Consider the following 131713-nt stretch of genomic DNA (forward strand, 5'->3'; position numbering starts at 1 on the left):
CATCTGTAGTGTACAGAATTGTTACACTACTGGACCCGAACATTGTTTTTGAAGGACTAAAAAGAAACTTTAAAGCAGACGGGCCTGAAAGTCACGTCTCTCAAATTGTGTGAGATCTCCATCAAAGGCTTTGCTTCCTAATGTGTCCTGAACCGGCTGCAGCCCAGTTCATGTCTCCTGCACTTGGTGCTCTGACTGTCGATGTAGACTGATGGGAGAACTTACTCAACTGTGTTAGAGCGCCCTCTAGTGGACATTTAATCACATGCACTTCTAATTAATGACCAATTTACTTTACACGTCTGTAAAATAAACTAAATCAATATTGTATAAAGCATACATAGGCAAGAAAAAGAACAATTATAACTATCTATTATGCAGCACATTGGCTAGTGCAAACTAAACACTGATGGCAAATGACATGCACACAATATTAATATTGAAAAAATACCATATAGAAACATTGTGGTCCACATTTATTATTAATTGTTTTTCCAAAATGCACAACCAGAAGAGGAGAAACACAGTCTAGAATTGTACATAAACCTTCATAAAAGATCAACTAAAGAGCTGTGCGATCACATAAAGTAGGCGTGAGCTTAAACATTCTAAATGTATAAAAAGATAGGTACTTAAATTAAAAAAAATTATAACGTTTATAAAAATTCAACTGCTCAAAAGTGAATATGAAAATTGTGAAAAAGTCTTTAAAAAGTAATATAAATTTTGACATCAATAACCTTTGCCCTTTTGTTTCGAGGAATTAGATTGTAGGCATAATAACTAGCAGTTTATATTGACATATATTATTTTGATATTCACATCTTATACGGCACATCCTTTGAAGACCCCGATCAGACACTTTCTGGTTCCCTGACATATCTCACCAGCATGACCACAGAGGTGGCTACACAAGCGCTTTCAGTCCTTTCTCGACAAAGTCTTGTTAAATCTTAAAAGCACAGAATATTACAAACACAGATACACTCTAATCTTTCCTTCCTACCATCCCAAATACCTTCACGTATAAAAATACAAACAGCACAGTCCCGTAGCCTTCAGAGAACATCGTTGCCCTCTTACTTCCGTCACACTGATGGCCGACCTGTGTTAATATCAATACCACAATGTACAGTGTCACAGAGCTGATAGGTGAGATATGTCTCTGGGTTTATTTGGGGAAATGTAATTGGCATAGAAAATAAATTGTTTTCCTCTGGTTTAAAAAGGTGAAATAAGTGAACCATTGCTCGGGAAATTTAAAAAATTCGATCCTTGAAGGTGAATTAAGTCAAAATTTGAAAAAAATCCATATAAAAAAATACTCTAGACTTAGTAAATCTTATTGATATATTGTTGAAGTTAGATTTTTGTAGCACCAACGCTACTTGATGCAAGGACACTTATCCATGAGAGGGATGGCTTTTGTTATTCCAAATGACTGTGATGGTCATACACATAATGATGGGACTGTGTAAGAGCTGTTGTGCACATTACAATGAAAACACATCGCTCTATAAAGCAACTAAATATGAGATTCACATGGAGTAAAACTAAAAAGTGTATTATAATGAAACTCAGTGAACAGTTTTGAATTGTAAGTGACGCTGAAAACAGTGCCGATAACTGGATCACTGCATGACTGGACTGGTGTCTAAACAGCCGCTCGATGTTCAGTTTTTAAAATTGTACCACACAAGAAATCCATGTTTTCAACCACCACTGGGATAAAAAAAAAAAAAAAAGACCACAGTGTACAAAAAGAAACAGATAACAATCGTGAAAGCTGTAGTAATTATCTGCACGTTATAATGCATTTAAATTATGGAGGGTGAAAACAAACGCACGCACACAAACTCATTGCTTGTCGTAGTTTCATAGATGAAAAATAATAAAATCACACTGTAGAATGAGTAGTTACTGTGGACTGGCTGCGGGAGGCGCTATTTGGTTTCACCGGCAGGAGGAGAGGAACCCAAGAGAGGAGACTTTGGTAACACCTGAAAATTAAAAAAGAAAAGAAACATGGTATTATTGGTGAAAACTTAGATGTCATACTTACAGTCTATCCTTAGATGGGACCAAGTATACTACTAATACCTGACTGTACAGAGGTGAAGGTTGTATTGCATGCTCTAGGAAAATCCAGCTGTATGTTTGAATTGAAATTTAAAGAGTTCAGATATGTCTACACTTGTATATCGTTTGGTATCAAATTCTTTTTCCAGGAGTTTTATCTTCAATCTGCTTCATCTGCCTATTCTTCAGTTTGTGACTTTCTTCATAAAACTTCCTAACACAAATCAGTCAATATATTCTTCCTCTATGGCAGATTTCTCCCTATATGACTGTTGAATGTTGGTGTAAAATGGTTACTCTAAAAAGAAGGCCCTTTAATAACAGTAAGTGTGTGTTCGGTGTTCATCAAAGGACTCACGGGGGAAGGAGGCTTTGCAAAGTTGAGGTGAGCATACAGAAGCACTGCAATGTCGTTCTGGCTGGCCTCCAGGGCGATGGACAGAGCAGTGCTGCCGTCCTGAAAGGAACGAGGGGATGATGGTGACACGGTTCTGGGCAAGTTTTGTTAATAAAAAAACAATAAAGAGAAATAATAAGGAAATAAATGCTTACATTGTCAGTGAGAGTCGCGTCACAGCCCGGCACAGAAAGCAGCTGACGCACGATGTCCACGTGACCGTGTTCGCACGCACACATGAGTGCAGTGGAGCCGTCGTCATCCCGGATGTTGACCTGTGCCCCGCAGGACAGCAGCGCCCGCACCATGTCCCCTCGGCCGTGGCTGACCGCCAGCATCAGCGCCGTCTGGCCAGCCTACAAACACACGTTTTAAATCTTTTTAACTCATCTTCAACACGTAGAACTACATTTCACAACCATTTGTTTTCATGATGCATCTGGTGACTGAAACTCTGCAGTTGTTATCAGACACATTAGTGAGGAGAGTACTGAAAAGAACATGTAAGTCACATGGGTTTGGTTGTTTGTGGAGGTGCCGTAAAACCTCATGAACACTAGAGGGCGCACCTGGCTGGCCTTGGCGTTGACGTCCCCTGTGCGCAGCAGCTGCAGGACTGTTTGAAGGTCAGTGTCGGAGTGGAAGGCGGCCAGAGCCGTCAGCATGATGGCCGTGTAGCCCGCCTTGTTCTGCTTGTCAGCATTACACAGGCCTGTCCGGTAAATAGGGCAATCAGTAAGACAGGTGCTACAACAGCAGCACAAACAGTGACAGGCATGTATGACGTGTTGGAGACGGCAGTGTTGAAGGCTGAGTGAGGACATTTTCTTATATGATTTTAAATGTTAATGTCCTTAACATATGGCCATTTAGAGGCCCATCATCAGCCACATTTACACAATAAAAAAAAAAAATCACCCTTACGTAATCTTGTCTCGCCCAAAATCACACATACACACACGCTCATCGACACTTACCAGTTTCCAGCAGCAGTTTCACCACGGGGAAGTTGGAGTGGGAGACGGTGTAGTGAAGCGCTGTGTTCCCGTTGCCGTCCGCCATGTTGATCACAAACTCCAGCAGCTGAGGGGAGACTCCGGCGAAGGTGTTCATATAGGCCTTGACGACAGCCGTGTCCGCCGCTTTGTGACAGGACACGCGCAGCCACTCCTGCAGCACGGTGGTGTAGGCTGCCCTCTGAGGTCAGACACAATGAGGACGGTTTGAGACACTCGACAGACAGAAAGCACAGATCACAGGCTCACAGAAAAGAGTTTGTTGGAAACCATCATCAAATAATTTGGAGAAACACACAGTAAATGTGTTGTATGCAGCACAGCAAACCCTTTAAAGGGTTATGTATCCTAGACTAATTCAAACATTTAGCAATCTTATATTGAAAGAAACCTATAACCTCTAAATCCTTCAGGACAGAGTTCATGATGTTTTATAAATGAGTGAACATTTGAAATACTCACTGCTCCTTGTTGGCTGAAGGCGTTGGGTTCCCCCAGGGCTTTCTGCAGGGCATGAAGAGTTGACATCAGGCTTTCACTCAGGTCCAGTCTGAGACAGATGAGGAGACAACATCAGTCACTGATGCTTCTATCATTACATCATCATTCTGTCTGTTCACCACATGTGTACGTTCACCTGACTTGCTTGGCTGATGCTGTGGCCGTGTCGTTCGTGAAATTTTCAGCTGCTGGCTTCGGCTCGGATCGGCCGGAGAGGACGGTCGTCTCCGACTGGACGGTGACTTGCCGAGTGGTAATCTCAGTGGTTTTAGTGGCATGCGGCGATGACGAACAGGCGGCCGAGCTTTGTTCAGGAGTGGATTCAGTGCTTGATGATGTGGAGGTGATCTCGTGGGTGACCGTGTGCTTTTCCGATGGCCGGCCGACAGTCTCGTTAGCGGCAGCTTCGTTTGCCGGACTTGGAGAGGAGTCGGAGGCAGTGTCTGTTGCTGGTGACTGGGGGGCTTTGTCTGGCAGTTTTGAGTCGGACTGATTCAGACTCTGCTGCGAGTCTGGAACGACGGCTGGTGGCTTGACGGCAATCTGTTGAGGTACGATGTTGCTTTCTGGAGGCTGGGAAGCCTTGCTGTGGGTTGTTTGCTGATGCTGCTGGGCCGCTGACTCTGGCAGTTTCTCTCTGGCTTCATGATATTCACTGGAGTCGCTCCCCTCATCCGAGCTCTCACTGCTGCTATCGTCTGATGATGTGGACTCGTAGCTGCAAGTCAAGAATATGTTTCACTGTCAAACAGCTCCAACACGTTTTTTTTGCAACTGACACCATTATTGCTTTGGCTAAGTACACTGGTGCAGTGGGTGAACATGATGGATGCCTACCCTCCATTGACTCCAATGAACTGGAGGTTCTTCTTTGTGGAGGGAGATCCTGGTTCACCTTCTGCTTTCCGCTTCATAATGGACCTCAGTGAAGACTGGGGAGATGAGGCTGGAAAATGTTACATGATGTTGTTAGAACAAAGGTCAAGGGTCAAGGGGTGTTTTGACCAGGCTATAGTCCTGTTACCTGTCTTTGGGCCTTCTTTTGACTGGACAGCATCTGGGGATGTTTGCGCGCTGGTGTCTTCTTCTTTTGAATGCAACAAACTGATCTGATTACTCGATGTGCCAACAGCAACGGCAGGATTAGCTACCGGCACTGAAGTGGACAACTCGCTCCTTAGGACATCGCGCACCTGCTTGGAGCTGACTGCAATCGGCAACTCAACTGGAGCATCTGTGAGACAGAAATAAGACTTCAACTTTTCAGCCTTAATTAATCAAACATCTTATGGAGAAATACAATAAGAAGAAAAGTAAGACATTATTACTTTACTGGTTACTTGTGTACAATCCAATGGCAATGCAATACATCTTATTTTATAATCTCTAAATGTTAGTGTCGGAGACCTTCAGCTTGTCCTCTGTGGTGACCCTCCACGACTCCGCCAGCTGGCTGAAGGGAGGGAGAGTGGCAGATCTCCGCTCGGAGCAGTGTGCCCACCTCCACCACAGTGGGCTGCTCGAGTGTGTACACCTGGATTCCCACAGTCCTCTGTTCCTTCTGTTGGGGCCGCTGTGTGAAGCTCACCAGAGTGTGCAGGCTGCAGCCTTGTGGCTCCTGCCAACCGACGCTGGTAGCCATGACTGGATGCTCTGCCTGAGGGGCCTTCTGGACCGCTGCATCCTGCTGCTGCGCATCCTTGAGCTCCTGCACAGTCCTCTTTAGCTGGCCCTCAAGCTGACCCACTTGATTCCTCAGAGCCACCGTCTCTGGCAGCAGCCCCAGATCCTCCTCCCGAACCCCGACTCCCACATGACGACTGCCCCTCAAGTCCTCTGGTCCCACCCCGATGGTGCGCACTTCCCGCTTTCCATCTGGTCGCGCTCCACCAACAATCACCGTGTCCTCAATCTCACACCCTGAATCCTGAAGCTTGGAGCCGTCGAGTGCGGTGGGAGACAGGGGCTTGCTGCTGCTCTTCGCTCCAGTTATCACCTCTTCTTCAGGGATGTCGATGTAGAGCTCGCCCCGGGGACGACTTCGATTGAAACTCAGACTATGACCCAGGAACTTCTGGCTCTTCAGCTGGACGCTGAGCTGCCGTTTCTCCTCCTGCAGCACAGACATTTTGACCTGCAGCACAGGGATGGTCTTCACCTGCTCCTCTAGCTCCCTGATCTTCCTTAGGGCCTTGGCCATCTGCTCCCTGACGTGCTGCAGGTGGGCTGGAGTCGGGGTCACCGGCGTGGACATGCCAGAACTCATTGGGGTGAAGGATCCGCCTCCACCATAGGCTCGGTTGAAGCTGTGCGCACTGCTGAGCGAGGTGTTAGAGCCGACTACGCTGCTGTGCATGCTGCCCAGGTTGCCCAGGTTGGAGAATCTCCGCCCCTCTTTCTCCTCCTCCAGCTTCCGGCGTGCATCCAACAGGGTCTTCTCCACCCGGGCGGTGCTGAAGCTGGGCCTCTGCGTCGTGTGGTAGCCTGGGGCGCAGTAGGAGAAGGAGGAGTGTCGGCTATCCATGCTGGTGTTGGAGCACAGGGACTCTGTGGAGGTCCACCAGGAGCCGGTGTAGCCGTAGCCACGGGGCAGGGAGCCATAGCGTGGCCGGCGTTGGATGGGTACCTTCTTGATCGTGTTTCCCTTCTCTATGTCGTTAACATATTTGAGGAAGTCCAGGTCCAGACGGTAGCCATAGGGGGTCTCCACTGAGTAGGGCGCCTCCTGTTCTTTGCCGTGCAGCGAGGGGGGGGCAGGCGGGTTGAGTTTCCCTGAGGGGGAAGGAAATAAACTTTAAACAAACGGAAATCTGCATCTAATCTTGGGCTCAGACTTTAGATAATAACATTAACTTTGGGCTACTGTGTACTTATATATGTACTCTAAAACAATCAGCAAATTAGGCACAGAGTGGAATTGCACAGTTACTATAATCTGACTTTATAAGTGTCTACTTTACTGCTTTACTTGGACGTTGTCTGACAGTTTAAATCTTAAATGAATAAGTAATAATCTCAATATAACTTCATTATCGTGTAGTGAAATATTAGTAAAAGTAAATAGAAGCTGCACCTGGGAAGCCGGGGTCCATATGCAGCACCTGAGCCATAATGAGCTTGTGGCTGCTTTTCAAACAGTCACCCACCAACTCTGACCTGAAGAGAGATAGACAGGTGTTGAATTTATAAAAGAGTACACAATATGGAACAACAACACTTCCATTCAGAGATATTTAATACATACGTTTTAGTTCATAGACCTTCATCAGGTTCCTTTGACAGACAATAGGAGTACATCAATTATTTTATTACTATTTGATTCTTGTATTTTGGGTTTCTACCAGAACATGCTTTTTATTTTTATCATACTGTCTTGCCTGTCTGAATATACCTGTATTCACCCAAATGCTCAGTTTTAGCACCTGTATCTTTAAGCCCCGCCCCTCCCGATGAAGCCCAGTCTGCTCTGATTGGCTTGCAAGGAAAATATACTAATCAATCTGCAGGGAGCCACATCTGAATGGCTTGTTGAATCACATGTTTTCTGACCTAGGCAGCCCCCAAAAGACTGACTGGGTTGTGTTCTGTCCCAGTTTGGGTTGGCATGGGAACTCCAGATACTCAATATGCACGAGCACTGGAAAAGTGAATATTTAATGAGATGTCTCACTTAAAAAAAAAAGAACAAGAGATGCTTTTCCTGCAGAAATAACAGCACGGGAGGTAAAACAATCACACATGTTCTGTGTATGCCCAACAGAACCCTGGCAGTGTTTATGTCTTATGAACACTTTGACTTGTCATAGCAGGAAAAGCACAGGTGTGAGTCACACTACCTCTGTGCTTTTCCTACTGTGACAAGTGAAAATGTTTACCATAAAAAGGCATAAGGACTATATAGAATTGAGTACTCCAATAAATATGCTTTGCATTCTGGCATCAATTCTTTTTCTAACCGCATTTTTCTTTGTGCGCGATGTTCAGAAGTGTTTCTTTAACTATATCACCCCTCCTGCCTCCCTTTCTAATTTTATCCGTTCATTTTTGAGAGCACAGCGGGTCACAGTCGATCGTGTGTTTGTTTCTGTTCTGAGCGTTCAGAGAAGAGGAGTTACAGGGGAAAGTTTCCTGGCAGCTAAATCCAAGACGTTTGAGACTGCCAGTTACAACCTTATTAGGAATCAGCGGTGCGCGCTAACTTCGCCTCTCAATTCAGGGTTTACAGATACTCTTTCCCTCTCTCTTTCTCCCCCTCACTTTCTCCACATCTTCCCCTCCTGCGTCTTCTCTTCTTTGACTTCTAGTTGTGTTTCTCTCCCCCCTCCCTCTCCCCCCCCCTCTCTCCACACATCAGCTGACACTCAGGAGGTTTTCAGCTGGTCACCATCTCCTCCATTCACCCGCTCAGAACATCGACACAAAAAGCATTGCTGAGAACTCAAATACATTATTCACATTAGAGGTGATGCTTTTTGACTTTTTAATAAACAAAAGATGATGCTCTTTTTGTCCCACAGAGAACGACAAAGTGTCAGCAATGCCATAGAGCCCACAATGCCACAATGCCTGTGAGTTTGTGTCTGCTTGGAAAAGATTAACTTTCTAGGTCATCGCTTTGTTTGAATTGAGGATGTAATGTTTAAGCCACTCGAAGCATTACCCAGCTGAACACCCTGACACTGCTTTAGACTTTAAGGGGCTCTGATCATAGGTTTGGACTAGAAACCTCCACTTAGTCTCTCTCGTGCTACCTCGTGACCCTCGTCAGTGCTCGCTCGTTTGTGAAAAGTAGGCCGCTTGGAAACACTGACTGAACTGACTTGGTATTTTTGAAGTCCTGCAGTCAGTTTAATGTCCTGGTGCGAGTCTCCTTATCAGTGCCCCTTCATCACCCTCTTTTACCAAGATTACAGCACACACTGTGAGGCATGGAAACACTGTGTGCATGCACGTACAGAACCATTTTATCATTGAATTTAAAGTCCTTGGAAAAGATTACACTGTTAACTTTATAGGACACTGACACTAAGCCTAACTAACTACTGTATATGTTTTGCTTTTAGAGGAATTCATCAGATGTCCTACATATCCACTTTAAGGCTTACTTACATTACATTTTGTAGAGAAAACAATTAAATGGGGAGCACTGCATGGAACCAAAAGTTACGTTATGTTAAGAAAATAAGAATTAAAGGCCTCTGAGGCGAGACAGTGTTTATCTCCAGCATGGCATGAAAGCGTTAGATTGATGACATGCTGCATGTTGTACAGCGCGGTCTGGGAATGCCTACATGGGTGAGAAAGTGAGAACAGGACAGAGAGAAGGGGAGTGGCTGGGAGTAAACGAGTGTGTGTGTGTGTGTGTGTGTGTGCGTGTGTGTGTGTGTGTGCAAGAGGGTGGAAGACGGCGCTGACAGGGGATAGTTGATGAGATATAATTAGACAACCAAAAATCCCGGACCAGTAGACGAGACAAAAACTGCTTCAAAATGTCTCTCTCCTTGTTGCTTCTCCGGGTGCCGTTCGGCCCCCAAAACGTCTCCCCCCCACCCACCCCGGCACCGGGCCTCCACATCTGCTTCTCCAACAGCGGCTCGTTGGGTGTTTCAGATGTGCGAGCATGTGTGGCTGGGTTGGAGCGCTTGACCTTCCTTCCTCCCTCTCTCTCGGCTCTCAAACAGAGTTCCTTTGAGATGACATCTGAACAGAAACCAGTGTGCGCCCTTCCCCAGTGTCACACTGCCATTCTTCAGGCGACTCTCCCTGGCCAGCTTCATCCAGGACCCCCCCCCCCACCACACACACACACATACACACACACACATACAGCCGCCAACCACACTAACGGAAGTTCTACTCCCTCCCTCCCTGCTATTAAGATTAAGATAAGATGCAGGTCACCCAGCACAAATCACACATCTGCCGTATGTCCTGTAAGATGTAATGATAATAACTGCATTATACTGGAGTGTAGCGAAACATCAGCTACTGTAAAACGTTCATTTTTGCACAATCATGCAGTATGCTTGATTTACAGCATGTGTATATATTCTTGTGCCTTTAGTGTACCAGTGGATTGAGACCACCCTGAAAAGTAATTTAAGAAGCCAGGCGTCATTTTGAGGTCAACTCTCTCAAGATTATCAAACTCATTGCTTCCATTCATTGAGTCACCTTATTATTATTGCCAATACAAAGGATTAGACCTCAGTATTGCTAAGTCTGAAATACCACTCTTCCCACCACCCAGAGAAGATCTTTTTTTCCACTGCCTTCACGACTCTGTGAGCCTTTTGGTGATTACTATTCTGCTCCAGCTTGGGAATGGTTTGTGAATTAGGAAAAGAAGGAAGAGGGATTTATTTTCCGCTTCATACCAGCTGGTTTGAAACGAGGACGGGATCTCTCCTCCCCAGGCTCCTTGCTCTCCCTTCCTTCTCGTGCACTCTTACAGTCAGCACCTGTGGGAAACCAGAATAAAAAGGAAACTTTAACTTTGGCAGTCACGGCTTTTGATAGTAGCAGTTTGTAGCCAAGAAATAGTTACCAGAAGACGTGAGTTCGTCAAACAACATTTCAAAAAAGGTGTGTAGCTTTGTTGAACCGGACAGGTTACAAAAGAGTGGCCATCGAAAGACTATAAACACATTCCAGAAGTTTTGACTTATGCCGGATGTGGACAATGTACCCCCATCACATTTTTGCATATTGCAGCCTGGATGCGGCCTGATCCATGTGTAGCCGCTCTCCCAACACTCTCCTCCCCCCCCCCATTCCTCTCTCCAATGCAAGGCTCTCTAATCAATTCAAGGCCGGGAGCCTCCCTGCATTGTGATTGGGCAATGTGTTCTGTTTTCTTGCCTCTGTGACTCACACCCCCCAAAATCCACAGGCACAGACACCCTCCAGTATTTTGTGGGAACAGATCACCTGGACGCCAGACTGATTTCATGAGCCTTATAACGCGTTGCCCACACAACACAGACTTGAGGCTAGCGCTGTAACCTCTGCATGCATGGCGATCAGATAAGCTGCATGACTGCGTGTCTGCTGATTCTCATGCATTCTGCTCCGGCAACTGTCAGGCTGCTGTGTAAGAGTGGTCAACTCTTTGTCGGGGAGGGTGGCAGGGGGGTAGGCAGCCTAAAAAACATAGATGGGTGACCATTGCATAATTTCATAACAAGACGCGTTGTTGTCCAGCGCTTCATATTGTTGTCATGCGAATACCGCCGAGGGTGGAGGGGCAGGGGGAGAAACCGACCTTTTAGACTGGAACGACAAGCCAAATCACAAAGAGCCATTCATTCAGCCCCTAGTTCCACAGCTGGTTCTAATAGAAAGTAAGGAGGGGCATCTCAGAGAGAGAGAGAGAGAGAGAGAAAAAGAGAGAGAGGGTGTGTGTATGAGCAAACTTGCCTCAAAACAAACAAACAAACAGTGTATGAAGTGCCGTTATGGACCCACACACTGACAGAGACGGGAACTATACGAGGACTGAGTGACTGATATCTAGGAGGTGGCCCCAGGTTCCAAAAATGTCCGCCAATCTGTGCAGCTAATTGTGTAAGACACAATATTATGAATCCCGACCCGATTATAGAATCTTGTACAATCGATGCCAAAAGCTGCTTTCAAGGGAAAGGATTAAAGCAAGAGAACCGAGTGGTTGGCAAATACTTGTGTAAGACGAATACCAAACGTTACAGGAGACAACTTGAACTCCCATCGACTCCCACGCAGCACCGATGAAAACACTGTGCGGGGCCCGAAGACTCCCACAGATTGACAAACACAGCTGTAGCTTTTAAATAGATTTATTAAGGGCAGGCTGATATGAAAGCCAAGTGATTTAGCTGCTTTTAATCATGTCTGTCTTCTTGATGATGAATCTGACAGTAGCAACGTTTTGACAACAGCTCTCAGATGATCCCTGCTCTGCCGGTGCATGCGCCCCCCCTCTTCATACCAAGCTAATTGATGTGGCCAAACTGAGACGATATCTGGCAATAGTTTGAAGTCGGACGCAGAAAGGGTTACAGGAAAAGGGAGCTCCATCTTTCTATTCCCAAAGGGTCCCGAAACAACCCAGTCACTTCCTCCCAGCCCAGGAGAAAGAGTAACAAGGGGAGGAGAGCGTAGAACGGGAAAGAAAGAGAAAAAGGGGTAAGTCAGGAGTGCAGTGTGTGAGGGAGGAGGGTGGGAGAGAAAGAATGGGTATGTGAGGAAAGAAAAGGCAAAACTGCAGGGAGGAGGGGGAAAGAAATGCTGCTGAGAGTTTGAGATGGAAAGTTCTCGAATGAGAAGACCATGACTCCGGCAGAATGAATCACTGCTGCTGACACCAGGATGAAGCCTGCTGCTGTTGACGCAGGAGCAACAGAACCGTCCCATAGGCGGCTCACAATGAGTTTATATAGTTTAAAAGGACCTTTCCTCATAATCTTAAAGGGCTCCGCCTTGAAGATTACCATCATTTGTGCATTCCTCCCCTAAAAATAGGCCGACAATAGAGAATCCCTATGAGAAGCTGCACTTTGTCTAACCAAATGAAGCTGATTGTTGCTCAGAGGTTTTCCCCCCACAGAGTAACAGGCCGCAAAGACGTCAATATAGACATGAAGAGTTCTAAATGTTACGTATAGGAGACGCGGTTGTTGATCTATCTACTGAGACGTCTTTGTCCTCCTCTTCACTCTGCAGCACAGATGGCTTCATTCAACCGAAAGGGTTCGGCATGAATAATAAATCGGAAAAAATAATTACAACAAATCTCTGCCCTTAACGAGCTACAGAACGCCGAATGTGAAAGCAACAACAGTCGTTCGTCACCAAGCGAAATGTGGCTGAACGGTGTACGTCACTGATCGACAGACAGGGGCCTTCAGCACGTGTAACGAGGCCAGATGATCTCATATCAACATGGCAACGCAGTGTGTTCCTGTGCCACTGGCGGACATGTGGTTTTTGACTAATTTGGGCCTAAAACTCAGGACAGTGAAATCATAATCCAGTGGGACGTCCCCGTCCAGAATTCTCTGCGCTTTAGCTGAAAGCCCTGTTTTTAACATTAAGGAGTGGTGGTATGGAGGAGCAGACGGCGCTGGGCTGAGGAGTCTGGCTCGAGTCCGACCAAGAGGAGGGGCCGACCGGCTCCCATTACTCCTGGAACAGGAGCAGAGTGAACACCCGCCAGTCTGCTATTGGTCATTGTGCTGACCTCCAACAGGAAACTGAACAAGGGTGGGGCTGAGCGACAAGGAGCGGCAGCGGGAAAGAAGACAAAAAAAGAAAAAAGGCCGAAGATTTGGGAGAAAATTCCTACGCCGTTGTGGAGGTGGGGATTAAGAATGATGCCGAACAGAGGTGCCAGAGCTCTGCGCTGTTTTGAGGAGAACTGTGGGGTCTGGAGGGGAGTAAGACGAAGTCCAGATGGCAATAAGACGGGCGGTGGGGAGCCCGACAGAGCAGAGCCGGGGTCAAAGCTCAGGTCATCGTGTGTTGTGGCACCGAGCAGCGCAGAGGAAGTAACCTTACTGCAGCGACGCTGGATTTAAGTGGTTCCCTCTCAAGGTTCTAATCAATTACTTCCTGATTCAGTGAGAGCTGTTGATCTAAAGACTGCGGACATAACGACAATAAAACAGGCCAAGAAAACATCCACAACGCTGACGACTCCAACACGTGTGTGTGAGATTTACTGGACAGAAAAGCACATCTTGCTTTTACTGAGTGATTAATGTATTGCAGGAGATCCAGTGAGATTATTTAGGCCGATAATCACAGTCCCTAGTACCACAAAAGCCAGATTAGACCATATGTTCACTAAAAACGTCTCTGCACTGGCTGCTCCAATCAAAGTTAAGTAGGAGCATTAACCCTCTCCGTCTTGACCAAATCAGACTGATGGTACTTCTGCAATACTTGACTGTATTTTAATCCCTAACTTTAAACTAATCAATAATACGACTAAAAACTTTGGGTTTGATCATCACAGAAAAAGGTAGGGGCTGCTTTGCGGGTGGAAAACATGAAAAATGGCAGACCGTTTATAGGTTTCTGATTGGGCGAGGAGGAGAAAATAAAATATCACAATATTTTAAACCAATTACTTCTACAGCAATGCCAACACTTGTGTCATATTACCATATTATCTAAGATGATATTTATGTATCATACCAAAACATCAATATAATATTGATATATTGCCCAGCCCTGGTTACTGATAATCTTGTTCTGTTATAAATGGTATATGTGCAGATACAATAAGTAGTAAAACACAAGTTGCCTGCATGTGTATACACTGAAAAGTCCTGTTAACAACATTTTAGATCTTTAAATCGTTAACTGGATCTACTTCAGAGATGGAAAGGATCATTAATACTGTGTATTGTTTAAACAGAACAGTTCATCCATCATGCAGTAAAACTGTCCAGCGTTGCTTATCAGTGGTTGAACTTATAGACAGTGACAGACCATCTCACCAGGTTTCAGGGTGTAATTTCATTAAGATCACTAAACCATTTAAATGCCCGGCGTGTGGCCCAGTGTGCAAATGGGGTTTATAACCCTGCATTCCTCGACTGCACCCCTGGGTCCAAAAGCTGTAATGAGACAATCACATTCCAGCACGGTGAAGAAAAAAAAAAAAGAAAAGAAAAAAAACTTCTGAAGGAAACTCCAGCTGCACACAAACGTGACCAGAGAATCCCAAACTGCGGTGTGAGGAACTCCCATGGGGTCTCTGATGGGTTTCCAGGGGGACCCCAGTTTGTTTTCACCATTATTACAGTCGCACTCACTATATCTCCAAACAATAAGGACATATTCAGTTGCCTGTTTATTATTAGGTACACCTGGCTACTACTAAGCCCTGCAGAAAACTAAATATTAGAATAAATATTGGACCCACAGACCGTGTGACGCCATTAACGACGCCACAGAACCGGCCCGAGTGCCATGCAGCTGTCCGCTGATAGGTGATTTAATACGGCCAGCAGCCCATTACAGCCGCAGGACACTGGTGTATTGTGTGTATGATGCACTGTGACAGGCTGATGACTACACCCCCACATCCTGCCAACTGTGGCATGTCCCTAATCATCACAACATCTGACGTGTTGGTGACTCAGGGTCGTGTACCACACATATCATGAGACCGCCTGACACATGAAGTCCATTAATAAACAAACAATCCTCCATATTAATACAAAACCAGTTATATTTTCAGAGGAAACATCTTGAGACCCTTTTTAGTTCATCCGTTTGGAGCCTCCATAGCTTATGAAAAGCACACGTGGATAAATGGAGTTTTGAATTGGTGTACCCAGCTGACATAACTCCATCAGCCCGCATCCATCTTCAGAGGAGAGGCTCGGTGACCACTGACTGGTTGCAGGCGGCGAGACGAGCAAATTTGAGGGCAAGAAGAGGCAACGAAAGAAAGCGGACTAACATCTGGAAGTCATGATGAAAACTCGCAGAATGCACTGACCCACCCTCTCCCCTGAGTCTTCACTGAGCTTTTCATTTAAACCAATACATCATTATAAAAAGGGTTACGTTGCAGCAGATCATGTGTAAGGCACGAGGGGGAAAAGTTTAATAAAGGAGGGCAAACAGAAACAAACACACACAAATGTGTTGCTCGTTCGTAAGTGTGTGTGCGTGTGTGTTTGTGCGTGCGTGCGTGTGTGTGTGTGTTGGGGGGGGGGGGCAATGCAACCTACAGTATACTACTACTGTACGCTCGCTGCAACATTGATCGATTAATAGATGCACACACACACAAGTTGAGGTCGCGTGGCAAAAACAAAATGACACAGGCGGAGCGTGGAGAATGTAAATGCTACTATAGAAAATACACAGCTAAATTGATATCATATTTATTACACCTCAATAAATATCGCCGCAAACTCACATTTTCTCTTTCACAGATTCACTTATACACCACTATCATTATTATGAATATAATATTCTAGAGATTGGATTTAACGTTAACGGCGCTTCTCGCCGCCGCGCGGAGCCCCCAATGATGCTCCCGAAACAAAACAAAGACACCGACCATGAGACTCAGTTTAACGGTAAAGAAATACTCGTGGGAAATTATTCAACATAATTATTCTTGAAGAGCAGGGTAGTAATATATGTATGACCGAAGCTGGCGGGGTTTTTTTTTGGGGGGGGGGGGGGGGGGGGGGGACCCGTTACTTCGGAGAGAGGGAGGACCGACGCTTCACAAAAGAAGTCTCTAGAGGCGCCTCGTCTGCAGCTCTTTGACACCGCGGTCTGACAAAGAGACACCGGGACCGTTCGCACGTTATTCTCGGTTCTTACCTGCCCTCTGGATATCCTTTCATCCGCCTCGGCCCAGGAGGAGCGCTCACTGACAGACAAAAACACCGCAGCCAAGATGCTCCGAGCCCCCGCCTCCTCCTCTTCGCCCCTCCCCTCCTCCCCTCCTCTTAAAGGGCCAGCGACCACGAGGCCAATCAGGGCGCTCACACATCGTGCAGGGGGGCTCCAACCCTCTGTGGGGGCCTTCATTTACCTCCAAGGAAGCATGCTTCTTCATCGACCTGGACCTTCAAGGAAATCCAAACACCTTCACCAACACGTCAATGACTTTAAAGGCCCTCCGAGGACCTCCATCCACGGCCCTTTGTGGACACGAAGAACCTTCTTTTCCTCAAGTCAAATATACTCCACTGCAAGACCTACCTTAGAAATCTGAAGTAAAAGTACAGAAGTATTATCAGCAAAATATTCTCCTGAATCATAATCTATAATAGTAAATCATATTATATAAATGTTAAGTGTGCATGTAAAGTTAATTAATAGTTGACTAAATTCTCATGTACCTCACAAATAAATACAGTACTTTGATACATGTACTTAGTTTCCATCACTATATGACCATCTAAGCTCTTAGTGGATCAAGGACCTTCACCAAGGTAAGTCCAATGGACACCAAGGAACCTCAATAGGAGGACCTGCCAGATCCCCTGAAGACTTTAGGATCTCTGTAAGGACAAGCAGGGAAACTCAAAAAAAAAGAGAGACCGGGGAAGAGACCAGAATCAAATACACACCCACATAAAAATAAAAACAACATGTGAATGTTTTACATATGTTCAGGTTATAAGATGGAAAAAACAAACACCCACAACACATTTAATTAATATCCATTTAGAAAAGATTTTGAGATTTGTGTTTTAAAACTTAACATTTATAGTTTTACTTACTTTTTATTTTCTTAACTTTAACTTAATTCATTACAACTACACCACAGCAGAGTACTGAGTGATTGTGTTCCTTGGTAAACTTCCAGTCCTCGGCTACGATTGACTGAGCTATCGCAAGTCTTTGCAAAGTACCCGAATGTAAACGCAGGGCCCTTCATTCTGGTATATTAGACCAACATTGCCAACTACAACGTGGCTCTTCGTATTGCCACAGGAAATTAAGACTAATGGTGTGGAAAAGGGAGGTCAGGAAGACATCTGGATCACATACATCTTTGCCTCGTCTTTAGAACCATGAAACACAAACGTTAGGGGATAGAAGTGTTTGTGTGAATGTAGAAAGCAATGTGATTTAGAAGAGGACGCCGAGTGCTAAAGGTTTCAGGTTGTCTACAGGAAGTGAACTAATCAGTGAATCAGTTCATTTAATCAACACATAGGTTTATCAGATGCTCCTGGTTGAAGTTCTTGATTACAAAGCCAGAATGAGAAATAAATCAGCAGAGTTTACGACACCAGAATTAACAAACACTGAGGTAGTAATATTTTTCTTGTACGGTCTGACTCGGTCATATCCTTTACGTCGTGTCTTTTTACTTTGCTCTCCGTGTTTACATATACAAGAAAGAAAGCAAAATCATAAAAATAAAACTTTAAAACTATAATAGAAATAAGAAGTTTTAAAAAGGTAAGTCCCTTATGTATTATTATTATTGTCAGATAGCAATACAGATATTACACAGGCTTACTATATCACAATGTGATACCATTAGTACAGTCCCTATTGACTCCTAAAGAGAATATTACATATTTTCAGTTATTGTCACCACAAAACTCTTTGATAAATGTATAATACTGAGATAAATCTATTATTCGGCTCAGTAGGCCCAAACAAATAAAAGCTGACCAGAGGTGTATGAAGAGAAATTTAATAGAAGGCAGTAAAAAAGACAATAAATAAAAATGTTTTATCTAGTTGGTAAAAAAGAAAACAGTTTCCAGCCTTGTAAAATAACAAAAGCATGGTTTTTTTGTAGTAGTTACAGTGTTAATGTGCTGCAGTTTGTTTACAATAGTGCAATATAATAGATACAGTAGTTAGAATTAGCTACAAAGAATATACTAAATCTGCCACAACCCGAGCATTGGACACATACAACACATTTGGAGTGACAGCAGTTCAAATCCAGTCAAAAGAGGACTTATAGCACACATAATGCAAACATGAATTAAGTTATCAGACTGTACTGCAGGGTGGTGGGGATGGACGAAGGCAGTGCTGATAAACATGACGTGACTGCAGCGCTTTGCAAGAGAATTTCACAGTTTAAAAACAGTTCAACATCCCGTCCTGCCTTTTCCCCCCACTACAATAATCCTTTTTCCTTCCAGAACCGCTCCCACAGTTCGTTCCTGCTGGACTGGAGAATGATCCCACCTCCGCTCCTTAATGAATTCTTATAACGAGAGATGGGCAGATATAAACGAGACAACTTGAGGAAGAAGGAATGCTAGTTATTTGGTCTGTTGATAACAAAAGAAAACTCCCTGGGACTATTTAATAACCAAGTCTGGCAGTGACTACTTCCAAGCATAGTTGAGAAAAAAAATTAAATAATGCCTAGACCCAAAACAGACAAACTACAGCCTCTTCAAAAGCAAACACTAGAAGAAAAAAAGATTACCAAAAACAGATAAGCTTGCTCACGCACAACCTCTCCCAACCAAACAATTTGGATACAAAATGTGTTTGGCGGCTCTGGTCCTGCAAAAAGTTTAAACCTGATCAAGCTCAGAGAGATTACTGTAAGGAGACCACTTTTTAAAGATTGGTATAAAACGCTGACATGTCAGAGCCTCGCTCCGAATGTCGGTGTTTACAGTGCAGATAACCTTCCAGTCTAAACAGCCAAGGTTTTCTCCTACAGAGGTGTGACAGTGGTGGTGATGGGGGAGAGAGGTGACAAGTGTGTGTGTGTGTGTGTGTGTGTGTGTGTGGTGGCAGTATTGGTGGGTTGTCTGGGTAAAATAACGAGCTAGAGGAAGAGGACGGTGCGTGTGTGCTTGTGACAGTTGCTGAGCAATCAATGGGGTGTGGGGGGGGGGGGGGGACCAGACGGGATGAGATGCGGCTAATTTCTAAAGCTTGTTTTTCTGTGTCGTTATCCAGTTGGCTGCGCTTCAACAGTCGACTCTGCGGAGACTGGACCTACTAAAGGAGTTCCTGCGAGAGAAAAGCAAAGCAAGACAATACAGAGGGTTTTACTTGAAGTGTTTTGGTTTATTGTGCAGAAAACTTGCAGCATTGAGGTCTAATAATTAGTGTAAGTCTAATGGAATAATGAGTTCTGTGATATCTTGAATTATTGTTTATTTTTAAAAGGGAGTGAAAGCTGTGAACATTGTCTTTTTGTGGTGCCCCACTAAATGCCTGTGTGACTTTAATTGAGTATGTACTTTCAATGAATAAGAATGAGGTAAACCACCTCATTAGTGTATGCCTCCACGTAACATCTATCTACCTGAGCAGGAAAGGGACGACGCTCTCCCTCTGTGTGTGTTGTAATCCGAGCTTCTTTGTGCTTCGTTTATGTAGCCGGTCGGGCCGTGTGTGCATACTGTGGATATGAGTCCCAGTGTGTGTGCCACAGTGGTTAGCTCACGGCCACCGCTATGCACAGCACTGATTCGTCGATTAGACTGTCAGCACTGTTTGCACCTTCAGCACTGTTGCCATCATTAGCTGTTAACATCTTTAGCTGTGAGCTGCCTGTTCAGCTGTAGCCATGTTAAGAGCCATGTGGAAGCAATAGATATGCTCTGAATTTGCACCTTTAAGTGATTATTCGTCATTATTAAAAGGATCACTCTGGCAGGTGCTGTTGACTGTAGCTCTGTCTTTCATTATGAAACAGAGCTGATGCCAAAAGCAGATGAAAACTAAAAACATATGCTGATAGTTTCCATAGCCGAGCAGGCTTTAATACTTCAAGAGCTGCACCAACTTCTCTACACAAATATATGTAAAATCATTGAGAAATGTGACTGTTTTCAAGTCCCCATGAGCCTGTGAACTGGAGTACGATAAAGTTTGGTTTCAAGTTGCTCTTGTTGGAGAAATAGCATGAGCTCATTGTGTGTGTTTCTGTGCGCAGGCGTGTGTGTTATTGTCTCAAGTTACCGTTGTGTTTGCGTAGCCTGGGCTGGCAGGGTTCGGTAGAGCTGGGGGATCTTGCGGTTGATGAGAGGACCCAGAGCTTCTTTCAGTTTATTGTAGTTCCTCTCCAACTCTCTGTGGTACTCCTTCTGATCTGGTCCAATCAGGGATTTATTCTTCCTCAGGGCATCCTCACACCTGCATGAAAAAAAGAGCAGAGAAGACGGCGGGAGTTGAGGTTTTGTATTTATTGGTTACACAGCAGTCTGCCAGTGGGATGTGGGACGTGTCATCACCTCTTAGTGAAGTCTTTAAAGCAGAGGCGCAGTTTGTTGTGATGGCGAAACAGCTTTGGATCATCAGGAATGTCGGAGAGAAAGACCTGCGCCACCTCGAGGGGGCCCTGTGCGGGGGAGAAACTGTTACGCATCTGCTGAGGAATGCCTGTCACTGCTCGTCTGACCCAGACTTTGAATCCAATTTGAATGGAATTAATAATCAAGGAGGATGTGGGATCTGGACTTTTTAAAATGCGTTATGGTTGTACATCAGCGGTTGCAAGTATCTAAAAACAGGAACCTGGTTGACTGTGGTGCCCACAGAGCCCTGCAGCACCATCTGCAGCATCTTGGCGTCTGAAGGTTCTTGGTTTGTCGCGAAGGCGAGCTCCTGAGTCTTCTTCTGCATATCCTCTATGGCCACCTCCATGGGGACAAGAATGATCTTGGAGAACCAAAGAAAGAAGAAACGTTTGACTTCCTTTCTTAAAAAAACAGACCCAAATATCCCCCCAGGGCAGAAACCCACCTCTTCCTTGTGGATGACGTTGATGCGCGTCTTGATGTAAGGGAAAGCGTGAGAAGTCGTGAGGATGCTTTTGCGCTTGTACTGCTCGTTCAGGTCGCCGTGGGCTCTGCCGTCCAGAGTGAAGGGAGTGCAGTACATGAACGTGCGCAGGTTGTAGTTCTTGTCAAAGTAGGTGATTCTTTCCTTCAGCTCGTATGTGTCGAAGAATGGTTCGACGTAGGTGATCTGGAGGTAGGCCTGACACAAGCACAACCTGTCATCAGTACACTTGAGTTGCATTTTCAACCAGATCCAATCTTTCTGCCAAAACTGTTCAAATTCACATTTGAAGGGACGCATAGCTGGCATCGGTGCCAACAGATCTGGGCCCTGAAACGGCTCTTCTGTCAACTAAGTTTAATAAACTAAGTAAGATGTGTGACAATAAGAGGACTGTCCTGAAATACCACCACTCAGCACTTCCACGCAATGTTAATAACGTGTGTTTTCATTAAATCAGAGTCCTGATTTATGAAACATGACAAATGCATCAGAAGAACCAAGTGAATTGTAAAAAGTCGGTTTGATAAGTAAATTTACATTTGATATGAATGATGAAGAGGCAAATAAAGTCTTCAACTGCTTCCTGCTTTTGGAGGAAAACGAACATATTGTTAAATCTAACGCAAACAAGCCAACCGGTAAACAATATGACTGTTGTCATGTATGGGATTTAACACCACATTTTAACCCAGATCTGACTAAGAAAAATTATGTATGTGTGTACACGTCTCATCAAAAAAATATATTTGGGTCACATTTGCTTGAAATGTGAACAAAGCCTTATACATTTTGCAAATCTATATTGATTACTGTATTTGTACTATATATATATACACACACACACACACACATATACACACACACACGTTACCTTGTTGGGATCCATTTTGTTTTTATCGACTGGGTTGGAGTCCTTGATAATTTCCACCATGTCGTCCCCAAACCTCTCGGAGTAGAACTCCTGTGCAATGAAGAGATTGTCATCTTTAGAAATGTGATCCACGAAAATCCCTAACGACACCTTTATTATCATCCTGCGTAGTAAACATGCCTCGAGTCTGTGGGAGATCTCAGCTAGTTTGGTGATTGATGGCTCCTTGTAGACAAACTCTTGTTCATCCAGGTCTCCAAACCGGCAGCCATAGAAACCCACGCGGAAGTAGGTCCCAAACATTCTCTAAGCACTGAAAACGGGACACAAAATGTAGACGGTTTAAGAGTGCACAGGTAGAGTGAATTAATATTAGCTGACTTTATTTGACACAGTCCATATTTGATCTTCTTAGCAGCCTACAATAATGTCTAGGTTAAAGGAGAGACTTGTCGTTTTATTACATAGAAATTGTCTTTATATCTATCAATTCACTCATATGTTTTACACTGTGTTTCATGTTTTTCAAGTCAATCTTTTTTTATAGGAGGTACAAAAAGCTCTCTTGTTACTATTTTAAGATGACGTCATATCGAGTAATAGAAGAGAAATGTGAAATGTAGTTTCACCACAGAAGGAAGGTGGAAAAAAAGGGATGGAAACTGTTTTGCAACAGCGACTCGACTTTGTCAAAGTGTGAAAGCAAGTTGGGTGTCACTCACCAGTAACATGTTCAAGCAGGAGGAGAGAAGAGGAAGAAAGAAAACATCGTCAATACAAATGAAAAAGAACTGCTAAAGTAGTTTTACAGTAAATGTAATATACTCAATATAAAGAAATGTACGTGTTACCTCCCATCCTGAACTCTGGAAAAGTTGAGAGAAAAAAAAAAGAGATGACATTAGGAGGAATACAGGATGAAGTTGATTTGCTGGTGATTGCAGGGACAAACTGTCAACTCACTTGGTTGTAGACTTTGTTGAAGGCGTCCTGCAGCTTCCCGTGGACAGTGGCCAGCTTTTTGAAGTCTCTGTTGGCTTCATGGACGGGCAGAAGAATCTTGTACACTTCATTTATGGCCTCGTACATGGCGGCCTGGGGTTAGAGCACAACAGAAAGCCAGTTTTACACATGCCACCCCCGATCACCCGACACTCCTTCAGCCATGTTAATTCTGTAACCTCGAGCTGCGCTAACATTCAATCGGCCGCCATGTGGTTGGAGAATATGAGTCGTACCATGTTAAAAGAGGCAGCTGCTTGCTCCAGGAGGCCCACCAGACCGGACTCGCTAAAGTACTTCCCGGCACAAATCCCTTCCTCCTCTGGAGACAGGACGTCATCGGATACGGCTGACTCTTCCAAAACGTTGGAGGAAATATTCTGAGGGAAAAACATTTTTATTAAACACGTGAATCGTTTTACAATCACAGGTTTTAGTCTTAGTGGTCTACATTCTTCCGTACAGCCGTCACCATATTAAACAGCATGCACTGACCTGAAATGTCACACAACCAATCGGCAGGTAGCGGCAATCCTCCAGCATGTTGAGGTATTCTGCCACCAGCGCTGCGCTGTGGACCAGACAGTGGGCGGCTTCAGCATGGTTCCCTCTCGCCGAGTGTTTTCCTGCCATATTCTGGAGCCACGTCAGGCGCAGGTCCGGGGAGTTCTGGTAGCCCTTTGCAATCCTGAAAAAAATAAAATCAATGAAATATCAGATTATATTTGTGACACTTTCTTGTTGTAAACAAGGCCGCGTCAATGTGCGTCACAGTACCTGTACATCAGGTCAATGAGCATCTCTGGATCCTGCTGATGCTCTTTCATCTTAACAGTGTCAGTGAGAATCATGTGCAGGTTGAACACCAGATCCTGGACCTGCAGTTACAAAAGAGCAACGCAGCACACATTAGTGTATACGTCTTATCCACTCGAGCAGCTCCAGGAGGAGACTTACATACCTGCTCTGGGAAGGGCGTGTCACGCAGCTCCAGGTCCTCTTCAGCGTACGTCAGGATCGTCTTGAGCGAGCGACGGAGATGCTCCTCATTGAAGTTTTGCGACGTTCCCACCAGTGACGACAGGGACATTGTGACCTGCATCTTCACTCGAGCAAAGTTCTGGTCCGGGGATAAAAATAACGACAGATTGTGACTAACAATATTATTAAAAAGGGAAAGTAAAGAGCATTAAAAAAACAAATCTACAGTGCAAAGGCAGAATCCAGCCTTACGTTTCCTATCTCAAAGTTCTGCCTCATGAGCAGGTAAAGGGAGGCGGAGGCGTGACTTCTGACCGAGCCGACACTGCTGCTGCAGTGACGCAGGAGACGCAGGCACAGGTCCGCACAAAGCTCTGTGTCCTCTTCAAACAGCATCTCTGGGAACTACAGACACAAACAGACACTCACTTTGCATACTACTGACACAAATATATTAAGTATGATTTACTATTCATTTCTTTAAAGTTAAAGTTATTTGTATACTGGTGAAAGTCAATATTAACTACGACCACAAAATGACCAGTTACTATGTTATCTTGAGTTCTTCTTCACAAACACATGAATCTTTCCTAAAACCTTCCTACTTAAAGTCTCATGGATGCGCGCTACTCGTCTGAAGTGTTTTAAATAGGAAGGTTTTATCAAAGATGTGTTTGAGATGCATATGACGGGATAAATGACACTTGGTGTGAGATTTGTTTTGATATAGTTTTGTTTCCCTTAAAAAGCATTTCAATGAATCAGTAGGTGTGAGACAGCGAGTACAACTCAGAAGAGAAATTACACTGAGTGACTATGACAATATTATAATAGAGATGTTTCACTTGTGTACCTTGAAGACCAGAGCACGCTGTGTAGTGAAGCAGTGCTGCAGGAAGAGGGCGCTCTGGTTGCCTGCCATGCTGTGGAGGAGAACTCTCAACACTCCTCCCAGAACACTTTCCTTTAGCTCTGATGCCACCACAGTCTGACAGAGACACACAGTGAGTTAGAGCAAGGTGCGCCTACATAAAAGGAAAAGCACTGTGTGTGTGTGATGATGATGATGATTGCTTTACCTTGACTACAATTTCCAGTGTGTCCAGTACGATCAGAGAGGCCTCAGTGGCTAAGTTTCCATCAACCACAGACTCCTGCTCCACCTCAGCTTTAGTCCTGCAAGAGTTGTTTTTTCACATCTATCAGTATCACATTCAAGCACTATTTAGATGAATAGACAGCCTATTATACCATGTGTATAATTTGATTGTAATCCAGTATTTTCATTAATGTAAACATACTTGTCGACTCGGTCTGTATTTTGTCTCCAGTGAGTGACATTCTTCCTCCACCTGACATTCTCCTGGCTGCCGTAAGGACTCCTTTCTGGTTGAGTAAAGAAATCACAATTTCCATGAACACAAACTTATGAACACCTCACACACATTACTGGCTGCCCTCATGCTACTTACCTCTGCAGCGGCGGACCATCTCCTGACGAGCCCCAATGGTGCCCAGTATGGCCTCCTCCAGTCGGGCCTTCATGTCCTGAGACTTTTTAAACGTCAGGCTGTTGATCCTCTCCAGAGCCTTTCTCCCCTACGACAACCAACAATCATCACAGGACAGGGACAAGAAACTAAAAGACATCAGGGGAAAACTAATTTTAAACAACAAATTTCAATTTCATCAAAAACTAAAAATGAGAAGGAGCTACCTGTATATGTACAACAGTTACAACCTACAAAGAAACTACAGAGCATGGGCATATGTGAGAAAGTTAAACACACAAATAGAAGTAGAAGTAGAAGTACACAGGTATGTAGGCTGCGTACATTTGGGAATGCAGGTGAATACAGCTGTCCATGTGTGCAGATGTGTTACACCTGTATACCTTATGTGGAAAGGTACACATGGATATATCTACTCCTCAAAGTGAAGATGAAGGACTGAAAGTGTTCGTGAGGAATGCGTTAAAACAAAACTACATCACACTGCAGTACTGGTAACTCAAGACTGGTGTAGCTCTGGCATGTTCAAATTAGACATCTGTACTTTGGTGTTGACTCCGATGGGTGTGGCAGTGGTTTGTTGTACCTTGTATTCAAAGCAGGAGACACAGAGATGCAGCAGGTCCAGCAGGCGGTTGATTTGCAGAACGGATAAATCGGACACCCAGCGCTCCAGGAGAGCAGCATCGGCATTCTTCAGAACCCACAGGAAACTCACCAGCAGAGTCCTGCTGCACTCGGCGGACAGAGAGCTGGACTGGCGCCCGACCTGGTGAAGACAAACACACAAATCCGGTGCCAGTCTTTTAATCAGATGCGTACAAAATGGCTGATTACAGATAGATATATATATATATATATATATATATATATATATATACATACATACATACATACACACACACACAGTATATATTATATAGATATATAAAGGAGAAGGACAGATAGACACCTAAAGGCTAAGAGGAGCAGCTGTACTTCAGAAAAGAACAGCAACAAGGGAGGAATGCAAATGATTTCTGAGTGAGTGTCTGTGTGGAGCTGCAGAGAGGCCAGAGAGTGAACGCCTCCCACACAGAGGCTGATCTGTGACCTGTTAGTCTGTAGGGCCCGGGGGAACAGCCTGACCCCTGCCGCTATCACTCACCACTGTGGGCAGCGCAAACGGGTTGGCTTTGACATGCGGCAAAGGGGAGCCGGCAATCGCCATGGCAACAGACTGACTGATCGTGTTGCCACTGTCTGGGTCAGTATCGTCGACGTGGGCTGAGGCATGGCGGCACCAAGCAGGCGAGGAGTCTAGAAAGAAATAAGAAGAGAGCTCTCCAATAATACTGGAAATAAAACCATTGTGTAAATGAAATAGATGTGCGGAGGAGGTGGATAGCCATAAAAAAAAAAAATTGCAGTGGGTTGCATATATGTTGTGCTGACCGGAGAAGTCGTGGAGCTGATGCAACGTCTCCATGACGATGGGGATGAGCGGTAGGTAGAGCTGAGCGATGTGGGCTCTGACCTGAGGGTCGGTGTAACGAGGGTCTGCGTCATGGCTGCACAGCAGGGAGTGAACAGCACTGATGGCCTTTTTATGAAGGAAGAAAACCCTGTGGGTCCAAAATTAAAGTGTATCAGCACTTTTGGTGTGTTTCTCACTGCACACATGTACTTAAAATGGTGCTATATTGTATTTCATATTAAAGTTCAACCTCTGAAGATGCCTATGGGGAAACCGAACGACACTCCTGACTCTTATACGTGGAAAAAGTAAAACCTACCCTTCTCCATCAGGATCAAGGATGAGAGAGAGCTCAGTAAGCAGCAGTCCAGACAGGAAGTGCTGCTGGCGGAAAGGGACGGACAGCTCAAACATGGTGGCCACACCCTGGTCTTGCACCATACTGGAAAACGCTGAACTCTGTTAATGCAAAAAAAATCGATAGAAGGTAGAAGATGAAGTAGAAGAATATGATATCAAAACATCAGCCTTTTAAATCAGTGATATGCTTCCTCCAGTACCTGTGAGGTGGTGGAGGAGGTGGAGGGGGAGGGGGAGGCTGGAGGGCTGAGAGTGGAGCACGGCAGGTTGAGGACGACGTAGTGCTCGTGGCTGCAGACGATACGAGTGAAGTCCACCCTCAGGGCATTCAGGGAGCTGGGGCTCTGCGCCGTGTGAAGCTTGTTGGCAATCTGTTCAAAACAGTGTGTTTGAGTCAGTAAAAGCCGTTTTAAAATGTGTGTGTGTGGGAGCGTTGGGATTTAAAGTGTTTGGTACGAAAGGCAAACGGGGAGGGAAGTAAAAGCCACCTGTTTGTAGTAGGAGCGGATGAGGTTGAACACAAAGCCCCGGTCCATGAGAGACAGCAGGTCATTCAGGAAGAAGGCCAGACTGCTATTCAGCCTCTCCACAAGCTCCACATCCTGAGAGAAAGAAGAGACAGGAAAGAGCAACATATGATTACATGAAAGAGAAGATATCAGAAGACAAACAGACATATTGGGTTATTCAAATTAAAGATACCAGTAACGGATCAAACTTTCTTTTGGACAAACACTTTAAAAAAAAAAAAACAGCCTGTGGCCATCTTTTATTACTCAATACTTAAGTTTGTTTAAAACAAATGGACTTTCAGACATTGTCGTGTGGATTGTGGGCTTCTTACCTTGTGGTATCGATTGGCGATGTCGGCACTGATGGCGCACACAAGTGCAGCGATGTCGTCCACAAAGCGGTCTGGGAAACGCTGGCGCCTGGCAACATCCAATTTGGAGGTCAGGAATAAGTGATGGGTCATGCTCTTTGTCTAGAGGACAGAGTAAATAAGAAGTTCACTTTATGAAAATATTACCTATCCAGCTTTAATAATGGTCTCATAGTATGTGTGCTTTGAGGCTTGTTTTTCTCTGAAAAGGGATAGTTTGGATGTTTTTAAGTGGCTTTGTATGAGGTACTTAGTGTATTAGCTACAGTAGATAGCGGCGGGCACGCCCCTAGTTTTGAGAAACCGACAGGAGTACCCGAACGGGAGCAAAGGAATGCAATACTGTGGACGAGAGCGGCAGCAAAAACAGACCTAAAAAAGAATCAATACCAGTTTAAGTGTAATATTTTCATTTACCTTGACGTCAGACAGCCACTTTCCACCGGACTCGCAGGTCTACCGCTGTCTCGATTGGTTACTTTGTTTGTGCCATTGTGTAACTTTGGTGTTTTATAAGATTTGTTGGAATTCTCCAGTTACACAGTAACACAAAAACCAACTAACCAATCCAAGCAACGGTACACCAGCAACTCCGGGCAATTAGTTTCTTTACAAAAGAAAGGGCTGTCTGAAGGTGAAGCAGTGAAAATCTTCTAAATATAACTCAAAATTAAATAGATTTTTTTAAGTGTCAAAAATATGTTAGCAGTATATTACTTTTTCTCCATACTGGGGGCGTGCCAACCGCCATCTACTGTAGCAAAAACACTGACTCTGGATTAAGTACCTGATACAACCCCACTTCAAAACGGTAATAAAGTGTTGCAACATGAACATAAATGTACACAGACATGCTCACCATAATCTGGAAGAAAAACCAGGCCTGCTGCAGCGCCGCCTCCCTCACCGCGGTGGTGCTGACCACCCACTGCAACGCCAGCTCCTCGTGGAGCAGCTTCACGTGAACCAACACAGAGCTAATCTTAGTTTACATGAGCGAACCATTTCAGAAAACAGATGAACTATTAAGATTAAACTGGTGTGTTTTTGTTTGTTATTACGAGATGAAAGATGTGAACGGTTGCTGTGATTTGTAAAAAGATAACAGTGAAACTGTTTGATAGTTATTCAGTTTCTAATGCAGGTTAAAATAAATAAATAAAAAAGGTTTTATTAAAATTATTCATAGCAATAGTAATAATCATTCATCAGTAAATCTGCCTGAGGTTCAGGCCTGACATTTTCAGACAAAAGAATATTAAATCAGTGTATCAACAACCAGCTGACAGAAAGACACGACTGATGAAATGCCATGGTGATTAGTGTTCATGACACGGAAAGTTGATGAACGTTAGGAGGTCAAAATGTGTTGTGAAGTTGTTGTGGAGAGCGACACTTTTACAGTTTTACCTTCTTGGTAATCTGCCTTGTGGGAACTGAAAACAAGGCCACGCTGTCCAGATAGGCAGACATGCGATTGCAGCTGCGGTCGTTTGCCTGACACAGAGTTGGCGGTGAGGTGAACAGAGATGAGGACAAAGTGATGTGAAAAAGGGATGAATGGGAAATGGATGGTTGGCCAGAGAACCCTCTATGAACTCTGGTATGAAATCTGATGAGCTCCCAGGCAGAGATTATGTCTCTCAAACACAGCAGATGTGGTCGGTTAGTCGGCGGTGAGAGGATGAATTATGAAACGGACGGACAAGTTGCAAAAAGGTGTGACGGGCAGGACATGGCTGGCAGAGTGAGAGGCAGACGGAAACGGACAGAACCTTTGAGAACTGAGGGAGGAAAAGACCCACGAGAGTTGATCAGAGACGGTGGAGGATGGAGGTGGTGAGGTAGTGAAGGTGAGGAGGAGGAGGAGGAGGAGGGATTTGGCACCTGCTTGAGCTCACAGCTGGAGTTGGGGTTTCGGCGTAGCACAGATCTGGAGCCCCCGGGGGCATAAGCAGAGTTTACCCAGGAGTGGGAGCGGTCAATACCCTGCCGTAAGCCACCAGAGACGCACACAAAAACACACAAACACACAGTGCGGCAAGAGGCGAGGGCACAGTGAGTAAAGGGGAGGCAATTACCACACAAGACAATTTTAAGGGATAAAACTGGGGAGAAACAAAAGTAAGGGAGTGTATACAAGTGAAGCTTGAGTCAGGGGAGAACAAAGAAACTGAAGGAAACACAAGGTACAGAGGCACAAAGCATAATTGAATCTTTGACAGCAGCATCATTAACCGTTGGCCCAAAGTTATTGGTCAACCTGAGCTTATTGAATCTGCTGTGAAGAGCCAAACACAAAAGCAATAACAGAATAAAACAAAGTGGGAATATGTCACAAGTGGAACCATAAAAAACAAAGACTTGATTAATCTAGCAGGATTATAAATGGAGTATAACAAGACTCATTATTTAAAATTGAACAGTAATGCTGGACAAAATAAAATTAGACGATTTGCCAGTGACATTAATCTGCACATTAAACAACAAACTCCTATGAGGGAACTTGTCAGACCATATGCTTTATAGATTTCTCACAAAACAAGACAGCGGCCAAGAAATGCATCATTTTAAGAACAGTAAAACTGAATATTAACAATGTAATTGCTTTCATGACTTTCATTTGGCTGTACCAAATGTCTTCTTTCTTCTTTTTTTTTTTTTTACATTTAACATTTCTATTGAGGATTACCCTTAAAAAAGTATAAAACAGAATCCTCAATTTGAATAAAATGATTCTTCAGATTAAACAAACTTGCATCTTTAATTAACATAATTCAGACTTCCACACACATTAATTACTGCAATAGTTGTATAGTTTTTATGAGAGCAACACATTTTGAAAGACAGCTGCAGCTCACCTTGCCCGCTATGATCCTCTGCACCTCTTCATCAGGAGACACTGGGGTGGTGGCTAAGTCCGGGTTGGAGTTGCTGATGCTCTTGGAGCGGGACAGGTGGAGGCTGCTCGGCCGGACTGTCGTTCTCGATAAAGTGGCGTATTGCATCGGCATCTCGTAGGACTGCGTGCCGGCTTGTCATGAAAACGGACAAACGGGAACGTCACATGGTGAAATAACAGCAAGTAAACATCCAGGTGCCCAATCGAATGAATGCCGGTGGTCCGGAGAAAATCTCCCTCTTTCTACTTCTCAGACACAGACTGCACACTTCAGATTGGTGACTCACCTGTCGGGGGTACTGCAGGTTCGGCGGTTGGCACGCGGAAGCAGAAGTGGATGTAGGACGCCAGCAGGTTGTTGCGGCCGTGTTGGTCCTGGTTCCCCTCCAGGTTCTTGTGGATCTGGTTGACCAATAAAGCCATAGCTTCAAACGCAGCCCGGCCCAGGTTCACTGTGGATACATCGAGAGTGAGAGCAGCAAGATAAAAAACTATGACTGGGAATCTTTTTTTTAATTAAATATATTATTACATATTATTGTTTAAAAATGTATACATTTGTATGATATTGCCACCTAGCATATCTTATCCCTTGTGTGTCACTGAAGTTGAAAACAATAAAGATTTGGATCTAAAGTAAGTAAATGGAAAAAGTCCTGTTGCTGAAATCATCATGAATATTATTACTAATTTAAAAACCCGGCTGTCAACAGGCTGAAAATCAATCAGTGTGCTCTAGTCCTTTTCCGTTGAAAGTAATATTAATCATCATCATGTTATCACGTTATGAATTAGCATTTCATCCTTTGCTTGTAGAAGTGCACTTCCCATCCCAAATGTCTGTCCTTCAGAACCCACTCACCAATTTGGCCCGCAATGACCGGTGGGTAGACGATGAGCTGAATGAGCTTGTTGAGCAGCTGGTGCAGGAAGCGGACGCAGGTATCCAGCAGAGCCCCCCTCACTGCAGCCATGCTGGCCTTCAGCTCCCCCTCCATGTTCGCCTCGGTAATGATGACGTCCTTCAGGCGGAAGGGGAAGGAGTACTCCTCCAGAACATACACTAGAGTGAAGAACTTATCCAGGTGGGGGTCCTACAGCCAACAACAGAATCACAATCAAGTATCACTCCACCTGGATAACCTGGGAGAATTTCAGCTTCGTAACAACGTTTCCAATACAAGTTTTTATGAAACATTTTTATTGAGAATTGAGGAAAACTATGAATGCTCAATCAAACAGTCAAATTTCAGTTATTTATTTCAGTCAAATGCAATTCAAAATGCTTCACAAATGATTGACGATATGAAAACAAGACGAAAATGGAGATGAAGAAACCCCCTAACTAAATAAATATATAGATATAAATAAAGCTACAGCACTGAATAAAGTGATCATGGTTAAACAGTAAAAAGTAAAATTAGAGATAAATAAAATATATATTAATAATAAAACCATTGCATAAAAACACATGCCACTGTATGCAGTCTGACTTAATAATAAAGAAGAATGAAAATCATAACATTCAAAAAACACAAATAGACAATATGTTCACAACCAATCCACAAACAAATAACACAAAACAAACTCCAATAAAGGTTTTCAAAGCAAAAGCAGAAGCTATAGAATAAAAGTTGCATTTGTGTACCTGAGTATGAACCGAGGAGGCCGCCGTCACCTCGACATTGAACACCGCTTTGTGATTATCCACCCACTTCATGCCTGGGAGCTGAACCTGCCGCACAGTGACATCCAACTCATTTAACACACATCTCAAAAAGGAGTAGGCAATGGAAGGCAAACCGATACCAACACAATCCCTTGAGACGCACTCACGTCAGGGGTGAGGACAGAGTAGCTCGGTGGGAGCTTTTCCACCGACACGGGCAGACTGAAGGAGCCGGTGCGCAGTCGGCCGTGCTGCATCAGAGGGATCCACTGCAGGCGGAGAGAGAGGGAGACACGCGATCGCTCACCAATGCCAAGACAACAGAAGGAGCTACAAGACGAGTCGCTGTGTGGGTGGAAGTATTCGACGTGGGCCAGCTAAAGGATGACTACTCACGGTGTAGCCCACAGGGGTCTCCAGAGGAGTGTTCTGTTTGGGCTGGCAGCTGATGTGGAAGAAGGTGAACAGCAGGTGGTGGTTGTCTGTCAGATTGGCAGGAATCTTCATTTTCATCTCCTCATAGAACTCAGGAGACCTTTTGAGTAAAGAGTTAAACACGATGTTTAAAAGGATGACAGAGTTGGACAGACTCCATTGGAAGGGCAATGGGGGAGGTAGGCGTACTTGTCATGGTAGATGATGGGAGTGTACGCGTCCTGCATGAACTCTGCACAACTCGACTTCCCAAAGATGACCTGGTCAAACGGCAGAGTATTAATATAGTTAAATATCGTACAGGAGGAAGACCTTTGATTGTGATCAGAGTGTAATTATTATTGTCTTTTATCAGATATGATACAATATATAATTTAAAAAAACTAATAAATAAAATTACCTAAATTATAGCATTACTAATAATCACTAAACATTCTGATCATTTCATGATTTGGTAACGGCCAAGCAAGGGAATAGAAAATAAAGAAATGTTGAGTAGAGGGAAGTAAGCAATCATTATTGATTGATTCATTCATATTGAATAATATCTGCAGTTAAAATAATTTTAAATGAACAGACTTAGATTTTAAAGTCGCGTTAGACTTGAAGGTGACTGTAAAAGACTGCAGTGTGTTCTGAATAAATTAAGCATGTGGACAAAAGAAGAGAAATGGATTATTTTGGAGAAGTTGTTGAAGAAGTTTCTTTCCCTCTGTGCTAAAAAAAAAAAAATACTCTTCCAAGAAGTTGTAATATACTATTTCGCAGCCTCGAGCTGTGTTTTGAGTTTCATTTCATCCAGTCACTTATTATCCTCGTCTGCGACTCACCGGCAAAGCTTGACTGGGGTCCTCTCCCGCCATGAACTGAACCTTCACAGCGATGTTCCTCACTGAGCCCTGACGGCTGCTGAAGTTCAGACTTTGTGGGTAAACATAGAGCAAGTTTCTGAAAGGCAAAAGGATGCAAGGCAGAGAATGAGAGAGAGAAAAAAAAATTTAGTCCTTAATGAGTCAAAGAGTGTTGGATAATTGCACTTAAATGACAATCAGAATCATAACATACTAGTGGAAGGGAGACACCTTCTCCCTTTCAGATTGTAATTAACCTCACAGCCTACAAAAGCATATCAGTCTTCTTCTAAGAAGAAGAAAAAAGAGATAAAGAAAGTCATGTTTGCATGTGGGAAGAGTGTGACACAGTATTCGGATTGGCGAATGTCACCTCAACTCCCGTCCAAGATAAACACTCGAGGCAACAGCTTAGTTTATCTGAGTGTCGAGAGGCCATAACGGACCACTAAATCACATCTCTTTGAAATAACATTACATAATAATACACAGATGATACCGCTCATACATTATATTTCTGTATTTAACACAAGAGTGTCGTATGTATTTTTGTGTAGCTCATATGCGTTTGTGTCCTAAAAGACTAAATGAGTCTCTCAAGAGTTAAATTCAAAGCAGGGTCACTGAGACTAAGTTCACGGACAACACCTGTGATGGAACCACAGCTGAGCTAATGTTTTACTATGGTATTGCATGTACACATCCAATATAAGAAGCACAGCCCACCCTCCTAGTTCATCATCCTGCTAACATCTGCAATAGACAAATACAGAATTTGTTTCCCCACTCTCTCATTTTTTGGGGGGATTTTACATCAAACTGGTATGATGAAGACGATCTGGGGCCTGTGCTTGCTTTGTTTGGCCGGGGGTTTAAGAGCGGCTCATGCAGGTCCCATCAGGAAGACCGGCAAGATGGAAGACGGGGCTGCGCCACAGGAAGAAGTCAACGTGCTCATGTTTGGGGTCATACAGTTAAGCGAATCCATTAACTACGTTTATGAAACCATTGAGGCCAAGATCGCCAAAATCAGCCAGACTTTGAGGAGCCATGAGGGGACTCTCCAAAAGCTGGGGAGGGAGACTGAGCGGGCCGCGGAAGTGGAGAAGCAAATTCAAGAAGTGATGCAGTTGCTACAGGTAAGAAAACACACAAGTATGTAAACAACGGATTCCTCTCGCGCTGTTCAATAGCTGTGTTATTACGAGAGAGATATCCACTGAGACTTACAATCAAACTAACAGATCTAAGAAGGGACAACCGGCAGGAGAGAGATAGAGGCAGTATGCCAAGTATGTAAAATCTGATTAAACCTCTGCTTCTCAGCTCTCAAGAGAAAAAACTGCTGAAGAGACATAACAACCCAACTATATGCCGATATGTCGAAAACCCAAAGTAACTATTCTTGCTTTGGCGTCTCACTCTTCTTCTTTTGTCAGACCTATAATCATCATTTGATTCGTTAATGTTGTTCCCTGATGTATATGGATGCATGTTTCTCTTTCATCTGAGATAAGAGAGCGAGGGTGTCATTAGAAAGCTGCGTGTCACACTGTGGGGCCGGCAGCTGCCAGCTGCTGTGGGATTGGTTGTTGGGGGAAGAGGATAATACGGACAGATGCTCTTTTGACAGGCCCAGATGGCCAAGCAACAGGCTCAGACCAAGATGGCTAAAGACAGGCTGGGCCGCATGGAGCAGGAAGAGGCGGAGCTGAAAACCAAAGTGAAGAAGCTGGAGCTGTATCTCAACACCAACATGAGCATCAAGGAGCTGCAGGTAACAGAAAGCCGACGGTCCCTGCACAGTTGAAACACCCTCACTCTTACACCAGCCGGCCAATATTGGCTTTGGGTTCATGCACAAGCACACAGTGCCGTCACATGTTTGAACACCAGTCAGTGATTTGTTGACACAGTTACTTTAACTATATTCCTATTTTTAGGAGCGAGCAGAGGAGCAATCCAACATCTTGAAAGATTTACAGTATTTCACAGAGTTCCAAAAAGAGAATATTGAGACTCAGAATAAGAAGCTCTCCGAACTCAAGAAGATGGTAAGACACTTATCAAGAAAAGAATATCATGTACAGTTTTTAACCACTATTTTTTTATGGAATTCAATTTACCGTTTTATTTCTCTCTTCCAGAGTGACGCTATGACATACACCACTGAGGTCTCAGAGTCTACGCAGCTCTGAATGAGTCAAGTCCATCCAGACTTCAACTAACGTCTCTGCACTCCCTTCCAACCCTGCGATGAATGCTAAAGAGCTACTACAAAGTTATTTTAGTAGTGTTATGATTATGTCCTTGTTGTTGTGGCTCTCATCTATCTTATGTGTTTTTTAATGTCTTTTAGTTGTCTTGACTTTGCTACACTAAGTAAACTTTGTTTTTCAAGAGAGCCATTTAAATAAATCTGTTAAATTATTAAATGTTGTAAAGATGTGCAATATGTAAATACATAAACAGAAAAGAAACATAAAGATAATGGCTTGTTTTTTGTATTTGTACATGTCATTATTGTCTTAACACTGCAGACTAAAGTGAGGGCAGAACAACAAATCAATGTGCAATCAAGAAATATATATATATTTGTTCTATGAGTCAATTTACACAGTGTGACCATACATTCCGATGTGAGGTCCTGGGACAGGGATGTCGTATGTGTACAGATTGTAAAGCCCTCTGAGGCAAATTTGTAATTTGTGATATTGGGCTATTCAAAATAAAGTGAATTGAATACGTGTGTGTGTGTGATATGGGATCACTCACCTGTAGGTGGTGTGTGGCGTATAGACGTAGCGAGCCGGGAACTCCAGCACGTCTTTGGTTGGGCGAACACGCAGGTCAGGGTACGGCTTCACGTGAAGCAGCTCTGGTGACAAACAGTAATGAGGCGAGTCCGGGGCTGGAGAGATGTCAATCTTTAACTGGGCTGAGGGACAAAAATCACAAACCATCCATTAAAATGTCTACATGAATACAGTTTCCCATACATGCCCCTGGCTATGTGAGCATCATGCGTTCACCTGTGACAGGCCTCAGGCGTCGCAGAACAGAGGACGGTCTGCGCATATCTGCCAGGTACTTATAGAGGTCCTCATCACTCAGTCTGTCCCCCTCCTTCACGGACACAAACGGAAGAGCACAGCTTGTTTTTGGTATTACAAAAGTCTCATTGTCATACAGCTGGTACTTTTAAAATACATAGAGCTTTACTAAAATTTTTATGTTTTCAATCAATGGTCAAGCGAATTTTACGTGAACCTGAGAAATGTGGCAGAAAAATAAACGTGTATTGGGCTTGATTCCATCAACGGATTTGAAGGCGGATAAACTCTGTTGCAATTTAGTCTGGTCCGAAGTCTGTGATGAAAGCTTCACATGGCTGTAATCCACCAGTATACAGAGTGGAAGAAGTAGGGCAAGTCGCCTTAGCCGACTGACCCATGTACGAGACGTCTTCAAGGATTTGTTTCACTAGGCTACGTTTTAATTGTTCTTTTATGTCAGCTCGTATCGACTGTCCAGAGACAAACGCAGGTATGTGTGCGTTATGGGAATGTCCGTGACGACACTGGCAGCAGAAACAGCAGAGTTAACAATTCGCGACGTCAGAATTTATTCAGCGAAGGCGTTTTCATAATCCATGAAGAGCAACAACTCTATTTTCATGAAGGCAAACCTCAAGCGAGCTTTTCAGCGCAATAAGAGAACGTTGTATCGAATGTTGCTGTTTGAATAGAGCTTTTCTTATTAGTCGGCCATACTTCAAAAATATGTGAAAGGAAACACAACTTGTGTTCTCTATATATTTAGTTAGCCATCTGTTTGGTTGTTTTTGCCTTTAGGAGTGACAATACTCAGCTTTATGAGTAAAATGATTTGTCCACATTACGTCACACATCTCAGTCAGAGTAAGTGCAACAACATGAACCACCACATGAGTCATAAATCTGACCTGTTTAAAGAAGTTGGTGACGGTCAATGTTGCTGGACGGAAAGTGGCAAAGTTACACATCTCATCCCCCACACTCATCCGCTCGAAGCCCTTCTTCTTCCTCTCATTCCAAGTTCCATGACCTTTTCGCTCTGGCGGGAAGAGAATTCATATCATATAGTAGCAAGACATGTGCATCACTGCTACTTTTGCAAAGAAATGTTGTGACTGTAACCAGTGAAATGCTCTCTGTACATGCACGTGTGACACTGTGTACGTTTGAAGAGGTGTTAGAGGTCAGCAGTACCAGAGTCAGAGTCGGGGTCCGACCGATCCAGACCTCCCACACTGCTGACGATGTTGAGAAGGTGAATGGCCGTCCAGGCAAAAGGCATGCGGAAATGGCCAAGGCGACTGCATGACTGCTCCGCCTGCAGACGCAGCTTCTCCAGCTTCTCCTTGTGCTGAGGCAGGACGAAGAACGGGCAAGGTAGAGGAAGAAATTAAAATATAAAAGAAAGGCTTAAAATATCTGCAGCGGCCATCAGAGTTGACCCGGACTACAGACGATGGTAAATATTGCAGCTACCCAGACAGAATTGAGTAATAAAAAAGGCTCCAGGTGCAAGCAGGTCGCCGGCCCCGAGCATTGAAACAGTCAAACACAGTTTTGGCTTCATTACCTTGGAGGAATCTGACTCTTTCATGACCATGTAGGGTTCACAGCATTCTCCAATGTCTCCTTGTTGAAGGACTTTCTCAAGCTGAAATACATGGAAACTATTGTCAATACATTAAAGCACATCTTTTATTACATACTAATAATTATTATTATTTTTTAAATGTGTTAAGTAGAGCTTAAAATGGCATATAAAAGGGCAAGTGAACTTCTTTATGAGCAAACATAATTTTATTCAATTAACATTGTCATTCTTCTGAGTAAAAGGGTTCTCACAGTACCTTAATCACCAAGAAGATGTCAGCAGAAGGGTATGTGATGGAGAAAATGGCAGAACGTGCCAATGTCGAAATGGCCATGTGGGGTGTGTGGGGTTTAAGAAGCCCTTTCATCTGATCCGAGTTCAGGTCAAAGTAGAAATTCTCAGAGATCTGTTGGAGGGAAGATTGAGATAAGCGGGAAACAGCAGAAGGAGGGGAAGGAAAGATGATCATGGAGATGCACCTCGAGGGGTTTTAATTCAGTTTGAACTCAGTGATCTAAACCGCAAGACCACTTAGATCCTTTTTGAGACGAGGGAAATTCAATTAGTTAGGCATGAGCTCAGCATTACGTAAGCGGCTTCACGAAGCGGTCATTGGAAGAATACTTATTTTATTAAATTACAAAAAACATGTGCTGGAACAAAATACTAAAACTAAATACCTTTTTCTTTTCTTTGACATCATACAATGCAAGTGTTCCAAAAATTGGCTCAATTTCTATTTCAAACCTGAAACACACAAAAAAAAGAGAATTATTTCTCATAATGAATCACAGCGTTACGACATAAATGTCAGTTATTATATTCCAAATGTTACTCACTTCAGAGACAGACACTTGACCATGATTCTCTGGCCACAGTGTTCCTTGGGCACTTCAGGGACAGTGCATCTCTCTACTGCTTCATCCTGACAAAGACACACACACACACACACACACACACACACACACACACACACACACACACAGCATAACATTGACACAGATGTCATGACAACGTAGCGGCAGAGAGAGAGAGAGACAGACAGACAGTGTGTACTCAGTTATAGAGGAAGAAGGATGGCGCGAGTAAAGGAGAACATAGAGGCGAGAAAAGCAAACCATTGTGTAGACATTCACTTTAAGGCAATATTCAATAATGTTGCCCTGAGCTGAACAAATGGAAACTACCTCTACCAAGCAGGTGTTCTTTAAGTAGTGATCTCTGAGACTAAGTTACAATTACTCTGTGTTGTTATGGGATATGGGTACACACACCTCACTCATTACATATGTGGCCTGTGCTGTGGGAGAGCATTACTGCTCATTTTCCCCCTAAGATGACTAAGCCTGATATTATACTTCATATAAACCAGTGATCAACGTTACTTAATTATATTATAGTTACTTATCTGTAGTCAGTGTGTCCCTTTGGTGAATCAGAACTAACACCAAAGTCACATAGGAACAAAAAAAAAAACTAATTGATCAAGGTAGTGGTAGGCGTGCTCTCTCAGGTAGAATGAGGAGTCTGGTGGCTTTGAAGAGAGCATGGATAACAGGTTCAGTTCCCAGTCGGAAAGAGACGTCTGATCGCAAGTAAAAAAAAAAATTTGAAATACAGTGTTTCTAAAATACATTTTGCCCCCGTCCACAGCAGTACATTGCTTTGTTCCCGTGCTGCTCCTCCAAACTAGTGGTGTGTCGACCGTCATCTACTACAGCTAACACACGGACTATAGATATAAAGTGCCTCATAAAACACCATTTAAAAAAAAAATCTCAAACTATGCCTTTAACGAGGCCTGTTCCACAACAGAGGCAGCTCCAGGATGGGTTACTACAAACCTCGTCAGGGGGCAGGTACAGGCCCAGCAGGTCGCTGTGGCGCCCCTGCAGGCGTGCCTCGGTATTGCGGCGGTCCATGTCCTCTGCAGCTGCACGCTCCAGCACAGATGGCAGGAGAGCGTCCGGGGAGGAATTCTTCAGGTCAAAGATACTGGAGGCCCAGCTGCCCCGAGGGGTCTCATCGAGGCTGACGGACCGCCGCTTTGCATCATCCTGAAGCACAGAGGAGTGAGGCAGAGGATGAGGTCATGTGTTTTGTTGTTTTTTTCTTCCAGAGAATGTCACCTTTAAGTGCTCACTGCAGATGTTATAGAAGCACAAGGAGAATATGCTACAGATCCCATTACCTGATTGAATATGACTCATATAGAGACTGCGTAATGGGCAGAGTATATACATTTATCCATTACTCATTCTCCTTATGATCGACTCGCTGAGCAGAGCACTACTCATACTGACTTCCTCATCATAATGAGACACATGCTTCACTTGCTGGCTATTCTCCACATCTCTTTGTCCAGGTATTGTATTATATGATGATGATGATGATGATGATGATGATGAAGCCTCTAAGCTTTCACTCGTGGCCACACTGTTTGTACAGTAGATTAGTTTAATGAACCCTGAGTCCTTGGAACATCAGCTACCTGGTCGTCATGGCGATCAGCAGCTGCAGCCTCATCCAGCTCAAAGGTCTGTTTGACCAGCCCTCGCTGCCTCTCCCTCTGTCGCTCGGAGTTGTGAGGGGCGTGTGTGGTGCTGTAGCGCTGATATCTACAGAAAATCCGAAAAAAAAGAACGTTGGCCCGGTAATAATGTAACTGTCAATCACGTGAACAGGGAACAGGGAAAAGTGGTGCACATTATTAAAAAGAGATGAAGCGTCTACTTGAGGTTAATTCAGCTGGTACCACAACTGACACCACTTACTTTCTTTGAATGACGAGCCAGTCATCTGTGTAGACTGCCAAGGCATCTCTCACTCTGGGATCCAGGGAGCTACATAGAGAAACACATGAATAATTGAGCAAAGCAAGCTTTTAATATTTATGTTCGTTCCACGTCGCAGACAGAAAGGCTTTGTTCCCATCTGAAGTGATGTTTGTCCTCCATTACAGTCGTATTAATCCTCTGTGTGTGGTAGTGTAAAGACCACAGAGGGACGTGTGGTACAGTGTGAAGGTTATGTTGGCCATTAGCAGTTGGACTCACTCCTCCTCCTCAGGCAGGGGGGGCTCCAGCGTAGTGCACTCTTTGTCCAGCGGGAGGAGCTCCAGGTCATCCAGGGGGAACTCCACTAGCTGCCTGAGTGGGCCGGGCTCCACCCCAGGAGCATGACTGCTCACATACTCCTCAAAATCCACCGGCTCAACCACCTCCGTCAGGGGCAACTGTCAATCAACATTAGACTATTATGTACCAATAACTATCACATGGCCATAGTGACACATCCTCATCTGATGAGGAGGATCAGAAGGACTTACAAGGTGCAGGGAAAGGATGCAGGATGCCATGACGATGGACAGATACAGAATATTACACATTTATACATGATACAAAATACAGAAATTAGAATGATCAATGTCAAGTAATTAAGAAAAGTGTTTGTCTCTCACTAAACTCACAGTGTCAAAAACTGTATTAAAAAGGACATATTATATAACATACATTTGGGTATCTGGAGTGCTAATCAACCCACAGACGACAGCTGCTTGGATCAGAAAATATGTCATTCAACAAGCCATTTAGATTTGGCTCATTAGTATATACAGAGTATCTCCACCCACGGCTTGAAAACTACCTTTACAAAGTTGCAACATAACTAGCCATAAGTTTAATGTTGAATTTGAATTAGGGGTGTTGCTATATATATATATATATATATATATATATATATATATATATATATATATATATCATCATTAGCATTCAAATTAAAATGTTGATTTCAAGTTGATAATAGACATATTGTGTAAATTATCCAGCAACCTCCTAAATTCGGTTTTGTAACAGTTATGGTTACAGACTGTCTCCACCTCCCGACACTCGCATTTGAATGTCGCTCCAGTTTCAGTTCTCATTTGTTAAAAATCTTGATTTATGTTACGGTAGACAAATCTGACACAGACATGACTGCTAGCAGAAGAGAATGAATGCAAAACCACTTAGTGTTAAATAATTATAGTTTAACACATTATCTGTGCAATATTAGCCTAAACCCCATGTTCACCTCAACTCTCTTATGGTGAATATCTAGACTGCACTTAGTTTAACAGTCTCTATTCAACAACCTGTGACTGTTTCTGGTTCCCAGTGGAGTCCAGACAGTATTCTTTCATTTCTGCCAGACTACTTCAGAGCTCTACGGTCATCCTTGTGGGACAACAGGGGATTTTCCAAAAACACGGCGTCTTATAAAACTTACTCATGAGCATGAGCATCAAAGCAGAACCTTGCCCGGCTGTTGGAACAACACAGGTGAGCAGAGAGCAGGTATATCATGTTTCAGAACCTCCTCCCCTCATGCCTGCTGTCAACACCAATTAAACGTACACTCATCTGCACTTCTTGCATCTAAACTTAAATTCACAAAGTTACACCCAAAAAACCTCTGGAGCTTTCGACCTACTGCTTTCTGGCAGGTTAAACACAAGGTGACTCACGGGCTGGTGTGCGCCTCCTCGTTTCTTGGTCAGCTGAGGAGAGCCATAGTCTCTGGACACTTGTTTTTCTGACCTCGGCAGCTACCGTCCTGAACAAGAGAAGGATGTCAAAGGTGTTGTCAGCTTCGCTCACAGGGAACAAAGGCACAAGTTACAGACATGAAAAACTGTCTGTAAAAATCATTTTAAACGGTCAAGATGCGTGGCGTTCCTCAAGATAAATAAATATGAAGAAACTGATTTCGGTGGATCCCAAAATCTCATGATCATGTCAAATGTTTGCATGGCCCACTTAAAAATTAAAAAATAAACTACCGTTAAAGAAACCGGGCCTCTTTATATTACAATAATGGCGACATCTGCATATATACACACAATTATTTTCAAATGTATGCTGCTCATTTAAATGTTTCAGAGTGCAAAGCAGAAGTGTTCAGCTTCTGGTTCTCGTAGCGAGGCTGAAGACCAGCAGCTGTTCTGAATAGAGACTCAAGCGGATCTCACAGAGGAGGTGGCGAGCTGGCTCCAGGGAGCAGGCACAGAGCCAGAGCTCTGTCCAAGGCCTTCATGGACTAACGGCAAATGGGAGGCTTAAAGAAAGACAAAGCAGGAAAAACAATCCTGTCACAGATACAGCGAGCAACTGCTCCTCTAGAACCGCAAAATGCCCGTTTCGCTCATATAGACAGCTGCAAAGGCTTCCAACATTCCCCAAACCGTGGTCGTCATGATTACATTGCTCGGGTTTCTGACTCGATGCCGTCGGTACACACGGACGGTGAGGCAGCAAAGAGGCCCTATGACCTCTACTCCCATCCCTGAGGAATAGCAAGAGTCACCGATGATGACGACATGGCATTTCTTATTGCACGTTTCAATTTGAGTGTTTGCTACATCCACAAAAGATGTGGAAACAGTTTCTGCAGCCTTCAATCTAAAACAGGAAAAAGGAAAGCTATCGACCGCAAGGGCAATAACCAGAACACCCCTTTCCTCCCTTTCCTGCATCCGGCACTAAACAATGGTCCCGGTCCCACTAAGAAGAGGACGGGCGGGACTTGGGGAATGCGGAGGGAGACTGTTCGATGACACTAATATCTCTATAGGATGTTTTAATGGCGGGTATATAAACAAACTGACAGGTTACCAATAGTGTAATAATACACTAATCAAAATCAAAACCAACTTGTGATGGAGCCCAAAGTTTATATTATATAAACTGACATGATGTCAGCAATGTTTTCACTGGGGTGAGACAATATTCACTTGCAGGATAATCAAAACAATCTGTCATCACGTTTGTTTTTCTGGAGAAGCTGTCAGATACTGCAAGGCGTGACTTTAACTGAGAGACAGGGGGATTTAGTGCACAAACGGGCACACCCATGGAGAAAGAAATCAAGGTTTGGAGGATTCGCCCCCCCCCCCCCCCCCCCCCCACCATTAATACAAAAATATATACACATGTGTATCTATTACAGCCCTTGGGTGCAAATACTTCCATACACACCAGTGTTGTTGAGGCTAGTCAAAGAGACCGTTGACAGATGTGACATGCCTGTTAGGTTTCTCCTGGAATCTGATCAATATTTATTCAGTATACACACACTAGATTGAAGTTCACGCAGTGTCAGGCTACTACCTACGTTACACATTTGTATGAAGAGGGAAAACCAGTTTACAACATGTGGAAACAGGTTGCTACAATAATACTGCGAGGCGTTCACACGACTCGCGAACGAAACATCACAATTAATGTGACTTTATGACACATTTGGCGGTGGTACTCCCAACTGACGAATCTGGGTCATTTGGATTAGCGCTCAGCGCGACAATTATATCCTTAAGTGGCTCAATCATTGTTGGTGACAAAGCTCCTACGATGCTACGTTGACACGGACAGAAAAAACAGGCGGCTGAACTCTTCAAAGAGTCCGAGAGCACTTGCCGATCGCGCGCACTGCTTCACTAAAAGCTGCGTTCAGGTACCGCAGGTTCCGTTGTGGTTCTACTGGCCCGGTTTAAGCTCCGCGGTACCTTTCTAATCCTAGCATGCTTGTGGCTATGTGTGTCCAGCGGGTCACTCTCACGCACAGCGAGCGGCACAACTGGAGGAACAATAACTTCTGTTGCGGTCTCACCGGTTGATTTTATGAGCAAACGCCCTCCTTTCGCTCGCTGTAGATGTCATGTCGGGTCCCCATGTGAAGAAGCTCTTCAAAGTAAAACTGAAAGAGCTCTGCTCCTCCTGAGCGTTTGGCTAAGTCCCCGGTCTTGTGCGGGGATGCGGTCTCTCTCAGACTGCTTCCTTCTCCACGCTGGGACTGGGCACGGATCCCTCCTTGTTCCTCCTAGCGGATAGGAGCTGAACCGCGGCCGTCCGCGTCAAACCCGCCATGACATATCCGGTTACACTTCAAAATAAAATAGAAAATAAAAAATAGCATATATTTATAGCATATATTTCAAGGCCTCTTTTAATATAAATGTATCAATGTCAAATGAGTGTATTCATATAGTTTAATGTTAGTGGTCAGTGTAATATTTTACTTTACTTCCGGTCTTACTATTCGTCCCCACTATTTGAACAGCTTGTGGCTGTATCAACCATCTGTCCGTGAAGTAAACTCACACGACCGGTTCACGGCGACGTGTTAATGGCGCATAGCCACACAAGTTTAGGGTTTCACTTCTGTTTAAAATATGGGAAGAATGACAAAAGAAGTTTCAAGCCACGGCTGCGTTACTCTCTCATTGTCCCTGCTTTAGAGGTTATTTCTTTACTTTAGCAAAATTACGTTGACACTCATAAAACCAACTGCCATGAAATGTCCTATTTGTGTATTTCAGTAATTTATATTTTATATTTCTTTCTCACACGGACGGTCATAAATGTAATCTCAGCAGAAAATGAATGCACACTAGCGTCATCTCGGGGTCTGCTTGCACGCCATGATATCTGAACGGAGAGCACACCAGCAGGTGGGGCTATTTACCATGATTGGAGAAGAAAGAAAGCCTTGCCTCACTGATTGTTTAAGATTCAGTCCTCAAAATTTGACCTCTACAAGGATATGAGAAAAATAGCTGCAGCTTTGTTTACTGGCCTACTGCCTAACATTAGCTGTGATTGTGGTGTGTAATTAGTGAGTATGACGTGTTTCTTACAGTTCTAAAACAAGTTGCCATAAAAAAGGATTCTGGATTATTTATTGTAGGTGAAATAAATAAACTGTATATCAGACAGGCCCTTTCTCTGTCTGCTTGTGCAAATGAGGAATGACGTCGTCAGTGAGTCTTACCGCTAATGGAGGACTTGTCAGTCTATTGTAATGACATGTCTACGTCTACACATCCCTCCTCCCTGCCTGCAATCACTCCATACCCCCATTCCTACTATGAGGAATTCATATAGCAATACTCGCTGCTGCAGCAGCCCTCCCCCCACCACTCACTCCCCACACTCGTCCTATTCAGCACCCTGGAGAGCTGCTGCAGGTACTCAGGCCGTCCTCTGTGAGATGGCTGATGAATGGCATGAATTGTACAGGAGGGATGTTAAAAATGGAAAGATGGGAGACGGAGGTAGAATTATCCTTGCGTGACAGAGGCTTGGCTCAAGCCGAGCAAGGACAGACATCTTGGGGTTATATGTTTATGCATGGAGCAGCGGTCAGAGCAGCATCAGATTCGCAGCAGGCATGAGTCTGGTCCATAGACACAGCTGATGAAAATAAATGATCCATCTTTCAGACCTGTTTCCATCACAATGACAAAACTCAGCTTTTTTCCTCTCTGCTTCTCCAAGGTTCAGCAAATTCTAATTGACTGTGCAATGGTGCAGTCCATGATTGTTTATTAAAGACAATCAGGGCATTCATATGTACATACATCTCAAATATGTCCAGCTAAACTGGCATGATGACATATAATTTAAAGGATTCTCTGTGAATATTTCAGTGTGAATTCATTGAGCAGATATAATCTATGTGTGTGTGACATTGCAGTGTCCTTGAATGGTTGGTAAAGCCACCTCCTATAAGTGGGCTGAACCCATGCTTGCTTTATCCTTCTGTCTGCACCTTCCCTGCCTGCTCTCCTTGCTTTTCTGTTCATCGAAGGCTTTCAATTCCTAGATCGGCACTATTGTTTGAGCGCCCAGCCCCCACAGCAGCGAGAGTCCCCCCCCCCACCACCACCACCACCACCATCACTGCTGTGTTACCAAAGAACAAAAGGGAGAGTGTCAGACACCACCCACTAGATCTCTTTCACACAAGAGCCCCCACCTCAGTTCCAGATGGGGTTGCCTTTTTTCAGGGTTTCTCTCAACCCCAAGAGTCCTCCAAAATGGAGCCCCCCCCCCCCTCCCCCTGGAGCCCACTACTCAGCTGCTCGTCATCCACCTGCTCGGCCGCCACACGCCCGTGGCCAGGGCACGTCCCCCTTCTATCCCACCCCACCAGGGAGTCCTATTAAAATCATTAACCACTTTCTGGCTGGGATTTGCTTCCAGGACATTACTCTGCCAGCAGTAAAAACTTGAACAACGTTTACTCATAAAAAGGAGGAAAGACCCACAATCTATCTTTGGCATAAAAAGGAAAAAACTGTATAGCTAACAACTTTAAAAAAAGATAGATAGTGATGTCTTTTCTAGCTCTTCCTAGTTCAGCTGCTCTTCAAGCAGGATGGAGGAATTACACAAAACTGATTATTGCAATCAATAATGCTGAATCTAATCTATGTCCTGTGGTGGCGGTGTCCTATACAACGTGCAGGCAGATGCTCATTTATTTGTTTCTCTCAAAGCATCAACATGTAGCATCTTCAGGAGAATTTCTGCTTCGACCTCCACCCCTGTCTTGACCTTTCCCCTCCGGGGACAGAGAGTGAGGTATAGCAACAGGATACATCTGCTACAAGACAGACAGCTGCTTCTTCTCCTCATGGTGATCCTACAGTCAGGGGTTTTGGGGGCCAAGGGGGTGGGGCTAAAGATAATCATTGCTGAATCACTTAAAATCTGCATATTTTTTACAAAGCACACAAACCTACACTTCTTGGTAGTAACCCCCTCTGGACGCAAAACAGTATATTGAGCTATTTCAGAGAGAAGAAAAATCTGTTGCAGTTATTTGCTTATTAACTGATCAACTGTAGAGAATCAACTGAATGTATATTGCACAGCAACACATAAGGCTGAGCCACCACTATGCACTGCCACACTTTCTCTTCTGCCTACATTACATGCATGGTTGCATACGCTGTCACTCACTAACCAAGATTTATGGAAATATTCCCTTCCAGCTCCCCTCAGTGCAGTGCGCAGAGCACATTGCTATTAATGTTCTCCATGTTGGAGTATATGCAGATATGTGCATATTGTATGTTTATGAGTTCTTCACAGCACTTGCTTTAGACTTTTTACAGGATCCTGTGCTGCAGGAAACAACTAAAGCCCCATCACCATTCCCCCCATCCCACCACCATCCTCCAGTCCCTACGGGTTCAAGCACCCAAATCAATTGAAAGAAAGAGGAGTGCACTGTGGCCCTCCCCCTACATCTGTCAGGAAGGGAAAGCAGGAGGGGCCGCACTCACGGGCCGTACAGGGGAACAATATCACTCCATCTGTCACAAACCGTTTCATCTCTGATGGGATAAAATATAGCTCACAAATACATCTACCTCTATATCATCTCTGTGTATTAGCTTACTGGTGCCCAAGCCTCTAGCAATTCCCAGAAGCATACGCAGTGGCTTTTTGTCTCATATTACTTTCCTCCCACCAGCCAGCACTCTCCAACCACCTTGCAAATTATGCTTTTAAGCCAAACAGCATGTTCAAAGAAATGATTGCACTTTACACACAGTGAACCATTTAATGAAAATGGAACACTACCAAGTAACGGAAATTTGCATGTAAAAAGTTCCAGAATGAATCTGCAGAGCTGCGAAGCTGAACGCGCAATGAAAGAGACAGCACATATTGTATTTGGAGGAATTACTGAAGAGAAGAGAGAAGAAGAAAAAAAAGTAAGATGCAATCTGCTAATAACCAGAGAGCTCTTTCATATTTAAATGGTGCTGCTGCTGTGTTTGGAGGATGGGTGTGGCCCGCTGATTCTTCTTGCCTTCTGAGCTGTCGCGGCTTTGTGACGTCCACAATCCCATTTGCTCTACCAAATTATGCCATCGGACCGGCCACCGTTCAGTGCAGAGGACGAAACGACAACCCTCGACAATACCTATCAAAGTCGACAGCCCTCCACACTGATCTCCGACACAACAAGCTACTGTAGCCCCAGTGATCCGGCGAGCTGGAAGAACAGCACAAAATGGCCTGGCTGTCTACTGGAGGGAGGAACCAAAAACTAAAAACCCCATATCCCCAAGAGCCATCATGCATCTCTTTCAGCAGCAGGTAGAGCTGCAATCTCAGTCATTCATATTTAATTCCACAAGAGTTTCCGGCCAGACTAATGTGCTATTGATTTCAAGTCTCCTGTTACCAAAACAGGGGAGGGCCATGATGGGGAGAGAGCTGGACTACAGGGAGTGAGAGCAAGAGATTGAAAGAGGAGAAGAGGATGAAGATGGAGGGAGGGGGGAATAGAGTGCCATGGCTAAACCAGAGAGTTTCTCTCAGAAATATTCTCATATTACATTTGGAAAGCCATGCATCATCTATCTTATAATAAACTCTTTCTCCGTCAAGTAAATACAAAACAAATGTGACATGAAAGCACGAGCTGCACGCTTCAGGTTGAGGCAGGAGTTATGTTTTATATTATTTATTGCCGGGGCATTTAAACAGCTCATGAAGCTGAACACTGCTCCGCCTAACAGAAGCTGGCATACGTGCATCTCTTCTATCCGTTGTCTGTCACTTGTGTGTTTTGTTCAGCAGGAAAAAGGAGCGAGAAAAAAAACAAAGAGAATGTCTAAGAGCTTTGTGTATTTAAAGTTGCTCCCTAGATACCAACTCAGACAGAACAAAATTAAAGATTAATAACCATGGCGTTATATTTTAAACGTTTTTTTCCGTTAAACGTGGTCTCTGTTGCCTCGAAGCGAGTTGAACACACACACAGACACACACAGGTAATGTTATGATTGCCGCGTATTAATATATACACCGGTGCCTCGATTTTTTTTTTTTCCGGCAAATAATAAGAATGTTACGAACACACTGCACCGAATTCATTAAAAAAAAAGACTGATAACAGGTTCACCGAGAATTAAACAGGCACATGGAAAGAAGAATATAATCCATAAATAAAAAGATGACAAGAGCATCTACTTCAGAGACTTCCTCCCACCAGCCTGTCTACTCTAATAATAGCCCAGAGACAACACACCCAGACACACGGAGGGAGAGAAAGATATAAGAGAAAAGAGAGAGAGAGAGAAAGAGAGACGGAGAGAAAGTGCAAGAGTGAACCCAAGAGGGAGACCATGAGAAAATTGCCAAATAATACATAAAGGGTTGAATTAGGCCAGTTGCCATTATCAACAAATGTCCTTTTTAAAAAAGAGGCTAATTTAGTTTTGGATCCTTTCCTGAAAGCAATAACTGCTCCACTGCTGCTGCCACAAACCCCTGAATTGCCAAGAGCCAAGCCTAGTGGAGAGACCGCTGAATTAACCAGACCTGAGGCTGAATCATCCTCCCCATCCCCCAGACACACTGTCATAGTGTCACTCTCTCTCTCTTCCTCTCTCCTTCACACACATACACAGGGCCACTACCTTACCGCAGGGCAATGGCAACAGGCATTCATTTTGACGTAATACTACACAAGAATAATAGAGATGAGAAACTGAAAAGGCTAGGCTAGGGAATTCAGACCTAAAGGGCTTTTTTTGTGATTTACAAAGTATTTACTATCTAGAGTTCAAACAGATAATGAATTTGTTATTTACATGCTGCACTCCTGGCATATTCCTGCAGTTCTGGTATCGCTGACGAGATAAAAAGACGATTTAAAATGCTACATAACATATATATGCAAGTCTCTGCACCTTTTACTGGATTTGCTGCTTTGTATATTCTGTCTGTGTGCTGATGAACTTCAAAATCAGCAAACACATTTTGTAAATGCTTTGAGTTTATCCCTCTGGCACCAAGGAGCATTCCATGATATGCTAAGAGAAAAGGACCGCTGCAACAAGACGCCTAATGACCACTAGGGGAGGAACCCTTAACAATAAGAAAATAATCAGTAGAATAACAAAAAGGCTTTTAAGCAAAAACCAATGCTTGATCCTTTGATTCAGTAATGTACAATAGGCGCTTCAAATGCCCTCTTACCCACAGGGAGGATTCAGCTGCCATGCAACTAACCAGGGCTCTAATGAGGGGCCACAATTAAGCCTATTTATTCACATTAAGTGTGAACCATAAGTGGGGCTGCAGTCAGTCGATGGACCTGGGTGCTTTTGTGTTACAAGAGCCGCTTTTATTCACCAAACAAAACGGAAAAAACACAAGCACCTAATGACCAAATCTCTTCTCAGAGACGTTCATACACCACCGGCAGAAACACACACACACACACACACACACAGACACACACACAGACACACTTGCACACACAGACACACACATACTCGTCCTCCCTCTCTAACAAACTGACTCAAAGGCTCCAACGCATCCAGGCTGAGTTGAGTCACTGCTTGACAGAACGGTGGGGGGCGGGGTTAAGACAGACTGACAGTGGGGCTCCATCTCTATCCTCTTATTAACGCTTAACGAGTGCTTTCCTCATGCAATATTCATCTCCGCTAATATCATCCAAGCTCTGAGCCGAGCCTGCTACTTATGTAAGGCAATTATGTAAAATATCAGACAGGGCCCATGTTCAGAATCTGACTGGAAGAGAGCTGCAGGACAATGACAGAGAGAAAGAGGGGGTATGTGACCGAAGGCGGGAGAAACAATAAGAAGCATAAAGTGCGAGGAAATGAGTTACTTGCATGTCCTGTGCTATGTCTTCATCTGAGCACCGACAACGTCCACAGATCCTTCAAAGGCAAGTGGTCAGTGGCATTGATGCACACAATTCCCACCCTCGCACCATCACTCCTTAAAGCCAGAGACGTCTGAGGACTCTTCAAGGTCAGTTAGGGAGTGCAAAGCAGAGGAGAGGATTAGTGTTGCAGGAGGACTCACTTCAGCACCACTTGTCCACTCATGGACACAAAAAAATACAAGAGACAATAGTTTGATAAAACCACTATCACTATCTCACTTCCTCACATGACCACCCTAGACTCAAACACAAATAAACAAACATACACTGATTTGTGCTCACTTGCACGCACACCCACCCCCCTCGGGTCAAGGCCCTATGGGGGTCTGCACAGAAATAGGTCATTTGTCACACATGATGTCCCGGGGCAGAGGATGCATTATAGATGAGCCCAAAAAGCATGTCTCAGTGAGCACTCACCGCACAGGAGGGAGCAGCAGGAGGTGGGCAGAGAGGGGTGAGAACTCCTCAGGAAGGGGATTCATAGACGTCATCAAGTAAGATATCCCTGCTGGCCACATTTCTGTTCATAAAGCAAAGAGAAGAGACCATTCAAGCCGGCCCGGTCATATCTACAACTGTACCTTTCTCAACTTTTCACTGAATAGACTAGAATTAATTCAGGGGGGCATCTGATTATCATGTCTGCACCTGACCCGATAGCTAGCTAGCCATCTGCCTTGCATATACGAGAGGTCCAGAAATCATCCACTCATTAGTCGTATTATGGATTTAATGCTTTGTTTGTAGACACAATTCACACCTAATCATTGCACATGTTGTCTTTTCCTCCCCATTGCTTCAGTTCTGTGATTATGAGCAGAGAATGTGGACTCGGGAAGTCTGCCGATCTACACTCAAAATCGCTTTTATTTGCAAAGACAAAGGCCTGAGGAGTGAAGTTGTGTTTGCTATGGTTTCAAATAGACCTAAATGGAGAATACGAGAGAAAGGAAAGGGCTGTGCTGAGCGAGAAGTGAGTGCAAAGTGTGGGGAATGAGTGAGACAAGTCTGCTGTCTTCTGCTGCACCCATCTGTTTTGAAAGTGCAGGTGGAGCCCTATTCACTCGATTCTGTGTGTGTGTGTGTGTGTGTGTGTGTGTGTGTGTGTGTGTGTGTGTGAGTGTGTGTGTGTGTGTGTGTGTGTGTGTGTGTGTGTGTGTGTGAAGAGGGGGGCAGAAAGAAAGCAAGGGCAGGGAGAAAAGGGGAGTGGAGAGATGGAAGGGCAGGGGTGGAGAAGGAAGGGAGGGGGGGACTCTTGGTGATCTCTCCTGAAGGGGATAATGGGAGAGGAGCGCATTGCAATGGCTGCCATGTAGTACCCTCCCTGCACAATTAGCCAATCAGCAGCGCGCTCTGCCAGCCAGGAGGACGCATAAAAGAAGAACATTGCAGCAGAGGCACAGAAGGAGACTGCGAGAGGAGCAGGGAATTACACATAAAAACAGCAGAACCAGAACACCCTCCCCTGGACACACCCTGCTGAGGATCACTGCTTCTCTTTTTTTCTGAACCATCGCCCACGCCACTCGGAGAGAACGCTCTCCCTCATCATCATCCAGTAGAAAACCCCTTTCTCCTCATTTTCATCCTATAGAGGACACCTACAATCTCAGAGGGCTGAGATTCCCTGGCGAAGATTGTATTTTTTTTCCTTTTTTTCTTTTTTTTTTCCTTTTCATTTGGACTCCTGACAAAACACAAGGGCCATATCATTGAAAGGCTGAAGAGCACATAGAGACTCAGCCTCCAGCTTCAAGACCAGCAGAAAGAAGGACCTAGATTTCTTTCATTGTACGTCAAGAATGGTTACTGTACGTATGACTCCATTTCTCTTGTAATTGTGAAGGGGGTGCTGTAGCAGCATGCTTACATTGTATCCCTTTGTGCTCTCTGATATGCATGTACACATATGATGGAGACATACACAGGTTTATATATATATACACTTAGTGGAGATAAATGTCATTGTAAAAGGAGCTCCGTGACTTTGCCCACATGCCGGAGCACAGAGGATGTTTGGGATCGGTATCCTATGTTTTTGTCCGATGTGCAATGCCGTATTATTATGATAGGATTAACGATCGATAGCGGCAATTAGCAGTCTCATACGGAGTGATGCGCCATGCCGGCTGCGCTCCAGCCTGCAGTCATCATGCGCGCTGGATAAAGTCGTTCTCCTGCCATTTTAGATAGCACAGCCTTCACGTTTTTGGTGCCACTTCGACTGCCTACACGTCGACGCTTTGATTATTTTGTTTTTTAACTAAATGATGCAGGAGTCAAGATTTAGGAATTCCGCAGCATTGCGATGACGGAGATGGAGAGAGGCGACGAGGCGCTGGTTCAGTGTGTGTGTGTGTGTGTGTGTGGGGGGGGGGGGGGGGGGGGGGGGGACTGGCTTTCTTTGCCTGGTGCAGCACAAGGATGCTGGAGACGGGGGTTTGTGAGACAAAACATGATGCCTCGGAGGCTGAGGGCCCATCCAGCGAGGCAAAGGAAAGAAGAAGAAAAAAAAAGGGTCGAGTCACTCCGGGAGGGGGAGGAGGGAGATTACGCATCCATTGGTTTGCATTGAATCACACAAAGTCCAAATTCCTCAGGGTCCTCGTTGCGATGCAACCGAGTGAATGGGACTGGAAATCTCTCTTAGGCCGCGACAGTATGAGGACGCGCACGGACATCTCCATTTTAAGCGCATTTCCTCCAAGTATCACATCGCATATGTACAAGATGGCCATGCTTGCGTCGCGCGTGTCGGCTAGAAGGGGATGTGAGCCGTGATAAATTAGCTTCGCTCTGAGCCGACGGCCGGATTGGGCGTGTCTCTGCTGGACTTAAAGCACCAAACGAGGGCCTTGAAGCCTCGACAGGCCTACTCCGCGTTGCTCCTTGACACGGTTGACATCTAATAGAACAATTAAGACAGATTTACATTTAATTATAGAAGCCAGGAAATATAAATATGAAACCAAGGTATCAGCGTGGATGCTGTTCAGTCAAACCGTATAGTGTTAAAACCCACATTTATTAAAAGTGACTTAAAAACAATCCACAACTATATATTTATCAGTTTAGTTTTGTGGAATTATGGAATTAATAATTAGAATTGGAATTATATCGACACGTGGCAAAATGTCAGGCTGTGACGAATAGCAACACAAGATACATAATTGAACACATAGGAACAGGGTGTGAGAGAAGGAGTTGTGCTCATCAACAACTTCTACATCTCATTTCACTGGATTTGAATGTATCTGAATATTGCTCCGGGAGAGGGGGGGGGGCAACACAAAATGGCAAAATGGAGGTGGACAGCATATTGTTTTATCGCCTGCGGGACTCGGACTGTCCACTTGACACATCTCCAATCCCAGTTTTATTTTCTCTTTGTTGTGCATCACCTATTGTCACACGCAGGACGACACAGAATCCCACCGACAGAGGACAGCTCCCCTCCACATGGTCCGCAGTCCTCCATGCCTGTACCGCAGTGCCAAGCAAATAAAAGCGTTGAGTCAGATAACCTATCCAAGGCACTTACACAATTCAAGGACAAGGGCAGTCGGGGCCATCACTGTAAACCAGTCTAAGCTGTTGATGCCAAGTTTGTAAAAAAAGAAAGAAAATACAGTTCAATGTAAATAATTTAGGTTAGAGAACATCTTTATTCTCAGTCCAAAAACAATCAAAAGGCTTCATGTTGTTTCTTTGCAGTTAAGACATGGCCAGTCTAAATTATATGAGACGTTAAATGTAATTATGTTATGTAAGCGGGGGTTTGCCATCGACTTCATGTAATTATCAAATCTATCAAATATTCAACCTTTAGGGAAGAAAGAGATGAATGTGCCCTTCATCTCTTGGGCTCAAGTATCACACAATTTAAATATGATGTACAGCTTTAATACTGTTAATATTGGTTGACAAGTTTATCAGCGTTGTGGGAAAAAAACATATTTTTCTCTGACCATGTATATGGCCATTCTCATTGTGCTCGCCGAGTTAAAGCCAGCTTTTAAAATACAACTCTTACAATACAAGACTGTTAACGCTTTGAGGGGAAAACGGTCCAAATCAGCAACTAAATATCTCGCATTGGTGATGTTTTATTTGACCTATCGTGGCGTTTTTTGACTTGTGGCTGGCAACTGTAACAGTCATTGTTCCCGGAGAGTCCTGCAGCCCCCTGGCCACGACACAAAGCGCCACTGTTTACATTAATATTCATAGTGCTGCCATAGCCTCTGCGAGAGAAGAGGAGGAACGGGTGGCTCTTTTGTTTGCTCGTTTCAATACGTTTATTCAGCAAAAAGGCGCTCCGGTTCATGAATGCCTGCAGAGCTCAGAGTATTGCCTCTTTTTCTTATTTAAAGGGGGTTAAATAACAAGAGAAATCGAGGGGATTTTTGCCGTATTTAAATAGCCGCATATGTTTTACTTTTTTTTCACCCTCTTAATTAATCGAATTACAACGTTGTTCAGAGTGAACAGAATATATAGAATACAAACGACTCGGTGCTCTTTGCTGGATTATCCACGGGCCCGTGTGGCCTCAAACGAGACCGTCCGAAAGCCACTCCCTTTTTCAGCACGCTGGATAGCGCCCCGCATGCTACGAGGACTCGCAGGACACGTTTGTCTGCTCCCATCTTATCAAAGCAGCGCGTGCACTCAGTGAGCTCAAATCTTTTAGAAAATGGTTTATTTTTAGTCTGCGGAGCGGAGAATAGGACGGAGCCTCGGTGCATGGCGGACGGGGGTTGTGACTCCTGTCGTCCTGTTGTTTTACAGCTGCCACCATGATCCCTTAAGCTGCAGAGAGTGTGGCTAATGCCCTTTGTTTGGGATAATCCTGTAATCTGTGTTATTTAGAAGGGCTCATTTACACTTCAGCCTATAGCTTTTAATTCATGCATTCCAGAAAGAAAACCTTTATATAATGCATTATAACATATAGACCAGAGACAAGGTTACATGTTACAATGAGAAATCATTGTCATCATTGTTAGTTTGAAAGATCCAGGTGGTGAAGTCTTCAATCGTCATTTTTGATTTGATGATCAGTTGTGTTAACACAAAGAGAACTAAAGTACACGTTATACACACAATACAAGTTCATTTAAATCAACACAAAAACAGAAATTTCCAAATCTGTTTTGCTGGAACTGTGTGCCAAAACCTAATGCTGAAGGTGGCCATGCCCTTTCCTCTCTTGTTCCATCTCACATTCACATAGAGATTGTCAGTGCACTGTAACATGTAATGTAGCATATCTCATTGTATGACTTAAACTGTGGAGACGAGTATTCTTCCGTACATTATAGCCTCCAGTGCTGAGCTGCATTTGGAGCAGACATGAATTGGGGGAAGCGGTTTATAAGCATCCGAAGACAAGAGAACAGTGACTGCATTTAAATGTAGTCATGCAATGCTTCTGCGTTTTGTAATTTAATGGTGTACAGTGTAGGTGGCGGTGGTACGTGTGCTTGGCAGTGGAGGCAGGGCTCTTGTTTGCGTGCAAGTCTGGGTTCATGTGTTTGGCAGAGGAGGCAGGGCTCTTGTTTGCGTGCAAGTCTGGGACCATGTGTGGGCGATGCTGATGCAGTACATTAAATATTAAGGGAGATCTCACAGAACCTCAAAATAAAATAAAAATAGAGTGCGGGACAAATATAATTTGCATGCTGGGTTTTTATCCTTATTAGATAGCCTATAAGAAGTATGTAAGAAGGGGACATTATATTTGCGCCCAGTACGCCATGCGGTACGTTTTTATTGTCTGGAGCCTGGAGTAGATCTATACTGGGCGTGTTAGGATTATTCTTGCTCTTGTAGGCTACAGCATCACAATGATTTATTGTCTCGTTGTCATAGTAATGGGCTTACTGAAAACCAAACTCCAAACCACATTATTTTGATTTTTGTTGTTGGAATATGAAATATGACGGCATCCTCTCTGTTTTTGTATCGTTTCTATTTGTTTCACAGCATGCTGTTCGTAATCTTGTTGCTTGTGTCAGCCACTCTTGTGTGCCCAGCCCTTTACTCAGTGGGTCTGTGAATTATATAACTTCACACTGTTCACTGGGGATGTGTGTTCTGCCATGTTGAGGGTTATTTCAGTTGGCGAGTCAAATTTGCCCTAATATGTTAGTTTTTTCCCCTTCAAAATGCTTTTTGTCATATTCGGGACACATTCAGTTGCTCATATTTCTAGTTAGTCAGATGCATCACACGACACATAGCAGTGTACAATAAATACAACACAGCAGCTTGTTTCTACCTTTGGTTGTCGACGAGTGTTAAATCGTATCATAATTCACAATGGCATGAAAAACATAGTCAGCAGGCATTTTAGCCAGTGCATAAAAATCTTGTGACAGATTGCAATCAATGTTGCACCGCCTTTGTGCGTAGATGTGAATCTGAAGTATTTTATTTTTAGGCTGTCTTAACTCTGTCACTGTGTTCCTTCTCCTCTTGTCTTTATCAATTTGACTTGCTGATATTCACTGCTCCTGCAAAGCCATACAATATTAATACATTGGAGGAGAAACATCTGACCTGTATATCTGCTCCTAATAAGCGCAGACACAAATGCACACTGAAAGCGAGAAAGCCACTCGGCCATTAAAGCAATGCAGTCTCTGAGAGGCGGTTACCTGGGCAACCTGAGATGACGAGGTGAGGCTCAAAGCAAGACGGCAGGTCACAGAGACGAGGAGAAAAGGCAGGTTAGACCGAACCGCACGCAGACGCTGGAGAAGGAGGGAGAGCGCATGAAATGGCACATAAACGTAAAGAAATGAATTATTCGAGCCATGTGATGATAACACAGAAACATAGCCCAATGCAAACACAACATGTTGGTGGATTTAAAAGACATTGGATAGCTGAGGGAAATTATGATGGTTAATTGCCAGGTAAATACTTCCTACAGTATTTCTCTATCAAGTCAGGACATTTACTGAATATCATTTTTAAAGGATTATTTTTCTCTTATTAAGTCCCTTTGCTGGTTTGGACTTATTGCCAAACATAACACCGCCAGTTAAGGGATTTGCAACAACTCCAACCCACAATCTGACATAACAATTTACATTATGGCACAACAAGCACACTGTTTATGCATCAAAACTGTTTGTGAGAGGGAATAAAGACATTCAAAATGCATCAACATATTCAAAATTCAATAATTTTGCAAATGCACACACATGGTAATGTAAAAACAAATGTTAGTTGCTTGAGTCAACAAGGGTAAGCTCACTTTAAACATGTGTATATGTATTTAATATGTACAATTAATCAAATATTTAATTTCATGATGTTTGAACATGACAATAACACAGATACAAATTTAAAAAGCCAATAGGTGCACAATAAAACAAGACGTACAATTTACATTTTCAGTCCATACCCCTGGTATATTAGACATGTTTTCTACTTATACTTATTGCAGGGATTTTCGAAGTTGACTTACACTGAAAACAATGATCCAGAGAACTGGGAGAGTGTGAGGAGAAGGGAAAGGGAAAGTGGAGCATGAAGTTTTGTTTCTGGCCACACAGATTATCCTTGAGGAGCCCCTGTGGATCAAATTAAGCAACATGCTGTACTCCAGAGCAACACAAACACCTCACACCCGTACTCCACGTTCAAAAACAAAAGTCAGTTGACCACGAAGGACAAACGTGTAGTTCGGAACTTATTTCTCTATCAAACCATGACATTCCCTTATTTCATGGAGCTCAAAATCCATTTCACAACGTCACTCTCCCCGTTGTTCGTCATCTCGACCCCTGCCGCCCCAAACTCCCCCAGCCTCTCGCCATCCACACACTCCATCATCACTATTATCCATCCTTGTGTAATGATGTAATGAGGTTTGACCCTGGAAGAGAGCAGGGGGAGGGTAAGAGTAAGGAAAAGGCGACCGTGACATCTGCAGGACCAGAGGCAGGGAGCGAGAGAGGAGGAAGGATGGGGTTGTAAAATGGGGGAGGGGAGGCAATAAATCAGACCTCGTATCCATTTTAGCAATGCTGATTCCTGACCTTTCCCTCTGACAGTGACAGAGTGGGCAGCCTGCGTGCGTCGTTTATATTTATGCATGTATTAGATGTTAAATATGAACACATGCACATTTATAAGGCCATATATCTGCTGTGTGCTATTGTGCCTCTTTTGTGAACTATTAATCTAACTCCACCCTCTTCCTCAGCAGATAATCAGCACCATGGAAACCCAGGTGTCCAACGGTCCAAGCGGAACCAGTCTGCCTAATGGCCCAGTCATTAGCACCAATGGCTCCACAGACGACAGCAAAACCAACCTGATCGTCAACTATCTGCCTCAGAACATGACCCAGGAAGAGTTCAAAAGTTTGTTCGGTAGCATCGGAGAGATTGAATCCTGCAAGCTCGTCAGAGACAAGATCACAGGTGCAACGCTTTGTCCACCTTGGAAAAAAAGAAACCATCGTCCACGACTGGTTTTGAGAATCACTAACACCACTGTCTCGTTCTTTGTGTCCAGGTCAGAGTTTGGGATATGGCTTTGTAAACTATGTGGATCCAAATGACGCAGATAAGGCCATCAACACACTCAATGGTCTCAAACTGCAGACTAAAACAATCAAGGTGAGCCGACCGCTCCGCTCGACAATATTCACTCTAGTTTTTTTTTTCTTTCTTCTTTATTCTTGAAGACGCCCGAGACAAAAAGAAAGGAAGTGGAGATTTTGTCAAGGGGGGGAGGGGGGTTAAGAGAGGTGGCGACAGACGTGACAGAGGGAGGGGAGGAAAATGGAGAGGAGGAGGAGGAGGAGGAGGAGGAGGAGGAGGAGGAGGAGGAGGAGGAGGAGGAGGAGGCAGAAGGGAGCGGTGGCCAGAACAAAGGAAGAGAAAGGGTGAAAAGAGCAGGAGAAAGTGGAGGTCAGAAAGCAAGGGGCGGACAGCATGCAGAGGTTATTGTGATGGAAATGTAATTAGGAAGTCTGACTGCGGTGCGCTAGGGTCAGTCCTGGTTACCCCATCTGCCTCCAATCTGGGCTAATTAGGGGGCTTCTTTGTCCCAAAATCAGATGAGGGAAAGAGGGGGAATATTATTATTAGACACGACTTCCTTCCATGTCCCCCCGACCTGATCAAAGTAGATCAAAGATTGAGACAAACTGCAGGATTGAGAAATCAAATCTCTGAAAGAGCAGAGCAGGTGATCCTCCAACAGCTGCCAACTAACACAGACATTACATCTGACCAATGACTGAAACAATAAGCAGGAAAAGAAATGGATTCAGTCTTTAAAATATGTATATTTGTGTATAATTTCATTCAATACTTCTTACTCTGGAACAACCAGGTAGTAAAAGTGTGCACTGTATTGACAATTATTATACGATAGTGTTGATTTTGTGTTATGACATTCATTATTCATATGATGTATCTATACATAGATCGCTCTGTTAATAATGAACTTCTCAGATGTCGGAAAAATTATTATTCTACTCAATAGCCCAGTTTTATCTTTCTGATTCTGCAGGAGGCTTTAACAGAAAGGGGTGAGGCTGTGAGGGTGGGGGGGGGCAGCAGTAGAAAGAGTAGGGGGTAGCTCGGAGAGCAGAATGCCAATGACCGGATTAGAGGCCATATGGGCTTCAGGCACCATCTGTACTGTGGGAGCGACAGGGAGAGGGTTAATTATAGGGCAGCCTTTGCTCCCCGAACACAGCAACTCCCCCCTGACTCATCCAGAACACCCTAATCACTACACAACACAACCCTGCTGCTCATACAGTCCGTCTGTGTACACAATAGACACTGGTGCCTCAGTACTGATGGATGAAATCCAGAACACCTGTATTCATCTGAAATATACAAGCCCTTTTCATTGGCATCGAACAGCCTGTGTGCAATGAGCAAAGTCCATCCGAGAGCTGCAAATACTTCCAAAGATCAGCGAATGATATTTATCACACCAATACATATGTGTGAACAGAGTGTTTAAAAAGTTGTCGAGCCTCCTGCAAGTCTTGTGATGCACTCACATTGTTTGCTGTTTGCCAGTGGAGCTGTTCTCCCCCGGAGAGGATAGAGACAAAGGAAAGAGGCAGGACAAGGAGGGCAGCTCAGCCCTATCTCAGACAACACTCACTCTGTCTCTCCATCACACGCAAACACAAGCACTGACAAACAATGCACCCAACTGGATTATCTATCACACGTGTGTTCACATGCTCCCATAAACAACAAAATCGAAAACGAGTGCACGGTCCTTTTACAATAAATTAGATAGATGTGGTATGTGAAAAAGCGAACAGAAAACCCAAAAGGGATATTAACACAGACGCACCAGAAAACGTCCGTGCCCCTAATTAAGTCACCAGTGGATTCAGGAAGAACACATCAACTGAGGCTGATGTGTGATTCACCGCAAAGCAAAGCTGACCACTCGGGCTTGTTAGCTGATGACTGGCTTCACTTTGGGTAATGGTTACAGTCTTCTAGTGTCTGTGATGGTCTCATTGTGGCGCGAGTGCGAGCTTAAAGGCACTGATTAAGTCCACAGATAGCCCAGAGGCAGTTGGGTCTGTGGAGAGGAATCAGCAGCAGTCACAAGGAGGACTATTTGATGAGAACTCACTACAGTTACATCAGGACTTTCTAACATGTTCCTTGAGTTGACCTGTTTTGTTATACTCTGATTTAATCCCACTGAGACACATTTGGGATTTGGGCGTATATAATTATAATGCACTCATTGATTGATTTTATTTCGACGCCATAGGTATCATATGCCCGGCCAAGCTCGGCATCTATTCGTGATGCCAACCTTTACGTGAGTGGACTCCCTAAAACCATGAGCCAGAAGGACATGGAGCAGCTGTTCTCCCAATACGGTCGCATCATCACATCTCGCATCCTAGTGGACCAAGTCACAGGTATAGCCATATTACACTTCTCCACGCTGTCACTCCAGCGGCCATTTCCAACAACCCCGTGAATGAAAGACAGGTTCGCCACAGCGGTCCGCGATGCCAAGGGTAGTAACATTGGTTTGTATTCTCAATCGGAGCAGGCATATCACGAGGAGTGGGCTTCATCCGGTTTGACAAGCGAAACGAAGCCGAGGAGGCCATCAAAGGTCTGAACGGACAGAAGCCTTTGGGTGCCGCCGAGCCCATCACTGTCAAGTTCGCCAACAACCCCAGCCAGAAGACGGGCCAGGCCTTACTGACTCAGCTGTACCAGACTGCTGCCCGCCGCTACACGGGGCCCCTGCACCACCAGACTCAGCGTTTCAGGTACTAAACCTTTTGGCAACCCTCACGCCACACTAAGAGAAGAAAATCAAATGAGATAACGTGGCACGCCCCGGAAAACAGCAAAAATGTGGTCTAATTTTATGGGGACGTCTGTGTAATCGAAAAAAAACATTCAAAAATTAAAAGAAAACATTTTCTGTCAATATTAACACAACTTATTGGTAAACTGTTCCTTTAAGCAATATTATAAGCTTTACAGTACGGAAGGAATTGACAATATTGCATTGTCCCTCCTTCTCACTCTTTCTCTCTGACTTTCTTTTAAACTGCAGCATGATCCCTTCACTTGGAAAGGGACCTGATCCAAATAACAGCTCAAAACCAATGTAAGAGACCAGACTTTTCCAAATACAATCAAAAACTAAGGCTTTCTAAATAAATCTTGGTTGAAGAAGAATAACACTGAACCTTTAAAGTTTGCCTATACCACATAGGCGTCATAAAGAGTAAAATTGCCAGTAATTTTTGAAAAAGGTTCAAAGGTCAAAGGCTTCCATTATTAAATATTTTCATGGAACCTTGCAAACAGTTAGTAGATACCCTCTCAGGTTAGGAGTGCTCACCTACTCAGTGTATGGATACGTATTTATAACCAGTAGATGTTACATTTAAACTATTAAAGGGGAATCTATTGTGGAGGCTTAACCAACTGAAGAATAAATACCAGCTGAGACACATACTCGCAGGTCTATTTTACACGGCATCAGTTTGTGGTTGGATGGTTTGGGACTTCGCTGTAGTGAAGGATGCCCTCTGGAGGCCAGCTGGTGAAGAAGCAACATGTTAACTGAAAGCCCCCCTTCTTTGTAGATCTCATAACTAACTTCTGCATCCCCTTCATTCTCCCTCTTGCGTTGCAGACTCGACAATTTACTAAACGCCAGCTACGGAGTCAAGAGGTAAATGCCAAAGGTGTATTTTCAAAAGCATCCATGCCAAAATAAAACCCTCAAACAAAGTGCCTGGAATACCGCCTGCTGACTTCATCTCCAAATCAGAGATAACGGCCATACTTTTTAATACCCACTGCCCATTTAAACCATGTCACAGAAGCAGCCCAGACAACAAAATACAATCTGCAATTGTAATAAGCAATGATGCAAGCTTCTAACGGCAGGGTATTCTGGCATGGCTTTGTTGAACCTTTTCGTTCTTTTATTTTAATTAATAGAAATAATTTACATGTCTTTATTTATGAACTAACATTTGTCAGTTTCAGTTGCTTTAATGTCCCCTTTTTTTCACCAGCATGGACATACCAGATTCGTTTGCGTCTCCTCTTTTTGCTCCAGTTTGTGTATGATTTGATTCCAATTTGCTTTTCATCCCTCTCTAGGTTTCTGTGTTTTGTTCAATACCGTGATTTCTGTTGAACATTGTGATTCGTGTTTTTTAATTCTTGCAGAGGCTTTGGTCAGCAGAGAAAATATTCACATTGTGTGGGTGTCTGTGTCTCAGGGCGCACAGTGTCATTTCGTATGAGGATAGTTTGGAGCCGCTGTGGCGCCCACACATATTTATCTACTTACTGCACAGCAGAGGCGATGGAGATGATGTCCTCCCCGACTCCAATAATTCCTCACAGACACATGCCTATAGAGAGACAGTGTAGAGAAGGGAATTCTGTGTGGAACTTCAGAATGACACCCATGGTAGCTCTCCCACTCTCTTCCCCAGATTCTCCCCCATCACCATTGACAGCATGACCAGCCTGGCCGGGGTCAACCTCACCGGTCCAACTGGAGCCGGCTGGTGCATCTTTGTGTACAACTTGTCCCCCGAGGCGGACGAGAGCGTCCTGTGGCAGCTCTTCGGGCCTTTCGGCGCCGTCACCAACGTCAAGGTCATCCGTGACTTCACCACCAACAAATGTAAGGGCTTTGGCTTTGTCACCATGACCAACTACGACGAAGCCGCCATGGCTATCGCAAGCCTTAACGGCTACCGCCTGGGCGACCGCGTGCTGCAGGTTTCCTTCAAGACCAGCAAGCAGCACAAGGCCTGAAAAAGAGAGAGAGAGGCGGCTGGCACCAGCTCCTTCCACCTGCAGGGAGCAACACCTGAGCTCCCTGTGCCACCACATGGGCCTGGACTGAGTCTCTCTCTGACACATTCTCACACAAATCCATAATATATTATCACAAACATGCAGATACACGCAGACACGCACAGACATGAGCAAACATACCCATAAGCGCAAGCATACACGAGTCAGAGTATCAAACAAACACACTAGTGGAGTTTTTTCTTTTTTTCTTTACACAACATGCTAGTCCTTCCCTGTATTTGCCTGGATTGAATTAGAAGGGGTACGTAGCTGGTTTGTTGGGTAGGGGCAAGAGCTATCTATTTAGGAGACAGTCTAACGAATGTGACAGAGAATGTGTACTGACTGCTTTGATTGAATTCAGGCAAATAATGACAACCGATGAACAAAACGATCAAAAAAAAAACAATTTAAATGAACAAATATGTGCAATTTACCCAAACTCTTACCCCACCATCTCTCCTATTATCTTGCTGGAGAGGATGTAGTCACTTTTTTACACTTGGGCATTTTGAATCAGCGATTTTTTTAGATCAAAGAAAATGAAATTAAAAAACAGTGTTCTCTTATATACGTCTATTAAAAATATTACTATATATTCAATATTTAAGGTGGTTATAATAGCCGAGTATGTAAGCATTTTCTAGAAACTTTGACTACTGTTTCCTGACCTGAATTAGGTGGTGGCTAGCGTAAAGGCCGTTTCTCTACCCTGTGTGAGCTCGTTAGCTCAGACTCAATAAGATTTAGGCGAACCAATGAATACTGGTCGCAGAAAAGAGTCAGAGTCCCTCTTTCCCTCACAGTCTCACGCCGGACAACATTTAGAGTACACAGTTCAATAACTAGGTGATATATTTAGTCCACAAGAACATCAAATAAAGATTCCCTGTATTTCTTCAAATCTATCCTCAGGATGGAATTCAAGCAGACTGTCTGTGAACTTAGAGCAGTAGTGGCAGTGCTCCCATGGTGACAGCGCTCATTAGCAAAATCTCTAGTGGGCGAGGAGAGCGACGACGAGTCGGAGGAGGGGGGGAAACCGTTTCACCATCACACAGCCGCGTCGAAAAAGGAGAATACCGGTGTTTCTTTACCTTTTTGCATCATTATTTCATTGCACCTGTTATTTATTATTATCATTATTATTATCCACAGGCCATTTGACTTAGCGTGGCTTTGTCAGCCATCATTCAGTGTGCTATCCATTTAACTGGAAGGCAGCTGGTTGTGAAGAGGTCAAGAGAAAAGAAAGAAAAACAACACATCCAAAATTATATTGTCCTTGCTGACATGTTTTCGCCTGAGAAAAGTCTTTAGATTAATTTAGACAAATGGAAGCAGGGATATTATGGGGACCCGTGTAGCTGCTAGAAGTAACCACACAACGGCCTAGGCCGGTCTGCAACACCGATGAGCAAAACTCAAGAGCCACCGGTATTATTCTTCCGTCTGGTAAACAGAACGAAGCCTCCCCGGAAACAACAAGGTTGAATGTTCCACCGTTCCCTCGTGAACAACACGCAAAGAGCAGATTAAGAGGAACGCGGTTCCAAATGTCTGAACGTTTAAAAACTGACTTAGAGTCTTGTGTGTGTGTGTGTGTGTGTGTGTGTGTGTGTGTGTGTGTGTGTGAGCGACAATATCGGGCAATGTTAAAAAATGATCGCCGATCCTCTGAGGAGAAAGATTACCATTTCCTCCAGCTTTGCCAAATGCTCCTCAGTTTTATTCAAAACCTCTCAATTCTCTAAAAAGCTCCCTAGAAAACTTTGAACTCCTGCCCTCTCAAAAGATGACTGTACAACATCAAGCCTGGAAATAAGTGTTATAATAATACGTCTGTGTACAACAGAGAGGTATTTATTTATTCGCTTCAGATCTGTTTGGCACTAAAAAACAAAAATAGCATTTCTCAAAATATCCCCAACCCAAATTGCATGAAACATTATTTATGGCACCCTGGATGAAACATTAAGGCCAACCTGTCTACATTTACCACGGGGAGAGCTCATGTCTGTCAATATCAAGACATCTGCACATGATAATAGATTAAATAAGGTCAACTATATTCAAGACATTTTTTGCTTTTGCTTTTCTAAATGACGCTGTGTTAGCCAAAGAGGACGATCTCTTTGAAAGGATTACATTAGAGATAAATCTATTTTTATACATACAAAGGATGAAGACCTTGTGCTGAATTTTTACAGATTCTTAAGCTTGGAAAAATTGGGACATCGCATGGCTTTATTTTAAACCCTCTGATCTTTGCAGAGCAAGGGGGAATAAGCATGCGGTGTATGGGTGGGGATTTAGGGAGGGGGCGAAGGAACATTGTATCTAGTACAAACTTAACCATATCACATTGATTGAAACTAACTTAACAGAAACACATTTGATGTAAAAATCTGAAAAGAAACCACATACATTTAAACACATTTATACTTCTGAGTGCTTAGACGCACTCTCCTCTCTTGTCCTGAAGTCGTGTACAGTGTTGCTTCAACGATGGTGCAGTGAAGTGAAGTTCTTTGACTTGAGAATCCCAGATGAAGCTGCAGTGAGACCGGCTCGTTGCCCAGCTGGAAAACCCAATAGCTGCTTGCAAATAATTTTAAAAAAAAGGTAAAAAAGCAGATTCAAAAACCGTGATGCAGAATTATAATGAACACTGAGCATGATTCTTTTACGATTAGATAGATTTGATTTTTGCCAAAGAATTGCTTTGCAAGTCGGTACCAAGATGGATAAATTAAGACTAACTATATTATTCCCTGAGTAATTGCTGTACAAATCTATGTTATTTATTGAATAAGGACCCTCTACAATTTCAGTTATCATTGCTTTTGAATATCTAAGTTGCACATATCAGTTTGTAAATCCTATATCCACTAAACCAAATGCTCAAATGAAACAGTTGCAAGCAATCGCGTTTGCACAAATTTCATGCACACACCGAATGATAAAAAACAAAAAGCATATCATAAATAAATTCACCTCTTGACAAAGGTAAACAAAAATCGGAATGCGTCCATATCATGTATTTCCCCACACACATTTATATCATCTGCTTCGTCTTGTGACCAATTTAATCCTTTAAAACATTGCACCACTTACTCTGGCATCTTTCGATCTGACTTATACTGTTTCATCCCCCTCGAAAAATACTCTGAATGATTGTTGCTGGCGTGTCCAGAGCGGACCACACAGAAGAAGGACTAATTTAGCTATTTTTGGGTCGAGCAAATTGAAAGAGATCACTCGGTGGGACCAGTGATAGACGTAACGAAACAAGCGAGATAACAGGCCTCGTCGAGCCGCAGCTGGGGTTGTTTACCCGGCCGTGTCCGATGTCGTACAGTCAACCCACAAACCAAAACCCACAGCCCAAAATAACCCCTCATACACAGTCGATACAGAGACCTACACCGGATGTACAGTAGAGAGCCAAGGATTATGGCAGGAAACAGTACTACACTGCTTGAGCAACAACAATAATCATTTAAAAAAGACAAAAAAACTTTCCTATGGAACAGTAAGTGCAATGTGCTTTGTTTTTATATTGACTGAGAACAAATGATATATATTTTTAAAAAAAGAAATTAAACGTCACACTGAAAAGGTTTGCGGGATAGTGAAAGGAGCTAAAAGTTCAGACAAAAACGTTCAAATGAGCAGACTCATTATTAAGAGAATCAAACAAGCGATGATCTGTAAATTTCCATAATCACTTCCTCAGCCCCCTAATTTGTGCTCTGACCATGCAAGCTCAAACAAACTGCATATTTGGCTGACCTAATAGAGCAATTCTCAACGACCTTGAAAGGAATACTGTCTAATATATCATCAGTTTTAGCCCATGTCAATTTCAAATATCATTTTTTACCTGTAATTTATTGATTTCATTTACATATCGGACTCACTTGTTAAATTAGTGTATTTGTGTTGTTGATGTTGCCATAGAGAACACACATGGGTCAAAGATCATGTTTGGTTGCATTGATTGGCTACAGTTTGTTATTTTTCTTCCATTATTTAATTAGTTGCAGTTTTTACAGTGTATGCAGATTTTAGACTTAGTTAGATTTTTTTATTTCAATCAAACTGTGTTCAATTGTGTTTGTAAAAGTCTGTGGTAGCTTTTGTTGCAACATAAAATAATTTAAACAGAAAAAATTCAAAATAGCGCCAACAAACTTGTATTATTTGGGCGACTTTAAGCTTGTAGTTTTAACTTATTGTTAACTTAAAAACTATTTATTATGATTATTATTATTGCCTCGTATAAAGTATGTTTTGTGTATATTTATGGTTTATTTCATTATATTTGCAAGTTTAAAAGATTTTAAGTTTGCCAAAATTGTGGTTACACCAGTTTGTTTCTTAAAAAAGGGGAACAAATAGAAAAACAGCTTTAGAAGTACGATTTGGAAACGTTCTCCATAGTCAAAGAATGCACTGCTATATTTAACTAATTGAAGTGTATAAACATACATGCTGTGTGCTAGATGTTATGCCTTTACTGCCTGTGTTCTGTTTGTCTTGTTAAATGAAAATCTTTTAATTATTTAATCTAATCACAGTCTTGTTTTTTCAACCACTCTGTGGACCCCCGAGGCGCGGGACAGCCCCTGTAGCGAGGCGTTGGCCCATTCGAGGGTCAAGCAACCAGCCGGGAACAAAAGGGGGGCCGTCCTAGCTTTGCTCAGCTCCCAAGAGGCTTTCCTGTTTATGCTGATGGCTTGAAAAAAAAAAAAAAAAAAAAAGATACTATGGGTTCTATTTCTGCAAAAGCATTGTAATACTGAGATCATCTGTATCAATTTGTGCTATTGAAACTAAGATGCCAAGAGCTCAGACCAGCTGCAGGAAGGTTTTCTTGAGAGTCTGCATGGTAGTGGAGGGGTGGGGGCGGGGGGGGGGGGGGGGGGGAGGGAGTGGTCCTTCTGTTTCTCAACCAACTGTATTTTGTGTCTATTTATTTAGAAGAGGGGACGCAGTAACTTAGTGATGTTTTTTTACATTTTCCTGGAATGGTAGAACAAATCAAAAAGGTGAAAATGATCAAAACAGTTCTGCTGGCACCAATGTCAGCTGAAGAAATACAAAATCTCATACTTCCAAAACATGACCAAATGAACAATGTCAAAATTTAACAAAGAAAAAAAATAAATAAACCTTTCAGTTTAGTCTAGGATATTTATTACTGGGATTTCAGCTGAAGACGCTTGAAGACTTTTTCATGGAATTGTTTAATTATTTGTACTTTACATGCCAGAAAAAAATAAAATAAAAGTTACAAATATTGAGTGACCCAATTTTTATTGACTGTGGAAACAATACCATTGAATGTTATGACAAAGTTGTTTCCTTATGCTTTCCAGTTAGTTAAATGATACATTTTTCTAAGTATCCATATATTTCATATTCATTAAATGAATGCAAAGTATGAAAGAAAGAACACAATATATCACTGCTTTAGTTTAAAAAAAAGGTATAATGTACATTTTCCTCATTAAAATGTAAAAGCAAACGAGACCTACGTTATATATTTTGCGTTGTGTACTTACATTATCCCAAATGTTTCCTACAATTTTTCAAAACCAGAGAAATGCCTAATTATAATTAGATAATGTGGTCGCCTTGTATCTCCTTTGAGCATGTTTCAGCCAGAAGCTGTCAAATTGAAATTTGTTTTAATCCAGTTTAAAAATCTATTTAACTATATATTTTAACCAGATGAAGGATTGTAGTCATTGGACAGCTGCATCTTAAGTTATCAGAGAAACAAGCTGAGCAAATGTGAGCGGCAGCTCAGCTCGCAGCCCCTCCAGGACGCCCCGTGTCCCCCAAACAGCCTTCGCAGGAACACCAGTTTTTAACATGAAACTGCTTCATTCAGTGTTTTCACTGGTTTTAATGGTTCAACTGGTCCGTTTGCTGTGGAAAGGAGGAGTGCTCTGCGGATAAATCTAGCAGAAACCTCCTGAACAATGAGCACTGAAGAAATTCTAACGGGCAACATTGGTGAAGACAACAACTCCCATGATGCCACACTCCTTCATGACAAAACTCCCTCTTTTGTTATTGTTTTGATTGAGAGACCCCTAGTGGCGGAAAACGACAGTGTTTAAATATTTTTACACAGCTCTTGCTAATGTGCTTTTGACAGCAATGAGATATTAGAAGTATATGTAATAAATACTACGACAGATAATTAAAACCGCACGCACCTTATTTGGAAGCCAGCAGTATTGATTGAGAGCTTAGTGACAAGAAACACCGGTTTGGAATATGATAAAATGTACTTTATTGGAAAACAATGGAATGACGACATTTTACACAAATCAGAGAAACAATACATTAACAAGCAACAGTGGAAGTTGGATGAGTAGAAGATTTAACTACTCATTGGAATTTCAATCATTTATACTGTTTTATTGATGCCAAGGCTTTGCCTCTCGTGGCAATTTCAGGTTGCCGCGGTGACTGTGGTCCCTCAAGAACAACCTGCAAGAGTGAGTGCACATTTATTGCAATGGCGTGTTTGCTTAAGTCATGGCTTCCTAGTTGTTAAACGGAAAGGGCAATTGAGTGGAAATTAATTCCCAGAGGTCTCTTTTTCCGAAGGACTCAGCTTTCACACCTGTGATGAGAATCTACTTATTGTCTCATCTTGGAGTCAGCGCTTACATTTGGGTTATTCTGTGTGTATTCAGGTCAACAATAACAGATCCTCTCACATGCACACTTGCTTGAACAGACCTAAAGTCATCCACACAACATAATAAAGCTCAGCTAAGTCCAATGTCAGTTTCCAGGTTTGCCAACAAACACAGAAAAGTTAGATACTCACAAATCAAATGGATTTAGAGCTCTGTGTGATCATGAAGTGCCGAATCCAGGGTTGAAGGTTCCTGGCAGACAGCAGGGCTGATAAACTCCATCAGGTACTCGCAGCGACTGGGCTCCGAGGTAGATACCAAAACGGTCTCCTTTCCACACGTTACTTTAATCTGAAAGACAAACAATAACGTTTTTTACTGCGCTGTGTTCAATGAGAGTAAAACTAAAAATCTGGTGTCGACAAAGAGACTCACCGTGGTGGATCTGTTCGGGCCTTGCCAGCACCCTGTTCCATGGTCATACTTCATCACAGAGTAGATGTTGTCTTCAGGACCGGCCCATTGTCCCCATGATCTACAGAAACAGCAAATTATGGAAAGTATGTGAAGAGCCAAGTGTGGATAAAAATAGAATAAAAATAAATAAATTAAAAAACTGCGCAAAACACAAAATATTAAGAAACAAGATTGACCTCTCTTACCCGAGGTTAGTTTCTGATCCACCAAACTTGGGTTTCTGTGAAACTCTGTTGAATGGACAAAGCCTGTAGATATACCTAAAAGCAAAAGATTAACTCAGTCCTTCAGAAGTAGGAACATATAACAAATAATAATAATTAATAAAAGGGTGCACATACTCGCTCGTAGTCAACTCGTAACATTGGCTATAGAGGTAGGCAAACTCAGCAGTGGGTCCAAAGTCAAAGGAGATTTCCTTCTCGAGGTTCCTGCAAACACAAAGAAAATCCAACATGTTTTTGTACCTTTTTCTTTATCCATTGTAGCCGTTTAGAGTAAGACTGCATTTGTGGTAACAAACACTGATTGCAATATTGGCAAAGAGTCTCCTTCATATTCCGAGTACTTACTTAATCTGATCATCGACTTCCCGGAGAGCTTTCTCCGCCTCTTCGAATGCATCCCTGGCTTTCTGAGCAGCTGGGAGCAATGCACAGAATTTAAATATGTAAATTCAGTCGTAATCCATACAAGCGTGTGCTCACATAAAGTCTGAGAAAATCATGTCCTCCTGTTGATGCTTTTGATAAAAGATAACAACGAAAAGCAACACACCTGTTCAATAAATCACATCCTTCTTCTGATAAACAACTTATTTTTCGCGACCAGAAGGAGTGATGATATTAAAATGTAAAACAATAGGTATGCAGTCACATCTGTGCCCCCCCCCCCCCTTTAGTATTTCACAGTATGACTCACTCAAAACTGAGTCACTCACTCTCATACATAGACTTACCATCAATGAGGCTCTGCGTTTCTTGGTCGTAGGTCGGCATAGTCCCCTCATCATCGTCATCCTTCTTTTCTTGGGTCTGCGTCGTAGGAGGGCTCTGCATATCGAAGACAGATAACAGTGACTCACTAAAAAGAAATTGTGTGAATCATCCAGCATAAGTTTAATTGAGAAACCCAGTGGGCTTACCTTAAAGTCTCCGTCATCTGTGTCATCATCTTCGTCCTCTTCTTCATCATCCTCTTCTTCGTCTGGGATGTCTTCTTCAGGGTACAACTCAGAGTCATTGTCAGACTCCGGCTCCCTGATCTCCTCCGGTGGAGTCTCCACAGGCGCTGGGGGTTCTGGGATGGCCTGATGTCAAGAAAGTCTCACATTTAGAGAACATTTCTGGCGTGGCGATAACTAGAATAATCATCAGGTTCTTACCTCTGATATGTATTTTTCTTTGATAACATGCCAAATAGACTCAAATGCTACAGAGTCCACTTGGTCCACTCCTCCCAACAGTCCCTATACAAACCAAAGACAATGTTCATGTTAGTATTTGCTCAGCTCCGTGAGATGCGTTACAATTTTATTTTGTACCGAACAGTCTGAAGCTTCATTCATAATGTTGACATTCAAATACTAAATCATCATTTGAATGGTGCTCAACTTTAGCGTTGCGGCACTCAGCTCACCTTAGCACATGTATTTATGTTCACTTATTAAAGAAAGTTGATTTAATATATCAAATTAAATCAGATAAAACATTATTTAAATTAAGGGTTTTGTTTAAGGATGTTTTTTTAAATATTTTTTTTTTTTTTTTTTTTTTTAAATGGCATTCAAAGCTTAATTTAGTACAGCCCAAACAATAACTACACTTTAATATCTGTGTTTTTCTAAGAACAAATCAAAAAGTAAATATTTACCTGAGCTTCTGCTTCTGTGAATGAATCATCTGAAGCCGAGTCGAGCTCAGAGTGGGACAGAAGCTCCGCCACTGAGACACTGACACAAAAAATACATAATTAACTGAGTTATAAATAACAAGGCCAACTACAAAAAGACTGAATTACTATCACACTAATAATCCCACAAAGTGTACATATGAAAAGGCATGAAGATACAATCTTTTGAAAGAGCAATAATCTATTCTCAAAATGTTTTTCTAAAAAAATAGTTGTTTTTTTGTCTCAATCAGGTTTTAATAATAAGGAACAGCTGCATCTCTTCTTCGGAACTATTTTATTCAACTTAGTTTTTTAAGTCTGGTGAGCTCCCTCACTGGGGGTGCTAATCATTCTGGAGGGTGATGATACTCACAAGCCATCTGCATCATCGTCCAGTTCCAGAAACACCTCAGCCATTCTAGCCTTGTCTTTCTCCATTTGAATAAGAGCCTTTTGATCTGAAACAACAGTATCATTTTGGAGACATCAGCACACACACACACACACACACACACACACACACACACACACACTCAAGTGATATGCCATCACATCCTAATTTACCTTCCCAGGCCTTCAGATGGCGCTCTTTGGCTTCTTTCTCTGGCTGCTCAGCAGTCTCCTTCACAGTTCTCAGAGCCTCAACTGTCTTTTCTAACTCATTCTTACTAACCTCAATATCTGCATGTTTGGCCTGTTGAAACAAATCAAAATAACGCCTTTAACCAATTTAAGATCCTAACAATACCATAAAACTCCATTCAATTTATAAAACAAGAGACACATTCTAACATCTCTACTAAAGTGTCAGTATCTTGCAATAAAAACATATTTGACAATACAATACTATATCCCAGCACCCATGATGTTGATTATTACACATTCAAATAAAAAGGTGTTCTTGTTCTTCACACCTTCTTATCCTCGAGGCCCCTCTTGGACTCCTGGATAAGTTGTTGTTTAAGCATAAAGCCCTCCTTGGCAATCTCTGCCATCTTCTGCATGCTCTCTCTCTCTTTGCGCCCCATCTCCCTGCAAATCACACATCATAAAAACTAGACAAAAACAAAATATGTAACCTTTTCTGGAAACTAGGTGTGCATACTAACACAAGTGCAGGCTCAATAGGGAAATCAGGGGTTGACTGTGAAGCATGCATAAATCATTAGATGTATAACCACCTGCAGGTGTTCTGACAGGCAGCACCACTGTTGTACTCATCTGTTGTGTCACAGCAGTCTGAACAAGAAACACAGATGTTATAAGAAAATCCTGCCCACACAACACACCTGAAAATAAATAGTCATCACAGTTTAAACCTCATACCACAGATTCCGTCATTGATGCGGGAGGAAGGGATGAAGCCAGGTCTGAAACCTGCATTGGTGCAGTGGAAGCTGCCGTTGGGACAAGCAGCAGTGCCTGCAAATAAATGTGACAATAAATTGTCATAACCAGACTAAGTAGGTCTCCTATGCATAGTAACTGCTTTATTAATTCAGAGAACTGTGAAAAAAGAAACTGTACAGGAAACTCCAATATGCAGGTTAAACCCACCTGGCTCATCAGAGCCGTCCTGACAGTCGCAGTAGTCATCATTCACTCTGTCAAAGGGAATAGTGCGGGAGCCATCCAGGCAGGTAAAAGGGTTGCCCTCTTCATAGAACTGCCGTTCTTTAGAAGTCGAACAGAAGGAAAGTCAGTGACACAACAGCTCCAAAACTACAGAAAACTCATTTTGAACTTTCACACAATCGTAAATTACACAGCTGTACGTAATAGTTATTAAGTTAAGAAATACTTACTTGACAAGGGGACTCCACGAGGGCGTTGGACTTCCACCGCCGAGACTCCCACACTCAGCAGCAGCAGCAGGAGGTACTGACAGGACATCATGATTGTGCGGCTCCACACTGTATTTAGCGACTCTGCAGCACCGGAAACGCCTCAATCAGACAGACTCTGCAGATGAATACAATAATATGTCACAAGTAGTTATGAACATGCCGTGAAATAGACGATAACGTTATGAAAACACAAAAGCGTCAAAGCCACATTGTTACTCTTCTCGACAGAATACAAGGACTTCTTGTTCGATAGCCGAGAGCTAACATATTAATGCTAACGAGCGAATTTAGCTGAAAGCAACCAATAAACCAACACGTAAATACAAAATACCAAGAGTACGTGAGTCGGTACAATAACCTCAACATATACTTAGCGTACAATAAAAATAAAGTGGGGAAAGACAAAATATAATGTAAAAAAAGTCTTAGTATAAGCTAATAGCTAATCATTACCGGTCAATACACCGTCTAGTTCCGTACTGTTAAAGCGCATGCGTATAACCCAACCCATTCTGTCTTGTTTCACTTTGATTGGACGACGCTTTGATTAGCCCTTGTGATTGGTGGAGAGTGTCCCCCGCCTGAAGTAGAGGATTCTGGGGAGGATGCAGCCATCTCATGCCAGAGACAGGTCAGGTGCAGGTAGTCATCCCTCTTCACAGCGTAAAAACTAACACGTGAATAACATCCAAGTGGACAGATATTTTTGTAAAACTGCCGCTTTCGTTGTAATATATTTCGACTATAATTTAAATGTATTTCACAATCAAGGGATGTTGCTGGCAATATCCAGTTAATAATACAGTATTGCTGGACGTGTTATAGTTATAAATAGGAATAAACCACGCAGCCCCTGGATTAATAACAATACAATACAAACAAGTAAATTGCTGAGACTTAATACACCAGCAAAGAATGGATTAGCATACAAGGAAACTGTAATAACAGCAAACATGACAATGGTATTGCATTTAATATAAAAAACTTACTTTATTTGTATTTTTAACACACTTTACAGTACCGAACAGTGAAATAAAAGAAAAATATACTGATATACTATAGTATTGTTTTATATATAGATGTTTGCTTATTAAATGCATTTATTCACAAAATGACACCTCAGCTCTGTTGAGAGGAAAAACTTTCATAAAAATAATATAATAAAAAATAACTTGGACACATTTTACACATTACAGCAAGATCATTTACAAATATTACAATCATTTCATGTTGTTTTTGCCCCTTAAATAATCTTTCTTACTTGTGAATAAACACATGAATTAAAGCCCAGAGAATTATTCACAGAGGAATCATTCTGCGACAAAGTGACCTGACAGCAACCCAGATGGGAACCAGCTAGTTAGGCCACCACTGGACGGACATGTAGGCTATCAGGCTAATGATTAAAGTTACTAATAAATAGAGGTGTTGATAGTACTAGAAATGGCCAAGTTAGATAAGGACACATTTATTTCCTTTGAAAATGTCACATCCCATGTGACTCCATCTTCTTACATTTGACTTTATCAGTCAAATTAGTTCAATCTCACATGGACCTTTAATAGAGAATGACTCGTTTGTTTGATTATGTCTCTAGAACAGGGGTTAACATTGACTACTGCACAATGACGGTTTGTGATTTGGCCCAATGGAATATAATCAACAGGTGACTGCCAATGACCAAACCACCAGCACAGACTGTACACTACCTGAAACACACTGTCTGCCTCAAAACCTGACGAAATAAAGTGCTGGTACAAATATATTTGATTTTAACAATAAATGTGGACGATTAAAAAAATGTTAGCACATGTGAGCGAGAACATAACCAGAGAATGAAAAGGTGAGGATGTGGCCTGCAGTGTTCTAGTGATTCACTTCACAACCTATAATGGGTTGTTTGTCAATCAGTGTGACTTGGATAAATGTATCATTTACAATCCAATATTACATTATATACAAGAGTGGTAATGCTTATAGCTATATATCATCAACACGTGATTCATTTTCCAGACCATCCACCAGAATGATATAAAAATAAACTGTACACAAACTGTTGAAAGAAAACACTTCCCATGGTTTTCTTTTCATCATTTAAAAAGAATGGCAGCAATCAATCAATTGAATAATTTTCTTAATAAGAAACAATTGCTACAGTATCGTGTTTGTATGGCAAGTAAATATTAATGTTTTTTATAGCTTATGACATAACAAGAAGCCACAAAAACAAAGCAACATCTTCAAAATAAAAGGCCGATGCATATGGGAATCCTGTATTTAAGTAACTGCAATAGTAATCCTGGATCCCCATTCCACAAGATGAAAGCCTGTGTGGTGGCCCGGCAGATCTGCTCCATCCGACCACGGAGCAGATCAAACACACAGGCTTCTGTTGCACCGAGCTGTGGTCATTTCAGATAAGCTCAGTTACTGACCTGCAGAAACTTACCCTCAGAAAGAACCACATTCATGTTCTTTTGTTTGTTGGTTTGTTTGTTTACCCTGTGAAAAAAATCAAAATACCCAAAACAAACCGTGACCTATTTAAGCTGTGCTGATCGAATACTGAACGCCATTCAACGACAGTGTGGTGATGCCGGTGAGGGACCCACGAAACATATGACGACATCTTTAGCATCCCGCCCCTCTACCTTCTGTTCCTCACTCGCTTACTCGTGACAACACAACAAGTCACGCGGACAAACTCATGCACGCATCAACTCCGTCATGTCAACAAATCAATAATCTGGTCAGATTCAAACATCCTTATTCATTCTCACCGCCTCTCATTTCTTATTTCCTCGGCATGCCTCCAGGTTGCTAAATATTGTTTACCATCCCAGTTAAAAAAAACGACACATTCTTTACGTTGGTCCGAGCACAGCAACAACATGACAACTAACTGGCAGCGATGTTCCCCTTTCTCCTCCAAATGCAATGCTGGATACATTGTAGACACACTGATACTCACAGAAATAAGCATACAGACGTGATATAAATATACTAGGATATCTATTATACATCTTATAAATCTACATACTTGCAGGTATGTATCCTGCATTTGACATTAAGGCAAAAAAGCATCAAACATAACGAGGATGATTGGGGACTTCAAGACCAACGGGCTCTTTCTCCAAACATTCTGCCTCCCTGATTTTCCTATTCATCTCTCTTCCTTCAAATCACTTCACCCACTGAAGTATCTCCTCCTGTACTTTGGTGAGAATCGTTGTGTATGAGAAGACATAACCACGCAGTGCAAGTGGGTATGAGATGGCAAGTGGAAATTTGTTCTGCTGATGAAGTAATTCTGGTATCCCTTTAACATATTTAGCACTGTTTAAATAGAAAATATGCCAAACTTATGCTTCAAATCATCACATGGCTTATTCTCAGAAAGATTTTTAAAAAATAATAATAATTCTAATATGAAAATAAAACATAAGCTGGAAAAAGTCCACTGGTGGTTTGTGGTGGTGTTGGTGGTGATTGCTCTGCATCTAGAGTTCTGAGTTATATTACCAGAAGAGCAACAAAGGAAGACTTTTAGCTTAAAACATATGAGCACATAAACTGGACATGTGAGATACACATCACAACACCATGAACAGTAAAGAGAGATCTTTAACAAGAGACAATCAACAAACAAAATGATAACAAAATCAAGACACTCCTGTCCACAATGCATTGCTTCACGACAGCTCCGTTCAGGAAGCTGGTGTTTCAGAAAGGCACAGAGCCATCTTGCACCAGTAGCACTCTCCTCATAAAGGGAAAAGGGGTACGCCCCCTCGTCGCAGCATCTTCTTTTACTTCGATATCTTCTTCTCTTCTCCTCCGACTCTGTGGATTTTCTTATTTTTCTTTCCGACAGAAATGGAAAAAAAAAAAGTCACCCTGGTGTGTAGCTTTTCTGAGGAGAACAGTTTCTGTTGAAGTTCTAACGAACATGAATTACTAATACTGACTGAACACTAGTTAATACTCCATTAAGAGATGGCTTTTTCCAAAGAGATTCATTACTGATCAATGTCCCTTGTGTAAATGCACACATGCAAACATACAGTCAAGTGTGTGTATGTGTGTGTGTAGGTGTGTGTGTGTGTGTGTGTGTGTGTTTGCAAGAAAGGAAGGGGTACATTTGCACTCCAATTATACTGCATGACTGATGCATGCGCATACGCACGTTCAATCGGTGTATTCATGACTTGCTCCTTCTATGTTTTCAAGCGTGTCACTTCCTGTGTGTTTGTGTGTGTGCATTCCAGTCCCAGAGTGCTACGCTGTCTTCAGTTGCCCGTCACTAATGCTCTCCTAAATTCCTTTTAGTCTAAAGTTTGCCGTGAAGTCAGTTAGAGGACTTGTCACCACTTCAAATCTACAGTTGCTGTGTAATCACCTTCTCTTTAAGCGATTTTAAATGTATTCCCTTTTTGAAAAATATATTTAAAGGTCTGTATTGTCATTGCAGTCTTATTTGTTCTTGGTTTGGCCATTGAAAGGATGAACAAGATAATGTGTGCAAGGGAGGAGCGAGACACAGGAGCAGAACTCATGTATCTTCAGCTTGTGAAGAAGAATCTTCCTCTTCCTCTACAGGACTTGTGTCAGAAAGTCTCTCCTTTTCAGATCTCACCTCCAAATGATGAGCTTTCAGCTCCTCCTCCACCTCCTCTTCCTCCATAGCCACCTCGTCTTCCTCTTCTATTATGTCTTCATTTTCCTCCTCTGTCATTATGTCTTTCTCTGTATTTCCCTGGTCCTCCTCCTCCTCCTCTTCCTCCTCCTCCTCCTCCTCCTCCTCCCCCTGACTGCAGTCCTGTGCCACGTGGTTTGACGTAGTCTCGTCTCCCTCTTCTCTCGGAGAGCTGTCGTCGAGGGTGAGCTCAAACTGAAACTTGTCAATGCAGACGTTTAGATCCTTATCCTGGCAGACGGGAGGAGGCGAAGGGCTTTGCGGGATAGTGCTCTGGTACCAGTCTCTGTTGTCCTCCAGAGTGTCCAAGATGTCCTGGGCATCGGGGTGCACCAGGTCCCCCCATGTCTCCCACAGCGGGTGGACTATGTAGTCAATAAAGCCCACCTGCATCCAGAATAAAAAGAGTGTTAGTGATATCATATAAATCTCAGCGGTGTCATTAAAGAGGTACGAGGACGACTGCTGTGATCGGAGACGACAGATCGTCCCGCCTACAGCATTAACACTTGTTGTGCACAGGGTTTCTTTTACCTGGCTCTTTTCCACAGATGCGGTGTGTTTGTCGCACATGGGACTGATCTCCATCCCCCGCTCTCGCTCCTTGTCGCCCTGCCTGAAGAACTCCTCCATGATTCTCTCCGTCCATTGTCGATACACAGCCAGGGGTTTCGTGGGATTGCTCAGGTCAGCGCAGTGCACCATGTTCCTCAACACCTGCACAAACAGGTTTCCATATCATGTGCATGCAACGTTATAAGCACTGAATTCAGATATGAGAGGAGGTGGTGCACAACCAGCTTTGTGATTACCTTTTTCACTTTTTTACTTTACTCCCTCTTCTTTTTCTTTTCTATTAACTGCAAAAACAACTCACCAATCCAGTGCCCTGCCTCTAGAACTAGAAAACGCTCTCATTGTTGAATTAAAAGATCTATATGGTGGTATTTCTGTTTGCAGATTACTCATCAAAACAACTTCACACTGCACCTTGCTTCCTTGGGTCCTCCGACATACAGAGAGAGACTCCTTCCATTTCAGTGAGATTGCGTTATGTATCACACACAAACACTCGCATGCCCTTTTCCATTTCTGCATCTGGCTTTACTTTGTTCTTCCGTCTTACTAAAAGGTGCAGAAGCCTTTGTGTTTTAGCACTCTTAACCCCGCCCCCTTCAATGTCAAATATGTTGTGATATTTGGCATCAAGTCACCTTTGCAAATGCTCATGAACACTTCGCCCATCCAATATCAAGAACTAGAGAATAGTGTCGTTGTAGAAGATATATTTTACTTTTTTTTAGACGACAACAAAAACAACAACATCTCCCCCCCCCCCCCCCCCCCCCCCACACACACACACACACACACACACACACACACACACACAATCTCTTCCGGACTCTGTGCATGTTTCTCTTCCCTCCGTTCCTGTGGTCGTCTTAAAGGAAGCTCAGATTCACATCTTTGACACGATTCAGGTGAAATCAGGTCAAACATTTCTGCATGCCTGGCTGACATCAAACTCAATTTAGATAACACTGAACAGCTCTTCCTCTCTGCAAAATATTGCCCCACACAAGATGCTCTCTCTCTCTCTCTCTCTCTCTCTCCCCTAAAGTTACACCTACATCTTCCATCAAATACTTCAGCATGATCCTTGATGATCAGATCCTACAGATGTTGAATCTTGTTGTTCTATCTCTCATAATCCACCCTTATAAAAGAACAGATTACTTAACCTTTCATCAGCCTGCTCCATGTCGTCTTAACTTCCAACAAGAGTTACCAGCATTTCAAACACGTTTAGAGGAAATACAAAAAAAATGATGGCTAGACGAGTAACAGCTCTCGTGGTGTCCATGCACACGGTTCACTGTGACCGCGACATGCCGTGACATTTTGACGATATTAAGGGGAGGAATTTACTGAATAATAATAATAATACATTTTATTTGTGTCGTGCTTTTAAAAGGTACTCAAAGGCACTTTACATGGTAAAAACAGAAAGAATAGAAGCAATAAGTAATAAACCTATTTAACCAGCTTCACAGGTTAAAAGCAGATTTAAATGCATCCTGCCAATGCTTCGGTAATGCTCAGTTCTTCTGGAACAAGCTCAGAACATAAAGGAAGTGGAAGGTAGCGTCTCACCTGTATCCGATCAGTGTAATGGTCGAGCAGCAGAACTCCAGAACTTGTCACTTTCTTGGTTTCCACCATCGTCTTGAGGTCTGCCAGCAAACTCATGTGTTTAGACATATCTGTGGCTAAAACCTGGGAAGCAGAATGGTGCATTAAAGAGAGAAAGATGGAGAGATAGAGCCGGCGTGATACACCCTGCTGACGACGCTCACCATATCAATAACAAGTTTCCTCAGGCTCTGCCTCTGCCTCTTGCTCAGGTTCTGGAAGATGTCACAGTTGTCCTCGTGGAGCAGCTTGAAGCCCACTGCGAGGTGATGGTTCTCCAACACGGACTCGTCGTTGTACATCAGGGCCAGCTCGGAGTCTGAGATAAGACCCGCCACCAGTGTTAGAATCAGACCGTTTTTAAAATTCAATTTAAGGAAGGAGCACAGTGCAAATATATTTTTGGTGAGAAATATCCTCATTTACAACAACTGAACGCTCACAAGACTAAATGTACTAAAATCCTACAACAAGTTTAAAGTGTTCTTTTTTTCTCAGAGGATGACTGCAGTACCAAAGGGAAAACTATATGAGCGTATCATACACATTAGTTAGAAGGAAAACCTAAATAACCAATCAAATAGCCATATGGCCCAAATTCAATGTCCCTAATTGTTAGTACTTTAAATAATTTATTTTCAAATATACAAATCACAACACATATATCAATTCCTAAAACGTAGTGTCCATTGCTTTGTAACGATTGGTTAATATACATGTTATTATGTGGAAACTAAACATAAAATGGTCAAAATGTGCATAAAACTGCCATGATAGACATGATACAAGTTTAAAAACAATTAGTTTCACCATTAGTTCTGTTGTCGTGTTATTATTAGTATTTTTTAAAAATATTTCCAATATTCTTTTAATACTATTAATGTTTTGTTGGTTATGTATGTATTTTAGTTTTGTTTCTTCTGGCCATTGAGATGTCCTTTTGTTTTCGGTTTTTATTCTCGTGTTTTTGCGTTGTCTCTTTAATGTGATTTCGACTCACTTGTGTTGATGAGGAATTGGTTGGACACTCCTGGATGGTCAACATCGTGGATGGCAGCGGCAAATAACGCAGCTAGTATCTCTAGATCAGTGAACACCGCCTGTCAGAGAGAAATAAAAGAGAAAAGTAATCAGTCAAACAGGACTACTGTACTCCTGGTGTTTATGAAAGCCAGAGCGTGTGAAGTTTAGATATGTATTGGCAGAGCAGTGGAGGTATTTACATCTAGTGCCGGAGTGGAGAGCAGTACATGAGTAGACTGAGTGACATCTGCAGCGTGGAGGCTGTTGTGGTAGGCCACATTGGCATGGTAGTGGTCCTCCAGGGTCATCACATAGGTAACGAATGTATCCACAGGGATCCTAAAGGTCTTCAGTAGATCTCTCTCCTGCAGCCACAGGGGTCGTGGTCACAGTTAAGTCGTGCTACATGATATACCGTATATCGTCCATTGTCGGTTAAAGCTCCCTGTATCTCACCTGGAAGATGGCATACATTGTGCAGCTGAGGGGACGGTTATTAGAGAACTCTGCCACACGAAAGATGTTAAGGCCCCAGATGTTTAAGTCGTTCAGCTCCTGAAGGCACAACGGGCAAGATTAGCACACATCGGGCACTAAATCTAAATCCACTCGTAAAGGTGCACGATACTGCAGCTGTGTGTTCTTTACATGCTTTAGACTGGATTAGAATATGTTTCCTCGACAACCTTTTTCCACAACGAGAAATAAGAAAGCTCTTGCTCTAACTCTGATGGACCAATGCCGAAAGACGTTAAGAGGTGAAGTTTTTTAAGTTGTGGAAACGTTATCTGCTTTTAAACCCATGTGATATCACAACAGTAGCAGCGTTTTCCAATCGCATGCTTTTTCTTTTTACTTTTAGCACACCGCCGTGCCCTTAAAAAGTGCCTAATGTTGTGTGTGGTATGGATTAATTTGGGACATACTACTTCCTCATAACACCTTGGACTTTAGCCCTGCACTGCACTTTAAGAAAACACTTGCTACTAGACACAACACAAACAAATGAAGAAACATCTTCACCAATTTGACAGCACATGAAAGCAGAATGAGAGCACAAAATCAGTTTTACACATACGCGGCCTTTAAAAGAGCATTTCTTTGTGGGGTTCATGTGTGCGTGTCGTTGCAATAACTTGCTTTCCCATCAGCTAGTTCAGATCTTTATTGTCCCACAAGAGGATTTTCTGTTGCAGCAAGGCTGCATAAAAGAACAATTCATAAACACAATAAAAACACAGTAAGATAATGATGTATTTACCCTGGCTAGCGCATCCTCGTGTTCAGTCTTCACACCGAATCGAGGCGTGGTGGAGTTTGAAAGGCTGGAACTGTGCGTGAGCTTCTTCACACCACTGATTTGACACATGGGCTTCTCCCTCTCCCTCGAAGTCGGGGACGGGATCTCCACTTCGTTCTGCTTATCTGGGGAGGGGATGGGGAGTCAGAGGTCAGCCGGGACTTGACCTTGGACCAGAGCTAGAAGGGACTTGCTATAGAGGTTGGCAGGTGTGTTTTACCTAGAAAGGTAGTGGAGATGTATTCTGACACCTGGTTCCCTGAGCGACTCATCTCCGACAAATGGGACAGCTCCCTGTTCAACATCCTCTTGAACTGAGGGAAGCAGAGACAGACACAGGAAGTGAGTGACTTGACTTACAGAGTAGCAGACACATCCAACATTGTAGAGAGTTATTAACATTGTACTTCAGATTTCCATTTGTTCTGATACGAAACAACAAAACATTCCTATAAGTCAAACATGAGAGAAGAAATGATCACCCTCATTCTGGCTTCATTCACTAAAAGATGAGATAAAACCAACGATGAATCATGCCTCCACTTTTTGAGAACATACTGTATTTTGATCGCCATGTATTTATATGCTGCGGTAATGTGGCATGTTCATTCTTCTCCAAAATTCGACAGTGGCAATCATGAAGAACTAGTCTGCAGGTCCGTGCAGTGCGGGCACAAACGTGATTACATGAATACATTATCCCTGCAGACATGAAACAATGAATGGTTTTTCAGCTTTTATATAATTATATAATTTCTTATTATTTGGAGGCTTGATAATCGCCTGTTGCACAAGTCATGTGAAGGCACAATAGGATTCGGTCATAACCCCTTCAGTCTGTGTCCTACCGACTGATCTTTCACACATAACAATCTCCATGGCAACCAGAGTGGTTGCCGTGGCAACTGCATCCTCACAGTCAGTCCTTTAGCTTGATGCGAGAGCGGTGGCTGCTTGGTTGACAATCTGAGGGAGTAGGCAGGTGTCTCTGACCTTTACCAAGGTCAACCCTCCCCTCCACTGCTGTCTCTCTCTCTCTCCGTCTCTGTTACTTATATTGCTCATCCCCCCCCCCTCCTTCCCTTCCCTCTTGAGGTAAACAACAGTCTCCTCTGTCACAGGCTCCGCTTTGGCTTTCTATGCCATTTCACACACTCTATGCATACCCTCCATCTTTCACTCTTTTCCTCCCAGTTCTCTCTCTTTTTACACCCATCCCATCCGGCCTGTCCCTCGTCACATGATACGCCGAGCAAATAGGTAGTCTGACAGCGAATCGTAAAGCAGTCAGGCAGAATCAGTCACCAGGAGCCAGGAAAGCAAGTCAAGCCCCATGGCACACTTAGGCAGGAGGCTCGGCCCAAACCTCCTCCTCCTCTCCTCGCTCTCTCTCGTTCTCTCGTTCCCTAATGCTGTAACGCTGAGTCATAGCTGACAACCAACACTTCCACGGTGCCAGTCCGAGTGCCAGGACAAACAACACTCTTCCTCATGACACTGACTGATGGAGCAAACATGCGGATGCTGCACAGACATGACCACAAACCCCCCCACCACACACACACACTCATACACCTGCATATGTGAGGGACCCAGGAAGGCTTTATTTTTTTTCTTCTAGATCCACGATCTTGAATAACAGTAACCAAATAACACACATGCTAAACGTGACCCTCCTCTTAACTACAACCTGTACGACTGACTGATTCAGACTGTAAACATATTTGCAGAGAACAAACTCATTCATCCTCATGTGCCCAATGTCATTCAAGAAAACAGGAAAGCTAAAAGCTGGAGTTTGTTTTGGTAACACGGTGCCAAGATATTGCGTCGAATGCAAACCAGACACAATGGCTAACTTCACACATTGTTATGGATGTTACATGTTGGCACACCTGAGGACAAAATAAATTCAGCCCTGAGACAATAAGCATTGTCCTTCACTGACAATTCGTTTGGCTTCCTTCAGTGTGTATTAGCCTCAGGCTAGCAGGAGAGACAAACAGAGGGATGTTGGACGCAGGTGTGCAGGATGGAAATGGACATTATGTGACACTGCAATGTACCTGCAGTAAAGATGGCTGGACCTATTAGGCAGCTAGGTGTATTCTCAAAGGAAAAGAAATGTAGACCAGATATAGAAGGATGAAGAATAAGAGTGATATTGTCTTTTTGTTTACATTGCTGCTGCAAGGTGGGGACACTGAGCAAAGGTAATAAACTCTGTGCTCTTATCCCTGTTCCCTTTCAGTGGTTTCATGTATAAATGATGTACAGGAACACACTGCCTTACAGCTCCTCACAAAGCCACGGTCAGACCCACAAAACCTTCCTCCACCACATAAATTCATAATATAATGAACACGTCAATTCTCCCTTATAAACACACAACATTCACACACTAACACCAGGATTTTTGGGATTTACATAAAGACACATAGGAAGATGGAGTAAACACACAGATAAGTTGTTAATGCATGCTTAGATGTAACACTTGATGAATCCACATCCAAGATGGCCACTGCCAGGCCTTGTTTGCCCTCTGCAAGCTCTCCGAACCCTACCTGGTCCCACCAGCCAATGAGCCAGGGCCTGGAGCAGGTCTCACAGAACAGATCCACTAGGGGCGTCCTGCGCTCCGCCGCCGTCCCGCTTCCCTCCAGGACCCCTCCAGCAGCCGCATCGAGGTCCAGCTCTGCCCCTGCCCTCCCCTGCAGGGGGCTGTAGCTGGAGGAGCGGGGCAGCCTGTAGCCCCCTGGTACAGGCGAGGGGCAGGGGGATGGCGCCGGGTCAATGGCCTCCACTACGCCCATGTTGAGGGTAGTGGGGGGTTTGGGCCGGTGGCACAGGCAGGAGGTGTGGTAGTGGAGAGGAGTGGGGGCGCTGCGGGTGCCCCAGTGGCATGAGGGCGTCGTCAGGGTGTGTGAGGAGAGGCCACAGCCAGACAAGCCGGGACACTCCAGAGTGACGGCTGCCCCGAGAGAGGGCGAAGGAACAGGGTAAGGGGGTGAGGGTGGGGGCTGCTGGTGCAGACTGTCCTCAGCTACATGCAGCACCCCAAAACAGGCCACCCAGTCAGTCCAGAGTCAGGCTCCAGCCTAAGTGTGGTCCGAAGATGAGGATCCCCCTGATGGGCAGACCAGGAGCCCCCTGGATCTGGCTGCTGTGGAGACTACATCTCATCCCATTTGCTGAGCAGACTGACCCAAATATACAGTCACTGCAGGGTAGAGGTGGATGGGAGCCGAAAGAGGGAAGATGGAGGGAAACGGAAAAGGAGAGGGAGCGGGGGAGCGGCTGAAGGGCACAGAAAGGAGCCGATGGAGGAGATGAGTGGGGATGTGAGAGAGATGTGAACGAAGAAATGTTGTTGCGAGAGCTGAGCTGCTTGGCAAACAGTACTAAAATATTTAGACGGTGGAGGTGAGAGGGATGGAGTGATGGTGACGCCAGGACAGAAAGATGACCAGAGTATCGAGTGATGGAGGTAGAGGGAGCTTGGATGACAGCGGGAACATCGGAGGAGGAAGAAGGGAGAAGCAGATGACAATAGCAAGAGTAAAACAAGGATGGGGAGGATGAGAGGGGGAGAGAGAGAGAGAGACAGAGAGGGATGCAGGCAGGGATGCAGGCAGGCCTGTGGCAGACGGTCAGGCTGGAGGATCACACCAGAGCTGTGGTCTGGAAAAACAGGCTCCCTCTCCCTGCGTCGGCTGCCCCTCCCCCACGGTACGGATCCAGAGGCCCGGCCCAGTCCTACCGGTGCATCAGCCGTCTCACACCGATCCCAGCAACACACAGTCAGTCCACAGTCAGGCAGGCTGCCTCCTGATCGCTCCGTAGCCCAGTCCCCTGCTCCGAGTCAATCCATGCCTCAGCTGGCCGGGATGCCAGAGGTCTAATCCTGCTGCTTTAGGCTGCCGTTGCTCCTCCAATGCTCTGCCTCTTGCGCCATTTCCCTGGATGCTGTAGACAGCTCTCGCAAGCTAATCAGGCAGTGTGGCTGCAGGCGCATGCATGTGTGTGTGTGCGTGTCTGTGCCTGCTTCTGCTCTCAGCCTCAGAGTGCGCATGTGCGACGAGACAGCATGTACGTCTGTCGAAAAATATGTGTGTGTGCAAGGGTGTGAGAAAGAGTGAGAGACTGAGTGGGAATATTCATGTGTACCTCCATGTTGGCACAGCGGGGAGGATTTATGTAGCTTAGCTGCGAAAAAGGCAGCAACATATTCACAATGACTCTGTTTACCCCGGGAGACTTCTCTCTGCACATTGTAGTGCACACACAGAAATGAACACACACACACACACACACACACACACAAAAAGGATGTCCTTTAAGCACACTCCTGTTATCTCTCCCTCAGTCCTTCGTCACAAGCTTGACTGAATGTAAACACACAAAGGAATGATTCATTACAAGTGATGTGCAACATGGAAAGAATTTCCAGAATAAAACAAATAAGGCACCCGTTGCTGTCTCTTTAAGACAGAACACTATTAAAGGAGCATCACCTCTATTTCATTGGTTGTTGCCCAAACCACATGGCTTGTGGTCAGAGTGGCAAGCCAATGACTAAAAGGGAAGGGCAGACCCTGCTGCTGTACGATAGCAACCAAGGTTACAGCAGAGACATCAGCATCAGCCCCCCCTCATGTCCTCCATACCCACAGACAGTCACCCTCCCCCTGTCTCTCTCTCTCTCTCTCTCTCTCTCCCCCTTGTCTCTCTCTGTCTCCGTGCTCCAACAAATACAAATACACACACAGCCTAAGAAGCCTGCCCATGTTCACGCAGACAGGCATGCAGATGTAGTGATGCTCTCTAGAACCTGGCTGCATCTCTTGCAGTTGTAGACACTGATGCTTAACTTGGCATAATCTGTGCATTTAGTCGAACAAATGGCATAAAAGCCCAGAGACGGTTGACCACGTATTCATTATTCATCAAGACAACTAATACTACAGGATTGCAAATAAACCCAGGAAACAAATGTTTTCCAGAATTACTTCGAATGAACAATTGTCTAAACAATCATTGTGTGTTCAATGTGGCAGATTGTTTTTAATGAGTAGGTTTTACAAACTACTTTAATTGATTTAATATTTGACCTTGGTGGAGCTTAAATAGGAGGTTCTATCCATAATGCAGATTGTACAGTGATACAGCTGCTACTCAAGGATGCATCCACAAGCTTGGTGCTGTATTGAGGCAGATGGGCAGTGGAAGTACAACATGTGTGTGTGTGTGTGTGTGTGTGTGTGTGTGTGTGTGTGTGTGTGTGTGTGTGTGTGTGTGTGTGTGTGTGTGTGTGTGTGTGTGTGTGTGTGTGTGTGTGTGTGTGTGTGTGTGTGTGTGTGTGTGTGTGTGTGTGCACCTTGTTGGAGGCCATGTCGCTGACTGAGCGGTGGGTCTGAATGGTCTCCAGCTGGTCCAGACACCAGTCCAGTTCATCCAGAGTCTCCCGAGCCATCTGCTGGTATGTCTCATCTGTGAAGGACAGACACACAGTGAGGAGCTGGGAGAAGATGCTCCTTTTAAAAGGATATTTTGCTCAGTACGTTAGTGGACAGTTTAAGAGTTGAAAAAGGAGCGCCTTTAAATAAATGTAATAACACGAGACAACTACTGGATCAAAAGTTATTTGTGTTATCTGATCCGGTCACATTGTTTACATTAGTATACTGTTTTTAAACATAGTAAGACGGGTCAATGTTTATATATTGTTTGCGTGGTTCAGCTGATCATAGTTTAAAACATTGACTCATTTAGATTAAAAAAATCCAGCTATCACTTTAAGACTGATAGACTAAATATACGTATTCACATAAGACAATAATCAGATAAGTTATTTGTTTTATAATGCTGTAAAAATCATACATAATTGAATTATGATTAGCTTAGTGACACCAAATTTAAATTCCAAACATATTGACAGGTCAATTCATCATCAGAAATCTTAATAATTAAATAAATGTCTGCCTCATTCAGACTTGCAAAACTGTAGAACACTTCCTTTAATTTGTTTTACTTTATTTTATACAAACAGAAATCACCGTAGAAGAAAGATCTGCTTGTTTTCTGCACACCGATTGTATAAACGCAGTAAAACTGGGCTGAATTTAGAATTCTGTGTGACAAAATAAAATTATATATATATATTGTATCGTTTATCTACAGGACAAACTCTTTTATTGTGCCTCAAATATTAAGTGTTTGGTTAAAACTAAATAAAAGTAAAATAGTTTTGTTATTTCTTAACACACACAACGTTGGTAACATTGACATTGCATGTTGAGTCTCTTTAATATATAAGCACAGTTAATTAAATCCTCAATAATAGCCTCATGATGTTTGGCGCAGTCATTTTCATTACTGATGATGCATTCAGGGAGTGTGGGAGCCTTCAGCGTGTCCTCACAGCCGTGCGAGGGGACTGTGAGACTCTTTGGACTCGGAGTTTTAATTAGCTGACAACATACCAGAGAGTGTAGCTTGGGGAACAGTGGGTTGGCTTGTCACTGGTGACCTCCTGTGGACAAACACATCGTTACATCAGAAGGAGAACCACACGCTGCTGCCCCCTGTTGGGCTTTCAACACATACTCAGCATGACAGGAGGAGGAAACAAGGCTCGGCTCACACTGGGGGTATAAATATGTATTCGTTTATATGCCCCTAAAAAGAGAGCAAGCGTCTAGATTAAAATGCCTTTGAATAATAAAGGGTTTTTAAAGTGCATAAACATGATGTGATGATTAAAATATGTATTTATCAAAATTGAGTCAAAGACAAAAGCTCTGCTCTCCTTTTAGCCTTCATGGTCTCGTGGTTGAGCATTGAGGAAGGCATTTTCAGGGCACAACACTGAATAATTATAGATGCAGATAATTCTGTTGTGCATATATTGTTATATATATATATATATATATATATATATATATATATATATATATATATATATATATACATATAAATATCATATTGACGTGCAGCTAAAAGCCTGTCAACTGTCTGACTATCTGCAGCACTCCAAAGGAGAATAATTTGAGTGTTATTGACCGTCTCTCTGTCGTCGAGGTACAGACTCAGGGACATGCATCTGAGGCGTGATGCTCTCTGCACTCTATTCTCAGCCAACATTGTTGGAGAGATGCTACATAATGCACATTGTATTTTCCTTGAGCGCAGTCTGATAATCATAAACTGCTTAATCATGACGGCTAAATAATTTTCCCTACGGGAGACATTAGCAAACACACGCTGCAAACTAAGCCGGCAGTCGTGATGAGTGTAAGTGTGGGGGGGGGGGGAGAAGGGGTTTTTGACAGCATGATACTGACTTGTTAGTGGGTGTTGTGACATTGGCGAGGATGGTGAAGTTGCTTCTTACAGTTCGGAGGCTGGCCAACACCTGGGGGATGGATGGACAACGTAGGAGGGAGACAAGGAGGCAGGGAGAGTTCACTTCACTAATTAGCCACCTTTTCTCTTCATTTACAGCAATTAAACATGTCAGACAAAGTGCACAAGGGAAGCATACCTGAGCGAAAGGGGTGACGATCATGTCTTCGGCGTGCCTGCAGGGTGAAAAGAGAAAGTGCAGAATGAGATGAGAGTGAGCGTCTCGGGCCGCTCGGTATTAGTGTTGATATGAGAGGCTGCTGCATCTGTGAGCGGGATGTTTACAAAGACCTATGTGGATCTAAACACAGAAAGTGTCCTGAAATACACTGACGGGAGGTTCTGGGTGCGTTGAACTTACTGCAAGACAAGCCAAGAAACAGAGAACAACAGTTGACGTTAAGAAGATTCATCATGATTTCATTTGCATAATGATTGCATAATTACAATCATGACCAGTGATGTGTTGATTGGGATGGTGTGCAAAAAACTGTGGTGTGTGTTTGTGTGTGTGTGTGTGTGCGCGTGTGCGTGCGTGCAAGCACACTGGCCACTTGATGGACCCAGAATGATGATGATGGTGATGATGGTGGCGTCGTGCTTACCCCTCACTGTTGATGGAGGAGTTGCGTGACATGGTTTTGGGGGACGTGTCGTAGTCGGAGTCTGAGCGGTACAGGAAAGACTCCCTGCGCTGGCTCTGGGGGAACGAAGGGTGGAGCACCAACCCAGGACTCGCCTGCGAATCCATGGGACTGCGTCCTGGAGAGGGCCCATTCTCTGAATCGAAGCTGAGGGGTTAGAAAGGACACGGACAAAAACATTTTGCATTCAATTTAGGTGTCTGTTTCTGACAAGATATGCATAAACACCCAAGTCCAGTCTCTTAGAGAGGAGGTTGGTGGAAAGAGGTCGTGTTTAGTAGGTCTTTCAGACTGGTGGAAAGAAAACATCCAAAATAGACACGTAGGTGTTTATTTTACTACTTTGTCTGTTTCAATGTGCAGATTTCTCCCTCACCAAAAGTTAGTATTAGATAATGTGCCGTTTGCATATTAAAACATAACATTTTATGAAAAATACGTCTTTGTCTTCGTTGTTTTTTTTTTAGTCTATTCACTTGTCGTGTCTTCATAATGTATATCATTTTACTTTTCAAATTTCATACCTGTCTATATTCTGAAGGTTCTTCCGGAGGGGTTTGTTTATATATTATTCATAGACTGATTTATAGAACATTTTATTCCTAAAAACCTTTTCTTTTTTTTATGGCTGCTGACAGAATTATTTTATTTATGGAGTGATACAAAGAGATATCCACAGTTCCCTTTTGTATAAAAATCACAAAATGGTCTTCGACAATTTTCCAATCGCAGGAGCAGCAATATTTGTTAATAGGCTAAAAGTCAAAACAACATTTTAGATTAAATAATGTTGTGCTGCAGAGATGTCCTGGTCCACACATCATATACAGACTGAAGAAAACATCTTGTTTGCTACAGATCCCCGCGAAAAATCGTATGCTTTTCAATTTATATGATGATGAAATTATCTTTCCCTCTAATATCGCAACTCACACCTTTACTGCACAATCAGTCGAGTTATCGCATTTAGATATTTCTTCAAAATTATTCAGCCCGACTTCACATATACACAGATATGATGTAAATAATATGAATCACTTTCAGGCTGCAGTCAGATGTTGAGATGACAAGGACAGATGGGGAAGCAGGTTGCAGTCTAGCTGCAGCATCTATTTTTAATGTCAGTTTTATCTCCACAACAACCCCCGCCCCCCATCCCCACCACCACATTTCTCCTAAATTTCTCAAACTTGTGTTGTCAACTCAGTTATGAACGGTTTTCAGTTTATTATATTAGAATTGGCCAATTAGGAGCCACTCCTCTCCCCAGAAGGCTTTGTGAATATGACTACAGATCAAATTATCATTAAACAAGTTTCTCCGGTAAGGAAAAACACATAAAAAATGTCTGCCAGGGGGACCCTCTGCCAGATTCACACACTAATCCCCCGTTTTATTATTTTTTTCTGCAAACTTTGAGAGTAATTATGAGACTTCTGATTTCAGCACTTTCCATCTAATCCATCTGACTGTGGTTATTAGAGTTTGTGCTTGGAATAAGTCCTTTTCATAATGCTCACACCTCATCTAAACATGGATGGATTACTGATCAGGCCTACCGGGCACAAGCCCAGTCCCAGAACCTGTCCTTCACCGACAAAATGTCCCACACGAAGAACAAAACAACTGCAAAGAGACACAAAACAACTACAACGAGACAGATCGCAACTACAAAGAGACACATCACAACTACAAAGACACATGAACAACTACAAAGAGACATGAACAACTACAAAGAGACACATCACAACTACAAAGACACATGAACAACTACAAAGAGACACATTACAACTACAAAGACACATGAACAACTACAAAGAGACACATTACAACTATAAAGACACATAAACAACTACAAAGACACATGGACAACTACAAAGAGACATGAACAACTACAAAGACACATGAACAACAACTACAAAGAGACACATTACAACTACAAAGACACATGAACAACTACAAAGAGACATGAACAACTACAAAGACACATGAACAACAACTACAAAGAGACATGAACAACTACAAAGACACATGAACAACTACAAAGACACATGAACAACAACTACAAAGAGACATGAACAACTACAAAGACACATGAACAACTACAAAGAGACACATCACAACTACAAAGAGACACATGAACAACTAAGAGATGCAAAACCACCACAAAGACACGTAAAACCAACTACAAAAAGACACAAAACATCTGCAAAGAGATGCAAAAAAACTACAAAGAGACACAAAAAACAACAACAACAACAACAACAACAAGAGGGTAAACCACTAGAAAGTGTGTCCTAGGTCAGGGAGGTGGCAGGGCCTTCTGGATATCTGAGCCCACGGGCCCGTTCCCTCTCAACCCGCCCATGCATCTGAACAGATGCAGAACATAAATACGTTACTGAGGACTGGGACAAATCAAAGATCAGTGGCTACCATGCATAACTGTACCTGCAAAGAGAGGTGATGTTACAGTGCGACGAGCGCCTGCGCTCCTGAATACTGCGGTTCAGTTTCATACGGCGAAACAAAGCCGAGCCTCCGTGTCCTCGAGCCTGATCGACCGGTGATACGGGTGAGGTGAGAGAGGGCGCAGGAGGTGGACCCTCCGGACTCTCCCACAACCTCATCTGTCGTGTCAGCTTCCTCTGACTCATCGATGCCCTCTCTGGCCCTGGTGGAGCCGACCAGTTAAAAAAAAATAAGTCCCCCAGCCTCCACTTAAAACTGTCTGCCTCCCTCCCACGCAGTCCCCCTCAATGACTTTTTAGTGCCTTGACTCACGTATCAAGCAGACGAGCAGACCTGCCCTACGTGATGCAAACTGTCCTAAATTCCAGAGCGAGTGCTAATAGCGAGGCCTGATCCTCCCTTTTAGTCCTGCTCCCCCGCGCGTCTCATGCTGGAGTGCATAAACGTGCATAAACATGCATATCCTGTGCCGTGATCCTCAGGCCCTGGATGCTTAAACTCCAGTTCGGTCCCTTCTAACATCCTCGGTTTGTTCCCTGGAATTATGCAGGTCTTCTTAATTCTTGCCAGTGCAGGTTTGTTTGTCTCTTCCTCAGCCTCCCAGAAGAGAGCTCTTCTGATATTTCACCAGCTCAGCTGTTTCCTGCTGCCGGGGCAAGCCGGGCCAAACCGGACCTCTGTCCCCATCTGGTCTCCTCGTTGCAGCGGCTGCCGTCACACATTCACAACCCTCGAGACACCAGTGGCTGCAACTGTGATGCTCTATGGTAATATGCCAATTAGGCAGCCTTTTTGCCCTTCACGTTGTATCTGTTACTTTTTTATCTCCTCCTCCACCCCCCCTCCCCCCCGCCTCACTGGTGCAAGCATGTGCTCTCACTGTCCTTATCTCACTGCTCGCAGCTCCTCTGCAGCAACAGGAAAGGCTGATCAGTAAGAGCAGCAGACAACTGGCGCTAGAGTCGAGCAACGCACAGAAGCTGTGTCATTTGAAGGGAAGATAGAAAACGACCCAGAAAGAGGAGGAGAGAGACGAGAAAAGTCAGATGGGGGAAACAGGGTTGACTCATGCCCCTGTGTAAATGTTTACATGTTCCACTGAAGAGCGTGCAAGATTTGCGTCCAAAACATTTCTTATTTTGACATCAACAGCCTTGCTCACCAACAGCCCTTTCCTTGGCCTTTAGACGCGAGCAGACACAGCTCTGCCTTGATATTCTGCACCAGTTTGCCTGCGTCTCCTGAGGTGTTTAGGTATCACTTCAATAATAAACGGTATTGATTAATAGCAGTGCAACAACTGCAGGAATCACTAGAATTGCATTTGGAAACATTGCCGTTGCAAAGTGTGTCGCAAGAGTCGGTCGCAAGAGAGAAGTGAAGAAGTGGTGAGCAAGTTAAACGCAAAGGGTTTCTCAGCAACGATTGCGCAGCGTGCTGGGTTGCTTTCCTGTGGCGTTGTCTGGTCGTCCACATCTTCACAGAGTCATCCTACTTGTCTGGAACACATTTTTTTATTTCACATAAAGCTGAAGAGTTTGAGTCCTAGTAATATGGAGGTTATTTTTAGTTAATAAATGCATTCCAGTGTTTTTTTTGTAGGTCGTTTGGTCTAACTGAAGTGAAAACAGACAGGAAACATACAAACCTTTATTAGAGGTGCCGTTTGAGAATTATTTTGTATGCTTTATGATATTTAGGTAATTAAGAGATATGTCTATACATTTGTAAATGTCTGCTCTGCAGTAAGGAAAATCAACTGATGAAACTTTCAATCACATGCTGTTGATTGATTCTTGATGACATTTAATTCTTAGTTCCTGCTTGACTGAGTAGAAAACTCACCTTCAAACACGTTCTGTTTTTGTTTGTGCTGCTAACCTTTAGTCGTGTTTGGAATACAGATTGGACATTTATACATTGTGTGTGTGTGTGTGTGTGTGTGTGTGTCTGTGTGTGTGTGTGTGTGTGTGTGTGTGTGTGTGTGTGTGTGTGTGTGTGTGTGCGTGTGTGTGCGTGTGTGTGTGTGTGAGAGAGAGAGAAACAAATGGTGTGTATCTGTGTGACAACCCACACACTAAAGAGGGAAACTATTCAAACTTTGTGTGTCACAATTTGAATAAACACTGCAGAGCGAGAGCACAAATTAGACGACTTCAGCCTTTTTCCTGCAAGAGCAGCTAACCCCCAAAAAATAAAATACAATAAAAACAAGCAAAACCTGCTGCATGAATTCGGAGTTCCCTCTTTCAGGGAGCAGCTTACAGCGCGAGGGAACACAGGAAAGGTAAGACGCCTTGTCAAGCGGTTTCCTCCTCTCCTCCTGCCTCGCACATTCACCCTTTCTTCCGAGTCTCGCTTCCCCCTCCCCTCTTTTCCTGGGAGAGAGTAACTATGGTTTGTTTATGACGCACAGGGGGGATGGATGGTGGAACGCATCTGAGAAAGTCGCTTATGAAGAGGCCTCAAACACACACGCGCAGCCTATTTGAACGGTGCCTTTCACAGACAGACGTTGGGAAAAAAGGACAAGAATTCTAATTTACGGGACAGTTTCTATTGTGATCTCCGGAGAGCTGATGAGGACGCAATTATTCTATCTACTAGTAAATACACCAGTCCAAGCTCAATAATAGCTGGTGGAACTTCTCGAAGTGACTCATGCGCGCACACACACACACACACACACACACACACACACACACACACACACACAAATGGAGCTCTAGCGCAAGTTCAGACAGAAAGACCATACCCCTCAGCCCGCATCTATTCCTCACATTCCTGCCAATCATTCCTCACGCATGCTCACGCATTGTTTACTTGCCGTCATCGTCCTGCACCGTCAATCATGACACCAGCTGCGCAGATCAACCGATCCCCTCTATCCAATAAGCACACGGAAACAATGACACGGCTAGCCAATCATCTGGCTGCTGTCTCATTTAAATATGACTGTCTCGCTACCTTCAGTTCTTTCATGCTGCTGTTACGCACCCCTCCACCTCCCCATCTCCGCCCAGTCTCCACGGATCCATCAGCTTCATCAACTCATCATTCCATCAGCTCATCAGCCACCACCAGGTCTGGACTCCACGGGGATGGGGGGGGGGGGGGGGGGGGGGGGTCTATCTCGTTGCTGATCGGGGGGGGGGGGGTCTATCTCGTTGCTGATCGGGGCAGTCGGCCCTCAATTGCAAATTTCTTTATCTAACTGGTCTCTCCCTGATTGAACTGAGAGATGTAGTTTCCGACTTGGAAAATGTAAAGCTCATGTATTGCTTATGCAGCAAGTGTGTAACATCAGGTTCGGGATGCAGCGATCAGACTATCCATACCTGAGCTGGGTCTGGATACCAATCACCGATCCAATACCATGTGTTTAATCAACACTGTGTGGAAGAAACTAGGATTATTCTTGTCTGAATACGGCTTTCCTGCTTTTGTAAAACAAAATGTGACAAATAAATACATATATATCAATGTACTGAATATTATTTATTAAAATAATAGTATCTGACACCATATCAAGGTATTTGAGCCAATAGCAGACCAATATCGGTATCGGTGCTTCACCACATCGAGCTGAATTAGATTCATAAAGAAACGTTGCACGCCATTACTGTGGTACTAGTTTATTAGATTAGAACATGCATCTTCTTACAGAGAGTCCTTGTATGCAGAATAAGCCGGGGAAATTGAACTGTTCTGCAGGAGCACTTCATTTTCTCTCTCCTCTGCACACATTTCTTCAACAAAAGGGGGAGCGTGATTTCATGTCATTAATACGGCGAGCTTCAAAGGGCTTTGGGGCTCCGAGTCAATGCAGCGATTAGTTTAATTAAACCTATAAGTCTATATGAGAGTGTAGAAGAGATTCACATACATCCCCTCCATTGACTGCACTCACTCTCGCGATCGCTTAATCATTAGCAATCACCAAGAGAAAGCCCCCTCCACCCCTCCACCACCACCACCACCCGGCTGGTGCTAGTTGCTGCCACATCAGCATAAACAGTCTGTTTGGTGTCAGCTCTTCTACCCCTCCATCACACTGCATGTTGCCTGTTAATCAGGCCTCTCTGAGTGGATGCACCGCCAACCCCTCATTCAGTTCAGCTAAACCCTCCCAGTCAATCCCAGCCCACCCGGCACCCCCTTTTTCTTCATTCTCTCCACTTCACTAAGTTAATGATTAACCTGCCTGAGTCCATCACCCTCTCTCCCCCCATGGCGCGCAGTCCGTACTCTCAGCTCAGAGAATGACAGTTATTTCCTGCCCCCGCTTCCTCCTCTGCCAAGCAAGCACAGATGCTTGTTTCCACGTGCAAATGCAATTTCAATTCCCCCCTCCGTTCTCTGTTACTGCCCCCATCCACCCATGAGCTGTGCCTCACCCAGGCATTTAGCACCTGGCTGATTGCTACCAGTGTGGGGGTGGCAGTGAGAGGGGAGTTGAAGGGAAGAGAAGCAGGGACTTGCAAATTGGGATAGGGTGCTACTTGTATAGGCTGTCCATGCAATCACAGCTGTACACCATTGCTGCGGTTGAATCATCCGCGGAACCTATCGAGCACATTAGTTTTGTGTATTATTATTACGAGGCACTCTGCAGGCTGGGGCATGCTTTTAGGGCAACATGCCCGTAACTGACACATCTCAGATGACATGTCCAGAGCTCGGCTCGCCATCTCCGCTTTCCTCAGCACGCCCTTTGTGCCTCTCGGGCAATCGCAAGAGAGATGGAAAGACCGAAGCACGCTCAAGCCTGCTTCTATTTTAATGTCGACATTTACAGTACGATGCACAAGAGGAAGAAGCTCTGGAGGGAAAGCGCTGGCCCCACGCCACATGGACAAAGAGAGGGCATCTGGCCACTGGAGCTTCACAGAGCCAGGATGGGAATAATGACATAGATGGGGGAGGGGAAAAGACAAGCCAAGACACTGGAGCATAAATAAACAGTGACAGTGACAGGTTGGTCAGTAGCCACATTGTTAAAACTGATCTTTTGAGAAATCAACTTGTCTTTTGTCACTGATTCAGTGTAATTACATACAAAATTCTAGTCATCACCATCACGAACATTTCTGAGCTAATAATCATGAACTCGGGCTTCGTGACTTCTTGCAACCTGGCTGCCGAGCGCTCATTAAACGCATCAACTATGTTAGCCAAGAAACATCATTATCCTATTAGCATGTTTCCCTGCATACATTGCATTAGAGTTAAGGCTCTCCACATTTACCCGGTTTGAGTACTTTTGCGTGGTGGAGACTTGTTATGCGTCGTTTCACGCATGCATCTCAGATGAGTCACAGATATTTTCTCAGATACAACTGAAAACAATACTAACCCCATTGAAAATCCTAATCCCCTTCAGCCCCAGCTCCCCCCATACTTTCATTTTATAAGTCAGAAGAGCCGCAGCGAGAGCTACTTTTCAGAACTAATGCTGCACTGGATGTGGCTGTGCTTAGTATCACAAAGAACTGCACTCATTACTGTGCATGGAGTATTCCAACCTTAAGTCCATCACTACTGAAAGGATTGATGCAACTGGAGAGCAAATCTGAATTGAAACTCTCCGCCGAGGTTTATTGCTCTGTGAATGTCTGGTCCATGTTTCAAGTAGAGTGGAGCCCCTTTCCTTCTCGAATAAAAACCCACTAACACCCACAACCATCTGGCTTTTGTCTTCAGTGGAAAAGATTACAATCAAGTAGAAAGTGATGCTTGTTGAAGTGAATATATGATAGATAAAATCAATTATTATAATTCAATGACGTACAAATCATACAGTTAATATGCTCTCCTCGGAGGCACCGGACTCCAGCCAGACAACAGTCATTCTAGCTCGCTGATCACGGAGACACACTTAGTAAAACTCATTAATAACCGTCTCCGTTCATATTTCCACTGTTCAAGCAATCGCCAACTCTGGTTTGAGAGTTTGAAAGAGAGACTGAATAAATAATCCCAATAAACAGATTCTGAATTCACATGTCGAGGCCGTAAGTAACGGGATAGATTTTGGCGTCGGAAGCATTTTGTTTTTTTTGGTTTGTAGTACTGACCAATCACGTTTGAGCATGCTCTCATTTAATGCAGATTGAGCTACTGGTGAAACAATCGTGTAAGTAATGTTTTTCCAGTGCAGCGGCCTTGACCCCCCCCCCCCCCCCCAGCCTGGCCCTGTTCACTGCCCCCCGACTGTCTGTTCCTGGTGAAGCCTCTCCCACCCCTCCAGCTCTCCACTGCGCTGAGGTCAGATCACAGAGCCGCGGATTACAGCAGATTATCCTGCCCACAGGATCACCGACCCAACTCCGGTTGGCCGCCCACAGAGAGCCTCCGCCTCGGAAAGTGCAGAACAGATGCCTTTCAGGAAGAACCCCAGAGGGATTGGCCACCATCACACACCTGGCAAATGCCACAGGAAAGGGATGTATTTTATAGGCTACACACAGGATCATCACGCTTTAGTCCGCACTGCAACAGGCCCTCCTCATTGTGAAAGGACAGCCACCGCCAGCCCTCTTGATCTATTAATGCACTGTACAAAATAAATGCCACACGCAGTGTTTTCTTTCACCTGAGAAATTGCGGGCTCCGCCGCCCCTGTGGACTGTCACTACACTACACTTTGTATTCTTCGAAACCCACCAGAGGCGGCCGTCGCTTTCGCTCGCCATCAGCAGATCTCTGAACTCACAGGACTCGCTCCTCAGGTGGAGGCTGACTCCTTCTGTCACCGCCGCGTCTGCTTCACCGGTTGCTCAACTCTGTTTAGACGCCACTTTGGGACGTGGTCTACTGCACAGTGCGGCAGATGTTTTGGTACATTTCAAAATGTGACAATCCAGTGGAGAGACAACGTGTTAGAGAGCTTTCGCACGTTCTTTGATGTGCCGAAAGCCTGCCACGGCCCGATTCTAAGGGGTCTCTTGACCCCAACAAGAAATGTGAATGAAAATGGGTTCTATGCATTATTATTATTATTATTATTATTATCAAAAAGTCTCCCGTGTCTACTTCATGATAATCACGTGCAGCTTTTTTGCATGCAGTGCAAATTATGACATTATTTTCATCTATTCTAAAAATTGTGTATTTGTGAAAGATAATCACAGCTTCATGACACTTTACAACCACAACCTAGAGACCTGAGGATGTTTTGCTTTCCTAGATGACATTAGGGGGGTTTCTGAGCAGTTTCCACAACGGCAAAGATCACAATTCACACGCTAAAAAATGCAATTCTTATAGAATTCTTCCAAAGTGTCTGACACCAAATCCCGGCATGGGTTTGTCTATGGTGTTCCCCAAGGTCTTGGTGTCTTAATGTGGTAGTTTGGAGGGATTTTATTGAACCATTTGTTTTCATTCATGGATGAAACAAATGGTATAAGTCCAAAAATGTCTGCAACAACTTATGAGACATAATAAAGCATGGTAATGGCATCCTAAACTCCCATCATAATGGAACAACATGACACACAGTGCTGAGCTGCTTCTCGAATTAATCTTCAGCCCCCCTCCTACCCCCCCCCCCCCCCCAAAAAAAAAGAGGAATTGGAAGAAGTTATTGCGAGTGGTAAATATTGACTTTTGGAGCTCCGTCAGCACTGAAGCCATGTTGCCTTTCTTGTTTGCCTTCAATCTGGTCTGCAGGAAGTCAAACACATGCTCAGTTGGACTGAGTTCAGATGACTGACCTGGCCAGTCAACACTATTTCAATATTGGCAGATACAGAATCACTGCTTGTCTGCATGTTTAGGGTCATTTTCCTGCTGTAGTGTCCTAAATCTGGGGATGTTTGTATGCGAAGAGCAACACATCTTTAAGGATACTGTCATGGAGTAAAGCCAAAAGAATGAAAAAGCTTTTTTCAACTCAGTTGTCTGCTGCACTTTTGCAGCGTATTAAAAAAACGGAATCAACAAGGTCAGCACAGCTTGGATTATTTTCTGTTTTGGTCTCTCTGTGTCTTTTATCCGTTAGTCCTTTTGTCCGCCACAGTCTCTCCTTCAGTCGCTCTTCTTTCTAACTATGGCCACATGGAAAGTGATTAATTGCAACTGCAGGAACTTTAGACTAGGGCATTGTGACACTCGTGGGTTTGTGGGCTACGTCTTTTAAGCCTTGAGTTTGTCGTTTTGGCCGTCGCCATCTTGTTTTATGCAACCTGAGCTCCACCCTCTCGTGTCACACCAGAGGGTGGAGCTCAGTACAACCGAACACTGACTAAGACATTTTTAGGCATGAACTGTTAAAGTTCAAAGGCGAAAGCACGGACAACTCCCAGATCGGACAACGCCGTGGTGACGACCTGTCAATCACAAGGTAGACCCAACCTAAAGCATACTTTATTGTCTATTTTACTCTAAATTTGAATATGCTGAATTGAAAAAGACTTAAAAATAGCAATTGACACCATAAACTCATGTTTACCGAGGTAATGTGAGATGTAGGGATATTTTCTCACAGACTTACAAAGAGACTTATGTTCGTCGCCCCCTGCTGGTCATTAGAAAGAATGCAAGTTTGTGGCATCACTTTTCAGAACCGATGGTTGCCGTCTGGAAGAAACTGCTTCATCTTCCTCTCTTTGCTCTTCATCCTTGCCCCGACAGGAGCTCCTTACTCTTTAATATGTAAATCCCCCCCTGTGACCCTGGAGGCCGTTTGTGCAAGGTAAGGATTTAAGAATCATGGCTCCCAACTAACATCCAGCTCTTTTTATAACCAGCGTTCAGCTTCCCAGAAATGTGTTGAATCCAGAGGACCTGTTTGTTGAATGAGAAGTGCTCAACTAATGAAATTCTTAGTTGATTAACACTGATAAATTCTGTAATGTGAGTTTCTCAGCAAAGAATAATGAAAAAGCACCACTTTAAATCTTTAAAACGTTCAATCTTATGTTTATAAGCATGAAAAAGTATGAATAATCGACTGAAGAGATCTTGGTCGACTGAGACCAAAACAAGGCGAGGCCGCCTTGATAATGAGCATTGTTCCTCTCAAAAAGCACCTTGCCGGTGTGTGTCTCCGCTGTGTTTATCCTCCCCTCTGCTGGAGACGGATACCGGGATAAACAGATGGATCAGCTGACACCGAGTGCCACCCTGAAAGATGACAGATGGAGAGATGTGTTCAATTGGTGCTCCGTTTAGTTTCCTGCTACTCGCATCCAGATAAATCAGGAGTTGAGAGACGAACTCCTCGACGTGGAGCGTGATTCTCCTGCAGCGGCGAGAGCAATATAACGATATTGATTTGCTTTTGTTGTTTTATGCAGTTTCTCAAAATAAACGCTCGTGAAAGAGAGGTGGGGGGGTATGTGATGGAAAAGAAGGAATGGGGGTCGACAAAATATAAGCACCATCCAGCCGAATTAATTAACTGGATTTTAATTACACTGACCAGCATTCCTAGACTGTGGAGGAGAGCTATTACAAAACCCAGTTAGTGCACATTGTGGAGCGATGATGGGAAAGAAACGTCTGGGAGAAGCTGGAAATGCAATCGAGCCGGACTGTAGAAAGAAGTGATAGCACTAGCGTCTTCACTAGAGCACCACCAAATCCATAACCCCCATCAAGCCCACACAAGCAGTGGTATTTTTAGCGCATCACCCTATCTCTGAGATGGAGCATGGAACTCCCTCTCTGCAGGCTGGCGTTGCTGTGGTCCTTTCATTTTAATCCAGACTAGAGAGAGATGAAGAGAGAGAGAGAGAGACAGAGAGAAAGAGAAACAGCAAGAGAGAGAGACAGACAGACAGAGAAACAGCAAGAGACAGAGAGAGAGAGAGTGAGTCATCCAGAGCTATACCTTTGTGTCTTTGTGTCCCTGTTCCTTCTCACTATCTTTCCTCCATCTTTTCTTCCATCTGTGTTTTCACTCAGTCTGGAACTCTTGGCTAATGTAAAGACCTGTCTGTCTGTCTCTCTGTCTGTCTGTCTGTCTGTCTCTCTGTCTGTCTGTGTATCTTTGGATGTTTCATGGACTTATTAAAATTAGCATACTCACTCTGTTATTTCAAATTCTGTCATATTTAATCCAATCTAGAAGTGAAATGCAGACTAATAAGCAGTCTTGGCATTTAATTCGTCATACATATTCCGCAGCACAAAGCTGGTTGGCTGCGTATTACCCTGGAATGATAAATAATTACTGATATAATGGGGTGCAAAAACAAATGATGGGCAGGGTGCAGCTGAGTGAGAGTGCCTTCAAGGTTGATTTGAACCCAGTGAAATGGTGCATGTAGCTTGATGGTCTCCACTGTCCTGTAATGTATTCCTGGCGTGCCCTGGACAAACATAAACGGCCCATTGAATTGCTTCCTCCTTGTTTGCTTTGTTGTGCTGTCCTTCATCTTCAACCCCATCTATAGCAGCGCCACCCATGAGAAACGGATTAAACCGATTAAAAAACCCAATGCAGCCTGACAGCGAGAGGAATACGACTCAAAACAACTAGCAATAAGAAGTCAAAACAATTTCACTTTTAAGAACGCCTTCCTTTTGATGGTCACAAGCTTTGGGTAGTGACTGGAAGAAGGAGATTGCAGATATGAGCAGGCAAAATGACTTTCCTTTCACCCTTAGATAAAGTGAGGAGTACCCGGAGGGAGCGAGGAGTAAAGCAGTAAAGCCGCCGCTCCTTCAGCTAAATGTGGTGTGTGTCATTTTCCGTGTGTGTCATTTTCCGCTTGTTACGGCCTTTTTTAAATAAACTTGCGTCTTCGCAGGAAATAACTTAGTTTGGTTTAGGTAAAATAATTTAAAAAGTTACGTTGGGAAACGAACAGTGGTCACCTGGGTGAAAGGTCGTTGGTTGTTTTGATCGAGGTCTTAGTCTGGATTAAAAGACACCAATTGTTGAATGATGTATTAATGAGAAATGAACGGCGGCCTTTTGTGTAATGTAAAGTCTGAAGTTTTGTCGACCCATACGTCAACGGCAGCCTGCAGTCTTACGGCCACCAGAGGGTTCTGTCTCTGGTGTGTAATCATAAGTTCTCACTGGGCGAAACATGTGGTGCACTTGTGTTTCGTGGGAATTCAGCCTCCTGCTTCTAATCTGTCGGCCACTCGGTCCTCGGAGGTGGAATTAGTTTTTATCTGAAAACGATGCCACGAGAGCTCATTATCTGTGAGTTCATCCAACAACCCCTTTCCCATCACGCGCAGCCATTTCATACATCGATACTATGAGAACATACTTTGTAGCTGCTTTGAATTAAAACACCAACTATGATGCATACTATTAATTTATGTAATTAAAGATTATACCAGCAAAAAATTAAGAGTATTTTATGTTACATCCCTGGAGATAAAATATACCATACGTTTATGTAACAAGGGCAATTAGTCAAATGTATTCTAATTATAGTGCCGTTATAATGATCGTGTGAGCAAGAGAACAATAAGAGCATCAGCGTGATTTCCCAGATAGCAGTTAGATGTCATTAGAGAGGAAAAGACAGGATTATCTGAGTGGATTCTTTTGTCCTGAAACGGCCTCGGGGCCACTGCCTTGTAGCACGAATGCCACATGATGTCTGACGAGTCACATGTCTGGAGTGTTTATTCTAATGTCTCTCCATGGCCTCCTGTCCCTCATATCCTTTTTCTTTTTCTTTTTAAGCATATAAGCACAATATTTTTAGACTTTCAAAAATGTCCTCCAATTTTAAAATGCACCCTTTCTGTCTCCTTTTCTTTTCCTCAAATCACGTCATGCCAGCAGCTTCAACGTTTCAGCATCTGTCTGACTTTATTCCGTCACAATTTAGTGGCCAGACCTGAGCGGAAGTCACATATCCTAAATCTGGAGAGGTTGCAGTTTTGAACACGCTGAATAAAACTAAGACAGCAACACTGTAAATGATGGACGCCGTTAGCTTTTAGTCGCATTACTGTCGTTGACTACTGATGAATGTGTGAGATGTGTCTTAGAGGTACACGTGATGTTTCTAATGTTTTGTTCTCCTGCTAATGGGAACAGAAGCAGCAGATGAAAAACAGATAGATTTATGGAGTGATCCTGGGGAGCCGAGGGCAAATGATGGAGGAAGAAGCTGTGATCGGGTAATGGGGCCTGTAGAAAAAGCTGTGTATATTGCTAGAAAAAGCAGTCAGAGTCTAGCAGACCGTTTCCGAAACGTCAGAGTCTGGGAATATGGGCTGTGAGAATTAGCAGTATGTCCAAACAGAATGGATGTCTCCCACTCTGCATGTCCCCAGACACTTTCCGTCTCACAAAAGCATTCGCACATGCTTGCGCGCAGGCGTTCAGCCACAGTGGCTGTGCCAGTGCGGTTCTCTGTCTGCCTTCCACAGATCGGGATTCAGCAACGAGCTCTCGTGCACTGATCACTTTTCCATTTGCAGCAACAGACGATTCACGCGACAAATATGGAAACTGCTGGAAAAGTCAGGAAGCAAAACGGGGGGGTCATGACGATTTCAAGCAAGCGGCCGTTGAAGCTTCGTGACGGCACAACATTGTGGTGACAAACGCTTTACCATCATGATAAACACATCTTTAGGAGATGTGCCATGCCCTGCAGGGTGCAAAATGAGGACATTACGCACACATACTAACCCTAGTCTTTCACATTATCTCTCACTCCTGCTGCCTTCCAACACACACACACACACACACATCCTGAGGCACAGCCAAGTGTTCCTACATGGAACCGAGCACGCAGGAGCCGCCGCACTCAATATCTTCCTTATTGAAAGACAGAACGGAAACTGGAATGAAGCTCAATAAAACACTGGGAGCTGAGGCTGGTTTGGTTTAATCTCATTACACTGAGAGCCCCAGGCTTCTCTTCCCATATTTATAGCTCCCTGAAAAAGAGGAGGGTCAGCCTCCGTGTACACAGCATCAACTGGCTTGTGCAACCGCGGCCGCGAGTGGCAATGAGGGGACGCGACCACTCGCAGACAGGTCTTGCGTCAAATTTGATGTGACAAAACACACGATTGCCGAGGATCTGTGAAGACAACCGCCCTCGTTCTCTATTCTCCAGACACATGCGTGCTTCCTCGTTTGCCACATTTACCTTCTGTTCCTCTCCACTCTCCTTATCTTCACACCTTCTCCCTGGTGTCGGCATCCCACCTGTTTGATGCAAAGGAATTGGCTCAGGGGTTGTGTTCTATTAAAGCAGGCAGCCTCCATCATCCTTCTTCTTCTTCTTCTTCTTCTTCTTCACTTTTACTTATTTTAAACCAGGATGTTTCTCCGGCATTTTGTGGTCAACGCATTCTGACTCCAAACTCGTCAAATACTGGCGCTTGGTCAGAGGCCCTAAGCTTCAAACTGTGACGCTCTGCATTCCCCTCTAGTGTCAGTTTGTGTTAGTTTTCACTTGTTACTACACGCATCAGTGTCTTTTCTAAATAAGCTTCTGTCTCCACGGGAAGTTACGTTTCGGCCACAAAACCATTTTTTAGGAAAAGAGCGCTGTTAATGGTAACTACACTGAAAAAGAATGCAAGAAAAAATACGTTTTGCTTTTAGTTGCTCACAGGTTACGAACAGCGGCCTCCGAGACAAAAATCCTGTGTTTGTTTGAACCATCCGCCTTACCTCTCTCCCACTTTCTCGCTCTTTATCACTTGCTCTGACCATTTAATAATGACGCAGGTTTACACTACCCAACCGTCAGTAATAAAGGAGAAAGATGAAAATTGATTGCCAAATGTAACTCATTGAAAATGAGCTTCTCTTGCTTAGCAACACTTTATAACTTTCTCTGGGCACTGCCAGTATTTAAGATTGCAACCAGCAAACTTTTAAGTTCTTAAGAAAATGCCAACACCCAAATCTAAAACGCTGTGGAGCTAAGCTGCATTGAGTGAGAGAAGACTCAATTCTGATCTTCTTTAAGGAAACCTCTCACAACAAAACCCCCAAAGCACACAAGTAATCACACTAGAAGCCCCTTGATGCGCACACAACAACAACATTGAGAGACGGAGAACACTGAAAAGGGCCTCAGTGGTGTTAATTACTTGGCAATGTTGGGGGTAAAATAACCTCCAAGTCTGTGTCAGCATCATTAGAAATCCGACACAATGGAGGTGTGAGTAATGATGGATGTTCCTTGCAGTAAACCTTCCTGCTGTGAAGCTGGCCCAAGATAAAACAAATAGATAAGCACGCAATCTGAGAAAACCATCCAGATCTCCAACTGAAAAGTAGATCGTCAAAAGAAAATACCATCGTGAACCCTCAGGCTGTGCTTCTTTTTTTCTTGCCCACCAACAGTCTGAATATTGAGTGTAAATGTGTTAACATGAACATTACCTGTACAGGAAATGGGCTCACTGCTCTCTGACAAGACAGGTTACACTCACACATTGATCTAGGAGAGGTCAGGAGCTCCTTTTCTCACAGAAGTGAGCATCAGCGTGTATACAACACCTTCAGTCGGCTATAAATCATAAGCTGCTTCATGCATTATGTAAAGTTCTCAAGTGTGCCAAACCTGCAGCTGCACTGATTACAGGTGTTATTTTATATGTATATATATATTTTTATTTTTTCTCACACCAGTGAGTTTGGGTTTCCAAATCAATCAGTTTCAGTTGCAATAAAAACATTGCCTCGACTTAGACATGAAGCAACACGCGTTATGCATTCCTGAGCAGAAGCCTCAGCTGGCATCAACACAACAACAACAACCTACTGTAAAAACCCACTGCTGTAGTATACCAGGCACTGCACCTGTACATGTCACATATCAATAATGCATGAGGAAGTTTAAGCTCTCACAGTGTCAAATGTTTTGGAAAGCTGAAGAATTTCTGAGGGAAAAAACATTACAACAATTTACAGTCGAATTAGTAGTACTCAAGTAGTACTTTACTTTTCACTTTTTACATAACTTTCTGCTTCTACTATGAAATATTGTCATTTTTACGGCATAAAAAAATGTAAGATGTTCTCAGATTAACTTTTTTCGCTATTAGCTCCACCCTGACCCACTTCAATAGTAAAATGCCACTTACACTTTAATTCGTCAGTTGCAATAATATAATATATAACCATATAACACTCACAAGAGTCATTTATTTTTCGGCTTAAAATACTTTTACATTTGACCTCTTGAACCCAAACGCGCACTTCGCAACAAACAACACATAAACACCAACATGTAGCAACATAATCATCCTTTAAACACACCAAAAGGATGAATCACGGCTAAAAGCGCATGGCAACGATTTCTTATCAAAACTAAACTAAATTCCAACACCAAGCAACAAAAGGAGCACACAGAAAACACGATGCATGTGCATTGATCTTCAAAACAGGCCTGAGCTGTCCCCATAGACCAATGGGTTATGATTTTTGTCGAACCCATTGGTCAACAGAAATCCACGGGAACATGTTTAGAGGTCTGATTGATTGAAGTTATATTTAAATTGTTGAATGTCTATAATGACACAGATTGCAGCCAAATGGCCAATTTAAAGATTCCGCCTCAACACGCCTCAACTAAACCTCTCCAACTTTGCTCAGCTTTAAGTTATTATCGTCACTCTGTGCACAGGCGATGTTCAGGTGTAGGGATGTGGTTTAGTAAAGGCAACTGCATCATTCCAAAGGGATATCAACTCCATCATTGTTCAGTTTTGTGCGGTGGAAATTAAATCTTCACTTCCTCTGACCCAATAACATATAAACTGAAGCTCACAACTCTGCATCCATCTCACAAGTGTTTCCTTTATTTTACGATTCCAAGTGTATTCATATAGACCTCATAGTTGCAGAGATACACTCTGTTGAGTATACTCAAGTAACATTTTGTTTAAAGAACTTTTACTTGTCACAAAGTATTTTTGAATTGCCGCATTGCTGGAGCTTTACAAGGTTCTTCCTCCAACAGCAGCTCAAATAACAATAAATATCTGCTGGCTGACTGGATTTGACGCCTTGTAAATTACCAGGCTATGACATATTTAGTGTCACATTTAGCAAGCCCCTGTGCTGTTATTGTTTTGATAGCATCCAAATAGGATTGACTGTTGTTTGCAGCATTCCTTATTTGCAGCGGAGCCGAGTCAGACCGAGATTGATAAAAAAAAAAACATTTCCTGATATATTTTTATATTTCAATCTCAGGAGTACCCTATACATCTCAACACTGTTTTCATATAAAATGATGATATATAGGAAGTATATAAGAGTGTGTTTGTACTGTGAACAGAACAATAATGAAAGTCTGAACAAAGCCATTGTCCTGTTGGCTGGGCCACAGTGTTACACAGTAAAGAAGTCTGTGTCATGGTTCTCCACTATTAATACCATCTGTCCCTCTTCTCTAAGCAGGACTGACACTCTTTCATAATCATCCAGTGATGCTGATAATCTGCCAGTAAGTTTTTGGCAACAACACTGTCCTGGGGTGGGAGGTCTAGAAGTGTTACCTCAGAAGAGACGCTGGCATTAGCAGGCAGATGAGCGAGCGCTCCGTCTTCATCTGAGTCTGTCCGTGCCAAACGTGGTCTCCAGGTGCGCTCCTTCCTCCCTCTTCAGCTCCGATTTGTTGTGAGCTGAAGAGGGAGGAAGGAGTGCGTGTGTGTGTGTGTGTGTGTGTGTGTCTGTGTGTGTGTGTGCTGACAGAGGGTTTGTCAATCTCAGTCAGTTAGTGAGATCTGCGTTAAGACGGCCCGCCTCAGGCACATTTCAGCGGGGTCGTCCTCCCGGTCGCCACGGCAGCAGAGACCTTCCGACTGTGTCTGTGTCTGTGGTGGTCCGTCTCACCTCCTGGGATGCGACATGGACTCCGCCGCCTTGTGAAGAAATCTCAAGCAGGGCTATTTGCCGAGAGGTCAAAGACTGCCACTTCATTTGAAATGGAATACGCCGTGTTAAATGTTGACATTTAAATTCTCGGTTTGAAGTGGGCGACTTAATTACGCTAAAAAGGTTCATCCTCTTAGTTCCCCTCAGTGCCCATGGGCTTGAAGAATACATTACTATTAGTACTACTTAAAAAGCTGTATCTTTTTTTTGGACATTTTAAAAATAAATCCTGAATTCTGAATTCACACAGGGTGATATTCAGTTATTGTTTTCCTCCCGCAGCATCATGATTAACTGATTGTCCTTTAGATGGGATGCACACGCACTGTTTGAACTCCCTCTTTAACGGCAGCTGATTGCCGGCAACATGACGAAGGTGTTTGTGTCTTCTCTGCCCTTGAAGTCTGCTATGTTTCAAGTGAAAGCCGGAGAATGAAGAATGGAGAATTACACGAGTGTAAAACACCTTTAAGAGAAGCATATATGTGGAGATGAGGCACACAGTCAGCGCTCATTTCATCACTGGGGAGGTGAAGGTTTGAGACTCAGATATGGCTTCGAGCTGGGAGAGACTCTGCGAGCAGCTGATGAGCTCAGTGGACGAGAGAGGGAGAGTGGGATGAAATGAGAGATAGGTAGATGTAATGCAGCTGTAAGCAAGAGCAAGGCTATCAGAGCGAATCTCAGACGCTGCAGGGAGCCGGCTACACAATAGAGACAAAGCGGAGAACAGAAATAGAGATGGAATCAATGCTCCCTATTTGCACTGGGGTGAAATGAAGCACCGCGAGGATCAAATAGAGAGAAGAGCAGCAATCACAGGCTGTAATTTTTGGGACAAAAGAGTGACTCAAACTGTATTATTAGATCAGATGAGATAAACAAGAAAAGAGTATTTCTGCAATCACACTGGACATCTCGAGAGAGGAGACTGACACATTATAACGTTCAGTTAACATGATTTAATGAACATAACAAAGAAAGATGATGAAAAGGAATTAAGGACTGGGCGCCGTTATAGACTAAATGTAGTTGCACCGAAACTAAGCAATATTTTGTTGGTAACAGGTAGAATTGTTGTACAAGTTAGATTTTTTTTGGCTCACTTTTGTTTCTTCCGACTGGGATTCTTGCCCATCCAACACTTGTCAAAAACACACACACACAAAAAAAAACTAACAAATGACTAGTGTGTCGCCACTTCAAGAGAATTCAGTGTGAAAGTAATTAAAATGCAAAGATGCCAAGGTTTCACGAAGCGAGCCGACTGTGCTGAATGTGGTTACCAATGGCCTGAGTATCTGAAGAGCCTGCGAGAGCCTGCACCAATGTGACAATGTGATAAGAGGAGGACAAACATGACCAGGGACCTCGGATGAGAGCTGCATACATATCCCTTTTGTGCAAACGGTGCTTTAGGATCTCGGAGGGAGTTTTTACCTGCAGGTCTCCGGGATCCGCCTGAGCCAACCATGTAGCGAGTGCCGTTCCAGTACATGAACTGCCTCCAGATACTAATTAGCGCTGAGAGTAGTGAGAAGAGCACAATGTATTCACAGAAGAGTGCAATCTGTAGCTTCAACAGATGGTTCCACTACACACAAACAAGATAAGAGGTCTCGTGCTTAACGCCGTTAAGACACATTTGTTGGGATAATTCCTGAATGTTCTCTGCACGAGACTTTTTTAAATGTATTTGTAGGAATATAATTGTGTGATCAACAACAGAATACAGCTGTTGTGGTAATTAACAGGAGCTGTACATCATTATGAAGCCTATTATTAATAGAGCCAGTCAGGCGGGCGGGCAAAAGAGTAGCTCCGGCTCACAAATCAGCCCCGGATCGCAGCTTAGGGGAAAAAAAGGTGTAAAGAATGTGGAGGGAGGGAGGGGAAGCTTTGGTGGAAAACTGTTGCAGAGGACTGAACAGGAAACGGGCTCTGCTGTGATTAAACTATCGGCAGACTGCAGTTCCTCAGCAGAGTTATATTAATATTCACTTTCTCACCTTATAAACACACAAGTCATGATGCATATCCAGTGGGAGCCGCCGCATACTGATGAATTATACAGTCAAGCCCTTCAAATGCCTGGAGGCTTTTGCCTTCTTTTTGGGGGGGGGGGGGGGGGGGGTAAATTAAATCAATTCCACACATGCACAAAACAAGTAACCATAGCAACAGAATTGCGGGAAGATCTATTATCATTTTGTCGCGGGAACTTCCCAGAGCGTATTGGGCATGGGGACCTGACGACTGATACACTCGTATTAGCATCCTCTGACAAAAGGACTGACAAAAGACACCCGGGGGTGGGAAGAGGAGGCAGACTGACATGACACTCTTGAGGGGGTGGGGGGTGGAAAGCTGATTGCCACTAAGACTGCCATTTTGTGGGATACCACACAGTGACAAAAATAGACAAGTGAAAACAGTCTCAGACAATGATTCTTCAGACAATTAATGCTAAACACCCAGAATCCCACTTGAATGCTACCCATCCCCAGACTGGTGGCTGTCGAGAGTGTTTCTTTTTCCAAAGCGAGTGTATCAATTACAGCAGTGATGGAACGGTCTGCCTCATGAAGACAATAAGGTCATCGCCGGGTCCTTCAGGGGCCAACCAATCAAAGAACAATTACTGTTTCCAGTCTCCATCAACAAAGTCATTTCATGTTCCTAATCCCCTAATACATGCGACTGTACCATATTCGTCATTATAAGGGCAAAAAATGTAGCTAAAGATTAGTTAAAAATGCCAAGCAGGTGAGAGGAAGATGTGAATGGCCTCACCGAGAGCCAGCGTTGGGTTTGTCCGTTCTGTGCTACTGGAATTTACTGTGAAGTAAATGGCTTATTCTAAAGAAAACACAACAATTAGTTGATTTTTAATCATATTGTATTCCATTTCGGCCGATTGGTCCCATTAAATGCGACTCACTGTACCTTTAAAACATCCCAGCATGAGAGTAGGCGGGCTCTATTTTTGCTCAAAACTGTCGGTGACCAGTTTTTGTTGGGTAACTTGGACCTTTTAAGCAGGATTTAGGGGCCAACTCACCTTTTTTTCCCCCATATTTTAGGATTTAGTGAAAACATTTAGTGCATTAAATAAAGCAGATGTGCACGGTGCCGCCTTTCATAGGCCGGACTCAACCCCGCAGCCTTGAGCTAAAAACAACGTGCGGCTAGATGCTCATGAAGCCTAATAAATCTAGCAAGGAGATGAAGCATCCAGCTCGAAGCATCCTTCATTCGGACACAAGCAAGCATGCAGAATATACAGTCAGTCTACTGTGCTATGTGCTAAAAGAATGAAAAATATATCAACACAACGTAAATCCCCCTGGCCTCCCACTGATATGAGAACAGATGAAATGAGGCCTTTTGCAATCTATACAGGCTACAGGTCAGACACTGACCTGTGCAGAGCCCTCTTATAAATACCTCTACACACATTCACACACACACACACACACACACACACACACACACACACACAGTGTACGCCATATTTGACCACTACTCATGACACACAACATTTATCTACCAGCCTCCATTCCTCCATGCACCCTCCTTCCTGACCAATGTGTGTACAAACACCCACAGACCGTACACATCGCCTCATGGATGTGCTAAGGAACACACACACACACACACACACCTAAACACCTACACACACACAGAGTTGGAGCCAGCTTGGTGTGTTCTGAGAACTGAGCTTGTTGGAATCGAATTACCTCTCTCTCCCTCTCTCTCTCTCTTTCTCTCTCTCTGTCTCTCTCTCTCTGGTTTGCCGCCTACAGAAGGAAAAGGGCAGGCAGAGTGAGTCCCAATGCAGAAAAGATTGGACTGCCTCAGAGCGTGTCCTGAGGACTAAAATACAAATCAGCCCTTCCTCCAGTCAGCTGGAGGTGGCCCTTCTCCCGGGGGTCTGCCGGGAAAGCCGCCTGTGACATTAAAAGAAACGAAAGAAAGAAAAACATATAATAACAGGATTTTTTAAAAAGCATTGGCACCCCAACAATGCCCTGGAGACGCAACACACTCTGGGATGTGTTATTAGTCTAATAATCACTCCGTTAGTGTGTTGCTGTTTCAGAAGAGGCTCTGTGACAAGAGATAATCGAGGAGTCAGACACAGTGCAACACGTTAACTGACTCTTTCACTTGCAGAAACATCTGGGGATTGTAGGTCACACAGAGTGGAAGAGGGAGCAACCTGGAAAACAAGCATTTATAGCTGGGACTTTTTCTCTCTGACAAGATTTACAAAAATCTATGAATAAGTGTAAAACATGGAGGGATCACTGAACGGGCCTACAGGGCGGAAGCCCAGAAGCCAAAGAAGTTAGGGGGCCTCTCGGCCAGGGATCTCTGTTGAAGTTATTGCATTTCTTGTTGGGAAGTCACAAAGAGACACAAAAATATCAAAAAGAGACTTAAAATGACTACAAAGAGATGAAAACTACCAAAAAGAGATGCAAAATGACTACAAAGAGATACAAAACGACAGCAGAAATATGCAAAACGACTATAAAGAGATGGAAAACATCCATTAAAAGATGCTAAATCACTAAACAGAATACAAAATTATCAGTAAGAGATCGATGCAAAACCCTAAAGATGCAAAACCCTAAAGATGCAAAACAGCTATAATGAAAATGACCAAAAATAGACAACTTGACGACAAAGAGATGCAAAATGACAATAAACTATATCTTTAAATCTGTGGCTCCTTGTCTTCTGTAGAGGGGGGGGGGGGTTACATTTGCCCAGGACCCATTGTCTCATAATCCGTCCATGGTGAAACATTACCAACCTGCCCCTACTGTACAGGCTGTGCGTTCTGCGATGTTCTTGAAGGTGTGTCCTTCGTGGAAGCAAAACAACAGGCGCTGCATTCTCAAGAAGACAAATGGAGCCATTGTTGTGGAAGGACACAGTAATTGTATCAAAATTGTATCGTTCCATGAATCACTTAATGAAATGCCTTTAATCTAATCTGTTTGATTAACATGCATGGTGTAATTAGATTTAAGTGTTCGCTGGTGGAGTTTATGTATTATATAATGCTGCTGTGTTTGATGTCCTCTCTCTAATGAGGGATTTTATTTTTTTGCATATAATATCTGATCAGAGAGCAGCCGAGGTGTCTGAAACCATCTCTGTGACGGTTTCAGGTATAACTTCAGAACTGTGTCACTTATGTAAACCAGAGAGTCTCTTTTCAACACAACCTCATTTATGGGGGATCAGATGTCAGGATCGTACACTCAGGGCTTTGCTAAAGGGCACTCCAGCAGGGTGCATCCATGGGGTGGGGGGATGGGTGGGGGGACTTCCACTCGGCCCCACACTTCCCTGTGCAAACAAGCCGGACTGGATGGCCGTATCTCAGGGCTGCACGCTCGAAGGCACCTGCTAGACCTTTGGTGCCATTAAACCGACCGAGCCTCGGCCGTGTCTCTTATCAACTAACATGTGGATGCTCTTAAAAAAATTTTTTACTGGTTTATATGGATGCTGCTCCTGCGTTTCGAGTGGGCGGACTGGTTTGCGCTTCATACCCACCTGACAGTCTATCCAAAGACGCATAACGCATCAGCACCGAAAACCCACGCGTCCCGCCTCCCGGTAGAAAGCGCTTCATATCAGTTAACCTTTCAGGCACACTGCGTTATTACGCACCCGTTCAAATGCACCCCCCCACCCCACCCTCCTCCTACTCTCGTTTACGCATATGCCTTGTGGGCTGTCATGGGTTATTATTGGGACATTTGGAATGCACACCCCTCTCTCACCTACCGTTTATTCCCGGCACAATTTCCGATGGAGGTGTTTGTGGTCCCGTGGAAGGAGGACGGCCAGGACATCCGAGACTTCTTCAGCCCTGGTCTGTCGCTCGTATCCACGGCGTCTGAGCGCTCCATGTGCCGGTGGTGATGCCGGTCGGTGTCGGAGTACCCCCGGTGTTTGATTTTGATCGGGGTGCGGGGTTGTCTCCAGAGATGCTGCGGAGGCTTCAGAGTCGCCTGTCCTTCCCGGGGAACCGGGAGCGACAGGGACAGGCTCTTCTTCGAGCATGGTGGTGGTTCCATCATAGTGCAACAAAAAAAAAAGAGAGATCCCCTTTGAACTTATTGATTGAATAATATATGGCTGTATTCGTTTAATTCAAGCACAAAACCACACGTTTCATGTCCCTCTGTGCCACTCGATCTCCGCGCCAACAAATCAAAGTGACCAAGTCCGGCACAGCCCAGATCTGAATCTTGTTTTCTGAATAACATCAAAAACTGTCAAAGTGTTCATATGACAAGTCATCCAAAAAGCATTAATATCATTGTTTTCTGCGGTGATCAGTTTGAATTTAGTAGAATCTGCGCTCTGCCGTGGTCCTCACCGGTCCGGGCTTTTGGTGATGAGACACCGGTCCTGCTGCTTCCCCTGAAGTTTGACGCCTCGTCGCCCATGGCGCACAACCGGATGACTGTATTTATTTTAGAGAATTTATTGCTTTTTATTAGCCACTTATTGCAGAGACACACAGATCGCCGGCGCTTGCTTCTCTGTGTGTTTGTGCGTGTGTGTGTGTGTGTGTGTGTACGTGTGTGTGTCTCCCTCTCTGTGTGTGTATGTGTGTGATTATTGCTGCCCGTATGTCTCTCAGCTGAGCCGAAATTTCCAAGCAATTTCCATAAAAGTGCTCAATTTATCACGTCTCGTGGAGAGCTACGGCATCTCTGTGCGCGCACACACACCGCAGAAGTCTCGAGTAATTCCTCCATGGAGATGTTGGATCCAATGATTTCAGCGAGATGTCCGACTGGACTCAATTACCATCCCTCCTCAGTGCATGATAATGGTGTGAAGAATGGTTGGACATGTCCAAAAAAAAAAAACACCCATGCCATCCTTTGTCCCTTGCTGTCCAGACTCTCTTCTCCCAGCTTTGGTTTGGTCACAATGCATCATAAAAGGATACACATTGATAATTGCGGAGGCTCAGTCATCCTGTTCCGTGTGAGCCATTATCTTCCAATTCTCACATTGGCTTCACCACAACGCGCTCCCTCTCTCTCTCTCTCTCTCTCTCTCTCCCACCTCCTCCCCTCTCTCTCTCTCTAGTCTATCTGTGGTTGGGTAGCTGTTCTCCTCAGTGATTTGCCAGCACTGGAGGGTTTTGAACCTTTTATGTGCTCATCCATTATATGTTGCCCCATGCGTGCCTTCACTGCGCATTTCCTTGACAGAAAACCAAACACAGCAAATTGCTCAAATGATGGCAACTGGGATAGAAGCTCGCTGACAATATCAGGTAAATGACATTTTAACATGCCACGGTTTATCACTTTAGCCATTTGGACCTGAACATTGTCACTTTGACTTCCATGTCATTGCTTGAGGAGGTCATGTCCATGTGTCCGCCCCCTCTGGAGTGACACCTTCCAGTCCCACCCAGAAGGAGTTCCTGCACGTAGTATTTTTAGATGAGGAACAACAGTAAACTCTGTGCTGTTGCTGTGGGAGCTGTGCAGGGGCTCCCACAGTGTTATTGGCAGGTCTTATTCCCATCAGGGCCAACACGGCTAATGGTTCTGCTGTAAAACACTTTGGATGACAACATCTGTGACATGTGACAATGAGCTGACCTCAGTCAGTCTGGGATCAATGTTTATTTCAGTTGTGTTGTGTGTGTCATGTATAATGCAGCTTAGACAACACAATGTTTAATTAACTGAAAGATATCCATTGATTACTTACATTAAAGCAATTTCTTTAGTTAGTTTCTGAAATGCCATGTTTGAACATGCAAAATAGCCTTTATTTTATTGCTAATTTACCTACATTTCCTGAACAAAAATCTGAACATTGTTTATACCCAGGTTCAATTGTTCTGGTTTCATTTTGTTGACATAGTAAAGTCAAAAACCTTTAAAGAGGGAATTAAAAAAAAAAAATTTAGCACTCCATAAATCAGAAAATAAAGCCATAAAACCTCTGAACAAACCTTCAGAGTATAGATAGAAATTAAACTGGAGAGTTTGCTCTAGGTGCTACTGAAGTGGTGATTTCTGGCTCAGAGTTTGAGAAAAAACTCATTTTGAGAAAATGTCCTTTAAAGATATGTATTGTAAAACACATGAAAAGGGTGGAAAATGAACTCATAGATATCATCATGAAACTTCAACTTCATCTTGTGTACATTTCGTACAATTGCCTCTTGCACGTGGTTTGCTGATCAAAACTGATTACTTGATCCTCAGTCCAATTGTCCCATTCTTCATGACTTCTCAGCATCCTTTCATCGTTGGAGTCGATATCCCTTTGTGGCACATTTTCTGTCACACAAATACATTTACTGTACCGATGTGCTTATCCCTTTTTTGTGTACTACAATATTGTACAATACTGACATTCTTTTATCACATAGTCATCGTCAATAAAACGGACTGCATTCTTCCACCTCCGCAACATCTCCAGACTCCGCCCACTGACCCAGTCCAGCACCGAAATCCTGGTCCACTCATTTGTCACATCCCGCATCGACTACTGCAATGCCCTCCTCACCGGACTCCCCACCAAAGTCATCAACAGACTGCAAATCATTCTGAACTCGGCCGCCCGGATCATCGCCCGGATCATCACCTGTACCAAATCATCGGACCACATCACTCCTGTACTCATCCAACTTCACTGGCTCCCTGTACAATACCGCATTGACTACAAAAACCTTCTCCTCACCTATAAAGCTCTCCACAATATAGCCCCCACTTACCTCTACGACCTCCTTCAGGAATACACTCCCTCCCGCACCCTCCGTTCATCCTCTTCTGGACTGCTAACCATCCTCACGTCACGCCTCAGTACCATGGGTGCCCGAGCCTTCAGCTGCTCAGCACCCAGGCTCTGGAACTCCCTCCCCCCACACATAAGACAATCAGACTCCATCCCATCATTCAAGTCTCAACTCAAAACTCACCTGTTCAAACTGGCATACTCTTTATAACTGGACCCTGTGCACTTCACTTGTTTTTATGTTGATGTTCTGTTTTAATGTTGTTCCTATCTTTCATGCTGATATCTTTTATCCTGTATTATTTTATTGTAAGGTGACCTTGAGTGACTTGAAAGGCTCCTCCAAATAAAATGTATTATTATTATTATTATTATTATTATTATTATTATTATTATTAAAACACAGGTTTCTGAGAAACATTTCCAGGGTTTGACCCGTTTATCTCTCATGATGACAAAATAACCTCTCATTTTGGAGCTGCTGGACAGTTTGCTGACACACCTTTTGCGGACAAGCAGTCGCATTTGTCAAGATTAGAGCACTGAGAGGGGTTAAGGTTACATTTTCTATCAGCGACCATCCCACTGTGGATGGACTCATTACAGCTTCGGCTCCAGCTGACCTGGAAGCGCCTTCAGATTCCTTGAGAAGAGCCGGAGCGAGCTGCCCGGGAAACAAGACATCTGGGCTCCTCTGCTTGATGCCTCTGGTCTCTCTGACACAGATTAGGAGCTAAAATAAAAAGCAACAGACGGATGTCTTGATGTAGCGTAAACCTTTGAAAGTTGCTGGCGCTCTTCCTCTCGCGAGTAATGCTGCGAATAGCGAGAACGGAGGCGCGCACGCAGCTATGAATCGTTGTAATTGAACATTTTGGTGCCAATGTGGAGCTTTTTACTACATCAAACCAGGAAGGTGTCAAAGTACTCATGAATAAAAACAGATGGCACTCCAGACTGTAATAACGGTCACAGTGAGGGTCTCTGAGGCTCCATCCAACGCTGGCCTCAGGCATCACAGCTCTGACCTCAGGCCTCACATCTCAGGCAGGTCGAGCTCATTAGCCGCCGGCCGCCGGAGACAAACGGCACGATGCTGCAGGAGGAAAGCCGTATAGGAGAAGCAGCGGTGCCACTAAGAATGAACTAAAAGTCCATTTTGTCCTTTGAGTCCCCTGTAAGCTTTCCCTCATTTCTCCCCAGCAGTGTCGCCTCGGCTCAGAGAGATTGAAACAGAAGGGAAGAACGTGACCAGAAATAAATGAAGGGCACAGGAGGAGACTTCACACTCAAGCCACAGTTTTCAGTCGTCAAAATATACCTTTGTACTGGAAATAAATGAACATCTTCATCATTTATTGTAGAGAAGCAAGTGCATTTGCATAAACACTTGGTCTAAACCCCCAGAAAACCAACCATTTTGTTTTCTGGTGAGCAGCAGAGAGTGTTTATAGATGTTTAGTCTGGTTTCTATCTATACTGTAATTACTGGCTTTAGAAATAGACGGACAATCTAAAAAGTTGTTTTCATCTTTCCTATTTTTTCCTCTTCCATTATTTTACTCTGTGCTCATCTTCAGCTGTTTGTGTTTCACACACAACAAAAACACACCACTGCGGCATTCTGTTTGAAGTGAAGAAATGTTGCTTTAAAGCTATGATTTTACAAGTGTGTATAGTGTACGTAGTTCATAATTAAAGACATGAAGCTGCTTCAGAAGAAGGCGCTGCACAGTGTGCACAGGTTCATGTGAAGTTGAGCCTGTGAGGCGACGCATTGTGCAGGCAAGAAGCACAAAACATAAACCATCAGAAAACATTGAGACCAACCATCATGAAAGGACATTTAAATATAATTAAAAGTCATTACAAATCCTACAGTATAGAAAATAAAAGGAAGCTAAAATAGAATACGGCCGGTGTAAAATACAAAAATAAAAGTTACAGCGCAGTGTAATAAAGTATGTAATAAAAAGGCAGTTACTATAGCAGAAATGTCTTCAGCCTTTATTGAAAAGAAGCGAGAGTTGCAATTTTCTGGGAGTTTGTTCCAGATATAATGGAGCATAAAAGGCGTAAGACCTTTCCCAGATGACCTGAGAAGTCTGGATGGTTTATAATGCGGAAATGTAGACATTAAGAAGCTAAGTGACAATATGAAAATGTAGTTTTTGTACCCTGGAGTGAGCATCACTGGATATTTCAGTATGGTTCATAACTTAAGCACTAAAAATGTCATCTGGAATGAACAAGAACTCTTGTGACCTAATGGACCGAAAGGTATGTATACATACACTGTGGTACTAGATCATGAAATGCTTTCCACTAAACTTATAGCGATTTAAAGTCATTTGAACATTTTTGTAGTAACCTTCAGAGAAAAGCAGCAGCAGCAGCAGCATTATAACGAGAGCAGCTTGGCGAAGGGATGGAGAGAAGCATTGCAGTCGTTCAACCGCAACACAGAGGCATTCATCATTTTGTTGGTGTCTTTAAAAGCCGGGGCCTACTTTTCGAATCGATTTCTCAGCTGAATGAGAAAATAAAACACACAATTGAACATGTTTTTTGCTTTGTTGCATTAAAAAAGGGGGGTTTAATATGGCAAACTGGAAATGTCAGGCTGATGAGGGACCTTGTAGCTGCTTTATGCTCATTTATTCTGAGGGTCAGAGAGTCTTGATGTTGACGTCTATGTCTGATGTGACGGAGAAATAAACCTACTGGAGAAATACACAAACGCTGGCATTAACACCTTATGCGGTTGTTTTCTCATCTACCCCTGGCATTCTACATCCATCTGCCTGTGTAGCATGGAGAAATGTGAATATTGATCAATATTTACATTCATTGTGTTTATTGCTATTTAATTGTTTTTGGGAGACTTGTGTAGTAACAGGCTATTGGTGAAATAAATAGGGTTTTGTCAACATGTGAACGGTAAACCTGGCCAAAACATCCCCTGACTATAGGGGGTAGTAGGAGACATTCAGGTGTATTTATTATTCATGGAATATGGGTTGCAGTGGTGGTATCGTCTTCAAAAATGTAGATTGTATACTAGGCGAAGACAAACCAAATACTTTTCATTTTAAATGAAAGGTCAATGGCCTCAAGGTCATTATGTTATATTACAAGCAGTTCAAGAGGCTTTGTCAAGTCACAAAACGAGAGGGAGGGCGGCCTCAAACTAAATATTGTTTAGGAGCACCGAAACCCTGCTGCCTGCCCTGGAAATACACATAACAATGTCCTGTTTGGTTGTTTTTTGGGAATATCACTACTTTCACTAACCAGTGGCTCATTCAGAATGGACACAAACAACAATTTTGATAGCAATTTATTGAGCCGAGAGATGAAAACCCCACTCACCCGGTATCAGACTTCACCTGAGGTGCTGGAGCTACAATCACTTGAAACTATTCTTGCCTCGAAGAAGGTTTCCAGACAAAAGTTTGCTTTATAAAAGAAAATCCGATGACACATATTTTAGTAAGAATGCAATTAGCCTAAAATAGAAGAATATATTTGGACTTTAGTATTGACACTGGGGTTTGATGTTCTTCTGTTCTAACTTAACGTCCTTGCTACAGCACTGAATAAACTCAACTTTAAATTATTATATTCTCTCAGGGCAGCTGGTCTAAAGTGCATTCAACACTGTTTCCTTGAGAGAAGATGTTTGTAGTACCTGTCCTTAGAAAGTGAAAAAGAAAAAAAAATGAAAAGGCGATACAGGAAAAATATGTGGAAATAACAACAATAACAATCCTGTTTGATTAAAATGCTGCTTGGGTTCAGAAACCCCCTAAATGAGCAACTTCAAGCTGTTTATCACAATCAAAGATTAGAGTATTGTCTCTCTGGGAAACACTCCGACCTTGAAAATAGAATTATGAATTTACGATTGAGGTGAATTGCTCTGGAAGGAATTCCTCTCTGAAGGACAATTAGAACAATTTCAGCACAATTAAATGCAGGATTGAGTCGCTTCGTCGGGATGCGAACGAGCGCACAAGGAAACGTGCTTGCTTTCATTTCATCTCGAAAACCTTGAACAAGTACGAAGGAAAAGAAATGTCCACACGCAATTTGATTGAATTACTCACAGAGCCTTCATCTGCTCAAAACCTTGAACAAAAACACAAACCACACAGACCATCGGAATGTAGCATGGATAATATCTTTTCAATTATTCTAATAAAATTAAATTGAACGGATATGTTCTATTTGTTCTATTTGATGTAAAAAAGGGACCTTATGTCAAATCATTGTGGGACTATATATATATATATATATATATATATATATAATTGTTTTTATTTCACGGATAAAGAAAGTGATGATTCTGAGATGCAGTGGATGACCATGGACCACAATGCAGTGCTCCACTATGGTGTGGAGGAAAACAATATTTCCTCTTGCTTGAGTCAGCTGCACACTTCATTCCGTGAGCATCTGATTTATGACCATCAACTTGGCCAAATGGCTCTCATCCATACTGTGAGGAATAATTGAAAAGCCAAGCAGTCTTACCGACTCAATATAGGTGGATGAGGGGGTTGCGCACGCCACGGAAAAGTACTGCGTGTGTAATGCGTCCTCGCCATTTTGATTTTAACCTCTTCTACTCCACCCCTCTTTACCATATAACCTTTTTTTTAAATATGGTGTAGTCCTCCATAAGAGATCCTTAGAGGGAGGTGTGGTGTACATCATTTAAAAACTTTGAAATCCTTTTGAGCTTAGCACTGTGTGTCAAGTTGTCAAGATTTGGCGCACAATTTCATAATTTAACAAATGATATACATGGCCAAGAATCCCTTAAAAATACAATATTAAGACAACAAGACCTCGAGAACAGATCATTTTAAAGAGGGACGTCATGGCTACTACGGCAACTAAAATCATCACACATTAATACAATTAAGCTCTTTCGATCCACAAGAGTCTCAGCATATATGCAAAATATACAATTATAAGACTGTTTAGGTACCCCAGTATGCAAATGTTTATACCGCATGCAAACAAATGCTAAACTCATTTTAATTTACAATTCTTGAGTTGAAAGGCCCAGAGACCCCTGTGAATATGGCCATGCCAGTTTTTCCCTCACTAAAATGTAGCCTGTTTATTAGCATTGTGTAGCATTATTTAACCAATGGATTATTTAGGATATCTAGTTTTCATACTGATTCTGTAGTGTGCTTGGGATAAGATTATCTTCCACTGACTCTGCCTGTTAAGCAGACCATCCGCTGCCTGACTGGCCCACACTGAGTGTACACCAGGGAATGCTGGGAAATGGATCCACTTTCTGCCAGTGAAGGGCCATAAAATATTAATCCACACCTCTTTCATGACAGTGAACAATAGTTGTATGGAGTACGACTATTGTTCACTGCAGACTACGTATGGAGTAGACGTGTGTGTGTGTGTGTGTGTGTGTGTGTGTGTGTGTGTGTGTGTGTGTGTGTGTGTGTGTGTGTGTGTGTGTGTGTGTGTGTGTGTGTGTGTGTGTGTGTGTGTTTTTCAGGTCATATATATAAAAAAGGATTCCTGAAATAGCTTCAGATTGTCGTTTCTTTCTGTGTGCACAGGGGGGGCGCAGACTGCCCTCTTGTCTACGCTGTGTGTTCATGTGTGTAAACCAGAGCTACACACATCCTCCTCACATCCAACAACACAATCAGAGGAGATCCTGGGCTGAGTTCCCCACAAGCAGCGGTTAAAAGGGTTAATTAATTTTAATTTAATTAATTCCTCCAAGCCAATCCGATGCTGCTGCGATGTCTGTGCAGTCGAAGGCAGAGGAGGAGTTAGATGGGAAATGTTGCAACGGGGAGGCCGAGGTTTCACTTCAGGGACGAGCCGAGGACCGGAGAGGTCCAAAACGACTTGATAACTGGATTTGAGAGCTTCTGAAAACTCCTACTAATTATGTTGTGGAGCTATAATGGCGCCTGGAAAGGAGAATCAAGTGTCAGAAGGACCGCAAGGTTGTTCTTTTTCTCCATGTGTGCATCTGAAATGCACTTACTGGTGTCAGATATACTAATGGTGAAACTTTACTGACTACCAGGGAAAATGAAATGAGAGGATCCTTCAGTTAGTGGCGTGAGGTCGTTACGATACAGTGCACGTTACTGTGACGGGGCCCGACTTACTGTTTGAAGCTTTAATGTTCGAAAGGCTTGCAGGTGTGCTCGGCTTGACAGCCTCGACAGAACATGCGCTGAAAGTCAGAGACAGTTCAGAGAGGAAACGGCGCCCTGGGAGTCAGTTTCTTTTTTGCAATTTGCTGCAACTTTTTGTTGTTGTTGCTAGGCAACCCCCCGAATTAGTGCTAACATTAGCTCAACACAATCCATGTGTAACGTGAGCTACCTAATGCTAATAGTTAATAGTAACCTTCAGTTTAAAGGAGCGAAAACAACTTAGCTGAAGAGTACCACACTAATTAGCCTCCGACTGTTTTATTTTCAGATCTAATTATAGTTGCTGAAGTCATAAAGCTGCGGGAATCCAGCAAGTCATCGTTTTTTATCCAGTCCGTTAGAGCATTATTTTGATTTCTTACTCATCGTATATCGTCGTTTTATTTTTATTCTATTGTCTGTGATCATTGGTGCTTCATATATATATATATTTATTTATATATATTTTTATAAATATATATATATATACACCTATTTGTTTTATTACTTATGGACACAACTTCCTCAACCACACATGATTTTACTATTACTATTAATAGTACTTTTACATTATTCAAGCGTTAAATAGGTCCTCTTTCAATTGATTCCATTGACCATTTAAAGGGACAGTGTGTCCGATTTAGGGACATCTAGTGGTGAGATTATAGATTGCAAACTGCTGAACACCAGTTTGATCGCTGCTCCCTTTTCAAGCGAGAACTACGGGAACATAACAACTTAAAAGGCTCTCTCCAGAGCCGTGTTTGCCTCCATCCGTCCCACATTATTGGACACAGAGAGAAATATAAATTCCTTGCACACATACTTGGCCCATAAGGGTGATTCTGATTATGGAGTGATGCCATGTTCCGTGTAGATGGTGCCTTTAGAGAGATGCTGTTTTTGAAAGGAGAAAATATAAAAAATCAGCTTTGTTTTACATTCATATCATAGATTGCTTTAAGCAACGTACAGAGAGTTCAACATAACAAGTTCTTAAATTCAATTCTTAGATCAAACAAAGCGATAACAATATAGAGAAAGCACTCATCAGAGATAATGAATATATCTCGTAATTCAATGGTGATCATGGAAGAGACAAATGGCAGCAAAGGAGATCAGCGGGCTGGGAGCTGCACATCTAGGTTAAAGTGAAAGCTATTAATGTTGAGGAATACGATATGGGACAGAAGACATGAGAGAGGATGATGGGATTCTGTTAGATATGAGTTTATTCATTCTCCAATATCTCGCTTGTGCTTTGCTTTGCATAACCCCTTGTGATAGTATGAGGTATAGCCTGATGGTGTAAACCAGGTCACCGTCTGGACTACAGGCACGCTCACCTCTTCATTTCAGAAACCAGGTGTGTTGTTTCAGTGCATCAGAACGATAACACGGTGCTGGGAAACTTAGCTTTTATTTCCCCCATAATAACCGGAAGTGGTTATCTTATCTTGTTGCGCCTGTGCAACGGTGATAAACAATTACACAGAGGATCGAGTGGAAAAAGAAGAGCGTAAGAATAGCCAAGCTTATTTCAGGGGGATAAGGGCTTGTGCTCTGACTTGGATTTGGAATCCCTACTATAATATAATCTTGCCTGGGTGTATAAGCAGGAGCATCTCACCGTCTCCTCAGACTTGTAGCTTTCTCCTGGATGTTGCACTGTTTTTATAGACTGTTTGTCACCGGGGGGGAGTGGGCTGTTTTCTATGACTAATCCTGCTATAAACAGCTCTTGTGACATACTCTCTTCTGGTTACTCTTTGTTTCGTATGCTGAAATAAAACTGTGATAAATCACGGCGCATGTGAATTCAGTGTGTGCTTTACATGCAGATTCCGGTGAATCTGTATAATTTGTAACACGCCCTAGAACTTCCCCTTCGTGTGTGTGGTTGTAATAGGTGATGAACGAGGCTGCAGCGATCTGCCTTCAGAGCTCTTCCTCCTTCGGAAGCTGCATTTGGGAGAATCGCAGGTTTCAGCAGCATTCGCCAGCAACTGTGCAGGGTGACTGTGTGGGTGGAAATATGAAAGGCAGAAATCTAAATGTGTCTGACACAGCGTCCACCGAGCCGCCGTGGATCCCTCTGAGAACTCTGGGTAGCCTGGCTGCAGGTAGGAGAACATAATTCAAGGGTGCCTGAAGCACTGCAGACAAATATTACAGAAATAACCCCAGCGGCTGGTGAAATAAACCCCCCAAAAAACATTAATATAATGCAAGAAGGTCTAAACAACAACTCCATCATTTCTTCAGTGTTCTTATTTCCATCGTCTTGTACAGATTGATGAAAAACCAAACAGGAGATATTCTCTGTTAAGAGTTAAAGTGATTTGAAAGACCCAAACAGACAAAAACCTCACAAGCAATATCCATGTTGAGAAAGGGGAGTTTTATGACCAATGCCCTGCAGTTGTGTTGTTGCCCATCAGGAGAGAGCTCCATCAGCTCGAGGGTCAGCGGGTCCACACGAATAACAGCCAATCAAAACCTTTCATCCTGATGGCGGCTGAGAGGAAGAGGAGCTCTCAATCCGACAGGCTTAGTGTTGCCACGCAGTCGATTACCTGCAGACGCCACTAAACTCAATCTGACCTGAACCGAAAATACCGGGCCTATAAGACAGCTCATTCTTTAGAATGTTTTTTTAATTAAATCTGAATGTAATCAGTCTCAGTCGTATCCGAGCGAAATGCATTTCAGTTTGACACATTCCTCGTTTCCTTTTCTTCAGCAGCCCGTTACCATCAGCCTTTAGAGCCGATAACTGACGGAGACTGTTGTTAAATTATTCATTCATGGGAGCATAGTTCATCCTCTCGGCAATAACTTGTTTAACAGTCATACACATTCACAGCAGAATGCCAGAGCCAAAAGGAAAAGTCAAAGGTTATTAGACATTATGCACACTGTGGACCATTTACACAACTGTCGTTGGAAGTGATAAGCCTTCATTTTGGGGCAACAAAAGGAGATTTTGCTGCAGCCATTCCTCAAAAACAGTCTAAGTGTGCAGATGAAGCCTTCGTTTTATGTTCGGTCGATCGTCCAATAAAGCAAAACATGAGCTGCTTGTGCTTCTGGTTCATTGCTTCCATAATCGGGCTAAAAGATCAGTATAATGTGCTTCTTTGTTTAGCTTTCCCCCCAATGAGAGATGACATGACGCCAAGGCTTTTTACCTTTGATGAAAATGTTCCACTATTTAAGTGTTAAATAGATCATCTTTGCGTTGATCACAGCCACAATGTAAAAAGGGACAGTGTTTAGAATGTAGTGCCATCTAGCGGTGGGAATTCAGATTACAACCAACTGAACTACCCGCCGCTCACTCCTTTCTTTGAGCGTGTCGAAGAACTACGGTGGCCTTAATGCATCTCCCTCTAGAGCCAGAGTTTGGTTTGTCCTTTCTGGGCTCCTGTAGAAATATGGCTAACTTTGTGAAGAGGACCGGCACCCTGATAGATATTAAAGGCTCATTCTAAAGTAACAAAAAATGATTTAGTGTTACATGATTATACACTA

The 131713-nt window shown here is 43.5% G+C and overlaps 6 protein-coding genes across 12 annotated transcripts; 2 read left to right on the top strand and 4 right to left on the bottom strand.

Annotated features, from left to right (window-relative positions):
- Positions 1–459: 459 nt before the first annotated feature.
- Positions 460–16438, bottom strand: kank2 (KN motif and ankyrin repeat domains 2). Its single transcript, XM_034539964.1, has 13 exons — positions 16330–16438; positions 10371–10454; positions 7067–7149; positions 5401–6765; positions 5018–5227; positions 4831–4939; positions 4130–4711; positions 3955–4042; positions 3454–3673; positions 3046–3188; positions 2632–2832; positions 2438–2536; positions 460–2000 (listed from the first exon to the last, which is right to left on the bottom strand). The coding sequence occupies exons 3-13, from the start codon at positions 7101–7103 to the stop codon at positions 1944–1946; spliced, it is 3111 nt and encodes a 1036-aa protein (XP_034395855.1). The 5' UTR covers positions 7104–7149; positions 10371–10454; positions 16330–16438; the 3' UTR covers positions 460–1943.
- A 1712-nt stretch (positions 16439–18150) lies between these two features.
- On the bottom strand, positions 18151–45651 carry LOC117734674 (dedicator of cytokinesis protein 7-like). Its single transcript, XM_034538908.1, is given in 51 exon segments — positions 18151–19461; positions 20419–20592; positions 20691–20797; positions 20974–21117; positions 21202–21438; positions 22115–22204; positions 22295–22420; positions 22966–22980; positions 23078–23209; positions 23353–23496; positions 23612–23804; positions 23894–23994; positions 24078–24236; positions 24350–24502; positions 24951–25085; positions 25177–25273; positions 25399–25483; positions 25570–25696; positions 26195–26377; positions 26756–26907; positions 27043–27212; positions 27384–27523; positions 27625–27795; positions 27913–28026; positions 28269–28409; positions 29167–29262; positions 29718–29804; positions 30195–30296; positions 31169–31341; positions 31497–31661; positions 32072–32303; positions 32858–32944; positions 33046–33147; positions 33275–33413; positions 33503–33573; positions 34144–34261; positions 36940–37102; positions 37197–37290; positions 38129–38259; positions 38415–38571; positions 38791–38871; positions 39068–39217; positions 39492–39558; positions 39651–39736; positions 40656–40868; positions 41303–41429; positions 41586–41654; positions 41868–42046; positions 43319–43384; positions 43386–43407; positions 45460–45651. Coding segments are annotated over 51 exon segments (6360 nt in total). The 5' UTR covers positions 45510–45651; the 3' UTR covers positions 18151–19418.
- Positions 35079–36362, top strand: si:dkey-114l24.2 (uncharacterized protein LOC107990273 homolog). The gene is made up of 4 exons (XM_034538490.1): positions 35079–35303; positions 35798–35941; positions 36108–36218; positions 36312–36362. The coding sequence occupies exons 1-4, from the start codon at positions 35079–35081 to the stop codon at positions 36360–36362; spliced, it is 531 nt and encodes a 176-aa protein (XP_034394381.1).
- Positions 45652–54161: 8510 nt separating the features above from the next.
- elavl3 (ELAV like neuron-specific RNA binding protein 3) lies at positions 54162–65687 on the top strand. Of its 4 annotated transcripts, none has more exons than XM_034539333.1 (7): positions 54162–54170; positions 60584–60800; positions 60895–60998; positions 63145–63298; positions 63433–63661; positions 64543–64581; positions 65339–65687. In XM_034539333.1, exons 1-7 carry the CDS (start codon positions 54162–54164, stop codon positions 65685–65687), a joined length of 1101 nt encoding a protein of 366 aa, XP_034395224.1. The 4 variants fall into 4 exon arrangements, with proteins under 4 accessions (XP_034395224.1, XP_034395225.1, XP_034395226.1 ...); XM_034539334.1 differs by having other exon boundaries at positions 65360–65687; XM_034539335.1 differs by lacking the exon at positions 64543–64581 and having other exon boundaries at positions 63436–63661; positions 65360–65687.
- A 6328-nt stretch (positions 65688–72015) lies between these two features.
- Positions 72016–77124, bottom strand: prkcsh (protein kinase C substrate 80K-H). 2 transcript variants are annotated; one of them, XM_034538579.1, is made up of 18 exons: positions 77065–77124; positions 76570–76726; positions 76322–76438; positions 76091–76186; positions 75946–76003; positions 75679–75796; positions 75329–75458; positions 75138–75222; positions 74744–74822; positions 74256–74339; positions 74016–74180; positions 73830–73923; positions 73444–73513; positions 73213–73302; positions 73057–73131; positions 72830–72929; positions 72586–72745; positions 72016–72239 (listed from the first exon to the last, which is right to left on the bottom strand). In XM_034538579.1, the coding sequence occupies exons 2-17, from the start codon at positions 76658–76660 to the stop codon at positions 72599–72601; spliced, it is 1599 nt and encodes a 532-aa protein (XP_034394470.1). In that variant the 5' UTR covers positions 76661–76726; positions 77065–77124; the 3' UTR covers positions 72016–72239; positions 72586–72598. The 2 variants fall into 2 exon arrangements, with proteins under 2 accessions (XP_034394470.1, XP_034394471.1); XM_034538580.1 differs by having other exon boundaries at positions 76991–77074.
- Positions 77125–77576: 452 nt separating this feature from the next.
- pde4a (phosphodiesterase 4A, cAMP-specific) lies at positions 77577–98583 on the bottom strand. 3 transcript variants are annotated; one of them, XM_034538577.1, is made up of 16 exons: positions 98565–98583; positions 96323–96545; positions 93833–94018; positions 93367–93403; positions 93167–93237; positions 92306–92355; positions 91201–91313; positions 86044–86137; positions 85785–85948; positions 84980–85078; positions 84724–84888; positions 84501–84600; positions 83665–83819; positions 83462–83584; positions 81842–82024; positions 77577–81694 (listed from the first exon to the last, which is right to left on the bottom strand). In XM_034538577.1, exons 2-16 carry the CDS (start codon positions 96526–96528, stop codon positions 81164–81166), a joined length of 2277 nt encoding a protein of 758 aa, XP_034394468.1. In that variant the 5' UTR covers positions 96529–96545; positions 98565–98583; the 3' UTR covers positions 77577–81163. The 3 variants fall into 3 exon arrangements, with proteins under 3 accessions (XP_034394468.1, XP_034394467.1, XP_034394469.1); XM_034538576.1 differs by lacking the exon at positions 98565–98583 and adding an exon at positions 96656–97177; XM_034538578.1 differs by lacking the exons at positions 91201–91313; positions 92306–92355; positions 93167–93237; ... (2 more) ...; positions 96323–96545; positions 98565–98583 and adding an exon at positions 88388–91065.
- Positions 98584–131713: the final 33130 nt, after the last annotated feature.

Source organism: Cyclopterus lumpus, chromosome 8 (genome assembly GCF_009769545.1).
Source record: "Cyclopterus lumpus isolate fCycLum1 chromosome 8, fCycLum1.pri, whole genome shotgun sequence".
Taxonomy (NCBI): Eukaryota; Metazoa; Chordata; class Actinopteri; order Perciformes; family Cyclopteridae; genus Cyclopterus; species Cyclopterus lumpus.

Coding starts and splice junctions, on each gene's coding strand:
- kank2 (XM_034539964.1), bottom strand. CDS start 7,103: ATGGCTCAGGTGCTGCATATGGACCCCGGCTTCCCAG. Junction 4,043..4,129: donor GCATCAGCCAAGCAAGTCAG/GTGAACGTACAC, acceptor CATCTGTCTCAG/ACTGGACCTGAGTGAAAGCC. Junction 3,674..3,954: donor CCTTCAGCCAACAAGGAGCA/GTGAGTATTTCA, acceptor GTCTGACCTCAG/AGGGCAGCCTACACCACCGT.
- si:dkey-114l24.2 (XM_034538490.1), top strand. CDS start 35,079: ATGGAAGACGGGGCTGCGCCACAGGAAGAAGTCAACGTGCTCATGTTT. Junction 35,304..35,797: donor AAGTGATGCAGTTGCTACAG/GTAAGAAAACAC, acceptor CTCTTTTGACAG/GCCCAGATGGCCAAGCAACA. Junction 36,219..36,311: donor TCTCCGAACTCAAGAAGATG/GTAAGACACTTA, acceptor TCTCTCTTCCAG/AGTGACGCTATGACATACAC.
- elavl3 (XM_034539333.1), top strand. Junction 60,999..63,144: donor TGCAGACTAAAACAATCAAG/GTGAGCCGACCG, acceptor TCGACGCCATAG/GTATCATATGCCCGGCCAAG. Junction 63,662..64,542: donor CACCAGACTCAGCGTTTCAG/GTACTAAACCTT, acceptor CTTGCGTTGCAG/ACTCGACAATTTACTAAACG.
- prkcsh (XM_034538579.1), bottom strand. CDS start 76,660: ATGATGTCCTGTCAGTACCTCCTGCTGCTGCTGCTGAGTGTGGGAGTC. Junction 75,797..75,945: donor GCCTGTCAGAACACCTGCAG/GTGGTTATACAT, acceptor TGTGATTTGCAG/GGAGATGGGGCGCAAAGAGA. Junction 73,132..73,212: donor TACGAGTTGACTACGAGCGA/GTATGTGCACCC, acceptor TTTTGCTTTTAG/GTATATCTACAGGCTTTGTC.
- pde4a (XM_034538577.1), bottom strand. CDS start 96,528: ATGAGTCAGAGGAAGCTGACACGACAGATGAGGTTGTGGGAGAGTCCG. Junction 93,238..93,366: donor TCGTCACCCCTTTCGCTCAG/GTATGCTTCCCT, acceptor TCCATCCCCCAG/GTGTTGGCCAGCCTCCGAAC. Junction 82,025..83,461: donor ATTACACTGATCGGATACAG/GTGAGACGCTAC, acceptor CTGTTTGTGCAG/GTGTTGAGGAACATGGTGCA.